General features: G+C 40.4%; 8 protein-coding genes and 1 long non-coding RNA gene across 9 annotated transcripts; 4 read left to right on the top strand and 5 right to left on the bottom strand.

Moving 5' to 3' along the window:
• The first annotated feature begins 10,430 nt into the window (after positions 1 to 10,430).
• LOC115772485 (alcohol dehydrogenase 1-like) lies at positions 10,431 to 14,288 on the top strand. The gene is made up of 10 exons (XM_030718764.1): positions 10,431 to 10,532; positions 10,751 to 10,770; positions 11,170 to 11,271; positions 11,822 to 11,960; positions 12,347 to 12,434; positions 12,879 to 13,092; positions 13,231 to 13,491; positions 13,680 to 13,812; positions 13,916 to 14,054; positions 14,163 to 14,288. The coding sequence occupies exons 2-10, from the start codon at positions 10,753 to 10,755 to the stop codon at positions 14,194 to 14,196; spliced, it is 1,128 nt and encodes a 375-aa protein (XP_030574624.1). The 5' UTR covers positions 10,431 to 10,532; positions 10,751 to 10,752; the 3' UTR covers positions 14,197 to 14,288.
• A 4,916-nt stretch (positions 14,289 to 19,204) lies between these two features.
• On the bottom strand, positions 19,205 to 22,505 carry LOC115772786 (uncharacterized). Its single transcript, XM_030719167.1, has 5 exons — positions 21,973 to 22,505; positions 21,359 to 21,459; positions 21,177 to 21,263; positions 19,325 to 20,525; positions 19,205 to 19,209 (listed from the first exon to the last, which is right to left on the bottom strand). The coding sequence occupies exons 2-5, from the start codon at positions 21,455 to 21,457 to the stop codon at positions 19,205 to 19,207; spliced, it is 1,392 nt and encodes a 463-aa protein (XP_030575027.1). The 5' UTR covers positions 21,458 to 21,459; positions 21,973 to 22,505.
• Positions 22,506 to 22,753: 248 nt separating this feature from the next.
• Positions 22,754 to 23,378, top strand: LOC115773087 (uncharacterized). The gene is made up of 3 exons (XR_004019067.1): positions 22,754 to 22,830; positions 22,919 to 22,994; positions 23,259 to 23,378. It is a non-coding gene; the product is annotated as an uncharacterized LOC115773087 (long non-coding RNA).
• A 91-nt stretch (positions 23,379 to 23,469) lies between these two features.
• LOC115772784 (uncharacterized) lies at positions 23,470 to 26,193 on the top strand. Its single transcript, XM_030719164.1, has 6 exons — positions 23,470 to 23,879; positions 23,978 to 24,188; positions 24,470 to 24,681; positions 24,760 to 24,907; positions 25,118 to 25,227; positions 25,882 to 26,193. Exons 1-6 carry the CDS (start codon positions 23,664 to 23,666, stop codon positions 26,191 to 26,193), a joined length of 1,209 nt encoding a protein of 402 aa, XP_030575024.1. The 5' UTR covers positions 23,470 to 23,663.
• Positions 26,194 to 27,440: 1,247 nt separating this feature from the next.
• Positions 27,441 to 30,751, bottom strand: LOC115773086 (alcohol dehydrogenase 1-like). The gene is made up of 9 exons (XM_030719595.1): positions 30,693 to 30,751; positions 30,192 to 30,293; positions 29,863 to 30,001; positions 29,395 to 29,482; positions 28,637 to 28,850; positions 28,238 to 28,498; positions 27,917 to 28,049; positions 27,675 to 27,813; positions 27,441 to 27,566 (listed from the first exon to the last, which is right to left on the bottom strand). Exons 1-9 carry the CDS (start codon positions 30,708 to 30,710, stop codon positions 27,533 to 27,535), a joined length of 1,128 nt encoding a protein of 375 aa, XP_030575455.1. The 5' UTR covers positions 30,711 to 30,751; the 3' UTR covers positions 27,441 to 27,532.
• A 3,771-nt stretch (positions 30,752 to 34,522) lies between these two features.
• LOC115773084 (alcohol dehydrogenase 1-like) lies at positions 34,523 to 37,224 on the bottom strand. Its single transcript, XM_030719594.1, has 10 exons — positions 37,207 to 37,224; positions 36,978 to 37,079; positions 36,745 to 36,886; positions 36,224 to 36,311; positions 35,822 to 36,041; positions 35,453 to 35,713; positions 35,185 to 35,317; positions 34,939 to 35,077; positions 34,800 to 34,834; positions 34,523 to 34,717 (listed from the first exon to the last, which is right to left on the bottom strand). Exons 1-9 carry the CDS (start codon positions 37,222 to 37,224, stop codon positions 34,801 to 34,803), a joined length of 1,137 nt encoding a protein of 378 aa, XP_030575454.1. The 3' UTR covers positions 34,523 to 34,717; position 34,800.
• Positions 37,225 to 39,158: 1,934 nt separating this feature from the next.
• LOC115773083 (alcohol dehydrogenase 1) lies at positions 39,159 to 43,544 on the bottom strand. The gene is made up of 9 exons (XM_030719593.1): positions 43,391 to 43,544; positions 42,446 to 42,547; positions 41,178 to 41,319; positions 40,999 to 41,086; positions 40,664 to 40,883; positions 40,303 to 40,563; positions 40,058 to 40,190; positions 39,481 to 39,619; positions 39,159 to 39,386 (listed from the first exon to the last, which is right to left on the bottom strand). Exons 1-9 carry the CDS (start codon positions 43,406 to 43,408, stop codon positions 39,353 to 39,355), a joined length of 1,137 nt encoding a protein of 378 aa, XP_030575453.1. The 5' UTR covers positions 43,409 to 43,544; the 3' UTR covers positions 39,159 to 39,352.
• Positions 43,545 to 45,793: 2,249 nt separating this feature from the next.
• On the bottom strand, positions 45,794 to 69,644 carry LOC115773012 (serine palmitoyltransferase 2-like). Its single transcript, XM_030719504.1, has 12 exons — positions 69,293 to 69,644; positions 63,139 to 63,321; positions 62,011 to 62,165; positions 59,223 to 59,371; positions 58,256 to 58,380; positions 57,847 to 57,940; positions 56,171 to 56,276; positions 55,582 to 55,801; positions 54,862 to 54,988; positions 53,535 to 53,670; positions 52,848 to 52,977; positions 45,794 to 49,225 (listed from the first exon to the last, which is right to left on the bottom strand). The coding sequence occupies exons 1-12, from the start codon at positions 69,446 to 69,448 to the stop codon at positions 49,106 to 49,108; spliced, it is 1,701 nt and encodes a 566-aa protein (XP_030575364.1). The 5' UTR covers positions 69,449 to 69,644; the 3' UTR covers positions 45,794 to 49,105.
• On the top strand, positions 63,913 to 81,336 carry LOC115773011 (semaphorin-4E-like). Its single transcript, XM_030719503.1, has 15 exons — positions 63,913 to 64,028; positions 73,028 to 73,129; positions 75,064 to 75,209; positions 75,386 to 75,448; positions 75,659 to 75,754; positions 76,431 to 76,530; positions 76,665 to 76,775; positions 76,911 to 77,059; positions 77,169 to 77,344; positions 79,508 to 79,658; positions 79,773 to 79,995; positions 80,085 to 80,203; positions 80,340 to 80,503; positions 80,581 to 80,630; positions 80,763 to 81,336. The coding sequence occupies exons 2-15, from the start codon at positions 73,036 to 73,038 to the stop codon at positions 81,158 to 81,160; spliced, it is 2,040 nt and encodes a 679-aa protein (XP_030575363.1). The 5' UTR covers positions 63,913 to 64,028; positions 73,028 to 73,035; the 3' UTR covers positions 81,161 to 81,336.
• Positions 81,337 to 119,327: the final 37,991 nt, after the last annotated feature.

The raw sequence follows: 119,327 nt of genomic DNA, 5'->3' as shown, positions 1-119,327 counted from the left end.
GCCTGTCAAAAAAAATACAGAATTTGTTCCCATTTTTTAAAAATGCCAAATATAACACACTTTGACAGACATAAAATACTTTTTTTTAAACCAACAATGTGGTTCCCAAACAGCTATTAGCTGAAAATCTGGCATATCTTAGCATGATGTGCAGTGTGTCCATAAAACATTTGAGGAAACCGCATAAGTGGAGGACAAAAGAAGAAGTGGCAGGCTTAAAAAAAAAGATCTACAGCAGATGAACAGTGTCTGAAAGTCATGTCCTCAAGAAATAGGAAAAAAGTCCTACAGAAACCTGACACAGGACCTGAGAGATGCATCTGGCTCTTCAGTTCATCCATCTGCCGTTCACTGAAACCTCATCAGAAATGGTCTTGTGGAAGGACGGCTGTCAGGAAGCCATTCTTGAGGGAAACAGGGAGAAAGAAGAAGAACTGGACTGAAAATCAGCAGCAGCAGGTCTGATGGAGCGATGAATCTGTGTTCAAAATTTGAAAGTTTTGGTTCAAATTGTAATCACTTTGTATGGAGGAAGTCTGGAGAGAGGAACAACAGTGAATGCCTACAGCCTTCTGTAAAACACGGTGGAGGCTCTGTCATGGTTTTGGGGGCTGCATTTCAGCCAGTGGTGTTGGAGATCTCGTCAAAATTAATAGACTGATGATCAGATTTGGATCCACCATACAATAGCATCTGGAAAGCCATCTGATTGTCGATGGCTTCATTTTTCAGCATAGCACTGATCCCAAACACATACCTGTGCAGTAAAAGAATACCTGGATAGAAAAACACAAAATGGAACACCTCACCTCATCGAAGCTGTGTGGGATCGACTTGACAGAGAATGGAACAAAAGGCAGCCAAAGAAGAGCTTTGGCTGGAGAACTGTTCCTGAAGACTGAAAGAAATGAAGAGAAAGCTGCCTAAAAGAGTTCAGGCTGTGTTGAAGAATAAAGGTGGTCATACCAAATATTGACTTTCAAGCTCACTAGAACTGTACAAACTGTTTTTTTTTTTTTTTGGACCTGTCATGTCTGGCAGTTTTCGCAATCGGAATGATAATCCGAAGACATTATTGTACCAAGCATATTTGCTTTTACAAGATGTGCTCTATAATTATTTTCTATAGGCTATTCTTGTTAATTGTATTTATTTATTCTTGCCAGATCTGACAGGTAGGGAAAGAAGAAGAGAGAGATGGAAAGCAAAAAAAGGAAAAAAGAAAAAGGGAAAGAAAAAAAGGGGGGGGGGCAGGAAAAAAGATAAAAGCTACACATACATACACCTTCACATATATATTATGCATATACACACACACACATACAGTCTTGCTGTAGTTTGTAGTAATGCATATGTGTTCCTCTGTCATGGAACGTACTCAATAATGAGGGCAAGAAGCCGCAACCACCCTCCCACGGGATCCAGAGGCAGGCAGAGAAAGACCCAGGGGACCCGGGCCATCCACGGCCCACCAGGAGCACAGAAGACCTGAGACCACACATCCCAACGGCCACTGCGCGCACACCCCAGAGGAGGAAGACCCCAGACGGGGCCCCCACGGTCAACGGGCAAGAGCCCAGAGAGCCATAGGCAATAAGCAGCCCGCCCCTCCGGCAGGCCGGCCCCCCAAGCACGAGCCGAGAATGCAGCCCCGAGGCCCCAGGCACCCGGGAACCGCCCGACACCCAGCAGAACCCCCCCCCCGACGGCAAAGATGCCCGAGCCACCCCCAGGCCACAGCCGCCAAGGGAGCGGGCCAGAAGCCACGCCAAGACATCCGGCCATGCACCCCAGGACCCCCAGGTACCCACATCCCAGGGGCGGCAGTGACAATCCGTGGGGAGCAGCGGGGAGCGGTAGGCAAGGGTAACTCCTGCCCTCCGCAACCGTGTCCCACAGGGGCCAAGGCTCAACAAGCCACAGACCCAGGACCAGCTATCCACACGCACGCACATGTCATATATTCATACACACACATACATGCCAGTCACACACCCATGCTCATATACACGGACCATACATGGACTTTCAGTGTGGGCAAGCAGGCACCAGCACCGAGCCAGCGGCGCCCCAGAGAAGCAGCCAACCCAGCCCCGAACTACTAGCCAGTCCCTACCCCCGGCAGAGGGCATGAAACCCGAGCGTGGGAAGACCCGCCCACCCCCTCCTCCCACTCAAAATGGTTGGGGTGATATGTTAGGTGTATGTGGGTGCATGTATTGGGAGAAATGTGTATGACTGTGTGAAAGCTACAGTGCCATTAAAATTGGGGGGGCAGATGTAACATGCGCACTGGACAACAGCGCCCATCCACACCATCCCCCCAAGGCCCTCAATGTCTAAGATGTAGATAAAATTGAGGAGCAGGCAGCAGCGAACAAATAAGTGGAGCCACTTCAGCAACTCCACCCACTAGCCACGGTGTGATACACCTGCCCCCCAAGGCCCTATGTGTACTATGACGTGTTGTGAGCTGTACGGTGTAATTAAAAAGGGGGGGTGGGACATCATGCAATGCAGTGAGCAGAGTCAGGGAATTGGCCCCACTCGTTGCGGCACCCACCTGCCCCCACCCCCCCAAGACCCTACGTGTGTTTTGTGTTGTTAATTGAGTAGGAGGAGGGGAAGGGCCAGGATACATATGACCGGGAGTAGAGACTACCCCCGGAGGAAGAGAGCCAGCTGGCTCATTGGACACCCAAGTTTCCTACACCCAACCGCAGGGCAGGGAAGGCAGGTCCAGGGCCTGCAGTGGCCACACCCCCAGGGCACTGCCGTGCCCAAGGCCAGCACCCACCGCCCACACCGTAGACAGACACAAACATGCATACCTACACACACACATACACGCACACCTACCTACACATACACACACACCTACACCCACACCCACACACACCTACACACACACACACAAAAAGACGACAACAAACATCACACTCAAAAGACAACAGTTTATATTTGGAGATAGTGTTTGATCATTCTGAATCTGAGTCACCATTCTGAAAAAAATGGGTGCTAGCTCAAACCAAAATTCTTTATAAAACTCAGCTGGAAAATCATCTGGACCTGGAGCCTTATTATTTGGAAGGTGCTGTAGGGCGTCTTGGACTTCAGACATTGAGAGAGGTGAATCGAGAGCTGCAACCTGTTCATCATTTAGTTTTGGTAGATTTATACTGTTAAGAAATTCTTCAATAGCAGTATCAGATGGATCAATCTGTGATGAGTATAAAGCTCCATAAAAGTCTTTGAAACATTTATTTATTTGTTGTGGGTCATGAATAATGTTACCAGTTGTGTCTTTAATAGAAGGAATAGCTGGTTTTTTTTATTCAGTTTTAACTGGTTGGCCAGGAATTTTCCAGATTTGTTTCCATGTTCAAAATTTTCTAAATGCAGCCTTTGCAACAGAAATTGTGTCTTCTTATCAGTTATTTCATTTAATTCCAATTTTAGTTTTCTCAAGTTGTGAATTATATGTTCTTGTGGTGAAGCAGCATAGGCAGTATCTAAAGATTTGATTTTTTGTTCTAATTCTAACACGTGTTTTTTCTTTATTTTTCAAAAGATATTATTTTGCCCCGCATTACTGCCATTTCCTGCTTCCCAAAGAACTCGTGGTGATATTCCTGGCAGATCATTATTTTCTAGGTATATAGCCCACTCTTTTTTGAAATAATTAATGAAATCTTGTTCTTTAAGTAATGATGTATTAAATCTCCAGTTCCTAATTGGTGGTGTGACTCTTTTCTGTGTCAGAGACATAGACACAGGTGCATGATCACTGATAGTGATAGGATGAATCTGAGTGTCTGTGATATCCATCATCATGGAGCTGCTAACTAGAAAGTAATCTAAGCGGGAGTGAAACTTGTGTACTGGTGAGAAAAAACTATAATCCCTCAGAGTGGGGTGATGTGAACGCCAAGCATCGCAAAGACCAAAATCCTTCATGTACTGTTTAAGAATGTCTGCAGACTGCCAGTTCCTCTGACTCACTGCTGTACTGAGCCTGTGAATATCTGTATTAAGTACCAGGTTGAAGTCTCCTCCTATTATAAGTGTGGTGTCAGAGTGATCAGATAGTGAGGTGAAAAAGGTGTGAAAGAAGGAGGGGTCATCAACATTTGGTCCATATATCCTAGCAATACACAGGTCTGCATTCTGAATAGATAAATTAACTATTATAAATCTACCTTCTGGATCTCTGTTTTTGCCTTATATACAATGTTTCTGTGGCAGGACTGTCTCTTAATGAGCCTGCCATTCTTAACCACTCAGTGGTGGGAGTGACTGTATATAAACCGCGCCTCTACCTGTCTCCTCCTTACGGTCAGCTGATTGTCATTTCTGGTCCCAGTCTCCAGCAGACTAGCAGAGCTCCATGCTCCTGACACCCGTATAGGCTGCGTTAAGCAGATATCCTGCTATGGTGAACGTCAGCTGGCTGTTTGTATTGCGTTTCCTTCAGTGGATGCGTGAGCCTGTTTGGAAGTAGTGTCCCCTGGCTGCCTTACCTGGGGCGACAACTTTCTCAGCTCCCAGCTGACAGGAGCCGCTGCTGTCCTGTGCTGTCCTGCGCTGTCCTGTTTCGTCTTGTCCTGTTTTGCCCTGTTCTGTACGGCCCGGTGTCATTCTGTGCCGCCCTGTTTTCGCTGTTCCGTCAATGAGAGTTGGGCTGTTGCCGCTGTCTTCATCACTGCGTTCTGGTCCTGGGTCCCGCTGCCGCTTGGGTTGTGGCCACAGTGGGTCAGCTGGCAGACGGTAGCGGTATCACCTGCGGTGCTCGGCCTGGTGCCTAAAGCTTCAGCCATCTCTGGGGCTTAGTTTTAATGTGGTTTCATACCCAGTGTTTTAACAAGTGTGAGGCGTTCATTGCTTCATAATTTTGTTCATTTGTTTATTTATTTTTTTTGTTTAATTGTTGTCCTGCATTGATTGTTTTTATTTTATTTCAGCTGCTGGAGGCCGTGGGTGGTGGCAGTACTGGTGGCTTGGGTGGTGGTTTCCCCCTACCCCTTGTCTTCGTGTTTGCTGTGGTTTCCTAAGGATTGGAGTTTTCACTCACGGGTGTGGTCGTCACATGTCTGGGTGATTTTTAGTTTGCTTTAAAGTCTTTTGTTGTTTTGTTGTTTTGGGATTCCATCTCCCCTTGCACTGGTCTGTGCCCTATAGGCCCCCCAGCTATTGGTAAATGTTGTAGTTTTGTTTCATGGTTTTTGAATATTGAACCTCATCTCTTGTCTCCTTAGTGGACGAACTTGTGTGCTTTCAGTTAAATCCTCAAATTCCCTGGGTGAAATTCCCAGGGTGGCGTTGTCTGGCAATTCATTTATTAAATTCTGGTTCTGTTATCATTTATCTCCATACTACATTAACAATTACACCATACTCTCGCACCCTCCGCCGCCACATTTCCATTTATGTTTCAATAAATCACTGCACCTATTTCCCTTTTTGCTAGCAAAATATAAAGACAGGAGGCTCAAGATGTCCTATTACACCTGGTCACACATTGCTGTGTTCGACCTACGACCTGCTATTCTTGTTGTTCTGACCTAGAATCCTCTGTACCAGCTTCACATTGCAAGCAAACTGGTCAAAGTTCAGATTGTGGTGTTGTAATGAAGCAGTGGGCTCAAACTGCACACAGCAGTGTGTATGATATATAAGATTTTAATTAGCTATGTAGCAGCAGGTGCCAAATCAGAGGAAATGCACATAAATCTGTTTTTATCATATGTAGTTTTGTGGTTTAATATAATTTCATTTATATTAAATTTCTGTTTCTGCTGTTTCTTTGCAATCACCTCTCTTTTATCAAAACTTCTGCAAGAAAGTGGCAGAAGGGCTGCTTGGGGACAAATCCTGGAGTCCATCCTAGCAGAATAATTACAGCACTGCTTGCCAAGTTAAGCAAACACTGATATTATTAGGCTGGTCTGTATAAATCTCAGCTAGTATTAAACTGACATTAAAATAGCTTGACAGAGAAATTTTGGCAGACAATACTGTGTTCTTGAAACACAATAAAACCAGCAGAGGCAGCACAGATCTGTGCGGCACACTGATGTCACTGCAGTCTGCAACAAAGACAATCATCAGACAATGAAGTGTTGATGAGTATTCACTCTTTCACAGAAAACAGACCGTTTATTTTGCTCTACAAACACTTTGACACCCTAACTGACAAAAAAAAAAAATGCAATTATCCAGCACAACCAAAGAAAACGGGGGTGTCTGGTACTGGAGGGGTTCCTGAAGGTGCTGTGGTGACACGGGTCTTTCTGTAATAAAGCCATCCACTCCTTTTTAACCAGGATGGGTTTTAAGCCCTTCTTTGTATTTACCATAAAGACGGGAAGCCAATTTTAATTAGTTTTGACAAGAATTTAGTAGTTCCACCACAATGCCAACTGCAAACATGACCTGTCGTGCCACTGTGGAAAACAGTGAACAGTTATCACTTTGGCTGTGTAACACTGAGTGGCTGCCAATATCAACAATTTTACAAAAATGTCTGGATATTCAGTTTGCGAGGTCAAACTTGGACCGTCAATGTTTCTACTGAGGCAGAGGGGACAGAAGCCAAGAGCAGAAATCATTTTTAATTAATGCAGTAAAATAAAAAAAAAAGATAATTGGTCCTGTTCATGAGTGAGAGAAGGAGGCGATGGGAGATCGACAGATGGATTGGTGCAGTGTCTGCAGTGATGCAGATGCTGTACCAATCTGTGTTGGTGGAGAGAGAGTTGAGTCTAAGATGCTGATTTACCATTTGATCAATGTTCCCACTTTGACCTGTGGCCACAACTTGTGGGAAGTGACTCAAAGAATAAGATACAAACGATGGAAATGAGCTTCCTCTGAAGTGTCTGGGTTCTCCCTTAGATATCAGGTGAGGAGCTCAGAGTAAAGTCAGCGTAGCGGTTTGCAGCCAAGTGTGAAGCAGCAGGTATGACATGAGAACGGAGCATAAAAGCAAAGCTTTCTACATCCCTGACCTCACTTATGGTCAACTGCTTTGGGTAGTGACTGAAAGAATGAGATTGTGGCACAATCTCATTCTTTCAGTCAGCTGGACTCTTCCTTTGAGATAGGGTGAAGAGTGCAGTCATTTGAGAGGGGCTCTGAGTGGAGCTGCAGCTCTTCCACATCGAAAGGAGCCAGTTGAGGTGGTTCAGGTGTCTGACTACTAGGATACTGGATAAGCCGGAGCGGATGGTTGGGGAGAGAGATGTCTGGGTTTCTCTACTTAGGCAGCAGTCCCAGATAATCAGAAGGAAATGGATGGATGGATGGATGGATGGATGGATGGATGGATGGATGGATGAATGGATGGATGGATAGACTGATTTACTTACCTTACCACCTGTGGCCATTTCTGCAACCAAATGAGAAGGAAAGAACAAAAAATTAGAACACAGGCTTGAGCTTTAAATGCTGCGTGCAGAGAGAGTGTCACAAAAATGTTATGAGGGCTTGTGTATGTGTGTGTTTTAAAACACTATAAATACAAAAAATTTATATCAAAGTCTTGCAGGGTTAAATTTTTATTTTACCAACACTGCAGCGAGTCAATTTTACAATCTCAAAATCCAGCGCCATACACAGCTCATATTTATCACCTGCTTTAAATTTAAAAAATAAAAAAAAAAAAACAGAAACCATAAAAGTTCTCGTTTCCAGCTTAATTATGTTGGCTCTATGGGATGGGATTTTGTGTTTTCATCACCAAACTTAAAAAGGTTAAGTAACAAATCTCATGTGTTCTTCCCACAATTGGGACAAGCTTTTTTTCAGTATTTCTTCATAGACACATTTCTCACACTGGAGTCTCTGACAAATATAACTGGTTGGATACACCCGCAAAGATGCTTGTCAGGCATTGGGTGAGTGGCTCATTAACTGCCTGGGAAACTTAACTGTAATTGCTAATGTTAGGAATGTTTGATTGACTGGTAACTGCAAATTGGCAAAAAAACTTTCCAAAATATTTATTCCTACAATTCCAGCCCTGTGCTAAAATACACAGATCAGCACTGCCTTTTAATAGCTGTCACACTGAAGGTTAAAACAGAGACATTATAGTCTAGAAAGACTCACTATAATTGTGTTACAATAATACGTATCCCATCAACAGCTAAAGGAACAAATAAATGAATGAGGTTCTTTACTAGATTCCTACTTTAAAAGTAATAAAATAGACAGCACATTTGCATTAATTATAAACACCCAATAATGCTTCTTCATTTCATCAACAGGTTCTTCTGGGCTCAAAGCAACAGCACTTCATCCAACCACCTACAGAGCTGCAGTGCAATTCTGGAACCTGTTCAATATGTGCAAGTTTAAAATCAGCTAATTTAGGTTCAGGAGGGTTACCACCATTTAAATCAGCTGTGGAGATGCAGGTTAAACAGACAAGCTGAGTTAGAGCCCAAATCAGCTCCCAGTCAGAAGAAACCAATTCTATTCAAGGATGTAGAGCTGCTGCTATGAATGCAAAGCTTTCAAATAAATAAATAATTGGCTAACAAAAGACACTTGTTCAGTTAATTTGGTACAGACACAACCAATTCAGTTTTTCAATTCAATTTTATTTAGTACAGTATTTAGTATAGTACAGAGAAAACCCCAACAATCAGATGACCCCCAAGCACTTGGTGACAGTGGGAAGGAAAAACTCCCCTTTAACAGGAAGAACCTCCAGCAGAACCAGAGTAAATCCAGTCAAAGAACCTGGGGATGAAACTGTCATCATACATAGTTATTTTGCTCGAAATCTACATTATTTTTATGAGGAATGGCACAGTAGTGCCGTGGTTAGCACTGTTGTCTCACAGCAAGAAGGTCTTGGGTTTGAATCCACCGGATTTGTCATAGTCCCTGGCTGGTCTCTCTCTCCCTCTCTGGATCTTTTTCTATTCTGTTCTGTCTCACCCTATGACAGCTGAGATAGGTCAGTTTAGGCCAGTTTAAACATAGTTTTGTCACAGTGCGTGACCGGGCTATGTGGCTGTCTCAGGAGGTGAGGACCCAAATGCAGGACTTGGGAGACGGCAGGTAAGAATGAAAGGGAGTATTTATTGAGGTTGGATGTGAAGCGGCAAAATGAACCAAGGCAACAAAAGAGACTGACAAATAAACCTAAACTGGAAGTGAAACTAGAAACACTAGAGAGCAGAATACAGTCCTGGAAACAACAACGGTCCAACAAGAGGCAAGGGGAAGACTGAGAACATAAATACACGTCATGTCATCGAACGTACTCAATAATGAGGGCAAGTAGCCACAACCACCCTCCTCGGGATCCAGAGGCAAGCAGGGAAATACCCAGGGGACCCCGGTCATCCACGGCCCACCAGGAGCTCAGAAGAGCCGAGGCCACACATCCCGATGGCAACTGTGCGCACACCCCAGAGGAGGAAGGAGGGAGACCCCTCCCCAGCATTAGTAGGTGGTCATTTTGATTGTTGGGTTTTCTCTGTATTATTGTAGGGTCTTTATCTTACAATACAAAGCACTTTGAGCCGACTGTTGGTTGTTATTTGACAGTATATAAATAAAATGGAATTAAATTGAATTTATAATTGTGTGTGTGGTTAGCAAGATCACTGGAAGGCACAGTGAGAATGTACCTGTGATGATTTAAGTGATTTCTAACTTTTTTCTTTTGTCCTTTTTTATGTAAGTTTCATTTAGACTGTGGACTTCTGGATTGTAAGGTCACTAGACTGTTGTGAAATACTTAGATAACCCTGCAAGAGCTGTAAAGATAAATTGTAAATTTCCATTCAAGTCCCTGCCTACCTAAATGCTTATGCCTGCACTCTCTGGCAGCAGTATTTAAAGTCCACTTTCTCTTCTTTTACTCCTTCCTTCAATTTGGTTGCAGAAATGGCCACAGCTGGATAGGTAAGTCTGTCATTTATGGGAGCATTCATATGTGATTTGTGTTTAATGACTTTTGCTGATTTAAAAAAAAAAAGGACTAAGCATTAGAAAATGCTCAACACTTATTTCTCATCACTATAATCTTCTGCATAATGTGATATTAAGTTATCATAAGAGTTTCATCAAATATGAGAGTTTTTCTTTGTGCATATATGATTAAATCACTAGTTGCATGCAATATTCCAGATGCTACATGTTTATATGTGCAGGGTTTTAATTTGCATATATATATATATATATATATATATATATATATATATATTAAAGGCGAAGTTCATGTTTTTTGTATACAGGAAAACTGATATAAAATGTAAGACAAGTCCTTAACTTATTAAGCAGGTCTACCACTCCTTTGTTAATAAATTCCTTTATTGTGTATTTATAGAGGAGCTTCAAATCTCTCAACCTGTCCTGGTTAACTGGTCTGGAAACTGTGCTGTGAAATTTAACTTTCTGACACTGCCCTTTAGGTCATCAAGTGCAAGGCAGCAGTAGCCTGGGAGCCCAATAAACCTGTGGTGATTGAAGAAATTGAGGTAGCCCCACCCCAGGCCAATGAGGTCCGCATCAAGGTAAGAGGCATCCACGGTCAAGACTCTTGTATGCGTGTGACCTTATGTGCTTCCAGGTTTTAAACTCACTAGACTGTTGTGAAATACTCAGATAATCCTGCTGTCCAGTTAAATTTCCGAGTCCCCACCTACCTAAAGGCGTGTACCTGCCATCTCTGGCAGCAGTATTTAAAGTCCATTTCCTCTTCTTCCACTCTCTCCTTTCATTTTGATTGCAGAAATGGCCACAGCTGGAAAGGTGAGTGCATCATTTAATATGGGATCATTCATATGTGTAACGTCTTTTTGCAGTATGATAAGAAACTGTATTTAGTCTGACTTTTGGTCTCATCTGCTTTAGGGAAGCATTGATTGTCTGATTTTGACTGCACACAAACAATCAAGCATTGTTGATGTTGACAGCCATGAGAGGCTAATAAACCAATAAGATAAAGGCTGAAGTCAATGTTTTTGTATAGAGGAAAACAGATATAAAATGTAAGACAAGTCCTTAACTTATTAAGCAGGTCTGCCACTTCTTTATTAATAAATTCCTTTATTGTGTATTTATAGAGGAGCTTCAAATCTCTCAACCTGTCCTGGTTAACTGGTCTGGAAACTGTGCTGTGAAATTTAATTTTCTGACACTGCCCTTTAGGTCATCAAGTGCAAGGCAGCAGTAGCCTGGGAGCCCAATAAACCTGTGGTGATTGAAGAAATTGAGGTAGCCCCACCCCAGGCCAATGAGGTCCGCATTAAGGTAAGAGGCATCCACGGTCAAGACTCTTGTATGCGTGTGACCTTATGTGCTTCACAGTTTTCTCCAAATAAACTTCAGTGCTTCTTGGAAGGTCCATTAATTAAAACACTGGATATATTGGAGCTATTTGTGGGTTATTTTTGCTTTTTGGATTAAATAGTTGAGTTTATTTTTGCTATGGTTACGTTTATGGTTTATTTTTCTTTTGATAAATTTGGGTTTATGGCTTAATTTACTTAAGTAGGTCAAGTGGGAGGGGTCAGCAGGCAGCGGGTCATATGGTTTTTTTAGCAGGCGACAGAAAGGCTGCAGACCAAAGTCTGTAAATTTGCTGCGTAATGGAGAATAAACCGACCCAAATGCACTTTTGTATGGACATTGTGTTATTTTTGAGACTTGACCTGTGTAATCTCCAATCCTGAGGTGCCTCAGTGGCCATTTAATTTGTTGGGTTTTGGTGTGGACAAATGGCCACTACAGGATATCACAAAATAAAAAAAGCAATGTTCAAGTTTTGGTAGTCCTACTGAAATGATCATCTTTGCTGCAGATTGTGGCAACATCACTGTGCCATTCAGACCTCACCTACCTTGTGGAGAGTAAGGAGGAATTCTTTCCAGTCGTCCTCGGCCATGAGGCAGCTGGCATTGTAGAGAGTGTCGGGCCTGGAGTCACAGAATTCCAGCCAGGTTGGTTTGATAATGTTTAACACACAAAAATGCACTTATTTGCATTTTGTCTAGGAGAGAGAGTGACTCATCAGTTTGTCTAAAGTGTGTTTTTTTTCCATTTGTTTGGTTTTGTTTTTTGTTTTTTTAATTGAAATTCTCAGCAATAATAATAAAATGGTAATGGGAGTCAGTTAAATTTTTTTTTTAATTTTCTAAGACAGCCAGACCTTAATTTGCTCTTACACATGGTCAGAGGCACTTCTAAACTTGTTTGTGGAGTACAAGCAAATTCATGTAGGAAAATATCGATGAATCAATTGTGTGTGAAACTTTTGTACACATAGTTTATGCACTGATATGTGCGTATGCTCTGTTTGTAACTGAGGCCCATTGCTGTGTTTCAGGAGACACGGTGATTCCTCTTTTCCTCCCCCAGTGTCGAGAATGTCGTTTCTGTAAGAGTCCAAAGACCAACCAGTGTGAAGCGACATGGTGAGTCCTCGTTTTCTGCCATCCAGTCCATTTTTCTTCATTCATATGTTTTCCATATGCAATTACACATATTTTACCCTGTAAGTAAATTTGTACAAACGCTTTTGTACAAATTATTAAAAACATTTCAATTAGCGTGTTCAGTACTATTTCCCTGTGTAATTTCTCTTTATTACACACAACTTAATTTATGGACATCTGTGGTTTGATTTCTTTGGCTTCTTACAACATCTGGTGCAAGTTTCATGTCAAGAGCATCTTCACAAATATATTTACTAAGAAAGTTGGTTCAATACTTATTTTACCCAATGCATGACGTAGATTTATATGATAGTATTCCACATACTTTCATTCATGTTATATTTTTTATTAAACCCTTTAACAGAACCAGAGGAGGACAAAAATTAATTTAGATTTTTTACATCAAACATTGATCTTGTTTAGGAAAAGAGCTGGTCAGAGAGATCTAAAAGAATCCAGGTTTACCTGTAAAGGGAAGAAGCTGCGGCAGTTTATGGGAACCAGCACCTTCTCTGAGTACACTGTGCTCCATCAGATGGCTGTGGCTAAGATCGATCCTGCTGCTCCTCTGGATAAAGTCTGTCTTCTTGGCTGTGGGGTCTGCACCGGGTACGGAGCAGCTGTTAATACTGCCAAGGTGTGAAGGTTTGACAGTTGGTGAAGGTGTATGGTGGAATGCTGGAAGTTCCATTGAATTGGACATTTTGTAATAAAGACCTGTGAATTTGTTTTTTATTTAAATGAACAGTGTTGACCAAAGTCTCCTTTCCTGTAGGTTGAGCCGGGCTCCACCTGTGCTGTGTTTGGTCTGGGAGCTGTGGGTTTGGCTGCAGTCATGGGCTGCAAAGCTGCTGGAGCCAAAAGGATTATCGCCGTTGACATCAACCCAGAGAAAGCCGAGAAGGCCAAGGTGTTTGGAGCCACTGACTTTGTGAACCCCAAGGATCACACAAAACCCATCAGTGAAGTGCTGGTTGAGATGACCAGTGGAGGAGTGGACTACTCTCTGGAATGTATTGGGAATGTGGAATGCATGGTATGGACATTTAATCTGGTTTGTCAACATGATGGAGCGGTATCAACTGATGAACGTCTATTTTAGTCAAAGCCAACCAAACTTCCTTGTTCTTTTCCAGCAGTAGTTATTGAGGAAGCCCTTTGCTAACGTATCTTTGCATCTCTCTGGATACAGATCTGCTGACTCTGTGCTGTTTCTTCATCTAGCGCAGTGCTTTGGAGTCCTGTGTGCCAGCCTGGGGTGTCAGTGTGGTTGTCGGATGGACAGACCTGCATGACGTATCCACCCGACCTATTCAGCTCATCGCAGGACGTACATGGACCGGCTGCCTGTTTGGAGGTTAGACAAATACGAGCAGCTTATGTTCTCCTTATTAAGCTAATGTGTTGCTTCTTTACAGCTACTGTATAAGAAGCTCTGTTTGTTTTTTGGGGGGGCTCAGGGTTTAAGGGTAAGGATGCCGTCCCCGAGATGGTTAAAGCTTATCTGGACAAGAAGGTGAAGCTGGATGAGTTCATCACTCACAACATGACTCTGGACCAACTCAACGATGCCATCGAACTGATGAAGCACAGCAAATGGTAGACTTGCTCTCATATAGTTTCTGCACAATTTGTGAATCAACAACAACACACATGAATTATTATTAGCTCAACGTTTTGCTCAATTCTTTTCTCTTTTTTCCACAGTATCCGAGCAGTGATGAGAGTTTCTCCACAATAAGGCCACTGTACTGCTTTCAGTAACACTAAAATTATTGTAAACATTCATACAAACAGTGCAGATTTCTCAATAAAGGGAATCAACCAACGGTATTCAGTGAAATATGATGTGATGGTTCATGTAAGCAAATGCAAAAAATTTTAAAGAGCAAAATAAATGGTGTAAAAGTCTCTGGAGCTTGAAAAAGGCGACTGGACTTCTTTTTGTTTCTTGAAGACGTTTCACCTCTCATCCGAAAGGCTTCTTCAGTTCTCAACCAAATGGTGGAGAGACCGAGGTATTTAAACCCCTGTGGGCGTAGTCCCCTGGAGGTGGTTATGACCCTCTATTGATCATGTGCGTGAACACATGTGCCCAGGTGTGAACCACCTCCAGGGGACTACGCCCACAGGGGTTTAAATACCTGGGTCTCTCCACCATTTGGTTGAGAACTGAAGAAGCCTTTCGGATGAGAGGTGAAACGTCTTCAAGAAACAAAAAGAAGTCCAGTCGCCTTTTTCAAGCTCCAGAGACTACTATGACCTGGATGACTGAGAATCTACACAGACAAATGGTGTAAAAGAAGGGTCTGTGTCTTCTGCATTTGTTTACTCATGGTGTCTTCTGCTACACTATTTTGCCAAAAGTTTTCACACACCCACCCAAATCATTGAATTCATGTGTTCCAGTCACACAGGTATTCAAAACCAACATACCTGTGTGGGGGTGTTTTTCAGGCGTTGGGCTCGGGAACTTAGTTCCAGTGAAAGGAACTCTTATTGCTTCAGCATACCGAGACGTGGGACAATTTGATGCTCCCAACTTTTTGGAACAGTTTGGGGATGGCCCCTTCCTGTTCCAACACGACTGCACACCAGTGCACAAAGCAGCTCCATAAAGACATGGATGAGCCAGTTTGGTGTGGAAGAACTTGAGTGGACAAAAGACATGCTGTGGACGAAAATGCAGAGTGGTGTATAAACACACAATGGAAAGAGGTGGTGTAAAAGCAATAGAGAGGGAGTCTGTCTAGTCCAGCCTAGAAGTAATTAATGCATGGAGGACTATTTTTCAGGACCACACTGAGACAGGCTGTTTCTCATTTTAATGATATTGTGCAAATGCAAAAAACCAGTCCTACATATTTGTTTAATATGTGCACTGAAGGACATATCGTGGTCGAAAATGACTCCCAAGTTTGCTCACAGTGTTAGTGGAGGCCAAGATAATGCAATCCAGAATAAGTATCTGGTTAGATACCATGCTTCCAAGATTTGTAGAGCTGTCTATTAGATAAATATGATTCAAACCACTGCAGTGCAGTACCTTTAATACCTATGACACGCTCTAAATGTTATGGTCAGCAGAATCAAAGCTGCACTGAGGTCCAACAAGACAAGCACAGAGATGAGTCCACAGTCAGAGGCTGTAAGAAGACCATTTGTAACCTTCACTGATGCTGTTTCTGTACTGTTTTGAATTTTGTGGTGATCGAGTGAAGCAGTGAGGGCGTGAGAAGGAGACAGTCAGCCAGTCATACCTGTACAGTTTTGGTGTGGTGTCGGCAAAGAGTAACCGCTGAATTATAAATTAAAGGCAACTTTTGCTGGCAATCTCGGACGGACGCTGCCGTAAGACACAGTATCCAAACGCATGGCGTAAAACTAAAAGATTTTCCAAGATCTCACAAAAGTAACTCAGGATCTCGCATGTCCCTTGAGGGAATTCCGTAATTTTATAAATCTCATCTCTTCATTTGTTTAGAAAAAAAAAAAAAAACCTGCACTCTGACATAGATAATATGGTAAGTGATTAAACCAGCTTTTATGTGTACAAAGGTAGATGGTGATAACAGGGATCTGCTGACCAAAACAAACAGCACTAGTGTTTCATTGATTCATGGTTCTATCTTCAGTTGTTCAACATGTTATATGTAGCCATATGAGCAGAGTATTGACAAACTTCATAATTTTATTTCACCATTAATGATGTATACTCTGTAGTAAGTTGCTCTTGTAATAAAATGATCTGAACTTAAATCTGGGTTTTTCCAGACAGATGCATTCCTCTGAATTCCATACAATGTGTAGTTGTTTTATTATTCTGAAAGGTGTGTGCAGTCCCACACTGTATTACAAACAAAACAAATCTACAAATCTATGTACAAATGTATTGAGCCACCATTCCTAATCCAAGGCTGTAAGAAGCTCATTGGTGACCTTCACTAATGCTGTTTCTGTACTGTGATGAATTCTGAAACCTGACTGAAACTCTTCAAATAAACCGTTCCTCTGCAGATGATCAGTGAGCTGTTTGACAACTACTCTTTCAAGAATCTTTGAGAGAAAAGGAAGGTTGGAGATTGGCCGATAATCAGCTAAGACAGCTGGGTCAGTGATGGCTTTTTAAATACTGGTTTAATTCCTGCCACCTTAAAAGTCTGTGGCAGGAAGCCAGTTAATAAAGACAGATATTTAAGATTGAAGCATTAATTAATGATAGGACTTCTTTGAGCAGTCTTGTAGGGATGGGGTCTAATAGACACACTGATGGCCTTGGAGGAAGTAACTATAGAAGTTAAAGAAAGATCAAGAGTCTAAATAAATATTAGTATTAAAATTAGCTGAACATAAAGATAAAGTTATGTCTTTGAGATGGCTATGAATAATTTTTTTTCTAATAGTTTTATTCACAAATTTTATTTGTGAAGAAATCCATGAAGTCATCACTAGTTAAAGTTAAAGGAATACTCGGCTCTACAGAGCTCTGACTCTTTGTCAGCCTGGCTACAGTGCTGAAAAGAAACCTGGGGTTGTTCTTATTTTCTTCAATAAGTGATGAATAGTAAGATGTCCTAGCTTTATGGAGAGCTTTTTTATAGAGCAATAAATTATTTTTCCAGGTTAACTGAAGATCTTCTAAATTAGTGAGATGCCATTTCCTCTCCAGTTAATGGGTTATCTGCTTTAAGCTGCACATTTGTGAGTCACGGAGTCAAGACACAGTATCCAGAGTTGTATCGTACGCAGCCTGAAGAGAAGACATGGGCGCACACTCCTGTAAGCCCACAACCCACAAGAGGCATCGTAGGGTTGTGTGCAACGTGTGTCAGGCAGTGGCCAAGGGCTGAGGCCCTGGTGGACCAATCCCTGGCTATCGAGACTGGCTCTTGGGACATAGAATGTCACCCCTCTGGTGATGAAGGAGCCTAAGCTAGTGCGTGAGGTTGAGAGATATAGTCGGGCTCACCTCAATGCCTGGTCTGGGATCTGGAACCAGTCTCCTCGAGAGGTGCTGGACTCTGTTCTAGTCTGGAGTTGCCCTTGGTGAGAGGTGGCAAACAGGGGTTGGTATTTTTGTATCCCCTCAGCTTACTGCCTGTACGTCTGAGTTTTCACCAGTGGACAAGAGGGTTGCTTCCCTGTGCCTTAGGGTCAGGAAACAGGTTCTGACTGTTTTTTTTTGTGCTTATATGCCAAATGACAGTTCAGAGCACCCACCCTTCTTAGAGTTGCTGGGCAGGGTGTTCGAGGGTGCTCCATTCCATGATCCTACTGGGAGACTTCAACGCTCACATGGGCAATGACAGTGAGACCTGGAGGAGCGTGACTGGGAGGAATGGCCTGCCTGATCTGAACCCGAATGATGTCTTGTTATTGGACTTCTGTGCGTTCCACAGTTTGTCCATAACGACCACCATGTTCAAATATAAGGGTCTCCATAATGAGTGGCTGTATCTCAGGAGGTAGAGCTTCCTGGTCTCAACCCTGGATAGTCACACTGCAAAAACTGACAGTCTATCTAAGTCTAATAATCTTACATTGAGCCAAAAAGTATTTTTGATCTTGTTTTGAGAGTGATATACTAAGCAGGAGCTGAATGTGTAAGATTATAAAACTTGTTTTTAGAATATATTACTTTTATTTCTTACTTAGTTACTAAATCCTTAAACTAGTTACTTTACATGCATTTTAGGCTAAATTATATCACTGAGACACTGTTTGAGGTCACATTGTATATTTCACAACCATTTTTAGATGCGAAAGCTTATTTTAAGGCCTCTCAGTAATAAGTCGCTTAGGCTTTTGTTGGCCCATCATTAACACATTTATTTACAATATTTACAAAGCTGCAGTGTAACATTTTATGTAGTACGAATCCACAGCCACAACATAGGCAATAAATCACAGCACATCTTCCCCTGTTTCATTTCAACTTTTAAGTGCAATGACATCATCAAGGTTATATTTTGTCAGAACATACATACTGCATTTGAAACTGACTGGATAATATGATGTAGGATCAACTAGCTTTTCAGCATCTATAAACTCTGTTGCTTGGGCGAGATTAGGAACTACAATTTTATATGCTAAAAAATCTGTATTAAAGCCCACAGTCTCATAAAGCTGGTATTCAAAACAGTATAATGAACTGTCTACCACAAAAATGTTTTTAATAAGTCCAAAAACAGGAACTGTGTCACTCACACTGGTGATTATTAGAGACTTTTCACTTATGTACTTGTTCCCATTGAGAATAAGCCATTTTACTTTGACTCCATGTTGTATGCCACCTATCCCCAAAAAATCTCTTATCTTTGCTGCAATATACTCAGGATTTTTCACTTCAGAGACAGGACCCAATTCCTTCTCATGTACAAATATTGGATGCTCAGTGCCCAATTCATTTTGACAGCATTCAGAAAGCTGATTATGGTTCACAAGTGACTTACAGACATTTCTGAAGTTCAATTTAGATGCCCATTGTTTAAAAAAACAGTGCTTTGATTCGAATCTCATACACATGTGCCTTATCACAGGCCCCAGATGAAGAATCTGAGCAGGGAGATGCAACAGGTAATGTTGCTTAGGTATTATATTATTCTCAGGAAAAAGTTTCTTAAACTGTTTCAAATGCTGTTCAATCATATTCTTCAGTCTGAACACACTTTGTACAGATAAAATAGGGGCAAAGAGTATCTGAACAATCTTAATTAAGTCCAAAACAAACTGAACATATTCATTTTTCTCTATACTGTTGAGCAGAAAAGGCATGATCTTCAACAGTATCAGCATTTGCCCCGAGGACTGTTTCAGTTTATTGTCATTAGATGCCAAGGTAGTGACACTGATAGGGCAGGGTTTGTCACGTATGTCTATTGGTGACAAAGGAAAACTCTGCATGGCAGAATTGAACACATCCAACTCCATCTGTCCAGAGAGAACAAGGTGTTTTTGCACACACTTAATTTCCATGGGTGCAACACCCTCAAGAATGATGTGCATTATATCCTGTGGTGTTTGTTGAATGAGGTCAAAGGCTGGGAAATCAATCAGCTTGCTTCTTCTGTTTATACCATAGGTGGTTTTGAGAGATGATTTCAAGAAGTCTGTGCAAGCCTTTTCTATTTCACAGCACTGCTTAATATGTTTTTTCATTGTCCTTTTAGTAAAACTTAGTTCATTAAAATTAATTTGCATTTCATCAAAGGTACATTCACAATGCCTACACTTACTATATGCAAAACCAACTCCTTCCTTGAAACCAGCAAGCTCATGTTGGGCAAGTGTGTCACCACAGACCGAAACTACAGCACCAAATAAATCCATGCTACCACGCTGTGTTTGGATTTTGACACCATTATAGAGCAACTTTAAGTCTTCATTAATCCTTTGTAATACAAAATCAACACCACATTTGTCAATATCATCAGCTTTTGCTATAGCAAGGAGTCTGATTGCAGCAAGCTTTGACCTAAACTTGGGGTCTATGTTTCCTAAAGTATAATAAAACATGAATAATTTATTTACTGAAGCATGTGACCCAAGAGGATTGCATATCTCTATTTCATCAGCATACAAAATTATCTGTAAAGCAGAAGGTTCTTTTGAAAACAGTGGATGGGATTTATAAATGCTCCCATCAATAATGTCATACAAAAACCCATCTTTGTGGCAACTCTGAGGTGCGGTGTTGATCATGGCAAAAATCCTGGAATTGGACAACAACTGTTCAAGGCTCCTAATAAGGGGTATATAGTAAAAACTTCTGTTTTTGATGGCAATTACTCTTGACTGTCCTTTGTTAACTCTGCAAACCTTTTGAGACATAACTACCTCCTCTGGTATGACTGGGTTAAAAAGCCTCTGGATTGTGCTGTCCTGAATGTATGTGGAAGCCATCATGGAGAAAGGATCTTGAAAATTTTCCAGTTCTGCCAATACTGCCTCTTGTAGCTGCTCCATATTGTCTGAATGTCTTTGAAAGAGCGACTTCATGGTGTCCTTCATGGTACTGAGAAGAGCAGTTTGATACTGCTGGACTCCAGAGACAATACTGTTGACACCCCTCTGAAACAAAAACAACAAAGAAATATGAGCTATATACAGTTTGTTCAATATGAGACTAGCATTACACTTCTTAAGAACATTCTGAATAGGATTTCATACCAAAATGATCTCTGTCCAGTTCTTGCTCAGAATTCAAAAGTCAGAATTACACTTCTCTGGTGTGCAGACTTTCTTTTTGCTCTTGTTCCTGCACCCTTTTGACCTCTTTTCACACGTGCGTGTTCTCATTACTTAAAAACAACACTGTTCCCACTAAATGCAAATCTAAGTATTAACACTGTAATGCTTTTTTATATGTTTATGTTAAATATGTATCCATCTGGTGCTGGCCCGGCCCGTCTGTCAAATTTCAAAAAGTCAATGTGGCCCCAGAGCCAAAAAGTTTGTGTGTATCCTTGTCACAAAATATGACACTGTTGTAGCTCTGACAGTGGAATTATAAAATGGTCCATAGAATTAGAATTGTAAGTTTACATGCTTTCAAGACCTTTTCCCAGTCTTATTCAAGCACTTTTCAAACTCTATCAAGGACCAATTTTCAAGTCTTTATAAGCAAATTATGACTGTGGTAAAACGCATACTTAAATGCAGACACACATACATATATTCAATATATATTTTATTTCCCTAACACTTAGGTTTGTGCAATACCTGGGATAGGTGACATCTTTCCCGGACACTGATGGTAAATGCAGCTGCACATCTGACGAGATTTTCACTTGCTGTAGCAGCTCCTTCCTGTAGATATGTTGTGTTAATATACATTAAAAAAATAATATAAACACCTGAATGTTAACTGTTAAACATTTTCATTAGCAAACATTGCATCTTACCTGATTATCAGTATTTGGAGTCTGGAAATCCTCAAGCTCCGGACTTGACATTTCATTTGGAATGACAGGTATGTTGACCTCACTGTCGGTCCTTTGCATTCCTTGTGTTTTAGTGGCACAGTCAGAAAAAACTGGTATGTCAAAATGTTCACCTGCAGCATGTGATAAGTCAGATGATGCTGCTGTCATCCACTGGGTAGGAGGGTTCCCAGTCGCAAGATACAGAGCATGAGTGCGTCTGATATGGTAGTAAAAAGAGTTAAAGACTCTGTATTCCTCTGTACAACCATCTATTCCGCATATGACTCGGAAGTTTGGACTGCGGCTATGTGTTTTGTTAATATGGCTCAAGAGAGACTTCAATGTTAAGGCAACAAAAACAAAGCAAATCATACACCTCCAACAGGCCATGTTAAACCGCCAAAAAGAAAAAACAGGGCAGCTAGCTGAATGCAGACAGTCTATTCTTAGCCTAATGAAAATCTTCACTCACGGCAAAATCAAGTCATGCTAGCACTACAGCACACGTTCGTAAACCTCTATTAGAAATTTAAATGTAGCAGAAGAAAGTAGACAAAACGTTCAGTCTAAGAAGCAAGAGCAGAAACAAATACCTTACTGCTTCACATCACTTTTGAGCTGTTGTTGGCGGGCTCATACAGGCGCTGCAGGTCATTACCAAATATGGAGGGGGGTCGGTTACATCAAAACTCTCATTAAATCTAGTTTAAACTCTAGTTATTGTGATTCAGTAAGGGACCACAACAGGAGTAATAATTAAAATGTAATTTATAGTTATAATATCCCCCTATTATGACTGTTATTACTTTACAAGTTTTAGAAACATTATTATGGTCTGCACCTACTCCCCCCTGACTGCCCTCATGTGGTCACGTCTGTCCTGTAACCGTTTGAAGGGGAGCGAAGAAGCAGGCTTGGACTGCATGCTGCTGAGGTAAGGAGAACTTTTACAGCATTTGATTTAAAAATTTTGTACTACTGGGAAAACAGCAGCCTGGTCCAGCAATCAGTTTACCCATGGATGGACTATCAGTTCTCATAATACGTCCACAAGTTTTTTGCCACTGTAGCCTAAAAGCCAGCTAGCTAAGCTTGCTTAGCTAATATTAGCTAACAGGTTTGGTCCTGCAATTTACGTTACAATGCGTTTTTTTTTTTTTGTTTACCATGACTAACCAATGGTGTTAAAAGTTTGAATATAATTTTCCACATAAAATATGTACATGTTTGATGTAATTAGCAGGACATGCAGACAGACTTGGTACTAATGAACGTAGGAACAGCAGATGCAGATCAGAGGCAGGTGTGCATGTCTTAGCTGAGGGACCTATGCAGGCTGTGGAGGAAAATGCTGAGTTTAGTTTCTGCACTAGTTGAGGCTCCTGTCAATCACTCTGGGTCCACTGTATACAGAAGGAAAATACATGTGTTGTATTTGAAAAGTCCATAAGGTGTTGTACTGTTTGAATGGTCTGACATACTTTTGAGCATGATTTTTTGAGCCTTGGCTTAATGTCGTGTTTTTTTTCATGCCCTCAGATAAAGGCGCAATTAAAAGGAAGACACACGGAAATCATGGATGGACTAGATGATGTTACAGTATCAGTTCTAAATGGTATGTCAAGTTTAAGTGTCTTTAATAAAATAAAGTTGTCCATGCTGACATTGGTTTCAAATTTGAATTTTAACTATTTATGTAATCTCAAAACACCCAAATGTCAAAATTTTATTCTATTTATATTTATTTGTAGCTGGGAGATAAAACAGTAAGAGGACAATTTGGATTTTATTTGCCCTGTCAAGTTGAATACCATTAAATTTATAAGGTCCAAGTTTTTCAACTCTAAAAGGTTTATTACTATTTGACCTCTCTTTACAGCTGCCAACATAGATGAGGTTTTAATCCACACCCTCAGTCGTGATGATTTAAGAGATCTTTTTCCTGGTCCAGAAAACTTTCTCAGGAGGAAACAGTTGTGGGCTCATCTTCACAAAGAGGCAAGTTTTTGCTGCCTTTGATCTAAAAACGTGTAGTGCAGTTTTGTTTGTAACACCTACAACATTTATGTTTTGAATTATTTTCTTAGGAGGACTATTCCACCTTACCAGACAAAGCTGGCCCTGGTGAAGCAGGAACTAGGTCTTCACCTAAAGGAACACCTCCATCTCCCCAGACATCCACTCCTTTGGTAAAGAAAACCCCAGAGAAGACTCTACAGCTTCCCAGTCCTCCTGATGAGTGAGTGGTGGTGAGCTGGAACTAGCTCGGAAACACTATTTTGAGATGGCCTGCACTGGTAGAGAGGGAGAAGCTGCCATGTCCAAAGAGCTGAGATGCAGGCTGGTGAGAAACACTGTCACCAGCATGATTTCAATCTTGAGAGCAAGTCGACAAGGAGAGGAGTTACGATACCCGTCCAAGTACGATGTTACTGCCATGGCTAAGAAACTAGTGGAGTATTATCCCACGCTACAGGATAACGACTTACCTGCCAAATATGTATGTGATTAAATTTTTTTCACATTTATTTCAGACTTCTGAAATTATATACGTGATATTACGTTTCTTTTTTTCTTTCAACATCTTATTCACCATAGACGAGCATGTACAGTTATCTTCAGAAGAGGATCCTGAATATTAAGTCCCCTCGAAAGAGGCAGGGTCCCACACCAGAGAGGGGCCGTTCAAAAAAAAGGCGCCACATTGAGTTCTCACCAAGTGACCAGGGAGAAGATGATGATGCAGATTCAAGTGGCGGATCAACGATTCTTTTGCCACCAGTGAGCAGTTCTGATGGCGACAGTTCAGGTAATTGACAAATTCTAATTATGGCAATAATGATGGACGTGAAGGCTGGATGACTTTGATAGATTGGGATGTCTTGATATATTACACTTTAAATTTAAACTTGATTAGGTTTTGATCTGTTGTGACAGGATGTGATTTTTCAATATTCATGTATTTGACTTTCTGTAGAATAACCATCATAAATATATAACACACAATGTTAGGCTTGCTGGCTAAAACACATAGTATCATTTAGATTGATATGTTGGATCCAGTTACTGATTCTGTATTTTCCCCTTTAGTCAACATGGATAGTCTAGCAACACAGGCCAGGCATTACAAGACTCTGCAGGACCTGTATAAGAAGCCAAAACCCAACCGAGATGCTGTTTGCCAAATTCTTGACCTTGAGTTTCAATCAAGAAGAGCCTTCATTGACAGCGATGTTCTGAAAGAAGAAGATAGGCCAACAAAGATTCTAGAGGCATATCCATGTTTCAAGGAGCTTCACAATGTAAGTGACTTACTTTTCATCGTGGCTTTCTTATAAAGCAAGCACTGGTGCAGGTTTTAACATTTACTTGCACTATAGGTGATGGATGAGCTACGGCGGATCCTGGATAAGAACAACAACAAATTCATAACTGAAGTAAAGGCAAGATGGGAGGACTTCTGCTCCATGGTTCAGTTTTATGGTCTTTGGAAGAAGGTGTTAAAGCCACTGATGAACCAAAATAGAGGTTAGTCATTGTGCTATCTTTAATACATCATGTAGCTGTTTTCAGAGACATAAATATGTATAGGATTGTGTATGATAGTGCTGATTAAATAAAACTGGAACAACAGTACTGTTCATGGTGACACCTAATTTTCTGTGGTATCAAGATTAAGTTGCCAATCAAATTTAGATCATTTAGGATTGAACTAAACATTGATTTATTTTGTTCCAGTGGAATGCAACATCGCCCTGTTTAGGGCACTCCCCACACTCTTCCCCTCACCAACTGCGCCACCCAAGAAGCTGGGACATGCCAGTGAGGCATTGCTTCATGTCCTTCAGGTCAGAGTTTGTTCATATTGTTATCAGTTAATATATAGATACTTTATTGATCCCGAAGGAAAGTAGGCAATGTATGTCTGCAAGGGCTTTCACTGTACATTTTGGCAATTTATTTGGTCCTTTTTAAGCATCTCTGCTCCTAAAAATAATAGAATTTACATTTGAAAATTGATACTGAAATTTCTGCAGCACTATGTTGGTCAGAGGACAGCGTGGCCTGCCAAAATACAAATACAGACCAATGTCTACAGGAAACACTAATAAATTGATTAAAAATAACTAATTAAACTAAAATTCATTAAAATCATAAAAATTCACAAAACAAACTGGAAGTAATAACAGATTTAAAACATTACAGGTGCAGTATCTCTGTCATTTCCCAAAGTATGTGGAGAATGACTACTAACAGTGACTAAGACACAAGTTAATCTTGTCATAATTATTTCATTGGCAGGCATATTTGACATTTTCTGTAGGGCATTTTTCAAACTAAAGAAACAAAATGATATGAAGATGAGCTGTACCACCTGTATTCTATGATTGTGATCATTCATATATATATATATACATATATACATAATAGTGTCTCAGTAGTTTGACTGCTCAGCTAGTTTTTTAATGTCTCTCTTCTCTGTTTTGTCCTTTTTTCTTTAGCCAACAGAAGATCCAGCCATCTACCTTCAGAGGAGATCTCTCTTCAGCCCTGTTTTGCTCTTTGATGGGTCCCACTGTATTATGGCAATTGGAACCACACCCATCACCACATTTGCTGAAGAAGACCTCTGTCAAGGTTTGCTGTATCTGATGGCATACTACTACACCTTGCATCTCACATATCCAAAGTGTGTGGCAACCCTTCTGTCTGTCATTCAGACTGAAGTGTTAAAGGACAGTATCCATGAGCGAGACACCACAAGCTCATACAAAAAAGCCATGGCAGAGTGGAAGGCTTTTATTCAGGAGTAGAGTTGTACAGGTACACGACTTTCATGTCTGTGTTGGAAAGTTTTAACCTAACATAAGAGCTGTAAAAAGACATTTAAATTCTTCATTTTTGTTTATCTAATACAAACACATCTTCTGTTCTTCAAATGTTCTGCTTTATAATGTGAGTTTCAGTAGCTTTAAATGTTGATTAGAGTTAATTAACTTTACCAGTTTTTAGTTGTAATTGAAAGTTACTATTAGTTCAATGACACCATGTATAATGTATAGCATTACTTGCATTACAACCTCAACATTACCATTTCTGTGTGGGTTTGTTTTGCACATTCATGTGTGCAATGCTGTATACTATTGTTGCTATTTGGAGAAGCAATTTAAATAAAGGCTGTTGTATATTGTACTGTGTTTTTGGATTCATTTAGTGTAAATGCTTTCTTATTTTAAGACAGAATATGTAGAATTAGCAATTCTTGAATTCAGAAGAACAGCTGTTAGTTCCTCTTGTTTTAAGAGTTTTTCTCTCAAAGTGAGAAAGAAAAAAACACTGAAAGAAGCATTGGCAGGCTAGTTTTGAGTTTATTTGACTTGATAAAGCACTTGAAATGAGTGTTAAACAACTTGTTTTAAGTTATTTCTCACTTGTCTAAAGACTAGATATTTTGTCTTATTTCAAGAAATCTTATCAAGTGTAATTATCTCAATCCACTGGCAGAATATTTCACTTGATTATAGTCTGAATCTTTCCAAATTAAGTAGTTTTTTCCTTATATTTAGACAGGTAGTTTTTGCAGTGCACATCATAGGTGTATATGATCTCTCACCTTATAACAGTTGAGATAGGCCCGTTTAGGCCACTTTAAACATAGTTTAGTAGAGAAATCATGGAGATACACTATATTGCCAAAAGTATTCGCTCATCTACCTAAACACACATATGAACTTGATAACAGCCCATTCTTAATCCAGAAGGTTTAATATGATGTTGGCCCACTCTTGGCAATATTACAAGCTTCAACTCTTCTGGGGAGTCTTTCCACGGGTTTAGGAGTGTTTATGGGAATTTTTGACCATTCTTCCAAAAACACATTTGTGAGCTTAGACACTGATGTAAGATGAAAAAACCTGGCTTGTACTCTCCACTCTAATTCATCCCAAAGGTCTTCTATCAGGTTGAGGCCAGTCAAGTTCTTCCACAACAGAATAAATAAACACAGACCCATCTGTTACATCATTTATTTTACTGAACCATCACATCATATTTCACTGAATACCGTTGGTTGATTCCCTTTATTGAGAAATCTGCACTGTTTGTATGAATGTTTACAATAATTTTAGTGTTACTGAAAGCAGTACAGTGGCCTTATTGTGGAGAAACTCTCATCACTGCTCGGATACTGTGGAAAAAAGAGAAAAGAATTGAGCAAAACTTTGAACTAATAATAATTCATATGTGTTGTTGTTGATTCACAAATTGTGCAGAAACTATATGAGAGCAAGTCTACCATTTGCTGTGCTTCATCAGTTCGATGGCATCGTTGAGTTGGTCCAGAGTCATGTTGTGAGTGATGAACTCATCCAGCTTCACCTTCTTGTCCAGATAAGCTTTAACCATCTCGGGGACGGCATCCTTACTCTTAAACCCTGAGCCCCCCCAAAAAACAAACAGAGCTTCTTATACAGTAGCTGTAAAGAAGCAACACATTAGCTTAATAAGGAGAACATAAGCTGCTCGTATTTGTCTAACCTCCAAACAGGCAGCCGGTCCATGTACGTCCTGCGATGAGCTGAATAGGTCGGGTGGATACGTCATGCAGGTCTGTCCATCCGACAACCACACTGACACCCCAGGCTGGCACACAGGACTCCAAAGCACTGCGCTAGATGAAGAAACAGCACAGAGTCAGCAGATCTGTATCCAGAGAGATGCAAAGATACGTTAGCAAAGGGCTTCCTCAATAACTACTGCTGGAAAAGAACAAGGAAGTTTGGTTGGCTTTGACTAAAATAGACTTTCATCAGTTGATACCGCTCCATCATGTTGACAAACCAGATTAAATGTCCATACCATGCATTCCACATTCCCAATACATTCCAGAGAGTAGTCCACTCCTCCACTGGTCATCTCAACCAGCACTTCACTGATGGGTTTTGTGTGATCCTTGGGGTTCACGAAGTCAGTGGCTCCAAACACCTTGGCCTTCTCGGCTTTCTCTGGGTTGATGTCAACGGCGATAATCCTTTTGGCTCCAGCAGCTTTGCAGCCCATGACTGCAGCCAAACCCACAGCTCCCAGACCAAACACAGCACAGGTGGAGCCCGGCTCAACCTACAGGAAAGGAGACTTTGGTCAACACTGTTCATTTAAATAAAAAACAAATTCACAGGTCTTTATTACAAAATGTCCAATTCAATGGAACTTCCAGCATTCCACCATACACCTTCACCAACTGTCAAACCTTCACACCTTGGCAGTATTAACAGCTGCTCCGTACCCGGTGCAGACCCCACAGCCAAGAAGACAGACTTTATCCAGAGGAGCAGCAGGATCGATCTTAGCCACAGCCATCTGATGGAGCACAGTGTACTCAGAGAAGGTGCTGGTTCCCATAAACTGCCGCAGCTTCTTCCCTTTACAGGTAAACCTGGATTCTTTTAGATCTCTCTGACCAGCTCTTTTCCTAAACAAGATCAATGTTTGATGTAAAAAATCTAAATTAATTTTTGTCCTCCTCTGGTTCTGTTAAAGGGTTTAATAAAAATATAACATGAATGAAAGTATGTGGAATACTATCATATAAATCTACGTCATGCATTGGGTAAAATAAGTATTGAACCAACTTTCTTAGTAAATATATTTGTGAAGATGCTCTTGACATGAAACTTGCACCAGATGTTGTAAGAAGCCAAAGAAATCAAACCACAGATGTCCATAAATTAAGTTGTGTGTAATAAAGAGAAATTACACAGGGAAATAGTACTGAACACGCTAATTGAAATGTATTTAATTTACAAAAGCTTTTTTGCAAATTTACTTACAGGGTAAAATATGTGTAATTGCATGTAATTACTTACTTGCGGCCTTAGTCGCCGTAATTGGTGACATGTTCAATACTTATTTTATCTGTTGTATACGTTAAAGGGGGCTTTCTAATATGTGTAAAGGCATATGGAAAACATATGAATGAAGAAAAATGGACTGGACGGCAGAAAATGAGGACTCACCATGTCGCTTCACACTGGTTGGTCTTTGGACTCTTACAGAAGCGACATTCTCGACACTGGGGGAGGCAAAGAGGAATCACCGTGTCTCCTGAAACACAGCATTGGGCCTCAGTTACAAACAGAGCATACGCACATATCAGTGCATAAACTATGTGTACAAAAGTTTCACACACAAATGATTCATCGATATTTTCATACATGAATTTGCTTGTACTCCACAAACAAATTTAGAAGTGCCTCTGACCATGTGTAAGAGCAAATTAAGGTCTGGCTGTCTTAGAAAATTTAAAAAAAAATTTAACTGACTCCCATTACCATTTTATTATTATTGCTGAGAATTTCAATTAAAAAAACAAAAAACAAAAACAAACAAATGGAAAAAAAACTTTAGACAAACTGATGAGTCTCCTTCACTTACACAAAATGCAAATAAGTGCATTTTTGTATGTTAAACATTATCAAACCAACCTGGCTGGAATTCTGTGACTCCAGGCCCGACACTCTCTACAATGCCAGCTGCCTCATGGCCGAGGACGACTGGAAAGAATTCCTCCTTACTCTCCACAAGGTAGGTGAGGTCTGAATGGCACAGTGATGTTGCCACAATCTGCAGCAAAGATGATCATTTCAGTAGGACTACCAAAACTTGAACATTGCTTTTCTCAGTGATATCCAATGTTTTAATAAATGGACCTTCCAAGAAGCACTGAATGAGATTATTCAAGTTTATTTGGAGAAAACTGTGAAGCACATAAGGTCACACGCATACAAGAGTCTTGACCGTGGATGCCTCTTACCTTGATGCGGACCTCATTGGCCTGGGGTGGGGCTACCTCAATTTCTTCAATCACCACAGGTTTATCGGGCTCCCAGGCTACTGCTGCCTTGCACTTGATGACCTAAAGGGCAGTGTCAGAAAATTAAATTTCACAGCACAGTTTACAGACCAGTTAACCAGGACAGGTTGAGAGATTTGAAGCTCCTCTATAAATACACAATAAAGGAATTTATTAATAAAGAAGTGGCAGACCTGCTTAATAAGTTAAGGACTTGTCTTACATTTTATATCTGTTTTCCTCTATACAAAAACATTGACTTCAGCCTTTATCTTATTGGTTTATTAGCCTCTCATGGCTGTCAACATCAACAATGCTTGATTGTTTGTGTGCAGTCAAAATCAGACAATCAATGCTTCCCTAAAGCAGATGAGACCAAAAGTCAGACTAAATACAGTTTCTTATCATACTGCAAAAAGACGTTACACATATGAATGATCCCATATTAAATGATGCACTCACCTTTCCAGCTGTGGCCATTTCTGCAATCAAAATGAAAGGAGAGAGTGGAAGAAGAGGAAATGGACTTTAAATACTGCTGCCAGAGATGGCAGGTACACGCCTTTAGGTAGGTGGGGACTCGGAAATTTAACTGGACAGCAGGATTATCTGAGTATTTCACAACAGTCTAGTGAGTTTAAAACCTGGAAGTCCATAGTCCATATGAAACTTTCATGAACAAGGACAAAAGAAAGAAAAAAATATTTTTACTACAGTTAGAAATCACTTAACTGATCACAGGTGCATAAAGAGAGTGAAAAGAGGTGGGTGAAAGATAAATACTCTCCATCAGCCTAGACCTATTGGAGCATAACCAAGGGAGGGTTCAGGGTCACCTGATCCAACCCTAACTATAAGCTTTATCATAAAGGAAAGTTTTAAGCCTAATCTTAAAAATAGAGAGGGTGTCTGTGCAGTCCAGCCAAGAGGTCATAAATGCCTGTAGTAGTTCTTTAGCATCACTCTGAGACAAGATGTTTCTCATTTTATAAATATTGTGCAAATGCAACAAAGCAGTCCTACATATTTGTTTAATATGTGCATTGAAGGACATATCCTGATCAGCAATGAGGACAAGGTAATGCCATCCAGAGTAAGTATCTGGTTAGATACGTTTCCAAGGTTTGTAGGGCCGAATACAATAATAGTTTTATCTGAATTTAGATGCAGGAAGTTAGAGGTCATCCAGGTCTTTATGTCTTTAAGACATTCCTGCACTTTAACTAATTGATGTGTGTCATCCGGCTTCATTCAATTCAATTCAATTTTATTTATATAGCGCCAAATCACAACAAACTGTCGCCTCAAGGCGCTTTGTATTGTGGGTAAAGACCCTACAATAATACAGACCCTACAATAATACAGGGTCTGTATTATTGTAGGGTCTGTTATTGATTTGCAGATGATAACCATTATCATGGATAGATAATGATGGTTATCATCTGCAAATCAATGAAAATGTATGCGATGCTTTCTCATAATACTGCCAAAGGGAAGCATGTTTAGTGTAAATAGAAATGGTCCCAGCACAGAACCCTGTGGAACTCCATAATTAACCTTAGTGTGTGAAGAAAACTCTCCATTTACATGAACAAATGGGATTCTTTTAAAATAATGGTTTAATTACTGTTACCTCAAAAACCTGTGGTAGGTAGCCAATTAATAAAAATTAATCATATTTAAGATTGAAGCATTAATTAATGGTAGGATTTATTTGATCAGCCTTGTAGGAATAGGGTCTAATAGACACATTGAACGTTTGGAGGAAGTAACTATAGAAATTAACTCAAAGATAAAGAGTCTATGCAGAACAGCGGTGGGGACAGAGCATCTCCTTGGTAAATCCCACACTTGATGGTGACTTGTGCAATTGGCTTGAAGTTTTTCTCTAGTGTTGTTCTCCATATTCCCATTGAAATTCCTGATGAAGGCTCTTAAGGCCCTGTATACTGTAGTTCTAGGCATGCCAGGATCCATGTGTGAGGCACTGAGTCACAGGCTTGCTTGCAATCAATTCAGGTGGTGCACAGGTAGGCCAGTCTGGTCTTATGGACTTGAGTGACTGCTCCATTTTACATTAGCTGGTGTTTTGCTGCTCTGATATTTCTGCCCATTCGTTTCTGGTCCCCTCTCATGTATTGAGCCATGCACCTTTTCATCTTAGCTGCTATGATGCTTGATAGGAGCTGAGGCAAGTTATTGGCCAGTGGTTAGATGGGACTGGTCCCATAATTCTATCCTTCTGAGAATAGGACAAGCAGAAAATTGACCAGAAGGATAATTAAAATTTGTTTTACCAATATTCAGGACCAGAGGTATTTGCATTTTAATTCAGATCAACCTTAGGTTCCACTGAGTTCACCCTTTCCCCTGCTTGCTATAGCCCATCACAGAACCTATTTTTATTGTGTTCATGGAAAAGTGGTTAGCACTAAGTTACAAATGCCAGCACAATCCATCCAGTGACAGTTTCAGGTGAGGACAAACCTTGGCCCAGCTGAGAGTGGCACAAAAGCACGAGGGGGATCTCGTTTAAACATTCTCTGGTCAGAAACACAGAGGGTCAAAGGGTACAGGACAAACTCTGACATATCTAATATGGTAAGTGATTAAACCAGCTTTTATGTGTACAAAGGTAGATGATATCAAGGATCTGCTGACCAAAACACACACAGCACTAGTGTTTCACTGATTCATGGTTCTATCTTCAGTTGTTCAACTTGTTATATGCAGCTGTATGAGCAAAGTTCTGACAAACTTCATAATTTTACTTCATCAATAATGCATACTCTGTAGTAAGTTGCACTTGTAATAAAATGATCTGAACTTAAATCTGGGTTTTTCCAGACAGATGCATTCCTGTGAATTCCATACACTTACAACAAAAGAACCTACAAATTTGAAAGAAATATGTAGTTTTATTATGAAGGGTGTGTGCAGTATTACAAACAAAACAAATCTACACATGTATTGAGCCACACCTCTTAATCCAAATTCAGGTGTTTTAAGTGCAGTTGGCACATGTGTGTAAAATTGAGCATCTAGTTATGTCTGCTGTCACAAATATTTGTAAAAAAGATCGTTCTGAAGAGAGCACTGAATACAAGCAAATCAATTTGTAAAATTTCTTCCCTCCTAGATATTCCTGATTAACTAAATGAATTATTGCAAAGTGTTAGCGTTTAGGAACCACAACAACTCAGCCAAGACGAAGTGAACTTTAAGAGGCAGACCATGTAAAGTTAGAGTGGGGTACTGAGGTGCACAGCGCATACAGTAGAAGTCAGCAGTGCTCTGCTGACTTGATAACTGCAGAGTTCCAAAACTCCTGACATCAGCACAAAAACATAGCATTTGTTAAAGTAAAAAAAAAGTGAATGTAGCAACTGTTGACAATTTGTACAGCAAAACAAAAATACTGCACTGTAATATATTTTAACTGGGCTTCCCAACAAAAGCTTTTTCTTTGTTACTTCTTGTTTGTTCAGGGCCATTTGCACAACTGCACCACCTGACTTCAGCTGGATAAGATCCATCCTGGGGATCTGAAAAGGCACAGAGGTGCCAAAGGATCAAGGGCCACTGTATTTATTTACTATACCATTCATAACTAAGTGCTTGTTAAAAAAAAAAAAAAAAAAAAAAAAAAAAAAAAGCAGTTTTGGAAACTTTTTCCTGCAAATGAAAAGAATTTGCTAGAATACACAGTTTTAACCAGCTCACTGATTTTTTGTTAGCTGTTGCTCTGAGTGCCTGTTTTTAACCTCAGTCTGCAGCGTGGGCTCAAGGATAATTAATGAAACAGGCACTTTAGTTTTAATGGAGAGTCCAGCCAAGAAGCTAAAGCCAGACTACAGAATTACTAATCCTTATGTACAGCTACACAGCTGCTGTAATAGCTGAGCATCCAGATCAGCAGAAACACAGCCTGTCAGAATGTAGTCACTGGTATAACTGAAGAATGAAACTCCTGCATTTGAAGCCAGTCAGACTCTGGGGATAAGTTTCATATGTGGTCATGTTTAGAATTTTTAGTGGCCTTCACAGCAGCAAGCGCTTATATTTAAACACCTGACAGAAGGACTGGGACAAAACTGGAAGTCCATCCTAGCAGGATAGTGACCGCACTGCCTGCCATGTTAAGCAAATACTGATATTAGGCTGGTCTGTAAATTTAGGAATTATAGAACAGGCTAAACAGTTCAGTGGAGAATTCATGAATGTAGCAGAAGACATGACATGCAGCCCCCACACAAAAAACAAAACAAAAAACCAACAAAATTCTGACACTTCAGACCATTTATTTTGCTCTTTAAACTTTAGTTCTTATAGCAGTGCAGATTTAAACCATCACAATGACATCTCACTGGAAGTCTGCAGACTCCTTTTATTTTGTTAGCATGAGTGTTGAGCAGAAATCCGGTGTACTAAATTGCTGAATTGTTTTCAGGGGAGTTGTTGGAGAAACACTTGTGACCATCTAGATACTAAGAAAAGAGATCATTCATTTTTGTTGCCATTGAGTCAAAGTGGAGAAACTAAGAAAATCCACAGTTTGCTTTGGTTCACCTTATTCTGGACAGACGCTCAGAACCGCCCGGATGCTGTAAAATAAGCACAAAGACTTGCATCTACTAGGTCTTCATTTTTTGCATCTAGTTAGTAAGTTATGAACAGCGTGTGTGTGTGTGTGGTGGAGGGTACGTACCATTTGCCCTGCCTCAGCAGTTCAAAGGCCTCAGTGATTTGGTCAAAAGTCATGTTGTGGGTGATGAACTCATCCAGCTTCACCTTCTTTTCCAGGTAGGCTTTCACCATCTCAGGGACGGCATCCTTACTTTTAAACCCTGAAGTTTCAGGGGTTTAATTACTCAATTTCAGACTTAATAACTCATTAAATGAAGGAAAGCTGTTGCAGCCCACTTTAACCATCAATTACAGTCATTTTTCTCACCTCCAAACAGGCAGCCGGTCCATGTGCGGCCTGAGGTGAGCTGAAGAGGTCTGGTTGCTACATCATGCATGTCCGTCAATCCCACAATCACACTGACGCCCCAACCTTTCACACAGGACTCCAAAGCACTGCGCTGGAGGGAGAAACAGCACAGTCAGCAGATCTGTATCAGAAAGATACTCACTGAACACTAACACTTGATTTTTATCATTACAGAAATGGTTGCATTCAATTCACCATGTCAAACCAGATTAGATTAAATCTCTACCATGCATTCCACATCGCCAACACATTCCAGGGAGTAGTCAACACCCCCGCCAGTCATCTCAATCAGCACTTGGGTTATGGGCTTTGTGTGATCCTTGGGGTTCACAAACTCAGTGGCTCCAAACATCTTTGCCTTCTCAAACTTGTCTGGGTTGATGTCAACAACAATGATCCTTTTGGCTCCTGCAGCCTTGCAGCCCATGACTGCAGCCAAACCCACGGCTCCCAGACCAAACACAGCACATGTGGAGCCCGGCTCAACCTACAGGAAGGGATTTCGGTTAATATTGAACAGAAGTTTACAGATCTTTGCCACAAACTGTGCCAGTCTAGTGGCTATTCCAGCAGCCCACCCCCCACACACACACACCTTGGCAGTATTAATAGCTGCTCCGTACCCAGTGCAGACCCCACAGCCAAGAAGACAGACTTTATCCAGAGGAGCAGCAGGATCGATCTTAGCCACAGCCATCTGATGCGCCACAGTGTACTCAGAGAAGGTGCTGGTTCCCATGAACTGCCGCAGCTTCTTCCCTTTACAGGTAAACCTGGAGTTTGCAAGTGCCACATCTTTGGAAGCCATTCTGGTCCTGAACAAGAAGGGGGGGAGGAAAAAAAAAAAAAAAAAAAAAAAAAAGTTTGCCTTCCCTATCAGATTAAAGGATCCACTGAATATTTAAAAGTGACCTTAAAGTACACATAAGCACATCCCAAAACCAAACACTACAAAGGCAAATTCTGAAAGGATGCAGCAGAGGGAGATTCTGCTCACCAAATGACATCACACTGGTTTGTTTTTGGACTCTTACAGAAGCGACATTCTCCGCACTGAGGAATGTAGAGAGGAATCACCTTGTCTCCTGAAAGACAATTTTACACCAGTGCATTTACAAAAAAAAGTACAATTAAAAATGCAGGTTGGCTTAAGCCTCATTTGTGTAAAACTGAAATTTCCACATTCTGCTTCTCATTTGCTTTGGTGTTTTAGACAGTTGAGCAGCAGGGCTTTGGATGCTTTTGTCATCCTTAGCTGACCGATTATATGCTGAAGGGTGAAGTTGATTCAACACCTTGTGATGGACAACATTTGCTTGCATACGCAAAGAATTGAGTAAATCAACATTGAACATGATTTAGAGTGACCAAAACACCTGCTGGACAAAAGGCAGTCGAGGCTTTTCATATCATCAAGTCTGAGCATCATGCGATCAAACATAACCAGTGTCAATCTTCTGGACTCGCCGTTCACAGAATGAAGAGGTTCATTTCATTTGCAAAACATTTCAAACTGACCCGGCTGAAATTCTGTGACTTCAGGCCCGACACTCTCCACAAGGCCAGCTGCCTCATGGCCGAGGACGATTGGGAAGAATTCCTTGTCCACAACCTTCGAAATGCAGTACAGGTCTGAGTGGCACAGCGATGTCGCCACAATCTGTAACCAAGGCAATAATCATTGAATCCAATAAAGTCAGTGTTCCCAGTGCATCTTCCAGGAAAGTGCAACTAAATGAGGTGCGACTCACCTTGATGCGGACCTCACTGGCCTCAGGTGGGGCCACCTCTATCTCCTCAATCACCACAGGCTGCTGGGGCCCCCAGGCTACTACTGCCCTGCACTTGATGACCTAAAGGGGCAGTGGACACCGAGGGATGTCACAATATTCATGTGCTAATGCAAAAATTTGTAACGTGCATGATTACATCACATTTCCATATTTTACTTTAAAACTTCGATCAATTAAATGTACTTACATTACCAGCTGTGGTCATTTCTGCAACAAAAAAAAAAAAAAAAGGTAGAAGAATGCAGAGAAGGCAGTTACACTTAAAGGAGCAGGATAGTTATTGCACAGCAAATTGTCTGTTTTTTAAATTCAGAGAGTTTTAGTGAAAACAGGAGAATTAAACTTGGAGCCAATTACTGACGTAACAGTCTGAACAGGTTTGGTCCACAGTTCATTTCCTTATTCACAGAGTTGACATCAAAGCATATCAGAGTGCTTTAATCTACAAAACATGCAGTTTAATATTACTTTGTTACACTTAACACAAACACTCCTGCTTATCAATAAGCAGAAGAAAATGGACAGATGGACTTTAAGTCAGTGTGAGAACAGATTCACAGCCAGCTCAGGATAAAACTTTCTAACTCTGGACAGTGCTGCAGCTGTCAGGTTGTCCCCCTGCACTAAAACATTTACCACGTTATTAAAGTAAAAAAAACTGATTAAAATTAAACTGTATGATTTTTGGGTGTCAGCTGTAAAACAAAGGCTGAAGTCAACATTTTTGCCCCATTTAGCTTCAAACTTTAAAAATGTGAAGCTTCCCCCAAGTTACTGTTTACCCACGTTTACAATTTCCTCACATCTAAATTTAAGTGTTAACTGATTATAACTAAACGCTAAATTAAAATAATTCACTGCTCAGTAATTGGTCATGTTACAACTTGTAGATCGTTACTAAACTCGTGTAAAATTTGGTATGATTCAAGCTTCACTTGGTAATGAAAATTAATGTTGGGTAAATGATAACTGCGTTCACAGCGAGTCCACACTGCGCGGCACTTCGTTCACTCAGGGTGAACACACTCAGAGCGGACTGAACTCACTCTCAGCAGCCTTTCTGGGACCGCAAACCCAGGAGTTACACTCAGAGCTTATGGGCCTAGCTTGGGTTACCATGTTCAAACAGTGTCGCGCACGCAGCAGATTCTCCATTGCTCAGAGGAACTCCAGCAGTGCTGGAAGCATTTCAGAAACAGCGATGAAGGAGAGAACAGCTAAATGACTTCACGCAGGCATAGTTTTGCTTTTTCGGGGCAGAAGTGCGGAACAAGCGCACAAAGGTAATTACAAGGAGGAGATTACCGTGCACGTACCTGGAGGAATAGAGGCTCTGCTACAGGTGGGAACCAGCTGATGCTACAAGCGGCAGGGGCCTAATTAAGGGCTGATCAATATTCACTTAACAGCTGCGTTTTCCTTATAAGGAAAGTAGCTAATTAGGCATGCCTAAATGAGTTGACCTGGAACATTAAAATGGCTCAAAGTCCCCCCACATAATAATGATAATAATAATAATGATAATAATAAATGAGAGTTTATTCTCAGTTATGCTTACTATAAAATAAAGAAAAAATTATAAGAATTTGTAACTGTAATCCAGGTGTGTTTACAGCAGCCCCACAAACATTACCCAGGTCAGCGTTTCTAAGTGCACAGCAGGATGGCGGCTCAGTGCTTAACACAACTGGCTCTCAGTAACGTGACCCTGGGTTCAAACCTGAGCGGGACTCTTCTCTCTGTGCTTCCTTTAGGTTTCCTCCAGCACCTGCCTGTTGGGCACTTTTGCAAATTAAGTTCAGCCAAGCAAATGCACATTAGTGTATTCATGTAAAATAACTATCATTATTTGAAGTGAGAATACTATATACGTTTATCTTTAATCTATTTTATCTGAAATATTGCCCGAAGTAGTGGTTCATAGTTATGGTGAAAAATCACAAGTAGAGTAATTTTTACACTTTCTGCCAAGCTAAGCAGACATAACAAATATAATTAGACAGGTCTGTAAATCTGAACTGACTGGAAAACGTTTCCCGCACTAAACACAAAGTAATACTGAACTGAGGCACAGCCTCGGTGCAGACTTACAAAATAACAGGACACAACCAAACCTGAACAGAAGCGAGGAAACCAAACATCTGTTAAGATCATTTATTTTGCTGCACAAACACTCCTTGGCTTTTGCTCACATGAACACTGATGATAATTCTTATAACCACAATGTGCACATAATCTTCTGAATGGTGTTTTCTGTGCGCCACAAAGCGTTGTGCATAATTTGAAAGGTCTTTTTCGAGCATGGCTGCAGGTCGCTGAGGAACGCAGAGGTCTTATTGTGGAGAAACACTCAGAACTGTCCGGATGCTGTGAAACAAAACATAAAGCACAAATTACAACACTTGCATCTATTAGGTCTTCATTTGTGCATCTAGTTAGTGCCAGTGGAGAAAGGATGTACCATTTGCCGCGCTTCATCAGCTCAATGGCGTCATTGACCTGGTCCAAAGTCATGTTATGAGTGATGAACTCATCCAGCTTCACCTTCTTGTTCAGGTAGGCTTTCACCATCTCAGGGACGCCATCCTTACTTTTAAATCCTGAGCCCCAGAGAACAAACGTAAAATCAAATCAGCTGGTCTTACTGCAGATAAAGCCTTTTGGTCACTGTCACAGCACAGGTGGTGCTGGCCTTGGTGATTTGGACTGTCTCTCTACATATTCCCAGCAGAGCTGTTCACTCCACTGCTGGGCTCAAGTTAAATTGTCCTTCTCCAGTTCTCTTCTCATTTTTTGCAAGCTTGGTTGCTTTCAGGTGGCTGACTCTAAACTGCTAAACAGTTCACGACAAATATGGAAGTGCTTTAATGTGCCAAATACAGCCTGGAGCCTTTCCAAGTCCTATACTGAATTTGTTGATCTCAAGCTAAAACAAATTAGCAGCACATGGATTGAGAACAAAATCCCAAACAAACTGAAACCTGTGGCTGCAAAGGCACTTAGTTATATTTTGTGGGGGATGATCATACACGCCTCACCTCCAAACAAAGAGCCCTTCCATGTACGTCCAGCTATGAGCTGAATGGGTCGGGCAGCAAAGTCATGCAAGTCTGTCCAGCCAACGAGCACGCTGACACCCCAGCCTTTGATGCAAGACTCCAAGGCACTGCGCTAGATGATAAAGCCAGAAAAAGGTCAGTGGACTTGTAAACACAGGGATTCGGTTCTTGACTACTTTTACAAACCCATGCAGTCTTTATTCAAATGTTTCAGTCTGCCTCACCATGACCGTCACGTTCCCGACACATTCCAGGGCGAAGTCCACTCCTCCATTTGTCATCTCAGCCAATACCTCACTGATGGGCTTATTGTGATCCTTGGGGTTCACAAACTCAGTGGCTCCAAACACCTTGGCCTTCTCAAACTTGTCTGGGTTGATGTCAACTGCGATAATCCTTTTGGCTCCTGCAGCCTTGCAGCCCATGACTGCAGCCAATCCCACAGCTCCCAGACCAAACACGGCACAGGTGGAGCCCGGCTCAACCTACAGGAAAAGAGACTTTGGTCAGTTTGGACACTCTGGACTTCTTAACACTTCATACAGTAATAAACATCAGTCTGCACCAACTGTCAAACCTGCACACCTTGGCAGTATTAACAGCTGCTCCATACCCGGTGCAGACCCCACAGCCAAGAAGACAGACTTTATCCAGAGGAGCAGCAGGGTCGATCTTAGCCACAGCCATCTGGTTCATCACAGTGTACTCAGAGAAGGTGCTGGTTCCCATAAACTGCAGCACCTTCTTCCCCTTACAGGTAAACCTGGATTCTGCTAACGCCATCACATCATAACTATCAGCAGCCCTGAACAGAAAATATATAACATTGGCTCAAAGTATTTTTAAGTACTTCCTAGCAGTGAATTCCTATAAATATTAATGCATTAAATTCAGAGAAAGGAAGAAAAATATTAACATACCAGCCTTTTTCACACTGGTTGGTCTTAGGACTCTTACAGAAGCGACATTCCCGACACTGGGAGATGAAGAGAGGGATGACCTTGTCTCCTGAGATTCAAAGGTATGGCTGAGATTTCCACATCTTACACAGATAACTTAGTGAAGATGACCAGTCAGACAGACGAAAGCTTTAACTGACCTGGCTGAAATTCTGTGACGCCCGCACCAACACTCTCTACTATGCCGGCTCCCTCGTGTCCAAGCACTGCTGGGAATCCATCTTTGTGCATACCCTCAAACAGGTGGTACAGGTCGGTGTGGCACACTCCAGTCGCAACAATCTGCACGAGAGCACAGACGCTTGTTTCTTTTGGACACTTGAAAGAGTTGTGGTGGGTTTATTAGTGCAGTTTGCCAAGAATTTGAAAGAAACAGCAACACAAGAGCAGAACTGTTAAAACTGTCTTTTGCTCGTCTAATATAAGACGGACCAGAATGTCCAAAGAAATGCACCCAGTACTTTAAAGTTGAGGAAGCATTTCTGGGGGGTACGGTTTCCCCCTGGATGCTGCAAGTTCTTTATCTAAGTGTAGTGGCTAACATCTCTGTCCTGATCATTCACGGACTTTTAGGGATTAAATGCCGGAGCTACACCCTGCCAAACCTGGGAATGTGACACATGTTTAGTCTTTGTGTTAAAAAGTATCCAGTCATTCTTTATCATACTGTATGGATACTGTACTGCAATACCATCATGACTGATGGAAAAAATGTGAATACTGGTGTGAAGATGAAGCTGAAATTATTCAAAGACTCTAAAAGGGAACTAAAAGTCAGTTTTTAAAGCAGGCTGCAGAAAGTCTGGTTTCACTCTGACTGCAGTTCATGTTGAAATATGCTGACATGCCATTAAAGGATGCTGAGCAACATTTTGAAAGGTACTGAAAATTGGAAATTTGAACTTCAACATTCCTTTGCTGATGTCACATGTCCATAAGTAAACACAGTTTTATTTGTTTGATCCATATTTTTTTATCTGCACTTTGACCTCGTTGAGGTCACAGCTGAAGAATTAGATTTAAATTACAAATTTGATATTAAGTAGGAATTCAGCATCATCTAATGATTAAAGTTGGGTAAATGTTGGCGATGACTGAGCGGACCGCGCTGATTAAAACATGTTTCCCCCTCCTGTTCTTTAATGTCATGCATCCATATTCCACAGTCCCCTGGATTAAAATGAAGACTCTGCTCTTTATTTAGTCAAGTTTTATCTTTTGGACTTTGTGCTTTGCTGATTTTTTTTTTTTTTACCTTTGCTACATTACCTAATTTTTGTGTGTCATCCTCACCATGACAAACAGTATCAGTGTGTTTAGTTAGTGTCTCACTTCTGCAGATTGCTTTCATTCACCAACATAATTGCGCTGGATGTGAATGTGTGTCTTGATTGTGGACGTTTCTCACCTTGATCCGGACCTCATTGACCTGGGGTGGGGCTACCTCAATCTCCTCGATCACCATAGGCTTGTTGGGCTCCCAGGCCACCGCTGCCTTACACTTGATGACCTAAGGCAGCAGCACGCAATGTCACATTTTTGGGTGCTGCTGAACTACACAGGGATGGGTTTCAGAGAGCTGTGTCACAAGCACCCACTTAAGTAGAGTATCAAATGCATTAATGTCAATCTGGCACAAATGTTAATTTTCAGCTGCTACAAGCAAGACCTCACATAGAGGAGCCACTGCTAAACAGTGTTTTATTTTAGTATTTCAGATAAGATTTCTCCTGCAGAAAGGGCAACATGATGCGACAAGCAACGGTCTAAAGTCCATGTGTTGCTTATTAAATGTAGTAAATTTAGGCTTTGGAAACTGAATACCACAAAATAAACCATTCAGTAAATCACATGTTGTTACACTTCATAAACAAAGGGTTTTTTTTTGTTAATTGTGTTTAGTTCCTGCAGTGAATTCTTGGGCATCCACTATAATTTTTTTGGCCTTTTGCAGCTTCATCCTTGCCAAAATTTATAGCTGCACAAAACCATCTGGATGGCTTCAAACTGCATTCCAAGCCAAAACAGGACATGCAATATTTCACAGACCTTTTATTACAGTTTTATAGCTGTCAAAGTAACAACTCCAAGCTGTGTAGAGTGCAGTAAACATGCGTAAAGATATATACATTAACAACATCACTGAAACAGTTATTAACATGGCATCCAACTGCATTTAGAGAAACATACAGCAAAATACATTCAAAACTTCAAAATCTTGAAATAAAATATATGAATGTGAGGCTTGTTACAAAGTTTTCTGACCAAAAAAACAAAACAAACAAACAACAAAAAAATGAATTGAAATATTAAAGCTACACAGGAGCCCTCATGTGTTAAATTATGTACCTACCTTACCAGCGGTGGACATATCTGCAGCAAAGACTGAGTCACAAAGTGAGAGAGATGTTGAGAAGGACACGAGCTGCAGGACTGGAGAAGGAGAAACTCTGGACTTGCTGCTGAAATACTACAGCTGGAAAATGGCTTATGCAACCACCAGATGGGCAGGGACTTTCCAAAGATTAAAAACTGAAGAACAGTTTGTTTTTTTTTCCCAGTCCTTAAACTCATATGGGGAACAGATACGGAGGCTGCTGTGTTTGCACAAACCCAGAGCCAATATGGATGATAGTAAATCGTGGAAAAATACTATTTTTATACTGAAATATGTTCCTGATAATACAGTCATTAAACTACCTCAGCTTACAGACCTTCTTTAAGTTCTAAACCTATAGTGGATGGAGGGGTTGGGTGGGTGGGGGGAGTGTATAAAAAAGTGCAGAAAAAAATATTAGTTAGTGATTTACTATTTAGATTTCCTTCAGCCACCTTTAATCCAGGTCATTTCCACATTTCAGATTCTGTATTTCTGCATCTGCATTATTTTACGTGGGAGGTCAAACCATCTGTGCTGAATGACATTAAAACCTTCCTCTTTGTCAACATATAGACACAAAAATACAAATATACATGTAGAAATGCAAAAGTAGCCCAAATAAAAGGTCTTTTTCCATTGCCATGTGTTTATTTCATCATTTATCTATTAAATTAAATATTTCTCTATTTACTTCTTAATACTTGTCACTGCCATAAAAACTTGAGGGGGGGTTGTTTAAGGCAACTGGGTGACCCAGAAGTTCAGCCCACAGGCCTCATGTTTACTGTATGGAAATTATAACTCAAATTTGATATGAATTCTTAGACAGCTGCACAATCATAGGTTAGCAGCGGTAAGATGGCACATTAGGCATGCAAAGTTTTGGATGTGCGTACAGTGTGAACTGGATTTTAGTGACAGTGATTTATTATTCCACTCTTTAGTCTTAGATAAAGGTCAAAATGCAGGTCTTTGAGAGTACTCCCATCATAAACTTTACAAATATTAACTATCCTTCCAAAAACCTTGAAAGAAAGCTTATTAACTCTGAAGTTAATACGACTAAAGGTTAGCAGCAGTAAGAGGACATACCATGTTGGCTCATCTCTAATTGGCTCCAGTTCACCTCACTCACAGTAAATTCACCAGGCAATCACTCGTCCCTGTTCTCACACGGACTTGTACAAAGGAGCTGGTGTGTTGAAGATAAATATCTGACAGAATTGGACAGAATGTCTGGAAAAGTTCAGGACTGCAGTGCACATGGGAAAACAGCCCTCAAGTTGAAAGTATCCTAATGGTCGTGGAGCAATCACCTCACAAATAGTTGGCAGTTTAAAAAGATGCAGTTATGATAAACTTAAACTGCCTTTAAAAATTATTCAGAACCCAGTTAACCTGACAGCATTATGAGTGCATGGAACAGTGTTTTACAATAGTTTCTCTTTGCACCGTTGTAAACAGGATCCTTTGTATACACCTGGTTACTCAGCCTGCCTGAATTTAGGTAGCTGCTCTGCATTGTGTAGGCACATGGCACTGAAGATAGCAGTGGAGGACTTAAATCCTTAAACTTAGTTTCAGCCGTTTCAGAAAGCCTTCTACTGTAATGACATTTATTCCTCACTGCTGTGTGTTCATTATTGTAAATTTAAATATTAAGAAATGATCAGACAAAAGAGGGTTTTCAATGTTCAGGTTCTATTCCATATGTCAGAACAAGATTCAGTGTCCAATACAGTACTGTGCAAAAGTCTTGAGCCACCCACCACTTCTTTATATGTGGCAAGGAAAATGGAGAATAGGTGCACATATTTATTGAAATGTACAAACACTCATGGAAATACAGTAAATCAGGCAAAAACAGAGTCTGTATAATTCTAATGAAAGCTGATATTTGGTACGACCACCTTTAGTCAACACAGCCTGAGCTCTGAAGGCAAGCTTTCATTTAATTTCTTTAAATCTAGTTCTCCTGGCTTCTTGAAGATGTTGGCTGCCTTTATAATGATCCCACTCTGCTTCATTAATGTTCAGGTCCAGGCTCTGACTCCAAGTCCACCATTTCTTCTGCACTGCACACCATGCTGAAATATAACAGGCTTTGGGCATATCTCTTTGACAACCAACATGGTACTGAAAATATACCATTTTAAGCCTCTCAAACTGTGTTACCTTTGGCATTTTTCTTTGTAAAATCAACTAAATGGGAATGGGTCAAGTGCCTTAAACAACCAAACAACAAAAACATGTTCTGAAAATGGTACAAGGACTGGACTAAAATGTGTGAAAAAGGCTCAAGACTTTTGCACAGCATTGTCTCTCATGACATGTACTGCATTATTAAGTGTCTTAAAAACTGAAGTCAATTCCAAATATTTTTTACATCATTTTATTCATCTACTCATGTAACTGACAAGGGTGAAACTTTACATTTTAATATTTTGCTGATATGTTGAAATAGTACATTTTCTATGATCAAATGCATGGAAATTAGTCAACATAGATATCACACACAGTGCTAATTAAACAGTTGAGTCCTGCTGAAAACAAAGTAGTTCATGAGGTCAGTTAAGACTTTCAAAGCTGAACAAACCAAGTTACGACACTATACCCAGAATTCTTAGAAAATCATTTTAAAGGCACTACTGTATATCAGAAAATAATGATCTCTGATGTGTGGTAAGTTACACACAGTCACATGTCCCAGCTCACTCTATGATAAACAAAATATTCCAAAACAACTCATTTTTAATGAAACAATATAAACTGTAGAAAAGAGCCGAGCCATCGTCCATAATAGCATTTCATGCAGTTTCGCGCAAACAACAGAATGAAGGTTATTCTGCTTTTATGCATCATTTTCTTAACAAAATGGATTTAACGGTTGAAAGCAGATATCAGAGAGGACTGCTGAGATCGACCAGTAAACTGAAGGGAAATGAATTTAATCCATCTTCAAAAGCCCCTCATTAAAATGTCAGGCTCTAAAATCGTCACATAATGTTAAAATAAGTTCTAAATATTTGCTTTGAGTATAACGTTATGACTTTCCTCTGCACAAACTTAAAAATACATAAAGATACATTCTGCATTTGTAGGAATAATATTGCAACCAAGCTTTCAGCTCGTGGACAATCATCTGAAATCCGTGGTTCCCATTTTACTACAGAAAGGAAGCCAAATTCATTTACATAAGATATATTATGCAAGTATCTCCCACTACATGGTAACAGATCAGCAAAGATGAATAATAATATAAAAATCAGCTCTCTAGAGCCCAGACAGATATGAAGACAGAATGAAGTAGATTTAAAAATAAAAAAGAAAACCAGTGTTTAAGCTTTGAGCAGGATGAGCTCTGGTGCAGAGCAGCTTCTGGGATGAATTCTTACTGTGCATGCATTAGTATGAAGAACGAGCGGTTACACAGTACTCGTCAGTGTGCATACATGCAAGCGGTAGTGTATGCATGTGGGGTTTTCTTCTTTATTAACAGCTGCCTTCACTAAGGAGTGCTGCTGCCTGAAAGCTCAGTAGCACAATAAAAGGCCAAGACAGGTGTGTATGTGGAGGAGGCAGGAAAACAGCCCCCCCCCCCCAATCCAAAGAAACTGATTAACGTCATCACTGACTCGCTAGTCACAGCACAAAAAAAAAAGCACTTTGTTTTTCAAGGCAATGAAAGAATTATGGGACAGAAAGCAGTAAGATGAGAAGTTACCAGGAGCTGGATCCCAGATCACCTGTGCTAATTTAGATGCTCTTCTGTTTGCCCTTCCTGAAGTGACGTAAAGACAGAATAAACACAAAAACCAAGAAGAAGTCGGGCTTTCTTACAAACAGAAACAAGTAACAGTTAAAAAAGAAAAAAATCTGGCCTTGTGTTTCTGGGAGTCAAGTTTAAAATTGAGCTTTGATCATCTATTAGAGTTGAAGTGGCACAAATGGACACTAAGTTGCACGAGTGAGTATGACGCATAACAGCTGTGGGGGAAAGAGGCGGACCCTGTGTAACATATGTTTATGTGTAACATGTTTTAGGGATAAAATTCCCCATTCAAGTTTTCATTTACATTATGTTCCTTTTATTTCAATAGCAGCAAATCAACCATGAGTTTAAATCTCATATGGCTTATCCTTTATGGAAAGTGGCATTTTTATTTGTCAAAGTAAAACTTTTTGTTGGTTTTGCAACAGAAACCAGATTATTGTGAAAGTGATATTCACTGAAACTGGACCTTTTATAATTTTATGTATTTTTCACATACCAAGTAGTTACAGTGGTGGATGTTCATATTAATCTAGGTCAGTGTATGCAAACATAATCCCTGTTTGCCAAAACCTCAGGCTCTAAAGAGGTTCTTCTACTCCTGGAGATAATATCATTTACAGAAAACATCTTTAATATAATCATCACAACTCTGGCTGTGAGCATAGAAGCCCCGCCCACATCCTGTTTGGGAGGTGATACCAAGTTGGTTTCAACAAGGGGGTGCTAAAATGGCTCATTTTCTAACCGTGGATGTACTGAGGGGCGGCACCGAGGCCCAGACTCACATAAAAAAGCTGCTCTAGTAGAGTCCAGCAATAGAAACACAGATCTGCAGGTAAGCAGAGCAGGTCCTCCTTAAGGTATTAGATTTTAGTTTACTCCAGCAGCAGACATTTATCTTCAATGGCCTTAAATAAAAGAAAACTTTTGGCATTTTGGGAAATGTGCACATTTGCTTTGTTGCTTAAATTCAGATGAGAAGATGCTACTTTTATATCTGCAGGAAAAATATGAAGTCAAAGTTAGCAGGCACTAAGCTTAGCTTTAAGACTCAAAGCTGACTTTGTCCATCAGCTCACATCTTCTAATTAAATGCAGTAATTAACACATTGTGCTTGGTTAACTGGTAAAAGAAACAACTCTGAAGCAGGCTCCAGCTTTGTATTGTGCAATAAAGTGATTTATTAATGGAAAGCTGCCAGGTAATCTAAACTTTTCATTTCCTGTATAGAGCTAATGATGGAAAGAAAAAATAAATGCAGTTCAGCCTAAAGTGTTTGGGTCAAGTCAGGTTCAAGATGCAGGTATGACATCTGCACGTTCCTTGAAAAGACCAGAAGACGAAGGGGAAAAGTGGCTTTAAAGGTAAAATCGTGTTTGCAAACTAACAGGCTGCTGATGTTGAAAACTGGCGACAAATTAGGTCCTGTGCAAATACTGCAGCATCCAGTGCTTTCTGCTTATGGCTGTAACCACTGATGGTCTAATTTTACCTCATTACATTTTCAATTTATGTAAGAACCATGGCATTAAAAAAAAAAAAAAAAAAAAATGCTGGATGTGTAATCTGAAAGCTTAACAAAGACCAATACCACAAAAACTACAGACATAACCAAACAAAACAAAAAAAACTTAGTGATTAAAAAAATACACAGGAAGAAACAGAGGTGCTATTTTCACTGTGTTCACAACCTCTGTGTGTGTTCCTAAGGCAAAGTAAAATCTTTTTTTTAAGTGTTTTCCTGTTGTCGGAGGGGTGGGGTGGGGTGAGGGTACATGGTGGCAATATGGTGGCAAGGGGCACATACGCACATGTCGGTCCTTAAGGAAGACTCGTGATCCATCTTGACCCACCCGTTTGGCATTTTGTGGGGTTGTTCTGGTTCGCGCCACGTTAGCAGCAGAGTGATTCATCAGTCATCAATGTCCTCATACACATCATCATCAAAAGGCCGCGCAGAAGACGGCTGCATTCGGTGACGGGAGTACTTGAGCTGAAGGAGGTCTCCAACCTCGCTGATGACGTTCAGCGCCTGGGGAGACATTTATACAATGAAAGAAAAAAAAAAAGCTGTCAACCTGAAGGCCAATATGTGGATTGAGGACGTTTAAAGATGCACAGACACCAAATTGCAAAACTCGGGCCGAAGCGGAAAAGATCTCCGGTTTACGCTTCTCCATTTTTCACTCCGATTACCTGGGTGTTCGAGCAAAGACCGTGATGAGTTCATACAGACACGTCTTCCAAACAGCAGCAAATCTTCATTCTGTCTAAAGCTCTTCAACCAAGGAGGAGACATTCAGTCTTTGGAGTGCTAAGGCGCTAAAGCTGTTACACTCTAACAGCTTGAACAGTAACTACACAATGTAGGGCTGAGTACATGCTGCTGCAATAAACGTTTACATTTTTAATGCATTTTTGCTTCATTGCATCGTCACGTTTCTTTCATCGGTTTTAACTTTAATGCTGCGTCAGCAGATTTCTGCTCACTCGAGGGCGGCGCAGCCAGCTGTAGAATAAACCAATATTGTTAGCTTAGTAACATGTTAATGAATTTACTGGCATAGATTTTGAGCCCTGGAACATGAATCAACATTTGCCTTTTTAGCTTGGTTTTTAAAAAAAAATAAAAAATTTCTTCAGGGCTTCAGGAGCCTCTTCTCAACATATGCCCCACATGTGTAGGTTGTTAGTGAAGCAACACATTCATTCTGTTTATGGTAAAGCCTTGTGAGATACTAGATGGGCGTCGGATCACATCGGTTCTTTGGATTTGTTCATTGCCAGCCTGCCCTGAGATACTCAACTGCAGTGAAGTCTTGAGTATCTTCTGTGTCCTTTCTACCAAATATTAAGTTGGTTCATCGCCCTAAAAAAAAAAAAAAAAAAAAAAAAAAAAAATCACATCCCCCACAAAATGTAGGTCCTACCTAACCCTGGATGTGGAAATACACCTCTAGAGTAATCTACCTCAGAGTTTCTAGGTTTGAAGCAAAAGATGGACATAGTGCTAATCCAGTCTGAAAAAGTACCTTAGACCTAGTTGCTAGTTTCAAGTCATACTGGACACAACATGATAGTAAATTATGGTCCCCCTATTGTTACAGTTACACTGTGGAAAACAGTGATGGGAGACCAAAGTTAATGCAACCACAGTCAGTTACTGATAAACAGCAATAAGACTGAGTCAGTCTGCTATCAGTTTGCGAGTGAACTTTTATAGAGGAATACAACCAGAATACAGAATTGAGTCGAGTCCCCTATTACAGAAGAGACTCATTGCAGATGAGTTGCGCTTATGAGTGCAAACTGACTCAGACTGATTGAAATGTGTTGGCAATTTGTCAGCGTTTACAGATTTACAAACCTGACAGTCTGTCAGAGTGAATCTGCCTGCAGTCAGTCTGACTTGGGCCAAGATCTGTTTGGAGACAGGTTGCCTCCCACCAGAGAAACTGTGCAATCACCTTGCAATCAAAAGCGGTCACCAAGAGGCTGAAAGTGTTGCACGCTCAACCAGGCAGCCAGCAACTTTTCCTAGTTGCGAGGACATTAAAGCCAAAAGGCAGGGTCACCAGCATATGACTGATCTCTGTCCAGTGTTAGCACACCACTATCACAACTGGACAAACGCTCAGCTTGAGGCTTTGCAGCAGCACTTCAGTAACCAGTGCGGGGCACCTAATGCCAGTGTTTTTAACGTTTTGAGCCATCATCCGCCCAAAGTAGCTCCGCCAGCTTCAATACTATGTGGATCATTCTGTTACTGTCTCCACATCTTCAGATACACTAGTTATAACATGACATTTGTTTAAGGCTGAGATATTATTGTGGTCAGTAGAATGAAATAACGAGGGCAATAAAAGGATTTAGGTTGAGATGTACGTGTGGGTGTGCGAGAACGAAGAGATAATACTGCAAAAGCTCAACGGTGGATAAAAGAAACGCACAAACCAACATGACACTTCAAAGTACGTGAGAATGATACAGAGAGGAAGGCTAACGGAGACAGATTTTAACACCATGACAGATAAAAGCACTACGTTACAATACTCCCACTCCTTGTCTTCAGCTTATTTTGTTCAATTTTTTGAAGTGCACCGAGGATAATAGGAGTCGATAACATAACCCTGGATATACAGAACTTCCTGGAGACACAGTTTGTATCCGAGCCAACTGAGCCACACAAATTAGGACAGGAAGCGCAGGAGAAAGCGCAACCTTTGTGTGAGCTGATTTACATTACTGTCAAAATAAGAAAAAAAGAGAAGATAAAGGAGCATCTAAGACGGTGGCCCGTAGTGAAGAGCAAGCAGGTCTGCAGTGAGCTCATTTCAGTGTAGCAGAAGAGCCCTCGCTGAGAAGAGTGGGCGGTTTTAGATGCGTTGCCAACAGTAATCAAAGCTGAACTGTCTGCACTTACACAGACCAGCACAAAGAGTAATGTGGAGGTCTAAACTGAAAACACTGGGAAGACACAGTACATTAACCTGCAGAGTGATACGGCTGACACTTTGGATTTTTTTTATATGGAGTCATTTCTGTAAAACCTTTCCTGACACTCTGTTAATCCCACCGAGGCGGCCTCGTCCTTTGATGGATCTCTGCTAAAGAGATGTCAGACACCGAGCTGGAAGGGCTTCAACGTGTTGTAAGTTAGTCCAAAGGAATCTGCAAAGGTAGACATTTGAGGTCAAAAGAGATCATATGAGTGTCCTTGACATTGCAGAGAGTTTTGGCCCCCTTTAGCCTGCCCCACTTCACTTAATGTCACCTTGATCACTTGGCTTAGTTTCAACTCAAACACCCTGGATCAGGAATACCTAAAACTTTAAAAGAGTATAACTAAACAAATCAGCCGCAGCCAGAAGCAGTCAGTACCACTCAGATAAGCCTGCCGGTGTTCGACTACTAGTAATTGCACCGTTCTCTTCCTGCTGAACTCCTGCTGGCAAATCCAGCTAACAAGCTGCATGCTGGAAAAACTTTGACAAAAACTTGATCTGTGCACAAGTCTAGTAATTAGCCGTAACCCCTGTGGAAGCACACTTAGCAAAAGCACCAGTGAGCTTAGTTCAGAGAGGCTTTGACTAACAGTCCCGACTAATTAGAGGAATTCTAACAACTCGGGGAATGTTTTTCCCTGAAATGTAATGGCTTCGGCCAGACCTTTCGCCTGTGTGGGCAGCGAGAAGTGGATATGCAAGACCGGTCAACATCAATACATGTGCAGCTGAAGGTGCTGCAGTCCTTTTTAAAGAAACAATTGACAGTTTTTGCATACCGACTACAAAGTAGTAAGTGTGCAGGAGCTGGAGAGTATTACTTCCACTTAATTACCATGTTTGAGACATCCAAACAGAGCAGAACAGTTTTTATAGTGGCCATTTTTTTTAAAAACAGGGTTTAATAGCACACAGTGGTCTGTGATCGCTTTTTTGGGTCTTAAAGAAGAAAAAAAAAAAAGATCCTGTTGAGAGAAATCATTGTCAGTTTTAACAAAAAGGTCTAAACAGGGTATTACCATGGAAAAAATGATTTGTCTAAAATGTGTTAAATTAGATGCTTTTAATTCTTGTTCAGGGAACTATCAGAATATTTCAACACTAAAGAGTTCTCGACACACGTCAAGATATTTTTAAGCACCCGTTTACCTGGTCGAGCATGTTTCTCGAGTGGGCGGCAGAGATGCAGAAGCGTGCCCGCGACTCGATGATGGGCGTGGCGGGGAAGCCCACGACCACCACGCCGATGTTCCTCTTCAGCATCTCCCTGCCAAACGCTCTGATGGTGCAGACACGGCAAAAGTGATCAGAGGGGTTTAATAAAAAGAATGAAAAAAGCGTGCTTGCAGAAACGAGACCGAGAGAGAGGAAAAAAAATGCTTCACAGCCTACTTTGGCCCCACAGTGTTTCTGCTTGATTTTTACTAAAGGACAGAGCATTAATGACAGCTGCACAGGTAAAGTCTTTACACTGATGCTACAGGAGGCATGTTCATAGAATAAGCATAGAACAACCAACCAAAACATTAAAACTTCTTTCTAATGATGATAATTCGCCTGTTGGGTACGGGCAGGCCCGCTGGGGGTGTGCTGTCAGTGAACTTGGCTTATTCTGCTCTGTCTCATGTATGTATTAGATTTGGTTTCTGCAGAGTTTAACACCTCAGGCTCTTTGCTGTGTTCCTGAGCAGTTCTGTGATGTAGCACCGGGGGGTTGTTGAAAGGAGGTTGTTGAAACTTGTCACCTTAACATTTCAGCCAAAATACTAACATCCAGTATCAGATGATATAATTCAATCACGCTGAACAGCAATGAGAGCAAAGATGGAAGCTCACCCTATCTTGGCGGGCATGTAGAGCATCATGGGTATGACGGGAGAGTCGTTGTTGCCATAGATGATGAAGCCCATTTCTCGAAGCCTCTTGCGGAAATAGACCGCGTTCTCTGCCAGCTGCTGCACGCGCTCACGGCCTAGGGATGATGATGAGATTTGGAAACATGAAAGCTGATAGGAAATGTGATGCCAGTTAATCACACATCTATCTATATTTAACGATCATCTAGGATTTGGGTTTTTTTTTTTTTGCAGTGCGCTGACTGCTGTTTGTTTTGCCACTTCAGTGTGTTTGACACACAAGTCATCACATGGTGATGTGTTAATGAACAATATGTGGATATTTATAGAGCTGCGTGGTATACCCATCATTTCTGCTTAGTGTATTTTGCTGCTCATGCTTACTGTATACTGCAAACTCATTAACGAAGCCTGGTGTCAGGTACTGCGTTATCATTTAAATGTTTTTGTTTTTATTGATGTTCTGGATGGAGTCTCTAACTGAAGAGCTCATTTTTTGGTCTAGGTTTAGTTTAGCAGCATCTTGAATAGGAAGATGGGTGAGGTTAGGTTTTAACAATCCTAGCAGCCAAGACAGAACTGAAGCAAAGGAAGCAATTTCAAGCCATAGAAATTAAACCATATCGATTTACAATCATAAAGGATTTCTTCATTTGTTTAAATCCAGTAAAAATTATGAAATAAAAAAAAAATCACAGTACTTTTTATTATAACTCAGACATCCTTTACTCTTATTTTTGTAAAGCAGCTGATCTAAGAAAACACTTGCTGATCGATCCAGTCCTACAATTGGTAACTGTGCGCTGACCCCTGGTGGTTCATGATAAAAATTACAGCAACTAATTCTGACAAAGTCAGCAGAAGCTGACAGCATGTCAACATAATCTTAAATGCAATGCAAGAAAACAGCTAAGAATCCACACATTTATGCACTACTTACAGAACAGCCTCAAGCCTGCCTGAACCTGACCACTTACTCTGCAAGACCTGATTCTTAATCCAGGAACATTGTGCAGTTTGACGTTGCTGCAGAATCTCACTCTTTGTTTTCAGCTATCAGCGCAGTTCCGTCCTGTTATAAAATAAACGTGATTGATGGGCAGGACTTGTATTTGCAGCTGGGATGTGCAGACAGCAATAGTCTTTGCTTATGCACTCACTCAGGATCGAATGCGGTCATACACTCTGAATCTTGGTCAGGTATGAGTGTAGTATGTGTGAAAATGGACAGTGAGATTTGGCTCAAGAGCAAAATTAATGATCCTTTAAGAGCAAAAATGAAACTGAGATCTGGACTTTGGACTTACCTATTGTTGTGCCATCCTCTCCCATAATGCACTTCATAGAAGTGATGATTTGCTCCACCACAGGAGGAGACATGGAGGTGGCATAGACCGCACTGTGGGAATGGGAGCGCAGGTATTCAATGAGCTCCTAAACCCAGCAGATACACAGAAGACAAACAGATATGCATGAACAGCTGCAGTCACTCGACGGTCTCTTGACACATTGCTTGTTTATCACCTCTCCTTCATGAATGTGCGACAGTGAGGGCTTTTTTTGGAAATGCCACAGTTGCATTAAAACCTCAACAGTTTGCAAAGCTAAATTCAGTTCTTGCTTTGTGCTTCTTAAACTGCAGTTGGTCACTGTTTTTCTTACATTTACATTACAGGATATGGAGGTACTTATCACACTGCATCCTGTTACCTGATGACACATTCCTCAGTGATTCTTTCTCTCTTTTTTTGTTTCAGTTCAGTTAAGACGCAGTTCTAAGATGCGTCTGACTTCATGATTTAGACAGAACGTCTCATCTTGACAATCATCTTGATAAGCAAGCCTTCCACTTTGATACGCTTTGATAGGAATCCAACACACATTCACACTGCTGGGATGATAGGCATCACTTTAGAGATTCTATGCATCAATGCATACTTGAAAACTATGAGTGAGCTTGAACTGATCTTATCCTAAAAAATATTACCCCCACCTTCAAAAACAAACAAAATGGATACAAGCCTCACCCTTTTTCCTGCGATGTATCCACCTGCAGCGCCAAAACTTTTGGTGAAAGTGCCCATCATGACATCCACATCACATGGGTCAAGGCCAAAGTAATCCACCACGCCTCTTCCTCTTGGACCCAGGGCCCCTATGCTGTGGGCCTCATCTAAGTAAAGGTAGGCCTGGTAGCGCTTCTTTAGGGCGATCACTTCTGGCAGGCGCACTATGCTGCCCTCCATGCTGCACAGAGAAAAGAGGCAGAGAGTTGAAGGCGTTACAGCATTACATGTCCTGAGTTGCTCTGGCTCATTTTGTCCCCAGCAGCCCAGAAAATTCAGCCTCTGCTCAAGAAACGATCTATCAGACAGCTGTCAACAAAGAATAAACAGCTGAGCTGAATTTATCTTCAACTCAAACAAAATATATAAAGAAATGCTTGAACCTTGCAAACCCAGTGAGACAGAATAGGGTGAGCTTACCAAGAACTGACTCAGCTCTGTCAGCCAACCACACATTCTCAGAACGGCTGATACCATCAGACACAACCAAAAGTTCTGAAAGGTTCCGTTTGTCATGTGTGATATTTTGTACAGGAAATCAAAGCGGTACCTGTAAATGCCTTCGACCACTATAAGGATCTTCTTCCATGGTCTGTGAGTCCTGGGCTGGCCATGCACTATGGCTTCTCTCAACAGTTTTTCAAGGCTCTGCATATCTGACCCAAACAAACAAACCGAAAAGTTTTTTGTTTTTTTATATCAAGAATTTTTATATCTTTGTTGAACAGTGATTCTATTGATTTAAGTGGTCTTAGCCTGTTAGCGCCAGTTCAACTAGTAATTGACCCTCTATTTTAGGGAAAATTCATTTTTCCTCCTCTTAAAACACGTGTTCATGAAAATCATGATTCCTTTTTACTGAAGCCAAAAAGACAAGCTACATTTAATTGTGACTGAACCAAATTAGCAGCAGAAACAAAAAGGCAGCTGAGATGTTCAATACGTCAGCGGATGTTAGCCACTGGCTAAGAGCCGTCAGCAAGTTTGTAGATGCTAATTGCACAGACATAACTAATCAACACAGAGCACAAAGCTCAACATTATCTGATAAAGGCTGACTCTGATGGAATAATGTAAGAACTACTGTACAGAGTAATGTGACAGCATATACTCAACATGCGCATTTTAGTACGCAAGTTTAGAATGATAGTTTTCTACATTTGACACAATTTTTTTTGTGTTACACGTACAGAAATGATTACGAAAAGAACATACTACAAATATAATGTTTCAAAACTTGATTTATATTAGAAAAAGCATATTATCAGCATGAAAAAATTCCATTTAAGTAAGCTACAACAAACTGACAGCTTTCAAAATAAGGAGCTCAAGAGTGGCAGTAAAATGTATTTTATCATTAATTTAATTATTTACGCCTGTCTTCCTTTCTATGGGATTTAAAAATGTCTAACAAAAAAAAAAGATTTTTTTCTCATGCACTGCCATTTTAAAATAAGTAAACAATATATCAAACAATAAAAGTAACAACAAGAGACCTGTTGGCCTACAGAGCTGCGCTGCCAAAGGTCAAAGTAAAAAAAAGAAAATTGGGAAAAAAAAAATGTAAAAAGATTGAAAATTAAAAAAAAAAAAAAAGTCTGAAGCATTTTGTAGCGCTTTTCACACTGAATAGGAATAAGGGAGAGTGGGGATTGAAGGTAAATATCAATGTACAGTATTTCTCAAATTTAAAAAATTCATTTAAAAAAAAAATCAATCAAAAAATTCAAAAATTGAAAATTTGCCTCCCCTGCTTTGTAGAGCCCTACTCAAAGAGCATCTGCACCAAGTTTTAGAAGATTTCAAACATAGATGACTGAGGAGTGAATTTAGCTAAAAACTGATGGGCACCGAACAGTCTGTTGTCGACAGCAGAGCTTAAAACTACTGAATGTAGCACCCGGGCTCTCAGGAGCTCAAAACAAGAGACAAAGCAGAATAAGCTGCTTGGCATTGGCAGAGAAGGTCATGGGTGCAACTGTTTGTTACCACAAAGCTCTGAGGCTCAATCCACAAATGCATTTTCCTTACAGATGTGGCTTTCTAACCATTTAACCATTTCTAACTATTTAAGACTTATTACCAAGAAGAATGGTTAAAACAAACAAAAAAAATAAATAATTAAATGGAGATAAACGATAAATCACTAAAACAGACAATGCAGAAAGGATTTGATTGATAAATAGAGGCAGGAGGCAGACTGATAGGAACCAATATGTGACTCACTGTTGTGTTTAAAGACTCTGATGGTGGACCCAGAGAGTCTGGCTCCCAGGACCAGAGAGGCATGGTTCAGCTCATCACTCAGGATTAGGCACCCCTGCAGAAGATGAATTATTATAAATAATTCATACATATGATTTCTTTTTGTCCATCTGTAAACGTGTAACGTGCACAAGCCTGCTTCTGTTTGGCATTGTTTTTATTGGCTGGTGAGTTCTGTGAGAGTGGACAATCATTTTTTTTTAACATTTACACAGAATGATGTGTAAATCTGTGTGAGAGAATTACAGAGAATGCTGCTTGTTTTGTATGACTGCACTGTTTGTTAGCACACAGCTCTGAGGCTGAACCTAGACCTTTAAACAGCAGTAACGGTAAGTAACAGTGACTCTTTGGACCCTTGTGGTTTTACCTTGCCAACAAGTGCTGGTATATTCATTGAGTTGGTTGCAAATCCCATCCCGAACGCCATGGCTGACTCCACACCCAGGAAGCTAGCCACCAGTTTCTCCATCTCCTCGTGTGTGTCTAGGTTACCTGAGGTGCAGAAACATAGTAGCTCACAATAAATAGGTATTACTGAGTACCCTGAGGTTCTAAAGCTGACATAGATTTCTTAGTATTACATTTAACTGCTTCTCCTCCAAAAGTATACCATAAAAGATGGATAAAATAAGCATCAAGACTAGAAACAGGGGGAAACAGCAAGCTGGGTTCTGTTCAAGTTAAACACGGTGGATCCACCACCCAAAGTCAAGGTTACATTTCACAGTTTTAAAGACAGATACCCTCCAAGTATTATTAATTTTCCTTTGCGTCTACTCTCCACCCAGTTTAATAATATTCATCTGGAGTGTTTTTGCATAATCATGCTGATCACATTCTGTTCTCGCCAATACCGTTAACGATCTTGTTCGTCCAATTCATGCAACATCAAAGTGTAAAGATATCAAGTTCTTCCTCAAGTCTGGTAAAGTTGCCAAAACTTTAACACATTCAATTCAGTTTTGTTTATATAATGCTAAGGTGCTTTATATTGTAAGGTACATAATTGTTGTATCCCATTCCTACAAAAGCACTGAGTGAAAATGGAAACATGAAGCGAAAGCTTTGATAGTTTGAGTGTTTTGCTCTGTTTGTTCAAAGCCTGTCTTTCAACCACAAGCTCAAATTGAATGGACAATTATGAGTGTGGCATGGTGTTACAGTTGACTCAAACGCTGCACGCAGATCATACTAGTTACCACAGCTTTACTAAACGAACTGGTCTATGACACTGTGTTTACCCAGGTGCAATCAGCTGCACGCATTCTTGATGCTAAACTCAGCAGTGATAGCAAAGGTAGCGGGTGTGTCTGTGCTTTGCCATGTGTTTGTACCAATCTCCTGCCTCGTGCTTGCAACTCCAACACCATACTTCACGGTGACCTCAGCCGCGGAGTCAGCACACGGACCTGTGTTCTCAGCGAAGCCGAGGTAATTATATGAACCCAAGTTAATCACATCCTGCGCTACCCGACCTGTGTATCTGCAAGAGAGAGTGAGAGGAGAAGATAAACAGGCACGGGAATCAATGAGAAGAAACTAATGAGTTGGAAAACAGATTGGTATAATTAATAGTAATGATTGGTAGAGGTAATTAAGAACTAGACTGAAAGATTGGCTAGCATCAATGTGCTCTTTGCTTTTCTCCCAAATCCCACCCCAGTTTCTCACTTGTGTGATGTCTGACTTCACAAACATCACTGATCCTCCACAGATGACAAAGGCAAGGTTGGACTTATAAGATGAACTCTTATATGACTGTTCATACTGGGGTTATCACTGTCACAAGATTTAGCATGTAACAGAAGAATAAAAAAAAGTATCTGTTCACACTGTCAGTCAGGAAACTGTTTGGAATCCACTGGGGTTATCAGAGGTTAAACATGAGCACGATTTGCATTTCAAATCTCGATAAATTTAACCTGCACCGCTGAGAATAGATTTACACTAGAACTCTGCATTTGAATGAAGTTAAGCCTGCAGCTGTACAGCAAGCAAGATTAAAGAAAGAGACAAAATAACTACATAAACAGTAATGTGCAAAAGTCTTTTTTTGAACCTACCTATCCCAGTGTATCTCTTTCTGTTTTCCTGCTAAAGGCAGCGCCGGTAAAATGGCTGCATGACCTCAGACACCTGTCTCCCCTGTTTGTTTCTGTTGTTTGTGTTCTGGAATGCAAATTTCATTATATATTTACATATAATGACAAATAAAGTCTTCTAAAGTCTAAAGTCTTGAGCCATTATTAATTTCTTCATATTTTACCTCTAAGGGGGCAGACGTTCTTGTAATTGTTTTTAAAAGTGGTCTTGAGGAATAGTTCTCCAGGGCTCCTGAAGGTCTTCCAAAAGGTTTTTGGACACTGGCTGCTTTTTCACTCATTTTCAGTCCAGTACTTTTAAATGACCATTTTCAGAGAAATGTTTTTTTTTTCCTGTTAAGCCACTTAACACTGATAAATGAATCCTTCAAGCATAAAAATGCACCTAATTCAAGGGATGAACCAGTGTTGTGTCTATATGTAACAGACCCTGCCCTCTGGAGGTTGTTGCAGATGTCACTACCAGCTGTTTTAGGGTCTTTCTTTATGGCACTTACAGTGTTTCTGTCATCAGCTGCTGTTGTTTTCCTCTGTCTACCTGTTCAGCATTGTTACTTTGTACACCAGTGAACACTTTCTTCTTCAGCACATTCCAAACTGTCTTACTGGCTATGGCCAATGTTTGTGCAACGGCTCCGACTGATTTTCCATCTTCTCTCAGCCTCACAGTTGCTTGTTTTTCACTCACAGACAGCTCTCTGCTTTTCATGTTGGTCACTCCAATTACTATAAATGCACAGTCTGCACAGGCAAAGCCCAAATCTGAAACTGAGCGTAGACATTCAGCGCTATTTATAATTTGAATAATCAATGTAACAGGACACACCTGGGCAACAAAACACACCTGTCAGTCACATGTTCCAATACTTAATACAAAAGGTGCCAAAGATCCAGATGTAAATACCTGGAAATAAAAGCTGAGATGCTGATCTTTTGTCTCACTTTAAAAAAGCGAGTTGATATTAATATTTCTAAGATTAAATTAAAAATGTAATCCAACTTTCCCTCTTCACCCTGGCTGTTCAGATGCTTTTAACCAAAGCCTGCTTAAGCATCAGACTACAAACAAAAGGCTTCTGGTACCAATACTCATGCAGTTATCCGTTCATAGAAATGACCATACTAAAAAGCACAGGTACAACAGGTGAAGCCTGTACCTCCTCTATATAATATAATGCAGCCTATAAGCTGTAACAAATGTGTTTAAGAGGCACTGATTTAGAGGTTTTTGCAGTTTTATTAGGAACTTAATAAATGCACTTTATTAGGAACACCTCTACACCTGCTAATTCACCAAGCAGGTAATCATGTGGCAGCAGTCCAAACTTTAAACTGGATTTTCAGCACAACAGTCTTCAGTGTTATATAAAACTAACCAACATCCAGTGAGCAGCACCTTTTTTCAGTCAGTGCCGATCAAACAGAAATGCAACAGAAATCTAACTGCAGTGGGCTCAGGCTCTGTTAGAAGAGGATGGGTCAAGAGGAAAGGCAGCCTGGATTTATGACTCTTTAATTCTGCTTCTGATTAATGCACCAAGGCAAACAGCAAAATTCATATCATACAAGGAGTGCAGCACACTTCAGACTTTCCCTAGAACACATTGGCATTCAGTCTGGAGCAGCCAGGTATCGAGTCTCCAACCTTCCAATTAGTAGATGACCTGCTACCTCCTGAGCCACAGCCACCCCAAATTGCAGAAGCAATAAGAAGATGTTGCCTGATATGAGCCCGGCTGATTCATCAGTTTAGCATTATTGTAAATTAGCCTAATGTTGTATTTAACGATGGGAGGTGAACGTCAGTATGTTGCAACTTGAGGACCGCTCAGTCCAGAGGTGTGGAATCTGTCTCATTTAACCTTGTAATGTTACCAATTACACCGCCCTTTGTGTGAAGTGTGATGTTGGAAACAGCTGTAAGGCCTGCTTCTTCTTACTGTTGTGTTCCTGAATACCTCAAGGTTAACTTAAGCAGAAAAATATTTGCACTCTTCAATAAAAGTCGCATCTCTCTCACTCAAAAGTCCAGTTGTAGTCGTGGGAGGCTCGTTCCATCAGATCCATCTTGGGTCCTGGGACGCTGCATATGGGCCTGTTCCAGTTGTCTCTTATCCGCATGTAAAGGTTTCTGGTGTAAAAGTTCTCAAAGTCCTGGTAGAGCGGCACAAAATCCTGCACATGGATGAACAGGGAGAAACATACCGGGGAGGAAGTAGAAAATGGCAAATTAACCAAGTGGAACGGCATGTAGGAGTTTTATCCTAAATCACTGGTGTTTACTTTTACAATTTCAAGATCTTAACTTCGAGGAACTGTGCATGTTCATGTTCCTTGAAAATATCATGAGGGAAGAATGTAATCTCTTCCAGTTTAGCCTTTATTACAACATTTGAAACGACACACACGGTCAAGGGAGCTGATTTTCCTTGTTTCTTGGAGGAAAACATCCATGCCGGTATCCTCGGGGTTATTTAATGGCTTCCCCATGTCTAGCTCACTGGCTTCCTTTCCTTATCATAACTAAATACTTGGAACAATGGGCTTCACTATCAAATATTACATAACATGCCGAAAACAATGTGACAAAGGATACATTCTAAGTGTGTTCCACCTCTAACAAAAATGCACACTGAACCATTTTAGAATAAGGAGAATATTTGTATGTAAACGGTCCAAAGCGATCCTTATTAAAATGTTTGCGATATGACCGCCTATATTACAGATTCTAGTGTGTGGAACGGGTGTTTGTGGTGTGCAAGTATCACTTCTTTTTTTTTTTTAAGTTTGATTAATGAAACAACAAACGCTGTTTTTCCTTCTGTTATCACCACTGTTTCCACATGAACACGGCAACCGTTTGGTCACCAGGCAACATGTAATTAGAGCTCAGTCTCCCAGATAAGTCCCATTCGACACCTGAAATGTGAGCTGAATCCCTGCCAAAAGCAAACAACACTACGACTAAAGTGTATCTAAGTTTCTGTCATTATCAGGAAACTATCAGAGATTACTTAGTGTAAACTACCAGTGCGACCACAGACCACAGTGAAAGATTTTGCTGGATTACTTTTGTGTGTATTCAAATGTATTGCTGTTTGCATTTTGCCTGTTTTACATAAAAGACTGTGTCTTTGGCGCCTCTTACCTTTTGATCCTCTTTCTCTCGGGCGATGTGGCACCTTTCGATCTTCCAGTGACGGAGGAAGTCGCGGATGTAGCCGAAGATGGTGAGGATGCCGTAGCCCATGTATGTGAGGACTGCCACCAGCATGGGCGTCTCTTCGAAAGACTCGATGAAGGGCCGGCAGTACAGCCTGCCATCGTGGGGCTATGCAAAATGTAAATCAGAGAATGTGAAGCATTACATTAGATAAAATAATATCTGATATGCAAACTGGGAATCGCAGTGTAACTTACAATACTCTGTACGTGATAACAATGCCGTCACGAGACAACAATTCTGCGATATGAGACACACTGCAAGGAGATTATTCATGTCATATTACGATATGTATTTCTGAAGAGGAAAGAAACAGCCCCAGAGTAAATAAGTTAAATGAGTCTTGGCCCAATTATTCACTTTTTAAAATAAAATATACAAGCTTGGCACCAGCATATTGGTAATCATATTTCAAGTTGCAGCAGTGCAACATTTGCAGTATCAATATTTTTGCCCAACTCCTAATCACTTACTAGCTCATAAAAAGATTACATGGTTTACATTTGGTCATACAAATAATACAGTGTAACGGCAACTGACTAAGGACTTTGTAGAGTAAAAATAACTATTATAACTGATATTAAAAACCACTTTAATACAAATATTGTGGTTAAAAGCAGATTTCAGCGCACACCGTCACATAAGGACCACTGAAAAACTTTGCTTATGTGTGATGCTGACACATGCCAACTGTGCATTTTTAAAAAATAACAACTTTAAAAGTAATTGAGAGCAGGTGTTAGGAGGTGAGTCAGCGTGAGAAAGATCCTCAAATGCTTCGGTTTTCAAGTGGAGTTCATGCAGGCAAAGCACAGGTACCGTATGCAGAACATGCAATTAGAAAAAAAGAGGGAAAAAAAAACAGCTTTAGAGCTGTAAGATCAGTCTGTGTTTATTTAATGTGGTAACGCTAAGACATCAGTTTGATTTTGTTACAGTGGCAATACCTGCACTTAAGTTAAAGCCAGGTTTAAATGACACTATTTTCACTTAAAGATATTTAAAATGCAGAAAACAGCAGCGAGTCTGCAAATATTTCATGTGCATTCTGCGAGCACATGGAGCACTGGGTTTTTGTAATCTATACAAAACCAAGTACTCGATTTAATACCTGCAATTTGCTTCAATTAGATGTGTTACTTTTCAGCATTAATTATTATTCAAAGAAAGGCTGCTTCACTTGAACAAGTCTTGAATCCGTAGTGATATAATTGCGAGTATGATTGCGCTGTTTAATGATTTCTGTCAGTGGTGTAGCAGGTTGCTCTCATTAAATGTTTATGTATTCCACATTGAGGGAACACCTCTTTTCTGCACGGTTGTGTGCCGTGATCTGAGCTTGGTGCCGCCGCTCTGTGTTTCAAAGTCACAAAAATCAAACAAATTCTCAGCAGCTCTGACAGGAAGGAATCCTGTTTCTGTTTGATGGGAAGCCCTGAGTGAAGCTGACACCCCACCCACGTGAAAAATTCCAGCAAACAGACTGAGCGGTTAGTGCTTCGTTTGTGCCGTTAAAACTAGCGTTTGTGCTGCTTTCTTCTTCCTTTTTTTTAGTTTATTGATGGTGGGCAAGGAAATTGGTGCATTACCGCCATCGAAGCGGGGTGGCTGTAGCTCAGTAGGTAGAGCAGGTCACCTACTGAGCAGAAGGTCAGTGGTTTGATTCCTGGCTACTCCTGGCTACATGCCAATGTATCCTTGGGCAAGACACTTAACCCCAAGTTGCTCTCCGATGCAACCGTCGGAGTGTGAATGTTAGATAATAAAAGCACTTAGCTTAGTTAATATTGGAAGTGCTTGTATGAATGGGTATGCAAATGTAAAAAACGTGTTGTATAAGCACTTTGAGTGCTCGGACTGAGTAGAAAAGCGCTATATAAGAACTAGTCCATTTACCATTGACTGGTATGGAGTGTGGACCAGAACGTCGCTCAAGGGTTATGTGTTAATTTTAGGATAACAAAATACTGTCTGATAAATTTTCATCCAAATATATCAACTAAATCTAGCTTTACCGTATTTTTCGGGCTATAAGGTGCACTTAAAATCCTTAAATTTCCTCAAAAATCGGCAGTGCTCCTTATAATCCGGTGCACCTTATGTATGAATTCTTGTTATGCTTACTGACCTTGAAACAATTTTATGTGGTACACTGCGCTCAAAAATCTGTCGAAACGTTTGGTACGACTTTGGTAAGGGAAGTTTAATAAATATCGACATTTTCCAGAGCGTACAGGGGGGGGGGGGGGGGGGGGGGGGGGGGGGGGGGGGGGGGCACACACCCAGCGTACGGTTTTCAAATAGTTGAGCCGTCTGACCGCCGATGGCCGAGGAATCCACACCACTGCGCCATTGCCTGGTCTGCAGCGATATTTCCTCCGGTCTGGCAGATCAGTTCAAAGGCCTCATTGAATTCTCTAAAATAGTCCATCATCGATTCACAAAATGACTCCACTGACGATATTAGACAGAAACAAGCTGTGAGGTGCAGCAGGTGTGGAAAGCAGCCAAAGCCGCCGGAGATAAATTCAACAGGAAGTGGAAGCATTGTTCCAAAAATAGAAACCATACAGTAAACGCAGAAAATGATGAATTTTATTCTACATGTTCCTGGCCTATTTTCATCTATGCTGGCTCGTATCTTTGTGCGTAATATGAAAATAGACCCGTTCATTGACATTGCGCCTTATAATGCAGTGCACCTTATGGTCCAAAAAATATGGTACTTTAATTCTTCTGTGCTGCTTACCGGTCAGTGTTATGTTTTACTGTCAGGCGATCACATATCTTCACCTAATTAGAAGAATCACCTGCTGCAGGCTGTAATTACTGTTTTGGTTATGCGTCGGTTGTGTTTCAGCACTTTGTCACCAATTCATTCAGTGTGAATTTGTCGGATGTTGTCAACGCAGGAAAGGACATTCGGTAAGTGTTGTTTCTCTTCGCTCTGCAAATAGTTGTACAAATACCTGAGGCCTTTCCTGCTTTTTAATGAGGAATATATAACTATTATTTACTATATTTTTACACACGTTTTGAAAAAACGTGGTGGTGGTGGTGTGACATTAAAAAAAAAATTTTTAATAACTCGAAAACGAAAGCAGCACAAAGGCTAGTTTTAGCGGCACAAACCAGCACAAACGAAGCACTAACCGCTCAATCTATTTGCTGGAATTTTTCACGTGGGTGGGGTGTCAGCTTCACTAGCCTATCTCTCAGCCATCAAACAGTTTTCTTGCTGATGGATTTCTTCATGTTATGAGTCTTGACTGATTTCGTGAGTCACTCCTGAATTATTTCACAATCAGGCTTTTTTTGTACGGACTCATCTTTCATGGTTTAGTTCGCTGCTCGATGCTGTGATACTTTGTATCTTTTTAACTCCACTCTGCACACAAGGGCATGCTTTTGTATTTTTCTAGGGTGGAAAACTCGGAACAGTTTTGTTTATTCTGAATGATGTTTATCCTGTTTATATGGATAAACTGGCATAAATTTGATACATACATTGAGGGAGATTTACCTAATGATAATCTGAGGGCCAAACAAAGTGAGCAGAAATGTACAAAGTGAGCAGAAATGTAACAAAGTAACAAAGTGAGCAGAAATGAGGAAGTGGAACTGCAATGTTTGACAAGTCTGCTGATCTTGGTGAAATTAATCAGTTACTACTTTGATAATTAAAGGATATTTTTCTTTTTTTTGAAATGCACAGATATATCCTGACTGATATTAGCCTGCTGGTAGCTTAATAATGGCACTGGCTGATATTTTGTGCTGTATTATGTTGTGTCAAATCAGCTTTTTTTCTAGTTAAGTATCCAAAGATAATGAGATACAGAGCTTTTTTTAATATATAATGAAGACTTATTTATTTCCCCGATAGAAGAGGGAATCAATAACAAAAGCATAGTAAAGAAACAGGATAAAAAATATTGGCATCAACATTGCAACTGGGCAAATTGTTATTTTAAACATTATTCACCCAAAATTTCACAACAGGTGCATCCCTACAGTACTTTAAAGGAAGGGAAAAAAATCAGGCATTTAATTTGCTGGTTTTCAGCTTGCTGAATTTGGTTCTGTGTCACATCTGAAGCTCATCTGCAGCAGTCAGTTTGGGAGATTAAAAGAGCATTTCTTTCTTCATCATTTGACTTTCTATAGCAAAACTGACTGAAAAATATTGGATTGCTTAAAAAAAAAAAAAAAAAAAAAAAAGAAGTAACAGCTGAAGCATATTGCGCAGGATTGTTTCACAGTGACCAATCATGGCCATATGTATTTATGCAACTCTAACCCATGAAAATATTCACATCATTTCCCAATTAAGGCTTTAAAGTGGAGTAAACTTCCACGTCATTGAGCATATAAATATACTTTACCTCTTCCTTTGTCTTATTTGAGGGAAAAAAAGGTGGTTTAACTTCAGTTATTAGAGTCTGAGCTTTGTGTAGTGACCCATTTACAGCTACACTGTAGAAGGAAGAGAAGACCACACTATTATGTTCTGGTTTAGCTGTGCACTGAGTTTACAGGAAGGTAAACAGAGAGAGGGAGATTTGACTGCCAAATAAGGTAGGAGAAGGTTGTGTTGATGTAAACCTGAGCACTCAGAACCTGCTTTCAAATGTTTTTTTTTCTTTTCTACATCTTGATAAGTAATCTAATAGACAGAGAAACCAAACAGGCAATGTGCAATTTCTCTTCCCCGTCATGCCTGTCCCTACACTGATTGCTATTAGGCACTGCATGTGACCGGTCATGCCTTTCCCTCAAATACCTTGCAGAATAACAACGCTGACATCTGCATGAACCCTGATCAGCTGAGGTCCAGTCACCAGGCTCTCAGTTTCTTAGCCTAAAAGCCAGTGTGGCAGAAACTCCCTGTGCTATTTGTACTAAATTATCTAGTGATGAGAATAACGAGATAACAAACAGCACTGGGGCTCAATTATTTTACTTAAGAACTACAAACTGGAGATAACAGGGATTACTTTCCTCTCAATATATACTAATCAATATTAATCTGACTCAAATAATAAGGGGGGGGGGGGGGGGGGGGGGTGTCTCTGTATTACTAGTGCCAGTGTGTGAAGCAGCACCTAATCAGTCAGAGGAGACCCATTAATTGGACCAGCTCAGAAGATGCACCCAAGGGTGGAAATTTCATTAGCCTATTTGCAAAGAGCTGTTTTGCAGGCATGCACTCGGTCTCAGTGGACAGCTTGAAGTGAACAGGTGCACTGCTTCAGTGTCTCCCTCATCACTAACTCATCACACTTTCAGTCTGGATTGCAGAAGGAAGCCAACCACTTCATGTGACAGACTTTCCAGACTTTTGCTGCCACACATGCCGCAAAGTCAGAGAAAAGTGCAAAACGTGCGGCCAACACACATGATGAACTGAGCCAAAGAAGGAGATTTATAGTTAAACCTAAAACAGAAAGGAACAGCCATCAGCCTGCAAACTTACTGCTACTTAGTGCTTTTAACATGGTGTCAAATCGCGTGGTTATTCCAGCCCCTGTTCGAGCCTCTGATCGAAGTCCGACTTGGAGAGGAAGCGGAGATTAATCTTAAATTCGGCATACTTATATCAGACTGTACAGGACAAGAAATGCTGCAGCATGCCTCCTCCAAAGCCGAGGGGAGAGCAGCACGGACCCATTCACAAAGTTTAGACTTTAATTAAGAATAATAATAATCAGCTTGGTGCAAATATTATAACTGCGGATTAAAGAGCTGCTCGCACTCAGTGAGAAAAATTTGCCTTCGCACTTCGACGACTCACACAACCGGATAAATCAGCTCAAACTTTTAAACGGGACTTTTTAAAATGGAGTTCGGCGTTTACTTCGTACAGGAGCCGAAAAAACATCAGAGCTCGATGACAGCATCCTGTCAGACTCCCTGTCAGCAGCGGGACTCGGTCAGCTGCCTTCCTGTCATACCCTCATACCACAGGACTTTGTAATAATAACAGGAATGACAGCATCCTTCGGTTTTCCCGGTTCCGCACGGTTGATGCCACCCCAGCTTCACAAACCCATCCGCCTCATCCCATCCCGGGCCTCACCTCCTCTTCGTCGGTGTGGCAGCGGTTCTTGGGCGGCCGCTCATAGCAGCGGTGGTGGAGGCTCTTCGCCAGCCCGTTTCTGTCCAGCTTCAGCCCGTTCTTCACGCGCTGACACGCGTCCCCGTCGGCTGCTTTGGTCTCGGGGCTTTCGGTCATTGCTGGGCAGGAACAGTGGAGCCGTGCCAGTAACTTGCATGTAGGAACACGGAGCCTGCCCGCGGTGCAAAGCGGTGACAGTATCCGAGCAGGGAACGCTACACGCGCGCGCGCACACACTGCAAACTCCCTGACACGCTCACATCCACGTACCACAAACACACGCACAACCCACTCTCTGTGTAACCTGCAAATCCCGAACACCGGAAAACAACGCCCCGTAAACCAACGTAAACCAAAGCTTGGCTACAGGGGGCGGGGCCACGATGTGTAAAGATGGGCGTGGCTTAATCTATGTAAATTTGATTACATTTTTGTAATTTATATAGGATTTACGACAGATATATAATATAAATTACCAAAACTCCACAAAAAAAAAAAAATCATGACGTTAAAGAGGATTTAAGGGAATTATATATGTTACAAAAAAAACTATTTCAAAATTAACTCCACAAAATACACGAGGGTACAAGTAGCTACACACGCGTCTGAACTACTTCCAAAATGGGGGGGAAAAAAAAATAGAAGTTTTATTAAAACCCTAACAGAAGTAAACAAGCTAATGCTGTCATTTTATTCAGTAGACAGAAAGAGAGCAGGGAGACTGCACCCTTTATTTTTGCTGTAGACAGAACATTTGGGTTTGACATAAAAAAAAACATCAATATGAGACAAAATATCAACACCTCAGCTTTCATTTCCAGGTATTTACATCTGGATCTGATCCACAGTTCAGAAAACAGCACATTTTGTCTGAACTCATTTTTCTGTATTAGAACAAATAAACTTAAAATAAATACTTAATATTTAGTTGCATATACTTTGCTTGCAACAACTGCTTCGAGCCTGTGACCCACGTCACTCCGTTCTGTCTCCTCTTTAGCAGGAAACAGGTATCTTCCTGCCCCAGTTGAACTGCTTTGTAGTTTTGGGTCATTATCTTGCTGCATGATGAAAGATCTTCCAATCAGTTTGGCTGCATTTTTCTTGAAACTGACAGACAAAATGTTTCTGTAACCTTGGGGTGGCTGTAGCTCAGGTGGTACAGCAGGTCACCCACTAATCGGAAGGCTGGCAGTTTAATTCCTGGCTGCTCCGGGCTGCATGCCAAAGTATCCTTGGGCAAGATACTGAGCCCCAAGTTGCTCTCCGACGCAAGTGTTGGAGTATGAATGTGTGTGTGAATGTTAGACATTAAGCGCTTAGCTTAGTTACATATGGAAGTGCTTGTGTGAATGCAAATGTGTTGTATAAGCGCTTTGAGTGCTCAGTCAGAGTAGAAAAGCACTATGTATAAGAACTAGTCCATTTACCTTTCTGAGGTCATCGTACTGCTGACATCATGTGTGACATCATCAATAAAGGTTAATGAGCTCCTCCCAGAAGAAGCCATGCAAGCCCAAGCCATGACATCACCTGCAATGTGTCTCACAGATGAGCTCGTATGTTTGGGATCAGGAGCAGATCCTTTCTCCAATCACCTTGGTAACGGTTCATCTTTGTCTCATCAGTCTGTGAAACTTTGTCTCAGAGTTTCTGAGACTCGTCTCTGAACTTCTTGGCAGATTCCAGCCTGGCCTTCCTGTTCGTCTTGTTAATCAGTGGTTTACATGTTCTGGTGAAGCCTCTGTGTTTTTGTTCATGAAATCTTCTGTGAACGGTATATTGTGATACCTTCACTCCTGCCCTCTGGAGGTTGTTGCTGATGTCACAAACAGCTGTTTTAGGGTCTTCCTTTACAGCACTTACAATGTTTCTGTCATCAGCTGCTGTTGTTTTCCTCGGTCTGCCTGTTCCACATCTGTTACTTCGTACACCGGTGAACACTTTCTTCTTCAGGACATTCCAAACGGTTGTACTGGCTATGGCTAATGTTTGTGAAATGGCTCTGATTGATTTTCCATCTTCTTCATTTTCCAACTGCTCAAAAAAAAAATGGGTGGATTCAGACAAAAGGTGCTATCTTCTGTGTATCTGATCCATAAATAAAAGCTGAGATTTTGATTTTTGTCTCATACTCATCTTTTAATGTCAAACCCAAATGTTTTCAGCCTACAGCAAAAATAACAGGGTTGGCCTCATTGTTCCAATGCTTTTGCAGGGGTGTGAATGAGGATGACATGCACCAAATCGCATACTCTGCCAGATGAGCTACCCCTTAATAGCTCCAAAATGTCAGCTACAAACGCAATTCATAAATTAGAAGTTAACAGTATATGTCCTACCTGCACTCTAAGTCAAATACATGAATTAATTATTATGGCAGCACAAGCGGACATTAATTTATTATGAAAAGATGTCACATACTTTAAAAGATAAAACAATATTTTTAATATTTGAAGGAGGGGAAAAAGAGAAAGAAGCACATTTATCATTTGAAACCATTCCCCCCTTCCTTCACATATCACAGTACCTGTAGGCCTACCTGTCACACACAAATGACAAAGGGGAAAATCTGAAAACACTTCCAGAACACCTGGGTTCATGTTTAACAGCGTAGCTTCAGGCATGTATTCTGTTTGTCAGCACAGGAGGAAACACAATTTAAAGCAAAATCTCCATCGAGTGAGCTGCTTAATATTCCTCTGCAGCCCCCTGACATATTAAACACGGCTGCATATTCTAGAGCGACCCTTAATGAACTTGATAAATGATATGCAAAGATCTGTTTGTGTGTTGTATCAGGTATCTGACTAATTAAGGAGCAGTAGCTTGTGCCGTGTGTGTGCAAATGTAAACATAAACGTGCTTGGAAGTCTAATAAAACCACCAGCTTAATATTAAAGAAGACGTACTGCAGGTTTCTGGACTCCCCTCTTCTCTCTGCCTGGTTAAAGGCGTTTAGAATAACAGCCTTAAGCTTAAACATGAAACCACCTTTCTGAATACGACCGTCGTCCTTTACCTTTGACACTGCGGTCATTTCTGCGGAAAATACAGTTCAGCTACGCCCTCTTGTGGCGCAAAGTTAGAATGGCAGCAAACGACAACAGGTATATAAACGGAAAGACTGAAGACGTGACCTCCATATCAAGGGACAGTAAAAAAAACTATCAATCGAAATGTTGGTAGACAGACTTCTAATTATTTCTAAGGTTTTGGTCTCTTTTCATTAATGATTTTGCTGGGAAAAGGATGAGGTCATGGTTTAATGCGTGCCTAATTGCACACTGACTGAATACCCAGACAATATAATAATCATAATTTGATATATTTAATTTATTTTGAAATCTGCCTGCTCTTGATGAGTTTGTTGCTGTGTCATTATGTGCGTTTGCACTGTGCATTGCCGCTGACTGATGACTACAAGGGAACGACATATGGCTTTAATTAAACGGCCATTATTGTCACTAATGACCTAATGTTTTCTGTCTCAGTTGTTTGTCTCTCCAATAATTTCATTTGGACAAACACGGTGCCAAGGCCCTGACACCGGTATCCCATTTAGTCTGTCACGCTGCCGTCCATTACTGCAGGCATAACTCAGCAACAGAAACAGCTGTTGGAGAAAAAGTGCATTATGGTGAATATCTGGCCTAATCTGTCATTTCAACCATGTTTTTGTTCTCCCTGCCTTAGAGGACACGATGAGGGATCCTGTCACACTCTTTTATTACTTCCTTGTCATGAGTGAAGTTCTTGCAGCAAGCAACAAACCCCGCAGGAGCGTTTCCTTCCCAGGTAAGACGTCTCATTAACATGCATTGATGACATTTTGAAGGACAGCATAACAGCACTGTGACCTAAATGAAGAGCAAACTGTTTCATATACTATGCATTAGATATATAATTGTATATATATTGTGATCCCAAAAAGCATTTGGACTCTTTAGCTAGACTGAAAATGTAGAATATATTCAATTCAATTTTATTTTATTTATATAGCGCCAAATCACAACTAACAGTCGTCTCAAGGTGCTTTATATTGTGGGTAAAGACCCCACAATAATTACAGAGAAAACCCATCAATCAAAACAACCCTCCTATGAGCAGCACTTGGTGACAGTGTGAAGGAAAAACTCCCTTTAACAGGAAGAAACCTCCAGCAGAACCAGGCTCAGGGAGGGGGGGTCATCTGCTGTGAGGGGGGAGAGACAGGACAAAAGACACGCTGTGGAGGAGAGCCAGAGATTAATTTTAAGTTATATTTAGTTTTTCATGTTTTAGCTATAGTTTCCTAAACCTTTGGTACTTTAGCACTAGAGGAGCTCGCCCAGAGGGATGGAAAACAATTTCAATAGAAGATATGAACACATTTTTTTTTTAATGTAACTGGAAAAGGCAAATAATATGATTCACATCATTTCATACTCTAACCATTTATAATCTCTGGTACCCTATATGGATAGGGCCGCTGGCATCTTGGTAAAGAGCACTCCTGTCCCATTTTGAATATTTCTTTTGTTCTGTTGACTGTTATTCATTTCCTGCTTTGCTCTGGTAGTCACTTATATCCCGAGTTTCACTTCCTCTCCTTGCTTACTGTCATCGATTGTCTTTACCTGTGTCTCATTACCCTCCTGTGTCCTATTCCCTGATTACCCGTTTGTGTTTAAACAATGCTGTCTTCCCCTCAGTCCTTAATGTCTCATTTAAACCCAGGATAGAATTAAGCAAAGTTTATAGGTAAATAAAAAATACTTTTTGTTCTGAAACAATTTTCCCCATACATTGTGATGTATGGATTTTTTTTCTTAAATGAAGTGTACAAAATCACCACTCAAGAACAAATTAAAACTTTTTTTTAGGTAGTGTTCAGAATGGAATAAAAATATCCCTTCATTCGCTAATTTTCTGGATTTTTCTTAAATAAACAAGCTGTACAAAATTCTCACTCCACAGTGTTATAAAACACTTAAGGCAAATCCCCCCCCCCAAGTAAAATGTTATGTGTCACATGATGGTATAACCCAAAACACTGTGGGGAGGGGAGGAGCAAAGTGTGCCTGCTCTGTGCTGTGACAGCACTTAAACATACAGTCAGCTCGCATCTTTGATGAAACTGCAGCACTGCATACAGGAGAGAAACTGAAGCTGAAGTATCGATCTCATTACACTGGTATTGATCGATAACAATACCAACGTTGGTATCGATATTTGGATCGATCCGCCCACCACTACTGGTGACGTCACGTTCTGTACAGGTACAGGACGGTGCAGGACGTGCTCTAAAAATTTTAAACACTTCATTCTTAAATCCAGCTTCACAGATGAGTTGTAGAGCAGGGCTCCATGATCTAAATTAGCATTTATACATGTAGGTTTTCATGTTTGTTGAGGTGAGTTTCTGGAACAATACACGGAGCAGCTTGATTTTTTTAAAGAAAATATGAGTTGTGCTGAATGTCATATTTTGTGAATTGAACACCAGTTTTAAGATTTTATGAAAACATCTTATGAAACTAATGAAAGTTTGCACATAGTTTACCTCTCTACATATATTTGGGGTCACTTTCGACAAAGCCTAGATTATGTTACAATACACGAGTATGAGCCAATGCAGTATGTGTTGAAAACTAAATAAGCTTTGCAGTAGAGCACATCAAGGTGAACAGTATCAAAATGCATGGATTTGAATGGTAACCTCCAGCTGCTTGTCCACTTGTCTGCCCTAGACGTGGATTTGAAACAGTTCAGAGAGCCTGGTTTTGACAGCTTGAGCTCTTTGATGGTAAGAGACGACATCGGTCAGCTTGTCCTTGGAACCAGAGGGAAAGTGCTCGCCCTCAGCTTGGACGACATCACCAAACAGACCAGCGAGGTAAGAGCTTTGTTTGTCTGAGTGGACTGCTGTGCTCTGACTATCTCAGAATGGCACACCCCATTTAAATGTGAAGAAATTATTCTGCATGTTTCGACGTGCTCAACTAAGAAGTTTTTCAACTGCAGTATAAACATTAAGGATTATTGGTGATTTCTAATTATTTTATCTTCCAGGATGAATGGGCTGCCAGCTCTGCAGATAAAGACCTCTGTCAGATGAAGGGCAAGAGTGTTGAGGTATAGTAGTAAGTGAACAGTGAATATCATCAGCTGTGAGTGCAAGTTTTTACTCCTGAACACAATTTACAGTTTGGTGCTTAAATTCGGGCAGCAGGGCGGTGTGGTGGTTAGCACTGTTGCATCTCAGCAAGAAGATCTGGGTGACCCTGAACAGCATAAGAGGATGGATGTAATTGAATTCTTCATTTGTGTATGTTCTTCCAACAGGAATGCGATAACTTTATCAGGATCCTGCACACAATGGAGGATGGTAAAATGCTCGTATGTGGGACAAACGCTTTCAACCCTATGTGTGACTGTTTGGTAAGTAACATCACTTTCCAAGTTTGCAAGTGATTGAAAGAGTTAAAATATGTAAAGTAAACAAATGCATAAGATTCAGAGTTAGATGAAAACTAGGACAGAACGCAGATACAGTATATGTGTGACACTGTTTTATATTGTTCAGAATGTATTTTATTGCTGTACATGTTCAGCAGTTAATATTAAGCTTTAGGTGCTGACTCATCACATCTCTGTTAAATGGCTTTATAGATAAGCTTAGCTCAGCTGTTTGCACCATGACTGTAAACAGTCATTAAGCAGTCATATTGTTTACAGTGAATAAATATTGTAATTTTTTGAAACAAAGTGTTAGTTGGTGATCTTTAGATGTGCTGGGGGCAGTTTTTTTTTTTTTTTTTTTAGAACTGAGGACAGAATGAGGCCTTTTAACCCTGTTAAAGTTCACACTAATCTAACTATTTTAGACAGTGGTATAAATTTTTTTTTTCTCATCTACCTCTTGGCGTGAAATGAATAAGCACCATGACAGTAACAGCGTATTTTATTTTTGGTAAGAAAAAAAAAAAAAAAGTTTGTTTAGCACATGGCTAAAACACAATATAACAAAACCCTAAACGGGCTGCAACCATGTGGATCAGAACACAGCACTGATGGATGATATGATCCCCTAAAACACGAATACCTCTTTTAACAGACTTTAACAAATGGAAGTCTCTCCTTGGATAGAGAGACGCAGGCAGGCAGGGGGAAAGTTCCTTTTGATCCCTACCAACGTTTCGCTACCCTCATAGATGGTGAGTAGCTGCACAGCTGTTTGCAGATTCTTAACTGTTTCTCGTTTGTACCACCGACCCTCCTTTTGAGGAGTGCCAGTCTGACGTAAGATGAAATTCAGAATAACTGAAGCTATTTCCTCTCCACTCTAAAGGTGATACTTTATACTCTGCCGCTTCAACAAACTTTCTGGGCACAGAAATGGTGTTCCAGAGACATGGACTGAACCCTGTCAAGACTGAGATAAAACGCTCCTGGTTAAATGGTAAGCTGATCTGTGTGAACATGTAACCTAATTATCCACATCACCATAAGGCGTCAGACTCCTGAGACAGATCTTCATATCTCAGCTCGTAAACTCTTAACCCTTCGATCTCATATTGTGAATGATTTATCTCAGATCCCACCATGATTTCCTTAAGCCTTGTGCAAGCGAGCAAAAATAGCAGCAAGGGTGAAGATGACAACGTGTTCTTGTTCTTCCATGAAAATGCTGTGGAGGAACTTCACGGCAACATCCTCGTGTCGAGGATTGCTCGGGTGTGCAAGGTATGTGCTAAACTCACTTCATAAGGAAGCTTCAAATATCTGCACCGAGTTCATGTGCAGTAAATGTGATTGTAAGTTGGCTTAAAGATTTTTGTGTGTTTGGTTTTAGAGTGACCTGGGGGGCAAAAGGACCCTGCAGCAGAAGTGGACTTCTTTCCTGAAAGCCAGACTGGACTGTCCATTTGGAGATGTTGGCTCATCGTCTTTGGTCCAGGATGTTTTTCTCCTCCCAGACAAAAATGACTGGAGGGACAGCGTCTTCTACGCCACGTTCATCTCCAACTCGTAAGCTGCACGAACTCATATTACAGCATCAATATTTTCTGCACGTATTTACAGGTATGCATGACAAAGTGCCGCTGCACTAAAAAGTGTTTAGCAAAATGTATTAACAACTTACACATAATGTCAGGCAAGCGTGGGGGCCAGTCAATGGTATCAATTCCTTCATCCTTCAGAAACTGCCTGCATACTCTTGCCACAACGCTGAGCATTATCATGTACCAGGAGGAACTCGGGACCCACTGCTCCAGCATAGGGTCTGACAATGAGTCCAAGGATTTAATCCTGATACCTAATGGCATTCAGGGTGCCGTTCCCTAGCCTGTAGAGGTCCGTGCATCCCTCCATGGATATGCTTTCCCAGACAATCACTGACCAATCACCCAACCGGTCGTGCTGAATAATGTTATAGGAGGACGTTCTCCAGCACGACGTTCTCCACGGTTTCTTCAGAGCCTTTTGCGTCTATCACATGTGATCAGGGTGAACCTGCTCTCACCTGTGAAAATCACAGGGTACCAGTGGTAGACCTGCCACTTCTGGTATTCTATGGGAAATACCAGTCGGGCTCCACAGTGCCAGACAGTGAGCACAGGGCTCACTAGAGGATGTCAGGCCCTCAGGCCACCCTCGTGAAGTCTGTTTCTGATGTTCACACCAGTGGCTGCTGGAGGTCATTTTGCAGCTCTGCAGTGCTCATCCTGTTCGTCCTTGCACAAAGGAGCAGATACTGGTCCTGTTGATGGGTTAAGGACCTTCTACGACCCTGTCCAGCTCTCCTGGTGTAACTATCTCCATTTTCTTGAGACTTTGCTGGGAGACACACTTGTACAAGCGCTGAAGGGTCCAGGCATCGCCTCATTCTACCAGTAGTGACACTGACCCTAACGAAAGGCAAAACTAGTGCAAAACCAGTCAGTAATGATAAAGAGGGAAAAATGTCAGTGGCCAGTCCTGTTCAGTGTAAATCCATTCCTGTTTTGAGGGTTGTCTCATTGTTAATTTCATTAACACCAAAACAGCTGAAGCTGATTAACAACCCCCTCTCCTCCTTATCTATTTAACAGGAGCCATGGTCACTGATACCCCTGTTACCAGCGTTTAACAGCCTTTAACACTGAGCGTATCACCGCTAAAACGTCTGATCAAGCTAACTTTGCATTACCGTAATTATGCAACAGTTTGTTCTATCAGAAAATTTCAATAATTTCAGAAAGCTGAGAAATTGTGCTTCACATCCAAAATGGGTTTATTACAGAAGTCTGTGAATGGCGGGACATTTGAAATGCGTTAATACGGTGTTAAAGAGTTAAGTGACATGATCAATATCCCAGAAGTTTAACTGACTTGGTGCTATACACTGATTAAAAAGTTTTCCTGTAATTGTTTTGCACAGTGACTATAAACTAGGTCAAAGCAAACTAATTTAATCAAAATTTTGCCACTGACCATGTAGGATCAAATCATGAGGCTTGACCAGGCAGAATAAAAGTGAACAAACAATCAGAAGATCAATACATCAATCCTTTTTTTTTTTGACCAAGATATAGACAATAATTTTTAACAGATACCAGAAGCTGGCTGATAGTGATCTCAGAGGTCTAGTGTCTCACTTTGTAGGAAAGGAAACAAGTCAGTTGTTTGCCAGTGGGCTGACATACCTGCACTTCATAGTGGATCATGGAAAAAGTGCTTCTTAGTGATGAATCGAGGTTAGAGAGGGTGCATGTAAGGAGAAGAAGAGGAGACAGAATGACACCACAGTGGAACTACAATCACACCTCCAGAACTTCAAAGAACATTTCTGGCACACTTGAAGGCCAAACATTCCTCACATTAAGAGTCCTCTTTGGAGCATTTTTCCGATTCTGCTGGGATAATGTGGTTTATATTATGGGCCCACATATTGTAGCTCTAATGCATTCTATCATTATAACAAAAGGTGACATATAAATAAAGTTATTCTAAAATCCATTTACTATTTAATGAGATTAATCTTTTTTTTTTTTTTTATTGAAATGCTATTATTGTAAACTGAAATAAAATGTTTTGTATTAAGTTGCACACAACTTAATACAAAACAGAGGTATCTACATAAGCAGTGTCAGGCCTTTGGATGCTTTTATAAATCATATATACTGTAGGAATTTTCCGTATCTGTGGCAGGGAGCCCTCCAGTGCTTGCAGTCAGTCTGCTGTCTGTGCGTACAAGCTGTCAGACATCAGCCAGGTGTTTAGTGGGAGGTTTTTGACTGAGATGGATACTGGGAACTGGGACATATACACAGGAGAGGAGCCGTCCCCTCACCCTGGTTCAGTAAGTATCAAGCCAAGAGTCTATATGTTAACAGATTTTGCTGTTTTTCTTTTAAATTAAAAAAAAAGCATAATCTGATTACACTGCTATCATTGCTTTCTGTCTTGTACTCAGTGCATTGATGATGAAATGCGGGCCAGTGGTGTGATGAGCTCTCTGAACCTCTCAGACACGACTCTGCTGTTCATGAAGAACCACCCTCTGATGGAGGGGGTGGTTACACCGATCACTGGCAAGCCTCTGCTTTTCCAGCCACTGACACAATTTTCCAAAATTGTTGTGGACCAAGTCACGTCACTGGATGGACAACAGCACCAGATTATGCTCATCGGCACAGGTAGACATTCATTTATGCCAGTATTACAAGTCACAGAAGCTACACTGACAGATGAGGCTCCATGATGGATTAATTCCCCTCTCCTGTAGATTCTGGTTGGCTGCAGAAGGCAGTGAAGTTTGAAGGTGAGGACGGGCGCGTCATTGAGGAGCTGCAGCTGTTTCGAGATGCTCAGCCTGTCGATTTCCTGCAGCTCTCCTCCAAAACAGTAAGGTTCACTAAACTTGTCCAGATGCAAATCTAAGCTGGATACAATATCTTCATCTGTCTTACTAATCTCTGAGCAGCTGTAGTTTAAATATCCTTGTAGAGAGATGGTTGTAAACTCAGGTTTTTTTCTGTAGGGCCATCTGTACAGTGGCACCAGTAATGCAGCTGTTCAGATTGATGTCAGGGACTGCCGCTACACATCGTGTGACGACTGCCTTCTTGCCAGAGATCCATACTGTGGCTGGGATCAGAGCAGACACCAGTGTGCATCTGTTTTTGGTGCATCAAACTCATCTATGTAAGTCAAGTTACTTACCCTTTTTAAAAGTGAGAGTGCTAAGCTTTAGTGTGACCGAAGATTTGCTCTTCTTCAAGGATTCAGAGTCTCAGCGATGGAGACATCAGGATGTGCCTACCCTCTGAGTGTAAGTACAGGCTGACAAAAATAGATCGCACATATTAATCATTTACTGTATCACTGTATCAAAATCTACAGTGTTTTACATCAACAGCATGGGGATATAAAATGCTTTGTGTTTGTTTGATCTGTTTCTCAGCAAAAAAGAAACCCGTCATTGTCTACTTCACCGTCGACACAGCTCAGCTCCTCTCGTGTTCCCCTGAGACCAACCTCCCCATCAGCTGGCGCTTTTTTGACAATGTCCTTCATCCTGGTCCACACTACATTATAGTGAGCCAGGGTCTCATCATCAGACCTTCCTATTCTGATGCTGGACTTTACAGCTGTGAGACAGTAGAAGCAGTGAAGGGCAGAGTGCACAGAAAAACCATTGTCCAGTACCTTGTTCAAGTCCAGGACACTCACGCCATAATCAGGAACGTGAAGGTTGCGTTGATCACCGTGGCTGTTGTTGCCGGCTTGCTCATATTTTCCACAGTTAGAGCTGTCGTGATTGGACGGCTAAAGGTGAAAAAAAGGAAAACAATCAAGTGAGGCCTGTTTGTCATTATGAACACAGCAAATTATAGATGTATGGAGGAAGGCCGGCATCACACTGGGAAGGATGCTAGCACAGAAGGAACCATCAGAAGAGAAAATGAATGCAAAAAAAAAAACAAATAAAAAAGGTCCGAATACTTAGACTGCAGTGAAAATACACTTGACTTGACCTTATGCAAATAAATAAATAAATAAATATATAAAAATAAAATAAGTTCTTTTTCAAAGACTATGCACAAAAAATGTATCTCATAAAAAATAATATGCTTTGTACCAGTTCTAGCTACCAACTAGTTTCTATTTGCAGACCCTGGCAGGTGCATACAGTATTAAGTAATGTATATAAAATTTAAATACCTATCAAAAATACAACATACAAGTAGATCAAGTAAGCATACTTAACCTAAAAGCCCTCCAGTCCCTCTCTCACACACACACACACACACACACACACACACACACACACACACACACACACACACACACACACACACACAACTATATTGCCGCAACCCAGTCAATAACCTGATAATCCCATCATGATATGAGCATAGTGTAAAAATCAGGATAATAAAAGTGGAAAAACAAAAAGAGTTGCTGGATTTGAATAACGATGGCATGACTGATTTTTTTTGGTGACATCTAAAGATGACAGTCAAAAAGATCACACAGAGGTTGTTTCAGGAACTCCACACTCACCCCTGCAGCTGACGTAAATCTGTGCTCATCTGCTCTGAGCAGGGTTATTAAAGTTAACGAAAACGAACGAAATAACGAAAACTGAAACTGAAAAAACATCGTCGTTAACTGAAATGAATAAAAGCTATAATTAAAAGGAAAAAAAAACGATAACTAACTAAAACTGAATTGTGAGTTTACAAAACTAACTGAAATGAGAGATAAACTGACTTTCATTTTCTTGTTTGTCATTTTTGCCTTGTGGATTGATATGAAATAATTTTTTCCGCTCTCCCAGTTTAAGCTGGGAGCACCATCGCGCAACTGTGCGCGTGTGCGCGTGCTCACCGCGCTGGTCCTCAAAGTAATGAATTTCTTTGACTACGATGGCCCAGATAGAAGCGAGAGTTTTGTTGTGGATGATGAAAACTGTGCGGAACACTTCAGTCAGGAAAAACCACCAACATCAACGTCCAGCTGAGAAGCGCAAAGGCAGCTACACAAACCGCTCTGATCCTACAGGTAACCTGGCGCACCTCTGGAGAAACATGACAATTTGTGGGGTCCACGCAGCCCACAACGTTGTGATTAACCTGTTCAGTCCTTGTGCGTTTCCGGTGTTGTACCAACACCCGGCTACTTTATCAGTGAGAGAATAACAATCAGGAGTAATAATCAAAGCATCAATATAATGTCAGCAAATTCCTGGAGGGAGACTGCTGAAACTAATGGACGTGAGGGAATGAAAAAAGTTAAAAAAACAGGGACAAATGTGTTTGCAGCCAAAAAAACCGAGCACAAAGAGCGAGGACCAAAAGAAGTCGCAGCCGGCATCGCAAGGTATTTAACACACACACACAATCCAGCTACACAAGCGTTGATGTGGACATGAGGTCAGCCACTTCCGAAGGCTACAGAGGCCGCAAAGACCCTGCAAGTCTAAATAGAGCATCTAACCAGGCTAGCTCCAAAAGAGAAGCAGCTTCAGGTGGTGAGAACATCAGGATGCAGCTGGATTTGAGCTTTGACTCCTTCAAAGAGTTTTGTCCAACACCTCATGTAGGTGTTGTTAATCTGCTGCACTGACGCTGAACTTTATTGTAGAGTTTATTGAAGAATTTGAGTTTTGGAGTTCGTATTTTTCTTTGTTTCTCTCTGTTGATGTTCATGTGTGTCCTTAATATTACACACATTTAGCATGTAGTGCTGCTGTCCTCTGAACAGTTAGTTGTTGAACATATTTCTTTAAAGCAGGGCTCTTCAACTCCAAGCCTTGAGAGCACCTGTCCTGCAGGTTGTAGATGTGTCTCTGCTTCAACACACCTGAGTCAAACATAGAAGTCATTAGCAGGACTCTGGAGCACTTGACTGCATACTGAGGAGGTAATTCAGCCATTTGATTCAGGTGTGTTGGCTCAGGGACACATCTAAAACCTGCAGGACAGGGGCTCTCGAGGCCTGGAGCTGAAGAGCCCTGCTTTAAAGGGTATCTTTTGTCAAGTTTTCATTACACAATAGTCACTTTTGCACCTTGAGTCTTGCACCTGATTAAGTATGAAAATACTAAAACTAAGCATGAAACCAAAACCAAAAACTAATAAAAATGAGCAAAACCGCTCTGAAAACGAACTAAAACTAAACTATAAAATCCAAAACTATTATAACCCTGGTTCAGAGCACAGGGGCACAAATCTTCTTAATCATCAACGTGCAGTATTGTGAACCTTTTTAAAGGTAAACATGAACATGTGAGTATACTGTACGCTCACCAGCCACTTCATTAGGCACGCACTGTTGTACTGTACTGTGTTGGACCTGCTTTTACCTTCAAAACTGCCTTAATGCATCATGGCAGAGATTAAACAGAGATTTTGGTCCATGTTGCCATGATAGTATCACACAGTTGCTGCAGATTTCCTGGCTACAAATTCATGAAAAAAAAATCATACATTCACCACATCCCAAAGATGCTCAGCTGGCCTGAGATCTGCTGACTGTGGAGTCCGTTTGAGTACAGTGAACTCACTGTCATGTTCAAGAAACCAGTTTGAGATGAGTTGGGTACAGTGTGGTCATAAAGGCGTGGACATGGTCAGCAACAATAACCGTGGCAGGATGTGGTGTTTAACTGATGCTGAAGTGGTGCTAAGGGGCCAAAAGTGTGCCAAGAAAATATCTGTTGATACAAGGCAGGATGGAGCCATGCTTTAATGTCGTTTACACCAATTTCTGGCTCTGACATCCAAATGTTGCAGCAGAAATTGAGCCTGTCTGACACAAACAACCAGGCCCCGTTCAGAGTCCCTTATATCACCCTCCATAATCATTCTGATGCTCACTTTGAACTTCAGCAGGTTGTCTTGACCGTGTTTACAGTTGAACAGGTGTAACTAACAAAATGGCCGATGGGGGTAGGTGAGAATAAAATTAAGTGATACTGTTGTTGAGTTCATATTCATTAGGTCATTATGAAGTTCTTTCTTTGGTTTAGTTACATTAGTTGATATGAGAAAGCACAGCCTTGATGCTTTCTCAGTGAGTGTTTTTCTAATATGTCTAAAATTTGCTATGTTTTTTCCCCCCACGTGATGACCCATGGGCTCTCGCTCTGCTTGGTTTTTGTGCTGTTCTGCAGGAGTAATTAGCTGCAAAAGCTCCCTCCTTCCTGCAGTCTCTGACTCTGACACCAGCTTCCAGATTTGACCAGCTCAGCATTAGCATGCTTTCTTGGATTTCATTTTGCTTTTCACATACTTTGCATGTACTCATCCATGCATACATTACAATACTGATCTGACAACAAACACGAGTTCTCTTCATTTCCCTTCTAAGCCACCACCTGGTCGTGTCTCCATTCCTTGTAACAGTCTGAGCCAGGCTGTGACACATTTAAATCTATGGTGCTGTATGCATGCCTATCTGCACTGCCATTTGAACCTATGGGACTTTAGTGTTAGCAATATATAGCAGAAGAACACACACAGCAGTTTCAGTATAACACTCATCCAACACAGGCCTCGCTGCATATGCACACACCCATTAACTAATGTGTCACAGCCAAAATTGTAACAGCTAAAGCACAGCAGCCACAATCACAGTGACAGCTATATATCATCCAGTAGCTGCAGTAATAATCATGACTACTGCAGACAGTGAGAGAGCTGGATGAACCACCTGCCATTATTTCTAAATGCAGTGCTACAGACAGAGCAGACAAAGCTGAGGGTGCACTGAATTATGCTGTGCTAGCAACCAATGCGGCCCAGTGCTTAGTGCATGATGCCATCATACAGCTCGGCCAATCTTTGCAGGTGAGAGGAAATGTATTTAAAATGTATTTAAGTAATCCAGAAAAGCATCCCTCTCATCACCCTTAAGGAACTCTGTAAAAAGTAGTGAAATATGCGAATAGCTTCCATTGTGCATAAAAAGAAAATGGACTTTATGTTGGAGTGAGAGGAATGTGTTTTGGTCAGTAAAGCTTTTAAAATAAACACATACAAACACATTCAAAGATCCCAAAGCTGTCAAATAGAAAGATGTTTTCAAGTTTTTAATGGAAAAGCCATTTTTGAATGTTTATCATCTATATTGGAGACCTTAAATATCTTAAAGCATGACTGCGGGGACACATACTGAGGAACGTAGGTTTGGATACTTGTTTCACTCACTAATCCGCTTTTTCTTATTCTAAGATCACTTCTGCAATGGCAAGCAGCAAAATTCATGGTTGATATTTAACGTTAAATCCTTCGTGTAGTAAGACCGTGATCATTGTTTCAGTTAAGCTGTCTTTAAACTTTGATTCTAATGAGTGTTGAATGGGGTCTCCACTGTTTGTGTGGACAGGAACAGTGAAAAGACTTAACTAGCAACTAGTAACTGTCCTGTAGTTCATGTTTAGGGTTGTTGTTAATATCAGTGTTGTAAGACTGCGGTGTATGGGCCACAGGAATGCAACAAAAACTAAGAGATGTTTTTTTTTACTCTTTAAATAATCTGTGCAACACATGGCCCCTTCATAATGACATTTTTTTTGAGTTTTATATTTGGATTATTTAAATTTGCTGAACTGAATAATGTGCATTTAACTCTGCAGTGTGCTATATTAAATTCACGTGACTTCATTGTATATTGCACACTCAAATAAATTAATATAATTCCTCCTTCTAAACTTTAGGCTGGCATAAGGCTAATATATTCTTGCAGAGGCAATGATCAGCATTGAATATGGAAACATTTTTCATATAAAAAGTTTGAAAGAATGAATCAAATACTTAAATATCCATCTAGGCCTGTCGTACAGAAGTGTGTCAGAAAATGTGTCCGTTCATTTAACACTGCCTTGCTCACAGCTTGCATGTAATCAAGGCAACTGAGTGATCATTAATTGCAAAACACACTACACAACATTATGCCTAATATACTGTATCAACAGCTCCACAGTCAGCAATTAAACACACACAGACAGCAATGGTCCAAATATCAGGTAAAATATAATTCAATCCTATTGAGTATTTAAACATCCATGCCAATAAATTCCCATTGCATCGAACTGAACATATACACAGGAATTAGTAACTTTTTGATCGTGGAGCCCATCCACTTTTTCTTCATAGCAGTGGACTGCGACAAAGCCATGCCATAAAATGTCCCAAAAATACGTTTGCAGGCAGAGCAAGAGTCCCAAAGGTGTTCTATCAGGCTGAGGTCAGGACTCAAGTTCTTCCACACCAAACTGGCTCATCCATGTCTTTATGGAGCTGCTTTGTGCACTGGTGTGCAGTCATGTTGGAACAGGAAGGGGCCATCCCCAAACTGTTCCCACAGAGTTGGGAGCATCAAACTGTCCCAAATGTCTTGGTGTGCTGAAGCATTAAGAGTTCCTTTCACTGGAACTAAGGGGCCGAGCCCAAAAAACACCCCCACACCATAACCCCCCCTCCACCAAACTTTACACAATGCAGTCAGACAGGTACCGTTCCCCTGGCAACCACCAAACCCAGACTCCCCCATCAGAGTGGCAGATGGAGACGTGTGATTCATCCCTCCAGAGAACACGTCTCCACTGCTCTAGAATCCAGTGGCGGCGTGCTTTACACCACTGCCATCGAAATCCATTCCATGAAGCTCTCTACACACTGTTCTTGAGCTGATCTGAAGGCCACAGGAAGTTTAGAGGTCGTATTTAGTACCGACTGGACTTGTTGCGCAGGTGGCATCCTATCACGGTACCACACTGAAATTATGTCTGTAGAAGCAGTCTGCATGCCTTGGTGCTTAATTTTGTACACATGTGGCCATGGAAGTGATTGGAACACCTGAATTCAGTGATTTGGATGAGCGAGTGAATACTTTTGGCAATATAATGTATGTGTCACAACATTGTCCTTGTATGATCAGCATGTCTTAAGGAGAGCCCACCCACCACAGCGCATCAATGTAAAATCAGCTGTCTGGGGTTAGACAACAGGAAGCAGTTGAGGACAATGTACCAGATCTCAGTGCTTCATTAATCCTGCTGTAAGCTGTTCAAATCCATGCTTCTCACTAGACGGCAGCATGGGATGTATGCGGCGAAGCTGTGTGTTTTTTATCTGCAGTCGCTGAGGAAAAAGTGGGAGGAAAAAGAAACAACATGAGTTTTTTTTAAAGTGGCCTTGAACTGAGCTCTGTGGTGATGGTGTAATTAGTTCTCAAGAGAATGAAAAGTGCTCTCTGAATGTCTGCTGGTTCTCCCGTTTCTGTCTCTCTTTTTACTCTCCTTCCCATGTGCCTCTGTCATTCTCTCCCCAATGTCTATCCTCAGTACCTTTTTCTTTTCCCTCCTCGTCTCTTTTCCCGTGCCCCTTGTAGTCTTTCTCCCCCTGGCTGGAAGGCAGGAATGTGACTGGAATAGATACTCTTTCCTTTGGGAGCGTTTTGTGAAAAGTCAACTCTCATGTCTGAGGAAGTGAATACAAATATGTTGAAATCTGGAGAAGAGAGAGCAGGGATTGTTGTTTGTAATTAGACTGAACCGACTGACTTGAGCTAAAAAAATGTAAAGAGGATGAAATGCCATTGCACACACATGCAGGACATCCACATTTAGGGATTGCATTGGCTTGTGTGTTTATTCCACCCTGTTGGCTCAGAGGCTGGAAATCAGGATTCAGTTATACAGGTGTTGAAAGCAGATAGCATCACAGAAATATTAGCAGAGAACCTGCTGCTAATACTCACCATCTGGAGGTCCGGTGTCCGGTGTTATACCTTGAAAAACACAGCTGAAGATTAAAGGCTTCTTGCTGACAACCAGTGTAGCATCGATTAGTCATGAGTGAAAGCAGATAAGCACCGTATATATCAGCAGAAGTTCGACTGATAACATTTCCACAGTCAGAGACAGTGGCCTGTAAACCACACTCCCACTCTGAGGTACTCACATACTTATTTCAAGCTGTAGTCAACACATAAAATGAAGACATAATCATCCTACTTAATATTGTAGGTAAACTGCACATCTGGAACTATACTCATCAGTTTTATATGGTAGTATCATGCTCTGCCACAAGATGGTAGTCATGGATAGCTGTTACTTCCAGTTAAGGGGTAAACCCGAGGGTTTGGAAAGCATTTAAAACCTGCCACTATTATTTTTTAAAAAGGTGTATAGTTTAACAACTAACTCTATGGAATCAGGTCAAAGAGCTTCAGTTGCCTGTATTTATTCCCCAATGTCTTTTCTTCTTTAGGGAAACAAGGGAGTCTTTTTTAGATTATTAAATACACAATCATTTGATTACAGTTTTGAAAACTGCTCTAAGATCACAACTTAAAAACAAAGCTGTAAAATGATGTGATGTACAGTATATTAAACACTATAAAGAATTCTTTATTTTCGGTGTGACATTTTCCATCCAGGAGAAAGCTCTGCACCTCTGTTATAGGAGTGACACCCTCCTAGCCTCCTACTCTCTGCATGTTGCTTTCTTGATCTCATATCTGAGTGTCTCCAGGATTGCTGCTGCAGTGGCATATACCAGTTCACTGGTTTCTGTGATGCTGGCTGTAGGGGATGGTGAGTAGAACTGTGATATCGTCTACAGGCATCCCTTGTGACGGGACTTTGTCACTGAGCCTGCATTCAGGAGTGTGTGTGTGTTTGTGTTTAGTTTGGCTGCAGTCTTCATCCTCAGCTCACTAGTGTTTCCACTGTGCTTTGAGCCTCTTAGTCTCCAGCCTTGATAGTGGCTTCCTTTTTTGCTGGTGCTACACCACTGAGGTCCCAGCAGTTTCTTGGATGTTGGTCTTCAGCTCATCCACAGATTTGCTGTTTCAAAGGTGGTGCCGTCCAGCTACTGTGGATCTACCAAACTAAGTGGGCACTTTTTTAGGTGGTGATCAGATAGAAGGGCAAAAGTAACTCCAATAACCACTTGTTACAACCACGGTATGCAGAAGAGCATCTCTGAACACAGAACCTTGGTGAGCCTTGACGCAGATGGGCTACAGCAGCAGAACACCACACCAAATGGATGCTACAACTAGCACGGGTTCATTAAAACTGGACAACAAAAGAGTGGAAAAACATTGGCTGGCCTGGCGAGCCTTGATTTCTGCTGCAGCATTCAGATGTTTAGAGTTTGTCATAAACAATGTGATCCTTCTTTTTTATCAGTGGTTCAAACTGCTGGTGGTGGTGGTGGTTTAAGGGGGTGGGGGATATTTTCTTGGCACACTTTGGGGGGGCGAGGGCATCCTAGCTGTCATAGGGCAGTGCAGGTCGCCAGCCTGTTCCTGTTGTATATTTCTAGCACAACTCAGCTCTTTGCAATCATCTGCTAACACAAAGCTAGTGAAGAACCCAGAACGATGTCAAAGCTGAGTGTGTGCTGACTCCAGCCCAGCAGCCAGAGCTTGATCTTCAACAGGTAACAGAAGCAGTGACGAGCAGTGAGACTTGTAGCACCGTATCCTTCATTTCTACCTTAAATGTTTCTAAAGTAGAATCAGTGTGATGATCACCTTGGGACAGTTTTCAAATTAGCTTTTTGTCAATTTTGTGTTTATATGTAAACACTAAAAGATCATATGTATGCTGTCATTAGGATAGGGATTTGTGTCCACAGTGTGTGGGATGATAGCTTCAGGTTTATAATGTTAACTCATAATTAAGTGACAGTGCATTTGAAGTCATATTACAGAGTAATGTGAACTTAATGTAACAAGTGGTGTAACCAATTCTACTTTTTCCAGGGAAAAAAATGACGTAATTTACTGAATTACTTTAAAGAAAAGTAACAAGTAATGTGTAATACATTACTTATTTCAAGTAACAATAGTTTGCTTTCCTCACAACTTGGGACCTTTTATTTCCTGTAACAACGAGTGAACACTGAGCAAACACACTGAACAACCCGTTCTGATACAAGCTGCTCACTCCAGCAGTTTGCTTTCCTTTTATTGACTTTCCTCCACAAAATGAAGCAAATGAATAAATCCATGTATTTCTGCAAGTCAGTGAGATTTTTGAATTACTCTTATTTTGAAAATTTTAGTTCCTGTTCCTTCGTCCTGTGTAAGAAGAATTTTTGTCTTAGAGCGTCGTTTAAAAAAAGCCGACAGCTACCTCAGAGAAATAAGCCAAAGCAGCTCCACCTGGTTCGCCTAATTTGAGGTACGTTGTCGCAGAGCTGTTGATAATATTTGTGTTTGTAATATTACAGACTGAATTTAAACAGCTGCTCTCTTGCAGCTGAGATGTGTGTTCCTCATGTATCCATCAGCGATTTAATATGATCCTTCATATGGCAAATTATTTGAACTAAACAAGAATCTGCAAAGAAATTGTGCTCAAGGTCTTTAAAATGTTAGTCACAAGTGAAACACACAAACAAACAAGCTAATGACTGCAGAGAAAAGCATTTTCATGCTGCCTCTCATCCTCTGTTCATTTGATGACTTTCTGCTTTTCTCCTGCTTTCTCTTTAGCCATGTGCTCCTCTTCCTCCTGTTCCTTCTTTTCCTCATCCTGCATGTCCCTCTGAAGACCCTTAACTTGCCAATTAAGGTGGGTCCATAATGTCTGTTTTCTATCATTGATAGATTACAGTGATGCCTTTAAATTAATTTTAATGGTCCACCCATTCAGCTGCAAAATGAAGACATGCAAGTGTGAAGACATTTACTATGCCTAGTTGTCTCTGTCTTTCTCTGGTTCATTTTTAGCCCACCATAGGCCCCCGTATGAAACATGTTATATTAATTATAACCTGGTGGGCCCCATAGGCAGCTCAGCACAGCCTCTGCATAGTAAAAACCCCACAATGGCTCTTCCTATAGGTTTTACCCCAGGCATGTCCCTGGATGATAAACCCAGGCTTCCCTCAGAATGACCCTTTTGGACATTAAATCAGTTTTATCCAGCTGTGTTGTAGGCGGCCTCTGAGTGACCCCTTTGAGCTATTAATGTTATGGTCAGTAATCAGACAAGGCAAGTCCTAGACATAGGTTTTATGTGCTTCTTGGGACCTGGGATGGTCACTATGGATGTTAAACATTCATATCCTGTATGTCCAATGCCAGCATTTTTCTGATCACTGTAAAGGTAAAAGGCCTGGAATTTGATTCAGGTTTGGCCTAATTGGTCAGGTTTTAATGTCAACGCTGGTACCAGAGATCCCAGCACGTGAATTAAATACAAAGCATGTCCCATGGCTGCTTTATATTTCTACATACAGTACTTATTTGTTACATTCGTTACTCCTTACATTACTTTTGTGTTACCTCTGAGATCCCTGAGACACATTGTCAAATAATTACCAGCTAACAGTTTGAACCTTAGGCCACATACCCACACAATGACACAAATCCTTATCCTAATGAGGCCATACACAGGAGCTTTCTTCTAGTGTTTAAGTATTTAAAAAAAGCCAGGAGCAAAAGTGGTGAAAACCAGCCAATTAAAGAGCACAGAAAAATGTGCCCACAGTGATTCTGCTGTAAAAACAGGTAGCTGTACAGAGGCTGCTTTGGAACAAGCTTGACTGCTCATCCCTGCTTTTGGTGCATTCTGAAAATTTAACTTTTGTTGCTTGACTGGGGGTGAAATACACTCAGGTTGACATCATTCTACATTTGCTGGTCTTTGCTATTAACTTTGCATTAGCCTGAAAGCTTTGAAAGATCTGATATGGTGTTGGCAGCACTGTCCTGGGCACAGCTGAACTTTACTCTCACTTTGTGTTCATATTATGGCTGTCACGATATTAGAATACCCATGAAAATACATAGGCATAATATTTTTTTTAAATAAAAATTTGAACAAAACTGGTTCATGGAACTGTGTTCAGCTACAGCCCTGTTTACTTCCTGTGCTTATGGAGACTAGGCACCATATTTTTGTTGCTGTAGGCTGCCACTGTTTGTCTAGTTGCTGGTAGACGTGACAGAGGAGTATTTTATTTTTATTATTATTAGCCATAGACAAATGTATAGAGACAAAAAACTTTCATTTTACCAGGCTGTAAATATGTTTCTGCCATAAATTTGGTTATTCAAACATGAGTCTATGGGTATTGACTCACCAATGGTCTGGAGCTACATTTTCTTACATATGGTCCCAATCAGGCCACCATTAGCTTGTAATTTCCAAGAGCGCCCTTGTGGGAATGTCATGCTAGCCGAGTTGTCTCCCTTCACTTTGCCAATTGAGGGAGAGGAAATGTGAGGGAAGTGGCAGTGACAGTGATAGGGAGAAAAATAGAAGAGCAGAAAAGAGCAGGGGGTCTGAAACCTAGAAGGAGAAATGTGATGAAAAGGGAGGAAAAAAAATAAGAGAGGCCAGCACGCAATCAAACATCTACCTGCACTCCTCCTTAGGGAAGCTGTTTGTGTCCTCGAAACAAGCTGAAAAACTGAAAAACAGTTTTAAAAAATGGGTTGACCATGCACAGCCTGAAGTATCCCAAGTCCAAATTAATTTTTGAAGAGGTTGAAAAGCCTTTTTACTTTGTTTTATAACACTGTGCAAACCTCTTGTACCACACCTCATTCTTAGGTTCCTAAGCCACTTAACACTGATGCATGGATCATTCAAGCATAAAAAGGCACTTAAGGAATGAAGCAGTGTTATTTATACACATAACAGACAAGAATCTACAAAAAAGCTGAAGATAACACAGATTGACAGGCATTGTATTTTTGCACCAACAAAGTGATCCCCAAAGAGCGATTTGACAAAAACTTAAAAAATGTTAAAATATTGAAGAAACTGGATAAGTGGAGGAAAAACAAAGCAGCGTCAGGCCTAAAGAACTATCTGCAGCAGATGAACAGTATCTGAAGGGCATGTCCTCGGGGGTGGTCGGTCAGCAAAGCAATTTCAGAACCACATGACGCTGTCCAAGGTGCTGAACCCAGTTTGGACCAGCTGAAATTATTTTGCAGTAGTATTAAATTCTCAGTTATTGACTGTTTAATATTCATCAATTTTTTTAATTGTTGTTATTAATTTCCTTTCTCTCTCATTTACTTGATAACTTTTGCCAAATAGAGCTTTTTTTTCCCCTTTAAATGTGGTCTGTCTCAGTGGCTGTGGTCACAGTTGGCTTTCAGTCCCGTGCTGTGCCCTTTGCACTATAAACACCTTCAGTGGTCGTTTGGAGTCCATGCTTCTATGGGTCAGGATTGGTTTGGCAGCACAAGATGGCATTTCTTGTATTTCATTGTATTTTTGGCCTGGCTTCTACCTAGCAGAACACCACTTAATTGCAATTAAGGGAAATCATATCATTGCTTGTAATGCTTTATTAGATAGTCCTGACTCCTGTTCAGAGGAGGTATTCAAAGTGAATACCCTTCACTTTGTTTTAATGTGAGAATATGTCTGTAAACCAATAAAAATGCCACAAATTTGCTGGGTTTTTTTTTTGTTGTTTTTTTTTTCTCCACAGCATTGTGTTGAAAAAAAACGTCATTGTCCTCATCAGAGCTTTGAGTTCAGCTTCATCTTCAGGTTTACAGGGTTTATCTTCCATTACCAATTAGGCTGGTTTAATCTATGAAAATCCCCACAACCAGGTAGGGGTGAGGAGACTAGCAGCAGGTTGAAGTCTTTGATTTGAGGATAAGATGTTCTGTAATATTTAGTCTATAGATTGGCCAAGTGTCAGCACACTTTTGGCCATCTACTGACCATTTATAAAATTAAATGAAGGTTTACAATAATTTCTGCTAAGGCTGCACTGAAACCATTGTTACAATTTCAATGTTGTGCATTTTAATTTCATTTTTCTTTCTTTGCCTCATCCTTCTCTTCATCCTCATCTCCTCTCTTTGATTACATTGCTGTCTCTGGCTGTGCCACATTCTTCTTGTTCATTTCAAAAAGAGACACGTCCATGACTTTAATCCTGCATTTACAGCCTTTATTTTCTTTCACTTTAATCAAGGGCTCTCTCATAGCTGCCTCCTTTTTAAGTGACGCTCTTAATTCTCCAGAGAAGAATGTGTGCTCACCTTCCTCCGACAGGAGGCTGTAGGTCAACAGTTGCAACAACAACACCCCAAAAATGGTCAAGGCTATGTTTTTATGTAAAGAACATGCCAGCATAGGGAGACTTTATTATGGCATTTGGTCTTGGTCCTGCCTTTTGAAGGTGCTCATTACAGCCCTTGTTACTGGCTGCACATCTAAAAGCACTTTTTCATGAATGAGCTGCCACTAGTTGTACTTTAATAAGGGTCAGTACATCCAAATTGCAGTGATATTTAGCCATGTGCATAGTTGTAGTTTATAAAATATACATGTGTATGTGGGTGGGGACTGCTCATCCCACGCTCTTCACAAAAGGACAAAAGCCACAGTGCATTGTCATCCAGTGTGAGAAAATGCCACCAGAAGGCAATCCCTAAAGGTACTTTCGTCTGCTCCCTCATTTCCCAAAGACACCATAGTGGACTGATCTGGACATTTGCTTTGGCAAACTTTTTATGCCTTACTTGTTGCAGCCCTCCCATTTATCTGGGCTTGGTACCAGCACATAGAGTACACTAGTTTGGGAGCCCCTGAGGCTCAGTTTTTGTTTCCTCTGTCTCCCTCGGCACAGCTCCACATGCTTGATTTGGCAGTTTTACGCCAGCTGCCCTTCCTGACACAACCCCAAAAAGGATTTGTTTCTCCCACTAGCAGTGAACCAGCAAACACTTGCCATATCTTCAGTTTAGTCCCATTGATGAAAGTGAGCCAGCTAACACGTGTGGCTTAGAAAACCTCAGAGAACATGTGGACATTTGTAGAAAGTTATGGTGAAATATCTGCAGTTTTCTAATTTTATTTAATTGTTTTAAATACTGCAGAACCCCGCTGCTGCTCAAAACATTTTTTTTTCCCCACCAAAACCAAGTTGCATAACAAACCACATATCTTGTGTACAGTTACACATACACAACTATAAAGGTTTCTCACAGAGGAATGATACAGGCTGTATCCGCTGTATAGACTTTTATTGTACTTCCACACCATAAACAATATAACGTCACGCACTGATTTCTGAAGTCCTGTTTTGAAGCTTCCAGACGATCGTTTTCGCTATCGCCACGTTGCTGATTTGAAACAGGAAATTAAGCAGGGATACAGTGCTAAACCACACGCTCACTGGCTTACTACTTGTCCATCACAAGTCATTAGCCAATGAGCGTACTCTAGATATTCCTCCTTTCTAAAACAAAGTATGACCAAAATTTACAAAATGAACTTCATTTTTTTATTCAGTGTGACATAAAATGAGCTTCTGAGCCTATAAACTTGTCAAGAAAGTCTTTCCACAGGTCAAGTCAGAGAGCTGTTTTCCCATAGACCACAAGTCTTTTTGCAACCACACCTATAGCCCCCTGGTGGTGTTAGAAAGTGCAGGTTTAAGGCACTTAGATTAATCTTTTATACTGTTCCACACTAGGTATCTGTTTCTCACTTGAGTACGACTGACCCATTCTCAAACTCCCCCATGGGCAGGTGTGTTCTGTGATTACAGATCTCAAAGTTATAATGCATCATCACAGGTTATTTTACATTCACACAAATAAAGTGGAGCAGAAAATGGATTCACATGAAAGAACAAGTGTTCATAAACAGTACATATCAGTCTAAATTTTCTTGACTCATTGATGCAGGAACAGTAAACATTTTGTAAGAAAGCTGTCAGATTGTTTTATGTCAGAATGCACCAGGTTAACACACACACACACACACATATTCTCTAACAAAGTTCTTCACTTATATGTTGCCTGCATATCACTTCTGCTGGAAAACTGGTGAAGTAAAGAAAGAAAGGACCCATAAATGGTGACATTGCTTTCTTGCTCATTCAAAGGTTAAGAGTTTGTGCAGCAGACGGAGCTAAAAGCAAACAGTTGGCCCTGCTTTTTGCCTGAGAAAATACTGCGATAAAGAGCCATATTGCGCTTTTTCACTTAATGATCAATATGAATCTATATAGCGGCCTGGCTGGCTTTCCCACACTAACAGTAGGCTTATGGTTGTGATTGTGATGATGATGTTAGCTGTATCATAGAATGTGAACATGTTTTAAATATTTAAGGCCTGTAAAAATCCAGGTGGTACAAACGGCTCAATAAAAAGAATCCACTTGACATCCTGCAGATTAAACTTTAATAGGTGTGAGTATAGAAAGAGATGTGGCGAGTGTGTACAGCACACACTCACGGCTCTGTGTGTGTGTGTGTGTTTGTGAATCTATTGGACACTCTGTGTGTTAAACTTTCATGGCCGCTTGGTTTGAGCTGGTTCTTTCTCTCGCAGCATGTAAATTACATGCACCACTGTACATATATGTGTGAACGGGTGCGTTGAAGTGCATAAGACAGAGTGGGCGAGGGTGAGCGTGCGTGGAGTCCGTTTGTTAAAAATCCATATGGAAGTCTGTGCGTGTATGTGTGAGTGTGTGTGAACCCCAGTGCATGGCTGATTGTGTGTTGTGTGCTATGAATATTTGATGTGGTGCTCAGTATTCATGAGAGAGAAAGACAGAGAGAAGCAAAGAAACAGGAGGAGATAGAGGGGGTAAAGGAAATGGGGATGAAGGGAGATTTAAACCAAATCACAACAATATATGTTTACTATGACCATAAAACTGTTGTCCTTTAATGTGGTTATAGCTTTGGCTGCTTATGTTCCAGCATTGTAAAGTACAGTAACTACAAGACACTTATATATATATATATATATATATATATATATCTTCAAAAATATATATTTATTTATTTTTTCTTCAACCGGCCATGTCACTCAGTAAATTCAGCTGGATGTCTGCAATAGATGGATTCTAACTTAACGTTTTGTATATGAACTTGGATTAACGCTCGTGTTTGTGCAGGTTATTGTAACTGAAGAAAATTGGATATGCCTCAAATAAATGGTGACTCAGCACAATCTGCTTAATGGGTCATTCACAGAAATAAAAGTGGTGGCTTGTGACTTTAAATGCATCTAAATCCACTAGACTTCTTTGTACTAGATGGTACCAGATGCTCAAAATGGACCTTTGGGGGAGGAGGGTGACAGGTCTGTACATAGTTAAGACAAAGAGTCACTGTTACCTTACTAAGCAACAGTCTATGCATTTTCTTATGCATTTGTTGTTTCTGGCTATTTGCATTTTAATATCCTTGAGTAAATAAAACTGCCTTTAAAAACTCTCGCTCTTTTTTTGCATGCAGGAAAGTATTTTGGTAAAATAAACAAAATGAAATGAGCTTGAGCATGATCTCTCAAATTTTAACCTTTTAATTTTTTTTTCCTAAAAATAAAAAAACATTATTAAAGGGCACCTATTATGGTAATCTTCCAACTCTGTATTTTTATTCTTTGACTTTAATACAGTAGCTGTGGATGATTAACAGTGCAATATAATGTTTAGGGCTCAACCCCCTGTCAACCATCGGTCACTAGAGAAACGTGTATTCCATGAATTTCATGGCAAGTGTTTGCTGGAGGTTGCAAAGAAGGTGCTGCACCAAAAACCTCCTTGTGATTGTTTTGGCCTCAGCAGATTGTCGTGGTCACTAATAGTTTGCATTGAAGATGTTGACTTGTCTGCAAACACTTGCCAACTGCTCGCCACGCAGTGGTGAAATGCAAACCGGAAACAGAGGATGTTTGCTTTCAAAGTAAAAGTTGCTCTTTTTGAAGTCTGTTGGGTGCAGCGCTAAAACTTACCTTTACTTTGAAGGCAAACATTCTCAGTTTCCAGTTTGGATTTCACTTCCTTGTGGCGAGCAGTTGGAGAAACCTTGTTTGGAGAGAAGTTGATCTTCCAGTGCAAACTATGGGTGACCTGCTAGCGACCAAAGCTATTACAAAGAGGTTTACATGCAGCACCTCTTTGCAATCATCTTTGCTTAGCAACTACCAGCAACCTCCAGCAGCCACTCACCAACCGATCAGGGAGTACTCATTCACAACAAAGGAGTTCTCCAGGGCTCCATATTAGGATCGCTCCTCTTCTCTGTCTACATATATAACCTTTGTGATAAGTTATCAAATGCTGCATTCCTTTTTTATGCAGATGACACAATTATCTTCTGTTTATCTCCTTGAGTACTACAAACCGTTGAGTTACTGCAGTCTGCCTTTGATGTTGTTCAGTCCCATTTAACTCAACTTACGTTAATGTGTTATTCTCAAATTGCAAAGAGTTACACTTCCTAAGATCAAAACATTCAAGGGGCTGAAATTAAAATGGTTACATCGTAATATTTAGGATTCATTATAGATCAAAATGACACTGAAGACCTTGTCTTCAAGCTGAAACTTAAATTAAGATTTTTCTTTTAGGAGTAAATCTTGTTTCTCTCTCCAAATAAGGAAACATTGGATCGTCTCAACTTTTTTTTACTTCTTTTTTTAACCTTTATTGGATTACCTGCACCAGCCCAGTACCCAAAGAGGTTGGATACTGCCTGTCATTGTGCTTTATGTTTTTTTCCTGGCTCTAGAAATCATGTACATCACTGTTCATGCTGCTGCTAAGCAGCCTTCTCTGTATATCTGCAGACTTTCCCACTGGTTGGTTTTTATCTAGAAATATCTGCTTGGACTGGTTCCACCTTATCTGTGTGTCTGTATGTGTTAAAAAAAAAAACAAAAAACACACAACCAGTATGGCCTGCGCTCTCACAATATTACATAAATGTTTGTACTCACAGTCAGAACAGAATTATGAATGAAGGCATTTAAATATACTGCCCGTTTTCCCTGAAATAATCTACAGAAGGAGCCGAAATTGTCAGAACTGTTTACGCTGGGGGAGTTTGAGTCCATTTTACAGGAGTGAGTTCTTTTGGTCAGTGTGACAGCTTTTAATGTCGCTCCTGTAATGCCTGCGTTCACTTGGCTGTACTGAATATCAGTTGTATTTGTTTCCTTATGTGTTATATTGTTCTGTGCTGTATTTGTTGTATCTTCTGTTGCCCTCTTGGCCCATTTTTCTCTTGAAAAAGAGATTTTAATCTCAATGAGACTTTTTACCTGGACAAATGAAGAATAATAAAAAACAAATCCCAGTGGGTGCAGTTCATCCTTTGTGCAGAACAAGCTGTTTTAGCTCCCCTTCAGTTTAGGCCACCCTCACTTTAAACACACCGTGACCATGGGGATTCTGTGCTCATAGATAGATGTGTGCCTGAAGTGATTAACTGACATCATACTGTCAGAAACAGTCACTGCTTAGTCAAATCAGTCTGAATCACAATTATTTCTTGTATATAGGCTGACCATATTATTGGCCATGATTAATATGAGCATCCACCATTACAAAAGCATAATGGGTCCCCTTTAATAAAACCTCAAAAGCACAACAGAGTAAAGTAACATGAGTAGAAATTAAATAATACAACAAAATGGTCAACAGATGTTATTTTTCTCACAGCCTTCGCGGTGTTTCTGCAGCTCTCCTCTGCCTGTTTTTTTCCTGATCTTTCATTATATCAGGTCTAATCCTGTGTGCTACTGTGGCACGCACAAAAATACCATTATGTTTGTGTTTATTACTGGGATTGTTTATATATTGTCATTTTAAGCTTTACATTTATTTTACTTTTGCAAGCAAAATATTTCAGTATTAAGAAAAAGTGCCAAAAGTACTGGTTTATTTTTTTTATGAAGGAAATGGAGAGGAACCAGCTAAGCAGAGCCAACGTGCTCTGAGGTGTTGCACCTGTGTTTCCTAAGGTGCGGGGCCCCGCCCTCTCCTCAGAGGAAATCTGGGATGAGACGTGAGTGTATCATGTCTTCTTTCCTCTGACAGGTTCACCTGTGTTTTTCAGGGATTCTGAAACAGCATCATTTGTTACTGTGGCACAGCAAGTACTGGGACCTGTAACACGATGTATGAGGCAACCTGTGATAATTATTGAATGGCTCACACGATCTGTTTACAGAAATAAAAACATGAGTAGTAAAACGCTCCCAGTTCTCCCATTTACTTATTTAGTCACAGATTTTCTGAGCTGACAGCACTGTATCACACACACACACACACACACACCTCGCTCCTGTGGAATAAACACACAGTTTCAGGTCCAACTTATCGTCTCTTCAACCAAAATAATGAGCTTAGCAACAAAACAAAACAGACGCAGCACTTGAATGTGTTTCCTATTACTTCCCAGGCATCCGCTTCATCATCATAGCAGGTTACTTTTTATAAGGTAAATGTACTGGTACTCCAAGTTTCTTCTGCACTGAACACTCAAAGCATGAAGCGGTATCAGCACTTTCATGTGAAAACTAAGTACCACCTGTGGAAATGGCTGACTTTTTCCAACATATTTGATGATTCTCTTTGAAACAGTCTGTTAATAAAGGCGTTAATGTCATGAAATGGCAAGCAAGGCAGAGGACCCCAATGCAAGACACCCAAAAATAAAATTTAAACTCAGCTTTATTTCTGAGAGGTAAAAAGGAGGCAGGACTGGTCAGGAGTCTGCAGCGCAAATTAAACGTTGATAACTTAACTTGCCTAGACATGAACTACAGCAAGAAACATAAATCCAGAGCAGGGAGCACACAACAGGAGTGGATGACGACACTGACGAGCACAAGGACACGATGAGGAACAAGGCGAAAACACAGACAATAAATACACAGAGAGACAATCAGGAAACAAGTAACAGGTGGGGATCACAGCTGAGCATGATTACTGAGACGAGACAAGGGAAGCAAAAGAGAACACAACACAGAGACAAGAAGACTATCAAAATAAAACAGGAAGTAACACGAACACGATACCCATGCACACTTGACACACAGAGGGAACCTAAACGTGACAGAATGGAAACGCAATACAAGACACCAGGAAAAGAAACTAAACACGAGACGAGGGACTGGACTGTACACACATGAAACATGGGAACTAGAATTCAAAACATGATCATCATGCCAACACCAACTGCTTTAAAGAGGATTCATGTGAGCGTTCTGAAAAAGATGTACAGATTATTTTGAGTACATTTTAAATAATTCTACAATCATCTACAAGTGGTGCATGTTTAGAGTGCCAATTTATCCAATAGCGGCCTCTCCCCGTAGATTTGGATCTACAATAAATTTGATCCAAAAAAGAAAAGAAAAGAAAAAATCTCCAAGCAACCCAAAATTTGATCACAGGACCTGCGGGTAACTCTTGCAACTGCCCGATCTGCAGAGGAGCTTTTGCTGTTTGCAAAGAAAATCTGACCTAAACTATAGTTTTCCAATGAAACACAGTTAACAAGTAGCATAAGCCAATCAAAGTTGTTTGACCACAATGACAGCGGGCATGCAGACTAAAGACGGCAAGCGCCCGCAATCCTCAGGGAGTGTGCAGCCTTCAGTCTTTGATGCATCTATAAATACTGCATAATATCAAAGCGTGCTTGAAGATAATGAGAGGCCATCTGTCTGAAGTTGACCTTTCAACACGATAATGAGCACACATACGAGTAAATCCATCATGGAGTGGCTCAAAAAGAATACATAGTCGGGTCTGGAACATTTGAAACAGGCAATCTTACGCAAGAAGACCCTCAAACATCTAGCAAGTGAAGGAATTTTGCAAGATTGATTAGGCATAAAAATTACAGCAAACCAGTGCCAGAGACTGACAATTACACAAAACACCAAAACACAAGAAGTAAGAAGCAGCATTAGTTTCCACAGAAGAAGATACATCACTCAAAATTTTTGTTGAATAAGAGATTGAAACTGCTAATTTTCCTTTTGTTGAAGTATATTTGTAGATTTGGAAAGTATTTATTTATTTTACAACAGTAAATACTCAAGTAAATAAAAAAAATACTTCAGGATTACTTAACATCCCCTAGGAGTCTACAGTCATGCTTGCGGCTCTGCGGGAGGGTCCCTGTGCATAGTTCTATAAAATGTTCAGACTGAGAACATGATGATAATCCAGGTCAGAAACAACAGAGGAACCCAAAGCGAATCTTCCGGGGAACCGGAATGTGATGTGACAGTCAAGACAACAAGCACCACATGCAGCGGCAGGATACTTTGTTCAAATACTGCTTACAAGTTTGTATAGAGTAGTAACATGTTCACCATACTTTGCCTGCTTTATGAGCTGTGTGGTGTTACAGATCCTCGAGACGGCATCTGACCTGTACAGAAAATTAACATATTGAGACTGACTAGCGCACACACACACACACACACACACACACACACACACACACACTGAAATCAGTAGCTGGATTGGATTTTACTCACTCAAACATTTAAGAGCCTCTTAGAGTCCTGTTTTAATGTAAGTGCAGTAACTGTCGTGCTGCCATTAGTGCTGCTGTCCGGTTTCATTATGCAAACAAGAAAGAAGATTCACGATCACTGCAGCAAGCAAAGTTTCTGAGAGAACAAGCCTCGCTAGGCTTTTGTACAGCTGTGCTTTCTGGAACTAAAGATAGAATTATATTACATTATATTAATGTACTATGTTGCATGGGGGGGCTTAAAGGGGAGCACAGGTTTATTCTATTACATTTTTTTAAAGCTTTAAATACTTATTTTTTTTTTATCTACAGATAAATTAAGTTATATTCTTATGTATTGATTTGGTGCAGATTTTTATGCTGGATCCAGCACTCCAGTTTATCCGGGTGTGGGATTGGCATTAGGGGCACACTGACCTGAGGCTGGGTTTGTGTGTCCTCCTGGAGTTCTTGCTGCATAACTGAATGAACAAATTGTTTTAAACATAAAAAAGGAACAACTGGAATTTTAATAGTACATATTGTGACTGTGCTATTACAATAATTAAATAAGCATAGCTACAACAACAAATACTAATTGACTATAAATGAGGATAAACTGGTATTAAGTAAAAACATGAGAAAAATATAATTAAATACATTTTTACCAAGCACGTGAAGAATTATACAAATGCCGGCAAAATAACAGTGCACTGAAACAAGAATAAATGTTTTAATTTCAGTGTTGTGGAGATCGGTGGTCATTACCACAAGCTTAAACCCAACTGGTCGAATCACTTGATAGAAAGTGGACCTCATCACCCTGAGCAGCAGCAGCCTGTGCATCATCTCGCTCATTAATAACCAAAAACATCTTTTGGCACAAAAATATTGACCTCATTACACGCTAAAGTCATTCACAAACTTTTGCCAACAAGCTAATTTACCAAGCCTGCAGTCACGCAACAATTTGTAGCTAAAATCCAGGGCTTCATTATGGCTCATAGATTTTTGGTGCACTCCTCCTGACTATTAGACTGCAGGTCTCCTTTTTCTGCAGTGCCCCTGATGTTGATGAGCTGTGGGTGAGAGGTTTCTGCTTTAGGAGACACACTTAACTTAAGTGGGTCTTGACACATTTTAGCCAAATTCAAGGGGCGATTAGCCCCTTTGGAGTGTCCCGCTGCCCTTGTTTCTGTGGCTTCTTCTCCCCAGAGAGTGCATCGCAGGACAGGAGTGACGACTGCCACAGTGCCAGAAAGCAAAAAGAACTTTGGGAGATATTTCTATCCTTAAAAGACAGCATTGCACTTGCAGTAGTGCCTGCTACATTTTTAATGATGCCAGTGCATGTATGTTTTTGCCATTCTTGTGTCATTGCTTGAGGTGAGGTTAATGTGATGTTGCCGTAAAGCAGAGGAATGATTAAGGAGTCCATGTAGATGCGAACAGCACTGGATCTGATTCTCTGATACTTAGAGTATCAGTGCAGCCTGATGAGAGAAATGTATTTGAAGCCAAGGGTGCAAAGATTTACATTAACTGCTAACTCTGAATATATTAATGTGAATTTTTAACCTGGGACTTATTTTTTAAATGGAAAAATGCTATAGATATATTTAAGCAATGCACTTTTTAAAGATAGACTCAATATAAAAACAATATGATGTGTAGATCACCAGTGCAGGGAGGCGAAAGATGCAGTGGGAATGTTGAACAGTGCAGAAGGAAAAGAAGCAGATACAGAGCATGGGGGTAAACGTGGCCTTGTCTAAATATCATCCATTTAACACTCTGGTACATGCTGTGGCTTTGCTGGTTATTTCCTGCCCTGTCACACAGAAACGTTGTTACGAAGCTCTGCTTCGTGTGAACTTCCAGGGTAAACACACCATGATTACAAAGGCTGGAATTTGGATTCCGATGCTGTTTACGTCTTTATTCAATTAACTGATTTTGACCTGAAATCAATCTGGCAGGTTCCTGGATCTCGGCACCCTGACGTGCAAGTGTGGTTTTGTAGCAGCACCAATCAGACTCAACAACAAATGGCTGGCTTTTACACCCTATAATTCCCCCACGCCCCCATAGACACACACATGCACACACACACATGCACGCAGAGTAAACCAAAAGCTGAAGTGAAGTTGCCAACCTTGTCTATGTAGGCAAAGAAAATGGACATTTAATTGTAGAGCAATGAAGTCTGAGAGCTTAATGGGACTTTTATAGCTTTGTGTTACACAATCACTCTCCCTCTCTACCCCCCCCCCCCCCCCCCCTTCTTCTCTCAGTTTTTATTCTCTTTTTATTCAGCAGCTACAAAGATGTGAGCTCATTCTCATCCTGCAGCTAAAAATTGCTTTCCCCCACTTTTTTCTCGCTCAACCTCCATATTTCTGTTTCTTTGCTTCTGAGATCCAATCTGCTAAGATCAAGGGCCAAATTTGGCAATAAAAGCAGCAGTTTCATCTCTTTGCTTGTTGGCTTTGGTTTTATGTTTGCCTGATCTCTGCGATCTTGATGTTGTGCTGCCTGCGAACGCAGAAAGCACAATTTATTTTTTCTAATTAGGCTTGTAGAAAAAAAGCTAATTGTTTAAGACGTGAGTAAAAATCTTTTTTCTTTACAAAACATTAAAAAGAAATGGAGTGTTTTGTGTTTACTGACTGAGTGAACTTAATCACCAATAAGTTTTAGAACCTCATTGGGGTTATACACTTGGAACAATATTGATGTAAGATGCATTTACGTGTGTCTTTCATCGGTTTTTGTTTTTTTTTACAACAGTTGTGCAAAATTTGTCACTTGTGTCATTTTTTTTCACTCCATTTTTTTAAATATTACCACAGATTTGTTGTTTTGACTCAGTGTGGGCAATTAGTAGGTTAACATGCTGAAGCATTTAGCAGTTCAAGAGCCAGATATAGCAATAATAATAATGAACTTTATTTGTAGAACACTTTACAAAACTCCTGTTACAAAGGGCTTCACAGAAGCAACAAACTAAAAGTAAGAATTTGCAGAAATATACTTAAAAATGTACTAATGTAATAAATGCTGCAGAAACTAGGAATTGTAGGAAATAAAAGAAATCAGGAAAGGTTTTGTATAAAAGTATGGTCCTATTAAAAGGGAGTTTTTCTTTCTCACTATCGCCAAGTGTTTGCTCATAGGGGGGTCGTTTTGACTGTTGGCTTTTCTCTGTAATTATTGTAGGGTCTTTACCATATAATATATTGCGCCTTCAGGGGACTGTTTTTGGCGCTATATAAGTGCATAATCATATTTACAGTGGCCGCTTTAGGACAAAGAACTGTCTGCCATTCGTCTGTAGTGAGTGTAGACTGCCACAGTGTTAATACGCCAAGTTTCCAGGTCTATTTACTTTGGAGGAGGCTGTAAAGCTTTCTGAAAGGAGTCCTATAGGACTCGATGAGCCAATGAAGCTCACTTCTGTCTGATGACAGTGATACTGAGGTGAGTTGTTGAGAATTTCCTGAACATTTCTGTCAGTAAGCGCTGCTGTTTTTGCCGCTGTTAGCTGCTGTTAGCCGGCAGTAGTGAAATAGTCTTTGAAGTGCATCTGACATTGTTGGATTCGGACACTTAGCAAATAAACTCTCATGTGAGAATGTAATCAAACTGTTTATCAGAGGAAAAGTATGAATTTTTAATGTTAGCATATAGCCAGCTGTGGCTTGTTGTTAGCTGTCTGGAGACGGGAAGCATGTCGCATGTCTAATCTACTGACAACAAGTAATTGTGACAATATTGGGAATAAATCAGCATGTTTATGCATGTTTTTGTGTAATTTAGAGCCCTGACTTCAGTTCAGCAGATGAAGCTTGAGGTGAGGAGGAAGAGAGTTTTGAGTTGTGTCTTTTTTCAGCCTTTCCTGGGTTGTTTCCTTATATTTATATTCCCAGGCTTTGGTTGGGTTCTGTTCTTGGTTATAGCTGGTTTGTATTCGATCCCTCGTTTTAGTTGTCATGCTTCCCTCATGTTCCCTGTGCCTCATCATATATAGTTTGGAAGACCTACTGGTGATCTTTTAAAAGTAACATAAGTTGTACTAGGTATGTGGCCAGTCGCTTTCTCTCTAACACACACACACACACAGACACACACACACACACACACACACACACACACACACACACACACACACACACACACACACATACACACACACACACACACACACACACACACATTGAAGCCACAGAAACATTCACCCTGGAGAACTCACAAGTCCGCATAGGCCAGGGGTCGGATTGACCTCCGATAACTCCTGAGTCCGTGAGTGGAATCACAAGTTGGGAACGCAGGACTTAATATGGTTTATAACAGGGATCCTCAAATCCAGGCCTCAAGGTCCGGTGTCCCTGATCCAACACACCTGAATCAAATGGCTGAATTACCTCCTCGGTATGCAGTCAAGTTCTCCAGAGTCCTGCTAATGACTTCTATATTTGACTGAGGTGTGTTGAAGCAGAGACATCTAAAAGGTGCAGGACACCGGACCTCGAGGCCTGGATTTGAGGATCCCTGGTTTATATGGAACTTTTGGTCGCACTCCATCTCTGTATCTCATTTTCAATGACTCATAACTGTCACGGTCTTGGGTCATAGTCGCAGGATTTTTGATATCTTAGACTTATTAAATATATTCTGTTTGATTGGAAGGGGTCGCTATTATAGTTGAGTCTTGTTCATCCTCAGAGTTTATTTTCAGCTCAATTTTATTTTTATAGCGCCAAATCACAACAGTCACTTCAAAGCGCATTATATTGTTAGGTAAAGACCCTCCAATAATTTTCTTTTTTTTTTCATTAGCCTTTGTGATTCCTTAGTTTGATTGTTCAGTATTTTCTTGTATTCTGTGCTCTGAGCTCTCATTAGTTTTTGCATCTTGATTAGTTTGGTTTTAATAAGCTCTGGTTCCCCTCTTATGTCAATATTTAATTCAGGACCCGGCTTTTGTCTGCAGGGGTCAAACTGTTTTTCACACAAACACACACAGTCGGAAGTGGTTTCTCCAAGTGGCAGAATTTAAACGCTGCACAGTGAAATGTTTTATCCTCTGGACTGCTCCATCACACATAATGACAGCACCCCTCCCCCTCCTTACACCCTCGCTCTCCAAGATTAGAGTTGACTGAAATGAGAATCCCCTGGAAATCCAATCTAGCCACCCTCATTCCATTCCAGCAAATCTTGACTGTCCATTAATGTGCACCTGTGTGGCAGACAGAGAAATCAAGTGAATCATTCACAGAGGAATACGCTCCCTGTGACTCCAGCTGCTTCAAAGCGAGACACTTTCAGATGGCGCTGTATCCTGTCAGGTTGTTAAAGAGTTTCTTTTTTAATATTTCAAACAAATATTGAATTTTACCACCACAAATCTCACATGTTAAACAGAAGAAAGTGTACAAAGAGCCATCAGGAGCACATTGATTGTGCAGTGAAAGAAATGCTTCACTAGGGTTGGAGGATGTGCTTAATACACTTAAAACACTAGATTGTTCATTGCATTTGATGCTGCGAGCCTCTGCAACACAGCAGAAGGTTTTATGTTTAAAATGAGGAAAATTATGGCTACAAAAAAAAAAAATATACCTGTAATCGGTAATTTGCCAGCATCATGAAAAGATTGCATTTCACTTGATCTCAGCGACTCAGTTTGGTAGTGATAGTATTCTAGGGTTAAGACGTGACTCAGATTAGCCTTCCCATGCAGCCGACACGTCCCCGCTCTCAAAGGCTACATGAATGCCCAAAGAAAAGAAAAAGAGATTAAATTCCAGTTGATTAGATTGATAGAGTGCTGAGAGGTTATAGCTCCAGAAGTCACATTTAATTAGAAGCACACAGGTCAGCAAATACATGAGACTGCTGAGTTATTACCAAACGACAGAAAAGGAGGAGGCCAGAGGAGAAAAAAGGAAGAAGACTTGGTCAGGTGAGAGTCATTCCGAAGCCTTTCCTTCGTTTAGGCGGATACAAAGTGTCCTCCTTGTTGCTGGCAGCTCTTGGGTTACCAGTGAAAAAAAGAAGTAATAGAATTTCTTCTATTTTTTTTTTTTGGTTTGTTAAATCCATTTGTTGTGAGTAGCAGTCAGTCCATTCTGATCCTTATTCGTACATTGTGTAATTAAAGTTTCAATCTGTTCACATGCCTGTACAATTTATGGTCAGCAAATGCCCAAAAGTAATTAAATATAGTGCCACTTTTGTAAAGATTGTACTTCATTTATTTATTTTTTATCTGCGACAACTTTGGTAACTAAGTGAAAACATTTCTGGATTTCTAAGGATGAGGAGGCAACAAATTCATACTTTTAAAACATTTCAGTAACCATTTTATTGACTAAAAAATGTACAAAACTGCATATCACTATAAAATTACATAAAATGCAGATTCTGAAGGATATTTGTTCATGTGACCAATCAGGTCTGATGCTGCATGCAGGTACAGTCCATGTGGAGAGCAAAAGATTTGCCAAAATTCACACTCGTAAACAATAACCAGCCCACAAGATCAGAAATATTGGCCTGGTCATCTTTTGCCTTTGTCTCCAAGCTAAATATCAGTATTCTTCAAATGCATTTAATGCATTTATGTACTTTAAAAAGTGGTCCAGAAGTAATCAGATTGAGGGATCAATATCTACTGTGAGTGCTCTTTATCCTATTAAATGCATTTACTGCATTAACCTTAGTTTTAATTTATATTTTAAAGTGGCCACCTACACATAAAACATACCTATACACAGAAGTTAAATTATATCATACTCTGTATTCAGCATCCACTCTTACTGCTCCTGCTTCACAACAGAAGTGTTTAGATGGTTAAAAAAAAAGGATACTTTATTGTGACGTCACAGAGGATGCAACGTATTGTATCAAAAGTTTAGTTGTGGTGATCTACAATAAAGAATTATTGACTGATTTCATTCTTTCCAAAACATGGGCACAGGAGCGTGCATCCTCTGTAAAGGCTTATTTCTCATTTCTTAACAGTGTGATCCTGATGCGCACCAGAAATGTGAGGGCTCTGCCTTTGCTCATTTTCCACCTGTCCAGCAATTTTCAGACAGACAGCGCTAATGGCACTTAGCTCTGCTAAAGAAAAAGTAATCCACATTTTTTTTTGGCTGCACTCTAAATTTAGAATTCCTCACAAAAGCAGTAGAATTCCAGGATCTGTTGTATAAAACGGCACTTATTGTGTGTGGCTAAATCAACCAGGAATAAAAGTGTGAATAATGCATGAATAAAAGAGTGATAAAGTAGTCATCATTCTTTCACCTAACAAACAGACTGGCAGTTGATATCCACTGACAGTGACGCAAGTGACAGCAAGCTGGAAGCTCACAGACGCTCATTCTTTAATGTCGACTATTTGATGTCTTTCTTTTACAACAAGAACTAAAAGAGGAGATTGTGTACGTGCAACTAAAATCTAAAAAAAACAGACTCCATGTACAGAAGCAGGGAAATTTTAATGTGCACAATTCAGTTTGTGTATTTGTGTGTAATTCCATGTAGAGCCATGGAATCAAAGTAGAAAGAGATTTAAAGGGCTTGTATAACATGTGGTATACAGTAAGCCAGCAACTGGTATAGAATTTCTTTGAGGATTATTGAGTTTCTGTTGGTGTGTGTGGGCGCATATGCCTGTGTGTGTACATTATGATTGTGCTGCATTTAGAGAGCCACTCTGTTATGTAGACAGGATTATTTACATTAAATGCTTGATGATTTAAATAAGTAGTATGAAGACTATATTTTGCATGTTTTGCATGCGTGTTTTCCTAGTTCCATCCATCCATCCATCCAGTCTCTTAATCGCTTATCCATTTAAGAACAGTTGGGGGTTGGAGCCTATCAAGAGGCAGGTCCAACGAACCTGCATGTCTTTGGACTGTGGCAGGAAGCTAGAGTACCTGGAGAGAACCCACGCAGGCACAGGGAGAACATGCAAACTCCACACAGATAGGCTCCAGGCACCGGTGGGTCAAACCATTGGTTTCAATGACTTTTTGATTAAAAAAAAAATGTGCTCAGTTTTATGTGTCTTATATGAATTTCTCTCCTCAAGTTCATAGATGACATGATGATTACAAAGATTCAGGATCTTTAAAAGTGTAACCAGTGTGGAAGTTCCTTAAAGCTGCATTCTCTCTCATAGCCAGCAGGGGGAGACTCCTTAGCTTGCAAAGAGAAGTCAGTATGCATCAAAATTTATAGAAAAACAACCCTTCTGCTCTCTGTAGCTTTGACTTCACTACACATTCATGATGGCATTATAGTCCTCATTGCATGTTTTAACTCTTTCTGAATTCATTATGTGCATTTTGCATGCATATGTGCATTTAAAGGTTAAAAAGGAGAATAAAGCAGGGTATGAATGGTGCACACATGGCCTAAATGCTCAGCTGGAGGCTTCATTAAATAGAGTGGGACATCCCAGTGCCTGTGCTCTTCTCTTCTATATAGTCTCTGCTTGTTCTAACATGCTCAAAGTCTCACTGTTTTCAGTCTGTTGCCACAAGTAAATATAAAGGGCTCAGTTCACCCAAATTATAACACAAGTTTTTCTTAGCCACCACATCTAGAGTTCAAATTGTCCCAAAGGTGTAATCTGTCCAGCTGGTCATGGGGTCTATTTCCTTCAATTAGCATTCTAACTTTTGCTCATTGGCCATTGGTGAAGGTATGAACACAGATTAACAGTGCATTGACAAATTTACCTTTATGCTCAGCACCTACCAACACAGCAGCTGCACCAGTCCAAACCTGCAACCTAAGTACAGTTCAGTATTTGCTGGAACCTCACTCCAATCTTTCCTTTCCTCATTTTATCTTTCCTTTTGCTGTCAAGTGTACCTCATCTACCATGTAATTTGTGCTTTAATGATGATCAAAAATAAATAGTGGTAGATGAAGTTGCTTGACTCACAGGGTGTTCTGTGTATGCTTCAAACTTCACTCATATCATTTACCTACATTATGTTATTATATAAGTATGAAAATTAGCCTGTCAAAAAATTTGCTGACTCCATATTTGCCCATCTAGTACAGTACATGTAAAGCACAAATTCCCTGAATAGTGCTGTACTCATAACTTTGACTTGACTTAATTAGATCTCACTGATGTGTAAACAAAAGGAGGGGAGACGGAGACCATCTGTAGTGGATGTGGACTGCCATTTCCTGTCCCCAAACTCTTTTAAATATAGTGCGAGAGTTTTCAGCCAGATTGCGACACATTTTGCTCTAAAGCTGACTTTTAATGCAAAGTGTAAATGTAATTCAGCTACAGCCAATCCAGAGAACAACCTGGAAATATGCTAACTGTGTTTTTGGCAGCTGTTTATTTCCCTCTTCATTATAAAGATAAAAACTGTCAAAAATAGAATTTCAGGCTCCTGTAGTTAAGTGAGTCACAGCCAATGCCCTTGATTAACATTAACACTACATTTTAATGAGCTGTTAAACTGCGCTATTAGGACAGGCTTTCTCACCAATGGAGAACGAGACCTGATTGAAGCCATTTTATCAAGGTTAAACAAGCTCTGTGTGTGTGCGCGCATGTGTGTGTGTGTGTGTGTGTGTGTGTGTGTGTGTGTGTGTGTGTGTGTGTGTGTGTGTGTGTGTGTGTGTGTATCTGTGATTTATTTATTTATTTAGTTTTGGATAGCCACACAAAGATACTCTTTTTGTGCCATACTAATAAAAACCTTATAATTAAATATTAAATAATTAACAGGATCCAAACAGGAATATGCTGGATGTTGTTAAAGTAACTGTCTTTTTAATTGGCTAAATCCACACCAGCAGTCTTTTGAACGTTAAATTCATGTTTATTAAACATTCTCTGTTTTGGTTATTTAGAGTCTTCAGTCTATTCAATTCAGTTTCATTTATATAGCACCAAATCATGACAAATAGCCATCTCATGGCACATTATCTTGTAAGGTACAGACCCTACAATAATTTCAGAGAAAACGACCCCCTATGAACAGCACTTGGTGACAGTGGGAAGGGAAAAAACTCCCTTTTAACAGGAAGAAACCTCCAGCAGATCCAGGCTCAGGGAGGGGCGGCCATCTGCTGTGAGGGGGCTGAGGGGAGAGAGACAGGACAAAAGACATGCTGTGGAAGCGAGACAGAGATTAATAATAATTAATGATTAAATGCAGAGTGGAGTATAAACAGAGTAAAAAGAGGTGAATGAAAAAGAAACACTTAGTGCATCATGGGAACCCCCCAGCAGCCTATGCTATAGCAGCATAACTAAGGGTTCAGGGTCACCTGATCCAGCCCTAACTATAAGCTTGATCATAAAGGACAGTTTTAAGCCTAATCTTAAAAATAGAGAGGGTGTCTGTCTCCCGAATCCAAGCTGGAAGCTGGTTCCACAGAAGAGGGGCCTGAAAGCTGAAGGCTCTGCCTCCCATTCTACTCTTAAGTATCCTAGGAACCACAAGTAAGCCAGCAGTCTGAGAGAGAAGTGCTCTGTTGGGATGATATGGGACTATGAGGTCTTTGAGATAAGATGGTGCCTGATTATTCAAGACCTTGTATGTGAGGAGAAGGATTTTAAATTCTATTCTAGATTTAACAGGGAGCCAATGAAGAGAAGCCAATATGGGAGAAATCTGCTCTCTCTTTCTAGTCCCTGTCAGTACTCTAGCTGCAGCATTTTGGATCAGCTGAAGGCTTTTCAGGGAGCTTTTAGGCCTGATAATAATAAATTGCAATAATCCAGCCTAGAAGTAATAAATGCACGAATTAGCTTCTCAGCATCACTCTGAGACTGGATGTTGTGCAAATGCAAAAAAAGCAGTCCTACATATTTGTTTAATATGTGCACTGCAAGAAATGTTCTGGTCAAAAATGACTCCAAGATTTCTCACAGTGTTACTGGAGGCCAACGTAATACCATCCAGAGTAAGTATCTGGTTAGACACCATGTTTCTAAGATTTGCTGGGCCGAGTACAAGAACTTCAGTTTTATCCGAATTTAGAAGCAGGAAATTAGAGGTCATCCAGGCCTTTATGTCTTTAAGTCATACAGTCTAGAGTCCAGGTTTTCTTTACTGTTTTCTTTGGCCTCTATCTATTATTTCTAGTTTTCTCTAATTATCTCTAATTTCTATAATAATATGTTATCTCTAATTTAAGTTCTCTCTCTAGTTGATTCCTGGAATCTTTAGGGGTTTTCTAGTTCTTTTTATTATTATCTTTAACTTGTATCAGATCTTTTGGATTCTTTTGGTCTTCTTACTTTCTATTCTGTTTTTTTTTTAGTGTTCAGAGTTGTGATTCTTTGTCTTAGTTTAGTTAAGCTTCCCCAGTATCCTCTTTCTTCTTTCTTGTCAAGCATTCGCCTCTGCGTTAGGTGTTTCTCTATCATGTTACTTCCTGTTTTATTTTGATAGTTGTTTGTATTTTGTGCCTTGCTTTTGGATTACTTCCTCATCATTATCAGATCTTGTGTAGTTCCCCAGGTGCCTCCCCCCTGTCCTCATTACCTTCTGTGTGTATAGTTGTAGTCTCCCCTTTGTCCTGTGTGTTCTCATTGGTCTGTAGTCTGCTTGTTTGTGCCTCTGCAGCTCAGGAAGATTTTGAACTCCTTTATGAATTCTCTGTTTGGATTTTTATGAACTCTTTTCCACTTTTTCCACCTAAATGAAGCTTGTTGGGTTTTTTATAGTTTTGCTTATTAAATTCTGCTGCAAGCATAAGATAATTTGCCCTGTCACATGAACTGTGGTCAACCCAATGTAGAGGTACACAAATGTCCCTAAAAGAGCTATTACACACTACCTTGCACTAATCTGAACCCTAACCCTCCCATACACACCACTGCCAATGTAAAAATGTCATTTCAGAACTTTTAACTAAATCCTTTGATTCTACAAGATATATTTGTGCTACTTTAACTGCTTATGCTCCCAGTCTGTGCAATGCAACCAGGAAAGAGGGAGGAGCGCAGTCTTAGCTGATGAGCTTTTTAACTTATGAACAGCTGACTCCTATCTTCCTTCCTGTGGCAAGGACGGGTTTTTAAAATATAAAATAATTGTAACTGATTTTGAAGATAATCCATATTATGGTTTTATAGTCTATAATTCCCTTGCACCTGCTGCACACTGAGTCACTAAACTTGAAAGCCGCATGAGTAATCAGGAATAATGCAACATCAAAAGCCATTTCAGTGGACCTTTAGGCAAATGATAGCCACACCTGGCTACTTTGTAAAAACCCCTTAAATGATTCTTTATGCTGAGCTGAATTAATGTGCAGTAGCTTATGTCCCTTTAGCAATTTTCTATAATGTTACCTAGATTTTTTTTTTAGGGCTCACAGCAGCTATTAAAAAACAAACAAACAAACAAAAAAACATATTTATACTTTAACTGTATCTACGTTAGCCTCAAAGCTAGCCAGTGCTCGGCTTGCCAGTGGAGGGCCGCTGATGGCCAATTAACAAAGTCTAAAACTCAGTTGGCCTATGACATGACAAATGGTGCATTCAACCTCCTCTAAAATCTAACCTCGAGCTTAATGGCTAAGAGCTGACATTACATTTCAAGACAGCCGGCTAGAGCTGGTTTTATACAAAGCATCAATCAACCAACTAAACTAGAAAGAGTGTGCATGCTGACTCAAATATAAGACATACTGTGTACATATCTTTGTCATAAGATTACAGAATAAAAAGGATAAAGTAGCACGCAGTGAAAATTTAATTTCCTCATTTCTCTGAAGTTCTAACTTTGTAGTCAGATCAAAGTTATGAAGAGTTGTTCGCTGTTGCTGAAGGAGAGAAGAGCTTGATGACGACGTGTAAGTGTTGTTTATGTCAGAGAACATAAGTTGCAGATTTGTCTTTGTAGTGGGAAATTAGATAAAAACATGGCTCAACCAATAGAAGAAAAGAGAATCAAAGCTTGAGATTGAACAGGGATGCTCTGCCTTCCTGCTAACTGGTGATGATGGCTGTATTATAACAGTGTAATTTACTTGTGGCGCATACTGAGATATGTGCTTCCAACATCTTATTTCCATCTGTCTCAATTATTACCTTTTTCTCACTTGTTCCTTCTCTTAATTTAAAGTTGGCCTTACAAAACTTCTCTGGATGTGGAGAAATTAAAATTACCAGGAAATGTGATGGAAGGGAGAGAGAGCATCGCTTCTGATCTGTTTCCAGTGTCAACTTTTCCCTCTGTTCTTCAGACGAGCCCACCTATCCCTCTCTTTTTAAAAGTCGGTCATCAAGCAGCTTAAAAGGAGATTTTGAACCTTTGATGTGAGGAAACAAAAGGCTGACTTTGTTCTGCCGAGAACCTTTCATGTCCCTGAAATTAACTAGATGTCGAAAGTGAGAGATGGAGAGAAGGCGGAAAGAAAGAGATGGTGTGAGAAGAAAGACTGAGATGAAGGAGACAAGTCTGCCAGGTTCATCATTTGCCAAGTTTATATGATTGTTGCTTCTCGGCTTCTTCACCAAAGTTTTTGAACTTGTACATACAAATCGGTACTTTAGGTGACAATGGCAAAAAAAAAAAAAAATCCCTGTATGTGTTCTCATTTCTAAATTTGGATCACCTCTAATATGTTTGCTTGTTTGTTTTTGCACCAGCAGTTCAAACCCCTCTACTTCCTGTTTTTAATTATTTATGATGAAGACGAGCAGCAGCAGAAAAGTTTGTAATTTTATTTCATTGTTGGTTACTTTTCTCTCTGCGACTGCCTGTTTTCATCTGCACATTATTGTCAACTTAGGCACAATCTGTCTCAGAGTGGTGCTGAAAATGATGCCGTGCATTGTTGTTTTATTCCTAAAGTGACTGTTGTAATTACTTAGTTCCTTGATAAGCTCCCTGAAAAGCTTTCAGCTGGCCCAAAATGCTGCAGTGAGAGCGATGACAGGGACTAGAAAGAGAGAGCACAGTTCTCTCGTAATAGCTTCTCTTCATTGTCTCGTTCTGGATTTAACAGAATTAATTCAGTTCTCACATTCAGTTCTCCTGAATGAGCAGGCCTCGTCACATCTTAAAAAGCTCATGGTACCGTACGTAGGTTATAAAACATGCACACCCGTTATCCTAATGTGCCTTCTATCTGAAGGCCACCAGATGGCAATAGCTGTAGTTGTAAAACAGCTTAATACCTACGTCTCTGGTACCATATTAGCCCAATAGTGCCCTTTGTTCTCAGAGTACAGGCTCACTTGTGGTTCCTTGAATTTTTTTATAGGATAGGGGGCAGTATTCAGGAATCAGGCCCCTCTCCTGTGGAACTAGCTCCTAGGTCGGGTTCAGTGGACAGACACCCTCTTTACTCCACCTCTCGCCTTATGGCAGCTAGGATAATCTCTAGCCTATGCTCCTGTGTTTATTGGGGATTTTCAGATTTCTCTAATATTGCAGTCTTTTCCTTGGATGATGGTTGTTATGACTATATAAAGAGAGCTGAATTTAGCTGATGTTTTTTTTTAAATAGACAGTATATAATCATGCGGTATATTTCCCAGCTGTGTTCAGGAACTGTTTTCCACAGTATCAGATGTGGCTGATGCATTAGTACCATTTGATTGTTTCAGTATCCTGATGTAACAGCCTTATGTAGAACTCATTGTCCTTGAGGTTTGTGTTATTTTGAATTCTTAGTCAATACATTTGTTTTGATTGTGTTTGTTGAATTTGGATTCCTGTTTTGATTTATCATTCTGGAAGAACACAAGTTTGATTTCTGGTGATGCCATTATTATTAAATCTTTGATTCCTGTTTTACTTATGGTGATTCTAGTTATGAGTTTCATTTTTGCATCCAGTGTTTTGGCTCAGGTCTTGATTTTTATTAACGGGACCTTTAATTCCCTCAATCTTTCTCTGTCTTGTCTCTGTGTCCACAGCAGGGGTCTGTGGTAACAATAAAACAGGCCACGGCTGTGAAGACTTGGCTTTAGCACAAGGTGTGCGCTCTACCTCAAAATGAAGTGTTTTCCCTTAAAGCACCTTTTATTAGATCTGAGCTGCTGGTAAGTCATCAGCAAGAAACTGTAAAATGTATTTTATGAACTGTCCTGATTTAATTAAAAATATCTCTCTGAAAATGTGACAAAATGAAAGATAACTGCCAAACATGTTTATGAACACACCCTGTATTGCACCGCTTTTCCATCTTAACGACCCCTAAGGAGACATTTTTAGCTCAATGCAAGAACATGAGTGTTGTGTGTGACGTTTCCTATTTTCTTTCTATAATTGACATTTTCTTACATTAGCAGTGAAATTATTTTATTTATTGCCTCACTGATTAATTGTTTCAATGAATGAGACAAAGTGATAGGTGCAATAGGTGTCCAGAAATATTAAAATAAAAATGATGTTTGTGAGCATCTTCCCATTTTCCGCCTCTCCTTTTTCCTAATCTGTCTCTCCGGCTGCTTCATGAGCAACACAACATAATGACTTCACAAGTGATTCAAGTCAGAATCATATTTGAACATGTCCTCCCATGTAACCAAACACACACTTCTATAATTGCATGCCATTTACGTGACATTTCTGTAATTGCATTGTGCAACATGTTTGCCTCACTGTTCCTCCATCGGACACATCGTATACACACACACACACACACACACACACACACACACACACACACACACACACACACACACACACACACACACACACACGCGCGCGCGTGTGCACTCTGACATCAAGACAAATGAGTGTGTGTTGTGTGTGTGCAGGGATGTAATGTAATGACATTGACACAAGGACAGACCAAGTAGATGATTTATCACAGATGCTTCTATTTCTGTCTTAATGTTCATTTCACAGTTAATTTGCCTCACAAATCAGAAAACCACGAAAGAAAATGAACGGGGATTTGCAGCATCCCAGTGAAGTGAAATACATACACAGCACCTTTCAAGGCCAGAAATAAGGATAAAATGAAGAACTAAAAAAAAAAAGATTGGAAATGTCACTTAAAATGCCTGTAATTGAAGTGTCTTATAGAATATTTTAGTGTCTTCAAAGATGAACGTTACTGTCCCTCTTGCACAAAAATTGCTTCCTTGCTCATGTTTTTATGATTGATGCCAGTGTCCCCTTTGTAATATCAATGACAGGTTTGATGTCAAGCTGATGTGTGATACGTATAATTTTTCCATTAAAAAAGTGAAAAGCAGTGTAGCATTTAAAAATACGAAGGAGGCTTCAGGCTATGACAAATGGATGAGATTTTTATCATTGCTATCAGTCATTAAAAATGACACATGGGCTGACCCATCGTTGCAAAGATGAATTTATGTTAGAATACCTGTACCATTGGTGACTGGCTAATTAAACATGTTAAATGTGACTGTGCTAAATTGCTAGCTTTATTTAATAGCTTGTTTTATCTAAAAGAGACTTGATGCCCAAGGGGGGCATAAAAAAATAAAATTATAAATATATAATTTGTAGTCTGATGTCCTGTCCTGTATATCTGACATTCGTCACTTTATTAACCAGGACGTGTTTATTAATCGTGGCTCATGAGTTGCGGTGTTTGGTGTGCTGTGTAATTGTTTGCATGTTAACAACTATAGGAGCACACTTCCTGCCACTGCATTCACTTTAGCAGCCTTTGTCATCATTTTTGTAGTCCATTAAGGTTGTTCGGGGTGTTCCTCATGCTCAGGTCCTCTACC

Source organism: Archocentrus centrarchus, chromosome 22 (genome assembly GCF_007364275.1).
Source record: "Archocentrus centrarchus isolate MPI-CPG fArcCen1 chromosome 22, fArcCen1, whole genome shotgun sequence".
Lineage (NCBI taxonomy): Eukaryota > Metazoa > Chordata > Actinopteri > Cichliformes > Cichlidae > Archocentrus > Archocentrus centrarchus.
This window is presented reverse-complemented; position numbering and strand designations above follow the sequence as displayed.

Coding starts and splice junctions, on each gene's coding strand:
- LOC115773083 (XM_030719593.1), bottom strand. Junction 41,087..41,177: donor CGTCACAGAATTTCAGCCAG/GTCAGTTAAAGC, acceptor TTTGAATCTCAG/GAGACAAGGTCATCCCTCTC. Junction 40,564..40,663: donor CAGCTGTTAATACTGCCAAG/GTGTGCAGGTTT, acceptor CTTTTCCTGTAG/GTTGAGCCGGGCTCCACCTG.
- LOC115772784 (XM_030719164.1), top strand. CDS start 23,664: ATGGCCTGCACTGGTAGAGAGGGAGAAGCTGCCATGTCCAAAGAGCTG. Junction 23,880..23,977: donor ACGACTTACCTGCCAAATAT/GTATGTGATTAA, acceptor TATTCACCATAG/ACGAGCATGTACAGTTATCT. Junction 24,682..24,759: donor GTTTCAAGGAGCTTCACAAT/GTAAGTGACTTA, acceptor CTTGCACTATAG/GTGATGGATGAGCTACGGCG.
- LOC115773084 (XM_030719594.1), bottom strand. Junction 36,042..36,223: donor AACCAGTGTGATGTCATTTG/GTGAGCAGAATC, acceptor CTTCTTGTTCAG/GACCAGAATGGCTTCCAAAG. Junction 35,714..35,821: donor CAGCTATTAATACTGCCAAG/GTGTGTGTGTGT, acceptor CCCTTCCTGTAG/GTTGAGCCGGGCTCCACATG.
- LOC115772786 (XM_030719167.1), bottom strand. CDS start 21,457: ATGCAAAGGACCGACAGTGAGGTCAACATACCTGTCATTCCAAATGAA. Junction 21,264..21,358: donor CTCCAAATACTGATAATCAG/GTAAGATGCAAT, acceptor ACATATCTACAG/GAAGGAGCTGCTACAGCAAG. Junction 20,526..21,176: donor AAAGATGTCACCTATCCCAG/GTATTGCACAAA, acceptor TTTTTGTTTCAG/AGGGGTGTCAACAGTATTGT.
- LOC115773012 (XM_030719504.1), bottom strand. CDS start 69,448: ATGACCGAAAGCCCCGAGACCAAAGCAGCCGACGGGGACGCGTGTCAG. Junction 55,802..56,170: donor GTGGTCGAAGGCATTTACAG/GTACCGCTTTGA, acceptor TTCTCTGTGCAG/CATGGAGGGCAGCATAGTGC. Junction 54,989..55,581: donor GATACATCGCAGGAAAAAGG/GTGAGGCTTGTA, acceptor TGCTGGGTTTAG/GAGCTCATTGAATACCTGCG.
- LOC115772485 (XM_030718764.1), top strand. Junction 13,492..13,679: donor TTGGGAATGTGGAATGCATG/GTATGGACATTT, acceptor TTCTTCATCTAG/CGCAGTGCTTTGGAGTCCTG. Junction 13,813..13,915: donor GACCGGCTGCCTGTTTGGAG/GTTAGACAAATA, acceptor GGGGGGGCTCAG/GGTTTAAGGGTAAGGATGCC.
- LOC115773011 (XM_030719503.1), top strand. CDS start 73,036: ATGAGGGATCCTGTCACACTCTTTTATTACTTCCTTGTCATGAGTGAA. Junction 75,449..75,658: donor TGAAGGGCAAGAGTGTTGAG/GTATAGTAGTAA, acceptor TTCTTCCAACAG/GAATGCGATAACTTTATCAG. Junction 75,755..76,430: donor ACCCTATGTGTGACTGTTTG/GTAAGTAACATC, acceptor CTCTTTTAACAG/ACTTTAACAAATGGAAGTCT.
- LOC115773086 (XM_030719595.1), bottom strand. Junction 28,851..29,394: donor AACCAGTGTGAAGCGACATG/GTGAGTCCTCAT, acceptor GATCTTGTTTAG/GAAAAGAGCTGGTCAGAGAG. Junction 27,567..27,674: donor CTGATGAAGCACAGCAAATG/GTAGACTTGCTC, acceptor TTTTTTCCACAG/TATCCGAGCAGTGATGAGAG.